Below are 102,716 nucleotides of genomic sequence, written 5' to 3'. Positions count from 1 at the left end.
CATTCTTCACCCCATTCTTTAAAAACTGTAACACCATCAGATACTCAAATGACAAACTTTTCCTTTAAAAATATATTTTGAATTATACATTTTTTCTAGATCTAAAAATATATTTTGCATTTCAGAATGTATTAATACATTTTTTATTACACATTTAAAATGTATTTTCAGATATAAAAATACAGTCTAAAATACATAATGAAGAGTAAAATTGAAAATTAAATTTTTGTAGGTGTGCAACATGTTGGAGAATGCAATGGTCCTCCGTTAAACATGACAGTGGGCCGGGTCCTCACGAGGCGTGCAGAATTACATTGACTCTTTTTTTTTCCTGTACCTTCATATGTTCTTCTTTCCGCTTTCATAAATTTTGGTATTTTAAAAAATGTTTCATAAATTTTGGTATTTTAAAAAATGTTCCTTTGTAGTTAGTATTTTCAATTATATAATTCATAATTTTTTTAAATAAATTTATAATTAACTTTCAAATTACATAATATAAAAGTATTTTTTTAAATGCATATCCAAATTACATAAATCGGGAGCTACTTCCAAATCCAGACTTTCAAATTATATAATCTAAAATATTTTTTTAAAAATATATTATGAATTATAAAAAATAATAATCTGAAATATATGAATAATACAAAAATGATAAAAAAAATATTTTCATAGATTCACAGAAGAACATATGACATATGGAAGTGCAAGAAACAGTCAATTACATGTCTGCTGAAACAGTCGCAAAACGAAATAAAAAAATAGCAGTTTAAAATTCAGGTATTCGGTATTTATTATAATTATTGTACAAGGCAAACGGCACACAAAACAAACCAGAAAGAATCAATCCATCTAGCTTACAACACAAAATTCAGTACATCCTGCTAAATGCAAAGAAACGACCCTAGTTTTCCGAGTTTCCATGGAGACCCTAGAAATTTCAAGCCACTGCAAACTTGGGTTTAAACCTGGTGGTAAACTGTCAGGTCTTCACAACTTGCAGGCAAGAATGTAGAGTGAAAAAACATCACAAGTAAAACAGATGCAAGAGTTGTTGCAGGGTGGTATTTCTGTACAAGCAGATGTTGCTGTACTACTGTTTTATAAAGGCACATTAGGAGCTTTAAGGTAAGGCTGCACCAAATAATTTAATCCAAATTTCATATTTACTCAACTCGTGCTATAAAACTTCAATATGATAGCAATTCCGAACACCAGAAAGTAGTATTCGATGCTCGAACCACAAAAGTTATGGTTCAAGATCACAACAGAGGCGAGATAGCTCGTAATTCATATTCTATGGGTCATCCAACTCAACAAGTTGTGCCCGTTTCTCAGCGGCCCTCTTCCGAATAAAAATGCCCCATCTCAAAGCTGCCTTAAGCTTAAGCCAGCCCACAACAGCCTTTCCCGAGGAACGGTTTCGTTCATCATCTAAGTGGTAGCCCATGGAGGTCGCAGGCATGTAAGTAGATGAATAAGGGTATGCATCTTCTGGGGTATTGAAGGAAGCGTGAGATTGCCCTCCTCCCATATTAAATATACGAAGCAAATTCTGCATATCTTCATTTTCTAGCATCTCATGACTTCTAGTTCGAATCTCCTCCTCTGGAAAGTAGTCCTCCAGTCCTCTATAACAAGGATTTGAATTGCTGACATTCTGAAAGCCATGAGTAGCTGGTTGTTGTCGTGAACCAAGAGTCAGCTCATTTTCATTTATAGGAAGTTGAGACTGGTGTGAAGCATTGAGTAACTGGTTTTGCAGTGGGAATGCAGTGTTATCAAACTGAATAGAAGAATGAAGATCATCATTCTGTGGTTGCATTGAGGACCTGATAGTTGTGGCATTATGATAACCTGCACACATTATTGACAAGCATCGATGCTGAGAAAAACATTCTGCATATTGATGTATGCTAAAAATCAAATCACTAAATTTATCACGTAATGCTTTTCTGCTCTTTTGCTAATATTAATCCCAAGGGGTAACGGTTTCACAATATGACACATACCAAATCTTTTACATTGATATCTTAGCATGAACTCTAAAATCTAAATACTAGTTTATACAACAAATGTGTTAGATTAATATCTTAGCATGCACTCCAAAATCTAAATACTAGTTTTCTAACTAAATATTTACAAAAAAGGATTTTCTGCCCGGTATGTGAGAAGAATCTGTCCACTTTGATCATTTTCAGAAGAGAAACACTGAGAGTGGTAGGTGTTGGAGTGAGGGCCCGTATATTTTTGAGTCGAGTTGAATCGCAGAATGTGATTGAGATGTGTGCCAACATCTCAACTACAGATTTTACGCTAGAATTTGTGTCAAATTGGGAAGTATTGACTATTGTAATTAGCTAAATGAACAGGTAAAAGAAGGAAAAGGACCAAAAGAGAAAAAACAACAACTGGAAAAGCATAAGAGGAAACTTCAAATGAAATTAGGCAAAAGAAAACTTCAAAGGCCATTTTGTTATTGCTGATAATGTTACAATCTTATAGTTGGAACAATATACCTCCGACTGTTATGGCTGGATCCATTGAAGGCTGCCCAGTTGTTACAGGATCCGGTAGATTTGGCATGGAGGTCTGCTGATCAAGTGAGTTTGAAATTGAATAATCATGGGAACCCACTGGAGCCAGAAGAGGTTGGGAGGCGCCCAAAGTCTTGTTCTGATTGGCATTTAGCAGAGACTTGCCATCATATTCAATAACATGCATCCAATTCTCATATGCCTTCTTCACCAGTGTGTCCACATAAACCTACAAGAATGTGAGACTCGCATTTTTCAGAAATTTCACCTTTTTTCTTCAAAAAACTTTGGTAAACTTTTTTAACTTTTCCCTTTCCTAGAAAAGAAGAATTTCCCACTTTAATGACACCTAGAACAATAAGGGGTATATTTATACTAAGCCAACTGCCTATCTGATTTGTTCACTCTAGTCAGAAAAAAATACGCAGATATCCTATGCCTGAGCACCATTTCAAACTAGCAATATGTTTCATGTTGTACTGCAAGAACTGATGAATAAAAGCAGAATGACTTGCAGTCAAGCATCAGATCCAATCAAGTTTTATATTTTTCCTTAGAATCGGACTCCTTCAAGATAAAAATAATTGGTTGTAGAAACAACAAAGCAAGAATGAACCACATTTTAACAAGTGACATAATAAATCAGATTAAGCATACACTGGAAGAAATCCAACAGCTTAGTCCAAATTCAAAGGATAAATGCAAAATGTAGAGCTCATGTTCGCTTACCTTTTGACTATCGGAGAGAGAATCAGCAGAGTAATATTGGTCACTGGTAATTAGACCACTCAACTCATAGATGTTATTGAAAACAACACCAACATTCCTTGCCCCATCGGGATAATATACATAGAGTTTTCCACTGAGAACACAAGTCTTTGCATGCTCAACAAGAACATCCCACATTTTATTTGACATACCACTCCCGAGAATCTACATAAGATAGTTAATATGTGAAAATTTTGAATGGATAAAATTTTAAATTGTCTTATATGGTGTCAAAGTATAATTTTTCAACTTAATTCTTACATTCCGCAATCTCTGTGGATCTCTGACCACAAGTCGTACGACATCTTCAACTGTATATATTCCTGCTTTATTTAGCCTTTTGTGAAATGAACCATCCTTTCCAATCTTCTCCAGTCTCCAGACCTCATCATTCAAGGCAGGTGGGTAATGCTTCTTGTATACTGCAATCCAGAATCAGGTTCATCACAGCAGAAGGGTACAACAAAAATAGTGAAGTTATGTACTTACATTCTCCACGATGATCCTTAACAGTGAAAGCCTCTGTTTTGGCTTCACGAATACGCATTCCCTCGTAACAATCTGAGGAAACTTTGAGCCCCAGCCTAAACTTCCTACTCCTTATCCAACTAGAGTTGTCTGTAAATGTAAGCTCACCCAGTGTTCCTACACCCTCCTTCAGTGTCACTTGCAGATCACCAGCTAGAAGAGGTCTTTTTCCTTCTCGTTCTTTAACTACGTGACTATCAAAATCTTCTTCACTCCAATTTTCATCATCCTCGTTATTGAAATCTCCTTCAAGTACAATAACATCTAGTTTGACACACGAAGCTGGGCCAGATGTGACAACATGGCCTGTTATTGTATCAATCAAAACAATGTGTATGGCGTTGCCCTGCTCTCCGTCCACTTTCCCTCCAGTAAAGAGGGGAAGGGATAACCTGTTCCTGAATTGTAACTGTAGAGTACTGTCATCAGGGCCTTCTATGCTCTTGGGAGAAGACCTGTATTTTAGTTGGATTATTAGAAAAATGAAATATAGATACAAATACACTAGGATAAGATAAAATTTATCAAACAAATATGGGTCATGAAATTGACTTTGAAGTGACAAAGTAATACCTTCCACTATTCTTGGCAGTGACTAATTTTGCTAAAGCACACTCTACTTCTTCGCTGACCTGTTGAGCAGGAAGCAAGACTAAGATATGAGATATATCCATGATCAAACATCATTCATGCAAAGTGGCATACATACAATTAGATTCACCTAACCTACGGAGTTGTTCCATTGAATTCTATTTGACATCACAAGGCATACAAATAGACCACGGGTCACAATGATGGACTTTATCACAATTTTACAAAATAGCGCCAGAGTGAGGTAAATAAATGTTATTTCAGGAAGCCTTTATCTCAACACAAGGACTTTTTATTTTATAAAAAAAAAATTGACCTTTTTCGTCTTGTTAAGGTTTTGAATTTCTGATCTCAAGTCCTCTACCCAATTTATCTCAAGCCTCACAATAGTGACATGACTGACATCTAGATTCTAGACAAACCTACCATCCTCAAGGACAGAAGGTTTTTTCCAAATGGGCCAGTAAACCAGAGTTTTTGTTTCAAGGGATGATTAATCCGTACAAGTGATAACTTCAAATAATATAAGTCCACCCAGCAGCAAATCAATACTACAATTAACTTCATTTTCTTACAACTCTACGAAGAATAGGCTCCAGTGATGAACAAAGTTTCTGCAGACTATCCACCTTGAGGGCTTCAACAATTACGCTGCAAATTGATGTGAATAAATAAAATAAAAAACATTAAATTCATTCATCAGAAAAATTAAAAATAAATTAAGCTTTAGCAATATGAACATGTAAGTGCTAATACAGTGATAACAAGGCAAGCAATTTCATAATATTGCTGGTATCGTTTCTAATCAAATTATAGTTTTTCCTTTGTAATTTCCCTAATAAAGGTGTACATTAGAGGTGAATATGTATTACTAAAATAAAATTTTGATTTTTTTACTGAAAAACAATATAAAAAACATTTTCTATCTAAGTTTTCTCCTCAAAGCCACTTATACACTTGCAAGAAAGTAAATCACAATTGTGGTTCTCTTTACCACATTCAACTTCTTTTTGTTGGTCATATATCTCTAATTTCCTCTCATCTCATCTAAGCCTGCCTTTTACTAAACCAAAGATCTAATTCACCCATTCTTATTGTTTAGATTTAAAATATCAATCACAACAACTTCACATTTAGTTCCATTCAGTTAATCTGGCAAGAGTTCCCCCGCTCCCAAGCAGTTACGGTTGTAAACATCCATTCCGGATATTGCATAACAGTGCCTATATATTTTTGGGTTATCATGCATGTCATTGGTGAGAAATCCACCACTGAGTTTTCTGGACAAAAGCAAATTTTAAAACTAAATCATCTTCATAAAACCGGTTTATAAATGGAAAACTTAACAAAATTTGAAATAGAAAACATACTTCAAAATTAAAAGCAAGTTAGTTCTAATTGAACTAAATACACATTGGTCAACAGTGACCATTAATAATGCGTAACTACAGATGATGGAGCAAATAATCATTACAGTGAGTACACTATAGCTGATAAGAAAATAAAGAGCAAGAAATGGTTCACCTAGCGAGAGCAGGTCGCTTTTTTTCAGGTTGTTCTTCTTCGGTGGAAGCTGAATCTAAACCGCGCTTCCCCCTCGCCGCCGTGGTGGTCGATCTCTCCATGTACCTCGTCTGCATTATTCTGAGCGGTGCCGGATTTCGTCGTCTCTCGTGAAATCCTTTTAAAAAAGAGAGACAAAGGCTAACGAAGTGTAACTGTCACGGATTCGATGGATAGAAAAGCAGAAAGTTGAAAATCCTTAGCAAAAGAAGAAAGTGCAGAATCTGAGAAATTTCGCGGAATTTTCTCTGCGGTTCGAGGCCTACGTTAACGAACCCGAGGCAGCTTTTCTGAGATTTGTTTCCACTAACGGTGTGAGTAATGGGTGTAATCTAACGGTTTGCGAATCTGGAAGTGGTTGTTGGGCCTGGGAGGTGGGGTTTCGATCTTGCGGCCGCAGGAGATGGAGGGATTTGGGTCGTCAGATTGAGAATCTTTGTCAGTATTTTATTGGGGCTTGCCACGTGGGTGATTCAGCTGTCACTGTCACTCTCCAACATGACCATTATGGTATCATAAATAGTGTGATGTTGAGATTGTTATTCTTCCCACTTCGAAATAATATTTAACTTCCTTACGTAACATGCAGACCCAAAACACTCGTCATACACCAAAGTTGCAACACAGGAAAACCCACGTTTAATTTATTTTTTACTTTCCCCTTTTACGATATCTCTAGTTTTATTTATGTTGTTGACTTTGTGGGTTTTGGGTTTTTCACTTGAACAAGATGTCTTTTTTAATATGATCTTAGAAATAATTAATTATTTCTTTTGGATTTTTTGAATTTTTATTGTTGTCTTAAATTTTATTTTGATATTTTGGGTTTGGATTGGTTTTTGGTTTACTGGCTATTACTCAGCTCTTTGGTCAAGTTTTACTATCGACTTTTAATTTCAAGGTTGCTCTCTAGTGAGTATGTATATATGCAAGAAACTTCGGTGATAAAGTCAAAATTAGTTTGTCACTTTATTTACCTATTGAGCAAATCACCTATTTATAGTGTTATTTATTAAACTTCGACTTTATTGAACTTTTACTTTACACACCTTACAATTATTAAATACATTTTAAGTGTTTTGGACCTCTTTATTAAAACTTTTGTTCTTATAACAAGGACCAAGAACACTAGAATCAGGTTGACAAGATTAACTTTTATACAAATCTTTCGAACTTTGGGTTGGACTCTCTCGGTCTCTTCTTGGGCTGGATACTCTGGGCTTCTCCTCACATTGGGTGCTCTAGGCTTCTCCTCAAGGTAGATGCTCTCGGCTTCTCTTTCGGCTAAGTGCTCTCGGCTTCTCCTTCAGCTAGGTGTTCTCGGCTTCTCCTTCAGCTAGGTGCTCTCGGGTTCTTCTCCTCACAGGTGGGTGTGTGTACCTGCAAGGCACTCCGATGCCAAAGTCAGATATAGTTTTATGTTCATTAGATAAATTGAATCCCCTTACCTCTTGAGTTGAACCTCTATTTATAAGGCTCTCTTATTGGGCTTAAGAGTTACTTTGATCTTTTCTTTTTGCACCTAACATTTTGAAAACACACACCTGTATATTTGGGTCCATCTCATGGGCTTTGCTATAATCACTAATTTAATTTTACTTATTTATTTTTTATATTTAACCTTTCGGTCAAGACTTTCGGTCGAGACTTTTCGGCCTAGACAGTACAACTTTGATACAGTGATTTCGTATACTATTATTTATTTATATTATTTTAACTCTTAACATGACGACCTTTTTATCTTTCAACTTATACATTATTTTTGGGAAAATACTTTTTTATAACATTAAGGAAAATATAATCCATTCAAGTTTTAAAATAGCTTAAAGTAAGTATATTAAGAATCTCAAAAAGTGTTGCAGAAATGATTTTTGAGGAGTTTCTTTTTGAAGCTTTTACGGTTATGAAAATGTTAGTGTATATGGAAAGAAAAGCGAAAAGGGATAAGGTGACATAATGAAGGTGTTGCAAAAGTGTGATAAGTACCACGTTACCTCCAACGATAAGAACAAAAAATCTTTCCCAATCCTCTCTTTATTTAATAAGGGTCAGCAAAACTTTGTCGCATGATCCAAACCTAAATAAACTAAACAAAATAAAACACTGTAGTGGAGTTTGGAAAAGGTAATAATGAATTCAGCAATTTTTTATTTAAAAAAAAATAAGTTTCATCAATCAAAATCAATTTTAAAATTTTAATATAATTAATAATCAAACTTCACCTATATATATCACATACATTTGTATAAATACTACGAAGATATGTATAATCTCTAAAATGTTTAATACCGAGACACAGATTTATATATCATATAATTATGAATTATATAAATTGACAATAAAGATGTATGTCCACAAGTATGTTTAAGTTTTTTTTAAACAAAATATTTTTCATTATTGGTTCAAAAGGTTTTGTTCTTTATTTTTATAATCATAATAAAAAATTATATAATAAATTTGAGTTTTTAGAAAATAAATTAAGATTGTGTTAGAATTGTTAAAAATTTAATAAACATTTTTTGAATTTGACATTTCACCGATACCTATAGTTCGATACTAACAGACCATTTAAAAGACGTGTCTGAATCTCTAGTACTGATAGTATTTTAAAAAAATTGAAACAATTAGAAGAAGTTATGGAAAGAAGGGAGTAATTCACTAATAGCATGTATGTGTACAGAAATGGAAAATAGTAGTTTAGATGAATAAGTGGAGAAGAAAAAAGAGGAAATGGGACAGAAGCTGAATTTTCTTCACAAAAGTTAAATAAATGCCTACAAATGACTAGTTATGGCAACATAATGAATTATGTTGGTTAAATGAGAGACAAATAAGTACTTTTTTTAGAACAAAATATATTATGACACAATCATGATTGTAATTTTTAGTTTTTTTATTATATTTGCCATGTTTTTTTAAACTGGAAAGCTTCTTATCATTATCAAAATATCACATAAATAATTTTTCTCACTAACTTATAATTTTTAAGACATTATCTTAAATATTTTTTAATTCAGTAATTTTTTTTTTATATTCATTCATTCGTTCTTATCCGTATAATAATTATTACATTAACGTTTAAATAAGATAAACTTAATTATTATTTAAGAGACGTAAATAACTTAATTAAACTTTGAATATTACTTAACTATTTTATATTTATTTTGAATGACTTAAAATTAATTTAATATATTATATAAGATTAGTAATTAATAATATAACATAAAATAAATAACATCATTAAAAGTAATTGATTTGGCATACATAATTTAGAAAAATCAAAATTAAAAAAAAAAGTTATAAATTCAAAAGATAGTTTGTCTTAGCTTTCAACTACTGAAAGCTAGTTTTTTTAAATTTTGCTGTTATTTTTCTAATTGATTTTGCTAATAATAACCTACAATAATTAAAAATTTAGTGAAAAACTAAAAACAAATAATAGTAAACTATTAAACTAATTTAAATATATTTTCAAATTTCCCAATATACTTACGTCTCGAATAATATCTAGGATTTTTTTTAAAATTTAATATTTCATGAATTAAAAACATTAAATTAAACCCCTAATCAAATTGTTTATATTTATTTTATTTTAATTTAAGTCTCTAATTTTATTTGATCTTTCAATATTGTTTATAATCGATATATTCTCATTATACATACTATTAGAGACTTTTGATGTATTTTTTAATCAGATAATTTTAGTTGTAATAAAATAAATTTATTTATTTATTTAATAAAAATACGTAATGGAATATTTAATATTTATTTATTTAGAGGGAAAAAGGAATTATGATGTGTTGTGTAGTGTGGTCTGAGAGAGTGGTTGGGTCAAAGAAGGGTTGCATTGTAAGATTTGTAATACTTTGCTTAAAGCGCATATCTCTCTCCACTCAAACGCCCAAACCCGGTTTTTGGGTTTAATTATCATTATCGAACCGGGCGACAGGGTGGGCCAACCCAGACTTAAACCGGCTATGGATCCCCAGCAGCGTCCCTTAATGTCCGACCGTGTCACCGTCAACGGCACCGTAACGCCGCTTGCCCTGCTCGCCGACGGCCGTCTGTGGTGGTCGGAGGGAGTTCACCGCTGTTTGTCTGTTGAAAAGGACTTCCTCAGTTTCGTCACCAGTGGGCCCTACATCAAGATCAAGAGCCTCGTCGAGACCAGAGATGGATGCTGCAGCACCGGCGCCTCGACAAGACTCGCTCGGAACGACGTCGTCTTCATGCCCTCCTCTGAGGAATCGCACAGGCTCTGGTGCCAAAAGCTTTGTGAATTCGTTGATTCTCTCGGTAAATTAAATTTCACCTTTCTGATGTTGTTACTGTGTTGCATGTGTTTTGAAGTCTGAAAGTATATCGATAAAAGTTTAAAAAGTACTTTTCTAAATTTCAATGTTCAATCGGGAATTTTTAGTGTCAAAATGGGAAAAGAAATTTGTTGTTGTGAAGTAGGACTACTTTTGTTTTGAGTTCTCCACTTCTCCAAACTGAAATTCAAACGTGTACTGAATTTTGCCATAATGTAGGTCGCCCTAAGAGGTTGTTTGTTTTTGTTAATCCATTTGGTGGGAAGAAATCCGCTGCAAAGATTTTCGATGAACAAGTGAAACCTCTTCTTGAAGATGCTCAAATCGAAATTACTGTCCAAGGTGCTCTAATTCTTCGACCATGTTTCGTTGTCGTTGCTATTGTCCTTTCAAATGTATTTGTATTTGTATACTTATATGATATGATTTTCCTCAGAAACCAAGCATCAGCTCCATGCAAAGGAAGTTACTCAATCGCTAGATATTACCAAATACGATGGGATTGTTTGTGTTAGTGGAGATGGAATTTTGGTAGAGGTTAGTTTCATTGCTATTATCCTTGTTGCAGTGTGCTATTATCATTCATCATCGTCATCATGTCCACGATTATTAAGCAAAATTTTGATCATAATAGTATTCAGATCACATTTTTCTTTACCCTTCATGAGAGATATGCTCTTAATGTATGAATTAAACAATATATGTATATGCTGCTTGTAAACCATTTTGAGTTATCCTTTCAAGATATGCTAATGATGTACTGGTTTATTGGCTCATGCTCATGGACTAATTGAAAAACATATAGTCAATACCTTGATCTGTTCTTTCCTGAGAAACTTAATGGTCTTTGGGGATTTGATTATGGTATTCCAATGAAGCTCAGAAGATTGGAATGCAAGTTATGACACATGTGGGAATTTAAATAGCAACGTGGTTCACTTCTAAGTTTTATCATGTAACCTGAACATTCTAGAATACTTTTGCAGTGGTTCACTTTTGATGTCTTTGTTTTTAATTGTTTTTCTTAATCTAACAATCATGCACATTTTAGTAGGTTGTAAATGGACTTCTTCAAAGAGAGGATTGGAATACGGCAATAAAGATACCCCTTGGGGTAGTTCCTGCAGGTTTATCATTCTCATTGCTTTGTTGAATAGGATTTATCTAATTAGACTTTATCGCCTAAAAGTGAGAGGTGCGGTTATTAACTGGGTTTATCTTTTGTTATCTGTACACAATAAGTTTATGGGTAACTGCGCAGTTTTGTTTTACCCAGCTAATAAGTTCTTCCATGCGTTGAAGGTACGGGAAATGGCATGGCAAAATCACTTCTTGATTCAGTTGGTGATCCTTGTGAAATAGCTAATGCCGTCCATGCCATTATACGAGGTTTTGATCCATCCCGTACAAACTTGTCATGTCCATTTTTTCTGTGCTATTATAGGTCTAAACTGTTTATTAAATACTGACAGGCAATAAACGACCACTTGATGTGGCTACCATCATACAAGGAGAAATCCGATTTTTCAGTATATTGATGCTTGCATGGGGTAATTACTCTCTGTGTAATGGATTATTCAGTGAAGTGGTTGAAGATGTGCTAAAACATCTAGGCCAACTTTTTTGTAATTTTTTCTTTCTTTTCTTGATTTGTCCCCTCCCAACTTGGGTCTGCATATGATTCCAACCATGCAATTCAGTTCACATATTATAACAATGGAGATATTATTCTATTTCAGGTCTGGTGGCAGACGTTGACATAGAGTCTGAAAAGTTTAGGTGGATGGGAAGCGCTCGTCTAGATTTCTATGTCAGTAATCCATTTTATAATTTCCACATGTTTATTTATGATGTTTTTATTTCACTTATATGTGTCTCTCTTATATGGATTATCATTGCAATTATCTTCTACTTGGTTTGATTGAAGGACCACGAATAAAAGAAAAATAAGCATTAAATTGCAGGCCATCTGCTTTAGTTTCTTGTATTTTACAATCTGAAGATATTTACGTTATGTAGAATGTCTTCTAATACTTAGTTAAGAAAATACAGTATTGATTTTTAGCACTAGAATAGAATATAGGCAAGTTTTTTTACAGATTAGAGAAAGGTGATTAGTAAAACAATCGGGTGATTATTTTTTAGAGATTAAAAAAAATAGCATAAGCTATTTTCAATTTGTTTACAATCATAAAAGTAATTTTTTTAAAGAAGTGGCTAATTTTATGAGATGCTAGAAGCTATTTTGAATAGTTTTTTTTTATTTTAATTAGATTTTTCATTTTTTATGTTTCAGATTATTTTGAAAGGATGAGACAAAAAAACATATGATGAACTAAAAAAGTATTTTTAAAGGAAGAGATTCTTTTACAAAAAATCTGTATACACACTTGACAAAAGTGTCAATCTAGTCCAATATATACTGTATACCTCTCTAATTTTGGTGCTGTTTATTTTCAGTTTTTCAGCACTTTCGTTTTACTTGGTATTTCATAGGGTAGTTTTACATGTCTCTTGAGAAATTGATCCAAATTATAAAGGAAAAGGGAAATGCATAATTGCTTTGTGGTAAGGACTAAGGGCAATTGGTTTTGTTCTTAGCGGATGATTTCTTACTTTCCCTCATTTTTTTTCATTTCTGTTTTGAAGGGTGATTATAACCTCTTTGTTTTTGTAATAATCCTTTAGTGAGGAAGTATAGGATGTAACATAACTATGCTTGTAATGCAACTTTGATTTTCATTGGAAAACTTGCACTGCGATTCTTTTGACAGATAAGTGATTGAATTTGTTCATTATAGTTTTCTTTACTCGCTGCTTTCCTGCTTTAGGGTCTCTGTCGACTCTTGAATTTGAGGCAATACATTGGATGTGTTTCTTTTGTGCCTGCACCTGGGTATGAAGCTTTTGGGGAGCCAACAAGTTACCCTGGAAAATCTACTACTAGCAAAGGAAGCAACAGTGGTCCAAATGAAGCAGAACATGCTAATAAAGAAAGGCTTTGTTATCTAGGACCTGAAATAAACGTGGAAAATTTGAATTGGAGAGTTATAAATGGACCCTTTATTTCTGTCTGGCTTCACAATGTACCTTGGGGTGCGGAAGACACACTGGCAGCACCTGATGCAAAGGTCAGTTTTGAGTGGGAAATGTTTCCAATTGTGTATGACAGTGATGACACCATTACTAGGACCAGTTATGTATCAATTTGATAGCATATCCACCCTATATATAGTAGCTTTTTACAATAAGAAGTTATTATTTACATCTTAATTTGCTCGATTTTAATGATTCACTAACAACAATGTATGGAAATTGAAGATTAAAATTAGCACAGTAGAGTATAAATATCTGAACTCTTGAATTTTATTTTTTTAATAAAAATATTCACATGTTAGACACCACTATACTATGAACCATCTGAACTCTTTAATTACTTCATGAATTTTTCACATATAAGAAAATCCATCTGAATATTGTTAATGGTGTAAAATTTCACTCTCAAAAGGTTCTGCCAACTGGGGACATTGTGTTATACACAGGCTCACATGCACATGCATATGTATGATAAGCATTATTACTTACGGATTTGAGCCTTTGTTACTGTAATCTTGTAAATGCAGTTCTCTGATGGTTATTTGGACTTGATCATTACCAAGAATTGCCCAACGCTACCATTACTATCAATGATGTCAGACTTGAGTACAGGAGAACATGTAAAATCTCCGTACGTCACGTACCTAAAGGTGTGATCATGAATATGTTTAAACGCAATGCTTTTTAGCAGTTACTTCGAGCTTTTGAAATGCCCATGCTTTGGTTTATTTGCGTTACGAAACTTTTTTGTATCTTCACAACAATATACAGGTGAAAGCTTTCAGCTTGCAACCTGGTCCACGCACCAAAGACAAAGAGAAAGAAGGGATCATAGATGCGGATGGTGAGGTTCTGGCAAGAGGCAAAGGAACTTACAAGTGTGAGGAGAAGACTTTGATGGCCTATGACAAATTGCAGATAGCAGTGGATCAAGGTTTAGCAACACTTTTTACTCCTATATAATACTCTCTCTTTTTCTTTGTCTTGTCATGGATTTTTTCAAACTTACTAGACCAATTACCAATGGTAGTATTGAGATGAGTTTTCACACACAAACTTTGGTTTAATTATTTTGCTTAGTCAATTCCCTTTGGTGAATTTTGTTTACAGTCGTTACACACATATGTACAGACAGAAACTTCCATGGCTTGTTTATCTTGTACAGCACCACATAAATTAGAGTATAAATGATAAAAGTGAGACCATGGCCCACTTTCTACATTTAAAATCCAATCTTCATTGCTTGATTAAATTTGATAAGGGTCTAAATAACGTTTTACACTGTAATTTGATGTGTTAGATCATATTGCAAAAACTTTCATTTCTTGTATACTATTTTATACCAATAACCATTGGTTAAAATAAAGAAATTAGGAAACTGGGGTTTTATAAAATGCAAACACGTCAATGCATGTGAATCTATTTCTGCCTCCAATTTTTTTCTTAATTCTGTTAATCTTAAATTTTGTTTAATAAAAAAAAGGAGCTTATTCTCTCAACCAAATTTTAAAAAGAAAAAAAACATGACCACCTTTACCAAGTTTAATTGATTTTTTTTTTATTAACAATCACTATATTCACTAGTTGTCCCTAGCAATGAGGACATAAGGTTATTGTTTATTGTGTACCACAAGTTTTTTTAACTAAAAATTCCTTTAAACATTTTAATTACAATCTTCTTTTGTTTGATGGAAAAACTTGAAAAAAAATCTTCAATCTCTGTAAATTTTCTGCGAGTGAGATATGAATACAAATTTCATAAATTGGACTGTGGTGGAGAACATAACATTTGTTCTGAGTATCTACGAATCCCCACCAAGTATTTGATTCATTTAATATATGAAGACTCTTTTACTTAAAAGGTGTAAAAAAAGTATTCTATTTATTTTAAAATGAATCTTGTTAATGAATAAAATTACAATGATAAAATTTTAAAAAATAATCATTCATGCAAAAATAATGATTATTATGAGGATTGATTGTTACAAATTTTATAATTCAACTTCATATCTTTTCGAGAATTTTAATTTTGCAAAAGGTAGATTATTAAATAAAATTGATATATTATTTCTAATCTTTGTTTCCCCATAGAATTATAGCGTGTTTTAACCATGATAATTTATGGTTGTCGTCTTGCTCTTGAAGGAATATAGAAAGTTGAAGTTATTTGTCATTATTGAAAAGGAATTGTGGAATGAACCCAAGCTTTAACCATCTTGAAAAAACCGCCATTGCTTTAGAAGTGTCAAACTTTAACATCGAAAGATGAATCCAAGTAACTATTAAATAATAATCTGCAGGACAAAACAATATTTTTAAATTTTAATTGTTTATTACACCAATCAACAAACTTGTCTAACGTTTATTGGTGGAATAGTTTATTCCAGTTTTCTCATATGTCCAAAAGGCATGTATCTTTATTGCTTAAAGTGACACATAATTTATATATATATATATATATATATATATATATATATATTTCTTTTCTTAACTCATCATGACATATTTTGAGTAAATTCTGAGATCATGACATATTTTAAGTAAAGGTATTTTCAACACAGTGTGATTTAATTTTGATCTATGTGTAATGTAATTTTTTTTTAAATTTGATTTATTGTGTTTCAATTTTTTTATTCAATTTTAAATTGGGTTGGTTTAGTTTTAAACACCCTTAATTTTAAATTTTTAAAGGCAAAATCACGATAAAAATATTTGATTTTAAAGGTAACAATGCATCTGAAGCCTAATAATATTAAGACATGTGATTTCTCTGAGTTTAACCATATGTTAAGCCTTAAGCTTTTAAAGTTTTAAATTATATTTTATCATAATATTTTTTGAAGCTTATTGAAACTCTTTCATCCCTATAAAAGTAAACAAAAATGAGGGTTTGAACTAAAAATATATATTCAGGTACTTATACTAAGATCTTTAGTTTAGAGTTTTTATACTATTTCATGTGAGATAATATAAAGTTACTTATAAATTAGTTTTATCAACACATAACCATATAAGAGATAAAGTTGAAGAAATTTACTATTTTATGTTATATCTTAAACATAGTATCAAACATAATTAATTCAAAAAGGATAACTATTTTATCTTTATATTCATTATCTAGTCCTAAATGCAAGGATTTTAGAACCTATATATAACAATACTTCAACTACAAGAAAATCTCACTCTAACTCATAATTATTCTTATAATTTTTACATTTTTTTATTTTATTTGTATGTACTCTTAATAGTTTAAACATCAAAACATTATTTGTAAGCATGCATTTGTTATGTTTTTACTTACACCTCATACCTCATATGCATGTAATTTTGATTTGTAAACATACATTTGTTATGTTTCTTCTATACCTCATAAGCATAGAACTATTTTTTTTTTAATTATTATTATACTTCACAATTCAACTTAAGACAATTATTCGATGAACCACTTACTATAAGTTTTTAACTGTTTTTATTATAATTTTATGTTAGTTTGGGAGACTAGAGAAATTGATTCATATTATTTAGGTATGTATAAGGGTTGAACCACCCTTGGTTTCTGTTATTCAATCTTTATTGTTGATAAAAAAAAATTATAATTTTTTATGCTTCCAAATATGACTTTCCTAACACTTGCATTTTTTTATCATTATTTTATAAGTTAAGTTTTAAAAGGCGTGGATGTTATTTTCAATTTTTATTGTATTATTATCTTAACACTTGTTTTTGTTTTTGCTAAGAGATATTTGAAGAACATAGTGTTAAAAAAAATGAATACATCTTTAATATTCTCAATTACTTTAAAATTCAAATTTATTTTTTTATAACCAATTCCATTATTTTCTTATCCAATACCTTAAAAACACTCATTGACACCTTTCAAAAGCTATAACATTACTAGGTTGGACCTATGTCACATGCCTTAATCATGGGTTATTGAGTATTCATATGTAAAAATTTAACCTAAAGTTTTTGTCCCATTTGATGTTACTAGTTGAGAGTATCATTGCAAATAAGATAATACTAATATAAAATCTATGACATCAAACATGCCATGATAAAGGTTCTTATAAAAGTCAAACAGTATCCATATATAACTTCAGTGAAAAAAAAAAAAATAGACCAAATAAAATTATCACTATACAAGAGATAAACCAAAATAAGAGTTTACTGCTTACATTTTTTTGTTTTCTTATTTTGTCTTTAGTCACCTAACAGGTAATGACATACTTATGAAAAAATATACTTTAGAACTCTTATGAAAAAAAAAACCTACTTAACTACTTTATTTACTAATATAATAACATATAAATATATGTTTAGAATGTTAATATAGTTATTTATCAAGTAGTTTTTTTTTTACGAATGGTTGTCAAGATATCAAAGTTCATCTATAACATACAAAATTAATAAAAAAAAGAAGATTCAATGAAAATAATTATGTTGATGAAAAAGTTATCGATAAAAAAAACATGGTATCACTGGTAATTTAGTTAAGATTTTAAAGATTCTTATTCAAAATCTTCGTCGTTAATAAAGTATTTGATAAAATAAGAAGAATAAGATATTTTTAAACGGATGTTAAAATCTATAAATCACAATAGTTGAGTTTGTAAACCCTTGAAAACAAAGGGCAACAACCGTTCCCCTTGTTTCTATCTCTTTCATTTTCTTTCTAACTTTTCTTTTTCCAAACTATCTATTCAAAAATTAGATAATACTCAATTTATTTCAATTATATTTTTAAATCTAATAATAAGTTTTTATTTATTATAAAGATATCTTATTATCCATTCACTATATTTTTTACATCAGTTTTGGTAAAGACAATTAAAAAAATATCATCTCTCAACATATATTATGTCTGGATAACGTACTCTAGGTTCATAGATTTTAAAGTAACCCTTTATTTGGTTTTGAAAATCTCTTTGAAAATAAACAATTAAGATAAGAAAAAATACTTATATGTTGTTTGAATTGGTCTTTAACACAACTTCAAAAATATATTTAAGTTGTTAGAAATGTTAAATTTCTAGTACAAGTTAGTATTTAGTATGCAGAATCTGTTAAATTTGCTTAGCTAAAACTTAAATGGATTGAAGTACATATTTTGGATATTCTCTACTCCATATTTGCTCCGCACCCGAGCTTTAAACTTGAGCGAATGCCTAATCCGTTCAATGCATCTAAAATTGGTTTAGCATATCCTCTTTGTTGTGTTATGAACTACATTGATTATATTATGTACACGAACAAATAATGATGTAGGTGTAAGAGCGTTTGAGAAGTTTTAAAAATTTTATTTGAGTTTTGGAATATAGTTATTCATATTTATATATTTTTAGTTAGATATTTAAAATATAATTTCCTTGCATATGTTCTTGTGTAGTTTACTTTATGATGTTTTTGTTACTTAGTTTTTGTCCATAAATCCCATATGGTACTATATATTGTATAGTCAGAATGTGATTTTGATTTGAGATGATAGATTTTGTTCCTTGGTGTGAATAAAATGGAAGTTGGTTCTTGGCAAATGTGATGGGGCTGCAAGACAGAGACAAACCTCTGAGGCTCTGTTTTGGTGATAGGTTAACTTTAACTTTTGTTAGTAATTTGCAGCACTTCAAATCATGTGTTAATAAAAGTGGTGAATTCAAGTAATGATTGATTAGTAGAATAAAAAACCTAAACGAAATTGAAAGCAAAATCAAAAGGAGATATGTAATTACAACTTTCATCTCTTTATATTACATGTAACATTTATTTAAACTAACTGATTTAAAGAGTATCATTAATTAAATTAAAAAATTTATTTACTTTCACATAGCATGATGTGATTAATTATTCGTTATTTCAATTTTTTATTTTTAATTTTATTTAAGTTGAACTATATAAAAAAAACATTTAATAAATACTAAAATCAGAAAAATAATTAAAATAAGTATTCAATATATTTTTCAATTACTGTTCTGTATTAACTCAAACTATTAAAGAAAGTAAATGGTAAAAACAATAAAAGAATAAAAATATAATAAAAATTTAAATAAGTTAAAAGTATAACTTATAGTTTACAAATTAAAATCTTGTACAATAATTTGTTTTTATATATTTTACCAAACCAGTAAAGTTACTTATAAAATAGATAAATAAGATAACATTTATTTTTTTTATCAAAAATATTTATAACCGTGTATCTGTTGAGTATTTTTGTTTTCTTTTTATTTATTAGGATTTTAATGAATTATTTTAAATTGACATTACTATTTTTGTGAAAAATGTTTTATTTCACTAGAATCACAGATTTAATATTTTTTTCTTAAACTAGTTCAAGCTTTGAAAAATATAGTTTATAAAAAAAAAGGTAATTTCGACCACACTAGAATTAACTTATGCTCAATTTATAGGGTGACAACCCTCACCAGTAGATAAAATACACGCTCTTAATTATTCCCCCTCAAAATTATATCCAATTAAAGCATTAACATATTTAAAAATACTTTGTAACATAGTGTAAATTAATTTTTCATTTAAGAACACACTAATAAAACATTATATTATAAGCGTAATAATATATGATATTATAAACCGATCGTATTAATATATTAAAGACATTTAATAAATGATAATTATGAAAAGTTCTTATGAATCATGATTATGTTTCATTAAATCTGGGTGACACCCTAAATATATCAATATATCTCCCTATAAATCATAGATCATGCTAAAAATCGTTTTACACTAATATTTGATAGATTCGGTCCATCACAATAAAGACTCATGACTAAATATTATAAATATATCCTGTAGTAAAATGTAAGGTACGCTTTAATCAGCTTTTACTATACACTTTTAACACACAATATTTACTTGATCGTCATAATACTTTTTTCAGATCAATTCCAATCGAATTCCAACAATTAAAAGATGAGACTTGAAGTGAGAAACGAGAAAACAACCGGCACATTAACAATTGTACAATATATACCATTTATACCCACTTTATCCATAAAGATACATGGACAATACAATTAATTTGAACACAATATATTTGATACGACAAGTTAAGGGTTGATAAAGTAATTTTTTTTTATATTTGATAGTGAATCTCCATAGAAGAAGTTTTGGATGGTGTGGCAGTCTTGTTTTCATCAACAAGCTTTGGTTAAAAAAAGGTTTGATTTATGAAGGCGGTGATTAGTTATGGTCGGAAGAAACTTGAATAAACCTTGAATTAATCTATGGATTCTACGGTTGCAATTATAAGAAGGGAGCACTATGCAAACGTGTTGGTTTTTGGGAGGAAACAAGAAACGAGGAGAACAACGTTGTGGTCGAGATTGGTTATGTGGAAGGTGTGTTGGTGTCTAACACTATAGTGTTTATCATATCATAAGACCAAAAATCAAAGTGGTTTCTTGTCTTTCTTCATCTCCACCGATAATTAAGGATGACTACACTTTCAAATTGGTTGTTGGGTTTGTCATTTTCAAGTTGAATGCATGCATTTGGTTGGAACATCCATTGCTCCCAAACTACCTCCTCTACCATGGAACACGCCTTGTCTTCATCTTCACATGCACAATTTTTAAATACCCCAAAATTTATGCATTCTATATTTTGATAAATATTAAGAGATCTGAAGAGTTTGCACGGTTGGGATATTGGTTGCATGCATCAATTCTTCAATCATAAATATCTATATACAATCATACATAATTCATCTTTCAATTTGGCTCATTTTTAATTTTAAATAATTGTAGCTTACTAACTCCTTCCATCATCTGAGGTTTAGGGTTTAAGGTTTAGGATTTATGGTTAATTTAAATATTAAAAAATTATTAGTATTTAAAATGATTTTTATTATTAATAAAAATTTATAAAATAATTTTTAAATTAATATTTATATTAATTAATAAATTTTAGTTACTAATATTTTAAATTCTAAATTAGTTAATAAATAACTAAAACCTTAAAAAGATAATTGTTAAATACCAATTTAAAATTTATTTTATAAATTTTAATTAATAATAAAAATAACTTTAAATATCAATAACTTTTTTAATTTATAAAACGGTCTTTAATTTAATTAAATAATAACTAATTATTTTAGTTCTTAAAATTAGTTTTTATTTAATTATTTTTAATGAATATTAACATTAATATTATCTAATTTTAAGTAGGATTTATTTTATCTTAATTTATATTATTTTAACTTTTTTTTAAGGAAGATACTAAACATGATTATGTATGTCCTTTGAGATAGTTATCAAAATAGAATATTATTCATATCCTCAATGTTACTCCCATTCTAAAATTATATGTATAGTTGGAGTTGCTTTATTTTGAATTATTGGTCTTCATATATTTAAGTCTTATTGTTTTTTCAAGTGATTACAAATTTCCTAATGGAGATACATTTATCACTCCCAAAATGATTAATAATGATTATATCCTATTGAGAAAGAGACTCCTTTTTAGTATAACTAATTTTAATAAATTAAATTTAAATCACTCAACCTAATTAAAGGGTGATATTTTGTGAGAATAATTCCTATTATAAATATTTTTTGTGCGTCTAACTTCAGGTTTTGTAGAAACATAGTATTTCTAAGTGTTTGTTTTTATTTTATGAATTATTTTCTAAATATATTAATATACAATAAAATTATCCTATCATATTAATCAAACTTAACACAAAAAATTTCTTCATTTTTTAATTCAAATAACTTTATTTTCTATTTTTCTTGGATATCCTTGTATAAATAAAACTTCTCCAAACATGACGTTACACTAAACACATTAAAAAAGGACAATTTTCTGAAGGCGCAGAACAAAGTTCTTAGAAACATAACGTGAAGAGTCAAAAACGAAAAAGCGCGTGCTCTGAACAAGAGAGAAGTGGAAATAGGCGTTGGAAGTTGCGAATTACGTGATTGCGTAGCGTGAGCTCGCGGGCCATGCAAGATAATTGGATATTCCAACTTAAAAACCCCCACTCGCAGCGCGTGAGAGCTTGACTCCACTCGCCCCTTCCATTCCTTTCACGTGCTCGCATTATCCTCATTCCTTAACTTCGATTCCAACGCGTCCGGCACCAGTCAAACCCCCTCCAATTACCGATCTGCCCTTGTCGTGTTTTTCCCGTCTATTTTTTCACTCTTTTTCTTTTTTCAATTTTATTTAAATATAAATAATAAATACTATAACATAAAACTATATCTAGTACATTATTATTATTAGGTAACATTTAATTAACTCTAAGTTTTATTATTATTTTATTAAATGAGAGCCTCATGTGTTGTTTTCCTCTTTAATGTGAAAACGGACAAGGGACAAACACGTCAAGAAGAGGCTGGTGGCAAAGTAGTGTGTTTTAAAAGTCTCACGGTTTGTTTTTTTATGGAAGGAAATAATATCATAACTGTAATAAGAAGAAACAAAAACATTAATAACCACTTTTTAAAATATTAAAATTAAAAAAAAAGTGAATATTAATTGATATATTGAAAATACTTTTTTTTTTCATGCATGAATCATTATTGTAATATTAATTGATGCTTGAAATTTTGTACATGATCCAATTAGGTTTGAAATTAAAAACATATATATAGTTAGAAGAGAGAGAACAAAAATTTCCCATTTTGTCCGTGGAGAGTGAGAGAGAGAGAGAGAGAGGGAGAGAGAAACGACGACGCCGAATGAACAGTGGTGGTACAACAACTACTACTTTTTAAAAAACCCCGTTTTTACACTTTCTCTCACTTAAAAAACACTCACTACTACTCACGCCTTCTCCTCCACTTTCTCTCTCTAAAACCCTCTTCCTTTTCTCTCTCCTTCCTTTCATCTCTCTGATTGCAGATCAGGCCGCACAAACCGTTGCGGTTGTGGATTTGTTGGGGTTCAGAGCCGCCATGGCTTCGGCTTCTTCTTCTTCGTCCAAGCTGTGCTTTAATTCTGACTGCAAGGAATTGAGGCCCGAAAGACCTAAGAAAGGTTGGAGGCTCCGTAGCGGAGAGCTAGCCGAGCTCTGTGATCGATGCGGGTTAGTAATTTTACCGCTTCACTGTTTTGTTGACTCACACAGTGTTCTGTTTGAATTTTTTTACGAAACCAAAATTCCTATTTGTTTCTTCTTTTATTTTTAAAAAATTATTATTTTTTATTTCTGTGTTTCTGTTTATTTTTTGAATTTGGATTTTGGAGCAAGTTACACGTGGCAGTAGTTAAAGAGATTGGGATTATTATCAGTTAGCTGAGGTTTCTAGGTTTGGGCATTCCTCCTGCAAATTTGGATAAAGTTTACTGCTTTATTATGTTGTTTAAAAAAAAGGAAATTTTTTTTTGGAGGGTATTGAGTAATTAGGCTTGTGATGTGAATTCGTTTTTTTTTTTTATAAACTTACGACGATTTTGAAGTAAATGGCAGTCTCTCTCTTTTTCTTTGGGGATTCGGTGGTATGGGTTCAACGCACCTCTTTGATTTCACTACTTCATACAGTTATTGCTGTCGGAGATGTAATTAGTGCTTTTCTAATTCTGTTGTGTTTTAAATTTGGAACTAAGTTAGGCATAGCGACGGGTTTGGTGCTTTCATGTTATGTAGTTATGATTATGGATTCGTTGCTGTTTCTTGTCGATGTTTCATCTAGAACAGAAATTTTGTATGAGCTCCTCTGCTTAGTGTATTTGTTTAAGTGTGGGCATTGTTGACATAATTATTAATACTGAGATATGGCACATGCAACTGGTCTTCGTGCTAGCCTATAAGTGTACTACTGTACTGTGAAAAGTTTCTTAGTTCTGGTGTTTTTTCTTTCTATGTTGACCATATGTACTTATTGAGGAGATTATAGTGGAAACTTTGCACTGTGATTTTGTCTATTGATAAGGAGATCACTAGAGTCTCCGACGAGAGAGTGGATCAAATGAGAGGTGGTCCTATTAAAAGGGGTGGTGGAGGACCTAAGAAATCTTGAGAATAGAAACTTTTTAAAAGTGCATTGCTTTAAATTGTTTTACTGAAGTTTGGTTTTCGGTAGAGCTCGAAAGTGATGATTGCTCCATGTGACCAATTGTACCTATCAGGAAAATGGTGGGTTGTTGTAGTCAATGAAGGTCTATGCCAAGACGTTGAACTCCTTTAAAGTTGATTTTTTTTTTCGATGAATAGTAATGATATTATTTAAAATGTTTAATATTAGGTTTTATGGTTTGTCATTTAGAATTTGATTATTTCTGGAGTTTGTACTAGTAAATTTTTCATTGAGAGTTTAGTTTTAAGTATACATTAGCAGTTTATTTACTCATTATTGTCATTTTGAATTATATTTAATATGCCAAAAGTATTTAAATTAGTGTTGTATTTTTCAAAGTACTCACGATGTGCTATTTGCTGTAACTCAAGTGCTATTACTTAATATCTACATTTTAGCATGGAGAAATTGTCTCTTCTAAGAGAGGGAGGGAAGTTAAAGAAACTATTACCTAATTGTGTTTTTGGGCAACATTTATTTAGAAAAAAATTGTTCTCGCCTTAGGAATCGGGAATTACTTTGAGTGAGATATTAGGATTGGCCGCATTGAACTAAAGTTTAATATTAGATGGACAATTCCTTTTTTCTTCTATAGTTGTAGATCTCCTTCCTTACTAATGAATCATGACTGTGTTTTTTTGTTGCTTCAGTAGATGTTCTGTGATCGAGGTTATTCTTTGTTTTTTTTCTAGTTATGGTTTTTGAAGTCATTATTGTTTACATGAATATTTCTCTTTTCAATTTGTGTCTACTTTTCAAATGCGTAGTTTGAGTTTAACATTTTCTTCTCTTGTTAGGGTGGCTCTGATATATTGTTTTCTATATTCATCTGAAAGCAGTTGTGTATCTGTAGTTAATGTGATTAACTTATTCTGTCTGAATGCTTATCTTCAATCAGATTCTGCCCTGTTCATCCCACATTCTTTAGTTAATGTGATTCTCTAAATTATTTGTATTTTTATACCTGTGGTTGGTTTGTGTACTAACTGCATGGATGATTTACATTCTATGTGTTATCTGGTCAAAAGACTTTTGTTATTTCTGCCATAAGAGGTTTTAATAGGTTCAATATCGGAGGTTGACCTTTCTGATTGCATAAACATTTGTTTTCACTCTTTCTTTATTGTAGAAAGAGCACATATATAACATCATTTTGTCTTTTGTACTTGATAAGAAACGTGTTGTTCAAGAATTTAGTTGGCTATATGTAAATAATCGTGCTTGTTGCTTATCCTGTGTTTTGATATTCTTCTCTTGCATGATGCATATGTGCTATTCTTTTAGTAAAATTTGGTTGTTCTGTGATACTTAGCTCTGCTTTTGAAGACGGGAAGTTCTGTGAAATTTTTCACTCAAATGCTTCTGGTTGGAGGAGTTGTGAGACTTGTAGAAAGGTGAGTCAAATCTTTTTTATGGTTCTTTGAAATGCTTTATTATTGTTACTGTTACTATAGTCAATGCAAAGGATGTTACATAGGTTTCCAAAGCTGAGTTTGAATTATGTAGTCGTAATTGCTGGTTAATGTTACTTGAATGCTTTATAGTATTCCTCTTACTGTGTTTGATGCAAAGGGTTTTACTTTGATTCCCGAAACTGAGTTAGAATTACGTAGTTTTAACTGATGATTAATCATTCTTTTCAGAGAATTCATTGTGGATGTATTGTTTCAAGTCATTCCTTCATGTTGTTGGATCCTGGAGGAATTGAATGTTATACATGTGCCCGCAAAAATATTATTATGGTAAGTTTCTCTACTGATTGGACATTATTCCTTCCCCTCCCCTGTTTGGGATTGACTTATGTGGTTTGTATTGCATGCATGAGTATCCTATGGGTTTTATTGATGCCGTCTTTGTTTTTTCTCTATTTCTGGTGAAATGAACTATTGAAGTTGTCATTTCATTGTCAATGGACAAATAAGGTAAAGATTTTTGGTTGAAATAATACATTTTCTTTCAAAGTAAATCTGGAAAAGACCAGTTCATCAAGAAGTGTGACGAAATTGAAAAATGTTGAAGCTGGAATTCTTATTTCATTTTGGCATTTATAGTCACACAAAAAATTCGATAGAATCAATTATAAGGAATGTCACATCTTATACTGTTTTAGATAATTACTTCAATTTTCCTTTGCTGCTCTTCCTAGTAAATTATGGCCAGACAAACCTGCTATATATCGTTGAGACATTTTTTTGACACTGCTCTTGTATTAAATTGTCCGCTCTCTTTCTTTCCACATCGTTTTTGGTTACCTCTCTTGGTTTTGTTTCTTTTGGGATGTCTAACTTTATGAATATCAAACTAGTCAGGGTTTGCCTTTGTTTTTCTACCCAGGGTTTACACATGTCCTCTCTTAGTTGATAATGCTCTTTTGTTACTACTGGCTTATTCCTTTAAATCTTAAAGTCCGAGGCGAGCAATCAAGCTGAATTCATTGCTGAAAGATGATGCTTAGACAATATCTTATTTTTATGTCCTGTTTGGATCATTGAATGAAACAGTTTTGGCATAGTAATTCTATTCTGTTATCTGTTTCTCAGCCTTCTAACCTGCCATGGCCACAATCTTTTTCCCTTCAAAATCGTTTATCGGATAGACTTAGAGATCTATCTGCTAAAGGTTGGAATCAGTTGGCTGGATCAGGTCCTGTACCCTGGAAGCAAGCGCCCAGTCTGTTCAATTCTGCTTCTTCATCCGACCTGATCTCAGATGTTCCTTCTTTAGCTGAATTATCCAGTAGCTTTGACAAAATGTATTGCAATGAAAGGTTACCTGCCTCAGCTTTGGAAAAGAAAAGTGAGGATTTTCCTGGATTACCAGTTCATTGGAATGTCACCATTTGCCCACGAGAGATGAAGCATATGAATGGTAATGCAAGCTTTGACATTTCTGAACTTTCTAGATTTTCTGTTATTTGGTTTAGAAGGTGGAATGATCTCTTAATGACTTGAAGTTGAATGTATAACTTGATTCTTCATTATATTGCAGGAATGAGGAATGAGGACAAAGCAAGTTCATGTTTAAATATGTGTCAGCAGCCTTCTTCTATGAAGGAAGAGTCATCTCCTCAACCATTTGGTTTGCCTGTACCTAATTCATGCCAAAACGAAAGAAATGGTCAACTTGGGGTAACTGGAAGTCACCCTCAACAGACTCCACCACCTCCAGGAAAGCAATTTAATGGCACTATGCATTTAGCACCTGACTCATCAGGTGAGGCTCAGGTTCGCAATGGGCGGCCTCGAGCAGATGCCCGAGGAAGAAACCAGTTACTGCCACGGTACTGGCCCAGGTGTACTGATCTAGAACTACAACAAATATCCATAGAGTATCCTTCAAATCACATAATTGTGGTGTTGGTTTAGATAATTACTATTTTAATGCACTTTGATTTCCAATTATGTCTATTGCCATACTGGAAGCTACAGTATCTTAACTCTATCACAGTTCAAATTCTGTAATTACTCCCTTGTTTCAAAAAACCTTGAGTGCAAGTGATGCTGGACGAATTGGACGTTTAGTCCTACCCAAAAAGTGTGCTGAGGTTGGTCTTGAGATTCTTCAAGCTTCTCATGGGATAGTATTTTTGGTTTGAATATACGTTCCGTAGATGCTTTATGTTCACAGTAAACTGAATTTATAATTTAGCAGTTATAATAATTAACAATTGACTGTCTGTCTTGTGAAATGCTTGCATACCATAATTTATTGTTTTGTTTTGACCATTAATTGTAATTTGTAATATTATTAACCTCCTTCATATTTCTCTGGAATGCATATAGTAAACTAGAAGGGTGAGCTGAATACTTGTGATCAGGATCAGTGACTTTTCAGAACCAAGAGTAGGAACCAAGAAAATATCAATGTGGGAAAACATGTCCATGCCTTAGAAACTGACTAAAGAATGGGACGATGCCCCTAAATTGCTTGCTTAAATGAAATTTTGGTGTTTAGGAAGATTATTTGAGGGCCTATCATGGTTCATCACACGTTTTATAACCAGTTGATTGGAGGGAAGATTTTAGTGTTGACTATGTTGACAATTAAAAATTATTGATATATTAGACTAGTTCACGTTAGTTATGATTGGTGAATGCAATACTGAAAAAGGGATTTATTGGTGATATAAGACTTAAATAGGCTAACAAAATGTGTAGGCCAATTTTAGGTTCTTCCATGAAGTAGATAGTAGAAAGTATGAAGAGTTTGATTTAGTAGATGGAGCTGAAGAAAGAAAGGTCACTGATAGGCATTTTGAGTACTGTGAAAAGGATTTTGTAGTCCTCACTCAAAATGCCAGGCTGGGAGAATTGCCTGACAACTTGAGGAGAACTCTAGAAAGGTATGATGAAAAGGCTTTAGGTTTACCTGGTTTTTTCTTAGTTTCCAAGCCGCCCTTGTAAATTTTATGAATATCAAGACTAGGCTTTTAATAAACATGTTAATTCAACTGTCCCCTGATAAATAATATAATGGAATGCAATCTTTATGTACTTGATGTTGGTCAAGTTTAGTTTCAATTAACTGGAGATTAGAGTTAGTCATCTGTATTATTTTGGATTGCTGTGAAGGTGTGAAATTGGTTTTAGGTATTTGCAGTAATAATTTGTTTCTTATTGGCGTGGTCATCTATTTTTTTTTCATGAATATTCTATCAAGGGTTATATAACATTATATTCTGTTCCATGAGACAGACCTACTTCCCACCAATTTCTCAGCCTGAAGGATTGCCGCTTAAAATCCTTGATGCAAAAGGAAAGGAGTGGATATTTCAATTTCGCTTCTGGCCAAACAATAACAGCAGAATGTATGTTTTAGAGGGTGTCACTCCATGCATACAGTCCATGCAGTTACAGGCTGGTGACACTGGTAAGACATTGTCACGAAGGTGATTTGTGTATTGGAAAATATAGAATTTTCTTCTTGTTCATTTCTTTTTAAACGAAACTTTAGCCTCATGAGTTATATTTGCACGCACCTCTCTGTGCCCATTGTTAGGAATTATGGGTTAAGTGTTTAGAAAGAAAAAGAAGAGTGACAAAGATGACAAATAACTGTATGGAATACATTGAAATGTAATTTGCTAAATACCTAAAGCTAGTCGTACTAATAATTAGGTCAAGTACTACTACTGTTTGTACAAGTCCAAACCCTCTGATAGCAAAACAAATGTGTCCCTGCGGATAAAATCCATCACAAATAAGAAACAGATATTTAAATGGGTATCTGCAGGCAATTTAAATTAGTTTTTTGTCTACCCTGCTTGGAAACGGGAAGGAGATGGATAACTTACTACCGATCCCTGTAGATATCCTACAGCCACCAACTTGGATTTATTTATATGTGCTATTATTGATATCTTTGGCTTATTGAGAACTTATGCCTTGGTGTGCCGTTGTCTTATTTGAATTTATATTTAGAAAGATAATTTTTTAAATAATTTGAATTATTTTATTCTGTTTAAAAGTATGACAAACCTTATGTATTTATATTATGGGAGAAAAAGAATGTAAATTTGCGTACCTTTAAACTGTATTTTAGGAGAATTGACCGAATAATTAAACTAAATTTTAGACATTTTACAACTCTTTAAAGTTATAAATTCATAGGGATATGTGTCACGATTGGGAGTCTAAATTTTACAGAAGAATTGTTAATTGATTTTTATTTTGTATTTTCTCTAAGTTTTTGAAAATATTAATGGATATCTGCGAATATAAAAACCTGTTGGTAAGTTTTAACAGGTACCTCTTTGCTCATTCTGACCCACTCTCGTCCCTGTGGCTAACTACCTAATCAGGAGTTTACTTTATTTAAGCTAGAAAAGATAGTGATTTTATATTATGACATTTATAGAGCTATTTTTCACAAGCAGAAATTTGAAATTTGATAAAAGTAGTAGAACAGTTACGCTTGCATTCAGGACTTCTATATTATTATGCTTCAAGATCTTGCCTTGTATAATCCGTTTTGGATCTATCTGCCTCATGTGATTGTCTTTTTTTCCTTTCTTTTCTGAGTGTGCTGTACCACCATCTAGTTGAGTTCTAGTTTTATGGCTGACCTGAGTTGTTTTCCTCAGTAACATTTAGCCGGTTGGAGCCAGAGGGAAGGTTGGTTATGGGATTTAGAAAGGCTTCAAGTGCTGCGCCATCTGACCAGGTAATTGTTTTAACAGCCACAATGTATAATTTTCTGAGGTGTAGTTATGTTTTTTAGTATAAGACATACAATTGATTGAAGCTTTGTCTACTACTAAGTCTGTTATTAGCTGAATGCTTGTATGGATAACTATATATGCTACATTAGTCAGGAGACATATGTACAAACACTGCACTTTCCTTAATTAAGATATTTTGGATACAGTCTGAAGGTTCTATCATGCTCTACTCTATAATTGGACTTCAATTTTTTATATTGTCCGGGCCTGGAGTCAGCATAGGTTACTATGGCTTACCTTATAGTCGTGGATATTTTCTTATTAAGGACAATTTATGAATTGAATTAATAGTGCAATTTTTTGTTTGCATATTTTGCATTTTTATCAAATCCTCTATATATTTTTACCTAGTTTGATGAAATTTTGAACTTGTATACTTACAAATTACATCTGTCGTGCGCATATATTTCTTTTTGCAGGACAATGAAACCAATAAGTCTGGAAATGGATTTTCTGCACATGGTGAAGTTAGTATCAAACAACCAACTGCATTGTATAACGTTTGGTATTTACATTATTCTCATGGTTGCATTTTTCACCTATCTTTTAGGTTGAATTGGCTGATCCTAATTCATGGTCTAAAGTTGATAAGTCAGGATACATAGCAAAAGAAGCACTGGGGAGTAAATCATTAATATCTAGGAAAAGAAAGAGCGGCTTATTGGGCTCAAAGAGTAAACGACTAAGAATTGAAAATGAGGATTTAATAGAGCTGAAGATTACATGGCAAGAAGCTCAAGGTCTTCTCCGCCCTCCTCCTAGCCACATTCCGAGCATTGTTGTGATTGAAGGTTTTGAATTTGAGGAATACGAGGTACCTTTATTCTTGCTTCATAAAGGATTATGGATTGCTGATGTTTTTATTCTTTGTGATGCAATGACCTATATCCTCTCATTCAATGTTTTAATACTCCAATTAAAAATGATATTAAATTTTTCATTTCAAAATAGCCACATAAACTAACCAAATGATAGTTCTGACGTGTCCATCTGCTGGCAAAATAGTTAATCCATTATGTAATCTTATTTGAAATATAGTCAATGTATTGTAAGATTTGTGAGTAGAAAATACTGAAGTTTAATAGTCATTGGCTGTGTATAAAGGGAAAGGAGGACTAATGATTCTCAACTGGTCTTAGTTGGGGATGTTGTATGCTAAATCTTCAAATTCTCACATCTATCTTCTTCCTCATCATCCACCCCTTGAACTAAACACATCTCAGGCTTAAAAGCTGAAGTCAGAGTCTCTAGAGTTGTGCATCCAATGTTGGATTGCAATTTTATTGTCTACCTAATGGTCATCTTTCTTGGTGCTTTATCTCATTGAAGGAGTTCTGGAAATTATCATGTATTGTGGAAACCTTTATGCTGAAAATAATTTTACAGGAAGCTCCAGTGCTTGGGAAGCCAACAATTTTTACCAGTGATAATGTGGGGTAAATTACTTATCCTTAATAATATTTGATCACCTTCTTTATGTCTTGGATTTTCATTTAAATTTTTACGTAGCAGTTGATATATCCTTTATATATAGAGAGGGAGAGAGAGGATGGATCAAGTGACTCCAGGAGTACTCCTCATCCTCACCTTTCATTTTCTCTTGATCTGATGCTCAAATATTTTTTTTTTTTGGGGGGGGGGGGATGTTTTGTATAAATTTTATTGTTGTGCATGTCTTGACATTAAGTTCCCAAGAAACACACTTTAATTTCCCATTTTGACTAGGTAATATTTTTACTTTGTTTAACCACATAATAAATTGCCAGCAATGGTCTATATTTGTCCCAGTGAAAAGATCCAGTGGGCTCAATGCGAAGATTGTCTCAAGTGGCGCAAATTACCAGCTAGTGCGCTTCTTCCATCAAAATGGACGTGTTCTGATAATTCATGGGATCCAGAAAGGTACCAAGAGTGATCTATTGTCTTAATTCTCATTGGCGTTTTTGGTCTACCACGTTATCATTTGCATTTTTTTCTGACCTGTAAATACACTTGAAATTTACAAGCGTTCCCGATTGAATAAGAATGTATTTCATATGTTAGCTGAAAGTGATCCGTGATGTTTAAGAGGGTGTCTTTCTGAACCTTAGAGACATCTAGCTAACATGTATATCCCTTTCATAATATTTATTTTGAATTCAAGTGAAAAGGCTATGACATGCATCGTTCACGTGGGTTACACCTCACTTTCTTTCTCTTTTCATCTTTGCACCCTGACTTTCTGAGATGCAAATGAAGGCTAAATAACGGTGGAAAAGAGTGGAAAGTTGGCAAATCAGGGAAAAGTTAGAATTTTTTCATACAAATGTGAAATGAAATGAGATGGAAGTTGAAATAACATAATCAATCATGTTGTATTTTTTTTATCATATGTCACGTTAAAATCCCCTATAATCGATTATGGGGGTGGCATAGATAATTATGTGGTTAGTTTTTTATTTTCAATTTTTAAATATAATAAGTGAATAGAGTAATAATAATAATATAAAATCATATAAAATAATACTATAATAAAATACTTCCTTCTCATTTCTCTTTGTTTATTCTAAATGTGGACCACTTTCATTTCCACTCATTTCTTACCTCTTTTTTCTTTCTTTCCTTCTTCATTCTCTCCCTTTCCATCATATCAAATTAGGTAAGAAGGTTTGTTATTTAAGATGTATTTATCTGTTTTAATTTATTATACAACACTTAGCATCCTTTCCCATGGGACATAGTTGACTGGAGATAGAAAATATAAGTGAGAGAAGAGGGGTTGAAAAATTGACACCACCATACCATGCATCATGCCAAGATACAACGTTTATTTTCACCCTCTTCCCTCAATTTAGTTCGTGTTCGTTCACACAAGTGTGTGATTAATTTATCAATCTAACAAGGCTGTCCTGCTGAATCATTGCCCAAACTTTATAACCTATTATTATATATCCAATATGTAAGAGCATTATCTTTATTTATTAAATTCTCTATGCTGCTAGATCTTCTTGTTCAGCTGCACAAGAGCTGACAGCAGAACAACTTGAGAATTTGCTACCTCCGTGTAATTCAGGTTTGAGTAGTTTCATTGCTTCACTCAGAGCAAATTTTTCAGATCCCTTGTCACGTATGATGTAATCTTTTGTAGAACGAATTGTAAATATAGAGCATGGAAACTATGGTGTTAAATGCATTTGTTTGGCAGCTGTTCCCAAGAGAATGAAGGCCACCAAACAGGATCCTGATAATGCTGAAGCTTTGGAGGGACTTGACACCCTCGCAAATTTAGCTATCCTGGGAGAGGGTGAGGCACTCCCAGCGTCAGCCCAGGCCACAACTAAGCACCCACGCCATAGACCTGGCTGTTCTTGCATTGTTTGCATTCAACCTCCCAGTGGAAAGGGCCCCAAGCATAAACAGACATGCACATGTAATGTATGCTTAACAGTGAAGCGACGTTTCCATACCCTTATGTTACGGCGTGAGAAGAAGCAATCCGAAAAGGAAGCAGAGACAACTCGCAAAAAACAACAGCAACAACATCCTCAACCTCTACCTTCGTCTGAAATTTTGCTTGACGAAGATTCATTACCCTGTAGTAACACAGGTGATAGCAGCCCAAACCAGAACAGAGAGGGTAATGATGGTTCTGATGATGATCCTAATAGAATAAAATCATCTGCTTCACCATTCAAAGGCCAAATTGACCTCAATATCCAGCCAGAGCGAGAAGAAGAATTGTCACCTGGTTCAGATTCTGGTGGCATGATGAAGTTGCTCCATGATGCTGCCACTGAGAGATATCTGAAGCAGCAGACTGTGAACTCCGGTACTGGAGATTCTGCAGGAAGTCAGTCACAGCTGGTAGGAGATGCAATGAGGGAAGATAAACTTAGCAATGGTGTTACCCATGGCAGTAGTAGTCATAGTACTGATAGGAACATGGCCAATCTTTGTCCATGAATGTGTGAAAATCATATTGGCTCTGGCCATATTGATAAGTTCTTGCAAAGCTATATTGAAGTGGGGAAAGATTTTGCTGTACATTTTATCCGCTTCGGCTTCTTGCTTTTTCATGTTTGTACATAAAGAGAGGTAGGAAAAAATGGTGAGAAACCAATATATTCTGGTAATATAAGTGGGCATCTTAGTGGTTTGTGTAGGAAATGGAAAACTATGAAATGCAGCTGAATTGGGGTAGTAGGTTGAAGCTGTTTAGTTTCTTTTGAGAGCTCACCGTGCCACCTGATTTCAACAACGTTGGAAATGTAACTATGCCTAATTTGTTCTCCCAATTTATTCTCCCAATTTATTCTTAGTCTGTAATATGTTTATACTTTCTAGTATCCGTGCGTTGTTCCTCTTGATTCGAATTTGGGAGCACAATATTTACAAGTTTTCAGCAAGCAACTTCGTTGCTGTGTATACAACTAATGATAGCACCCATCCCTCGTCTTATTTTAATATTTAATACCCTCATGTTCAAATTGTAGTTGTTGTTTCAGTTTTTTCATCATTTTTTTCTCAATCTAGTAGTTTGCTTTAGATTTCATATTTTAATTAACAATTCAAACGTGATAACAGTTTAGGCTGTAGTTTGAAACTATAAAGTTAACAGAGTTTTCAAAACTAGTTAAAATCTACAAAGTCAATCTAACTTTGAACAGATTTAATCCAATCACCCTTTTCCAACTTTCCATGCACCTGTTTTACTTATATAAATGTAACATTATAGTGAGCAAAGAAACTACTACGATTAATAAAAGAATTTAACATGATAAAATAAATAAAAAGGTTTATCGCATCAAGACTTAAATGTTAATTTACATTAAAGTATTGATAAATGTTTGTTACAAAAGAAAAAAAATAATTAAAAATGCATGTTTATAATTTTACTTTACATTATTAAGTTTAACACTAGATACATTACTTTAGGTCTAAAAAATAATAACAAAATGACTTGACTATTCAAGTTCCCTGTATATTGTAATATTGTATGTTGCTTACTATATTTTTTGTGTAAGAACATCATATATTCGAGTTTTGAGGAAATTTAAAAATTTCAACTAAAGAATACCCTTACAAAACAAAATACTAAAATGGGTGAGTTGAAAAACCAAAAGAAAATATTATCAGAAAAAACCGCATTGCCATTTGTTAATCTTCAAGTAATTAACCTTTGGTATATTCAACTTGTAAACATCTTTTCTATGATTAGCATCAAGTTAATTTGGTTGGTCCTCATTTCACATTAATTATGCACCTCTAACACCTTCATCCCAAGTAAAAGAAAAAGGATTTTCGTCTCAAACACTTATGTTGGTGACAATCGGTTCCTTGTGCCCTTTGTCACCTTCAATCTTCTCCCTGTTCGAAAACGATCATAATTCACAGGGGGATATTGAAAGGGACACAACCAATTCAGAAGTGAACAAACACATATCATTGTGTTAGATCAAACCATTTATGTTCTTTTGATCTTTTTGTTACTTGGTTTATCAACAACACAATAAATCAATTAACACAAGAAAAGGAAAAGAAATAGAAAGAAGATTTGGTAGTCATTTTCTTCAAAAATGAATGATCTGTTCTCAAGCTCCTTTAGAAAATTTAGTGACCTGAATGAACAACCTCAGATGAATGATGTGGAAGCTGGGAAGGAAAATGTGAACCTGGATAAGTTCTTCGATGAGGTGGAAAATGTGAAGGAAGACATGAGATTAGTTGAGAAGTTGTACAGAAAATTGCAAGAGTCCAATGAAGAGAGCAAGATTGTTCACAATGCTAAAACCATGAAAGATCTTCGAGCCAAAATGGACCAAGATGTTCAACAGGTCCTCAAACGGGTTAAGATCATAAAGGGCAAGCTTGAATCTTTAGAACGTTCCAATGCAGCCAACAGAAACCTTCCAGGGTGTGGTCCAGGTTCCTCAACAGATCGAACTAGAACCTCTGTGGTTGGTGGCTTAGGGAAGAAATTGAAGGATATGATGGATGATTTTCAAGGGTTGAGAGCCAGAATGCAGAATGAGTACAAGGAAACTGTGGAACGCAGATACTTCACCATAACAGGAGAGAAAGCTGATGAAGATACCATAGAGAACTTGATATCAAGTGGAGAAAGTGAGAGTTTTCTTCAAAGGGCGATTCAAGAACAAGGGAGGGGTCAGATAATGGACACCATATCAGAGATTCAAGAGAGACATGATTCTGTTAAGGAGATAGAGAAGAACTTGATTGAGTTGCATCAGGTGTTTTTGGACATGGCAGCTCTTGTAGAGTCTCAGGGTCAACAACTAAATACCATTGAGAGTCATGTGGCTCGTGCAAGTTCTTTTGTGAGAAAAGGCACAGAGCAACTTCAGGAAGCCAGAGAGCACCAAAAAAGCTCAAGAAAGTGGACTTGTTATGCCATTCTTCTTGGGATTATACTTATCATTGTGCTTTTGTTTCCTCTTTTGACATCACTTTTACCTCACTTGTTATATTGAAGAACATTATCAGAGTCTTACAAACCAGACATTGGATTTTGCATTCTAGAATGTCCAAAAGCTACCATGTGGGAACACTCCTGAAAATTTTCATGCATGGTGATCCTTTGAAGCCAAGAAAACCACACAACTGAGTTATTCTGACTATTTTAGATTCCCATAGAGTTGCAATAGCAGGATTATAACAACAATGTAATAGCAAATTCACTCATTTTTGAAGAAAAGACTTCAAATTTTGTCTTGGAAAATGTTAAATGGAACTCATTCTTCCTTAAACCCTTGCAATACCCCTCTGATCTTCCTAACACCTTTGCCACAATAAATAATAATGATAATAATAATAATAATATCAAAATATGAAAAGATTTCTTTGACACAACACACTAAAAACATACCCTTAACACCACATTATAATAATTATAATATTTAAAATTAAAAAATAAATTAAATATAATTAAAATATTATTTTATTGGTTTATAAATGGTATGTTTTTTATTGTTTGTGGTGTTAACATATCACCACTCATATCAATAATAATATTTGCTCTCGATTTCAGAATATTTTTGGTGGCACCAAAAGTAAAAATGCAAAAAGGACATAATAAGATTTCAAATAAAAAAAATAGAGAAAAAAGACAAAATTATAAAAACATTTTTTAACAGGATAGAAAAAAAACAAAATTAGAAAAATAAAATTGATATAGAAAAAGAAAACATAAATAAAGAAAGACAAAGACATTTTACCACACCTTGGAGGATCATCTTTGTGCCACAAAAAGTAAAAATGTCAAAAGAATAGGATTTCAAATAAAAAAATAGAAAAAAAAAACAAAATTATAAAGACGATTTTTGAATACGATAGAAAAAAAAAACAAAAGAAAAATAAAATTGATATAGAAAAAAAAGCAAGCAAACATAAATAAGGAAAGATAAAGACATTTTACCACACTTGGAGGAGAAGGAAAAAAGGAAAAAGAAAGAAGAATTTAACTTCAAAAAAATTAACCAAATCAACCTTCATCGATCTATAAACCTAACATTATATTGATAAAGAAAACTACAATTATTAACAAATTTGTAGCATTACAATTTATAAAAATAAATAAATAAATAAACCAATATCTAAATTCTTAATTTTCCTCTACACTTTAAAATGCAGTACTAGTTTCGTTACTTTGATGTTAAAAATAAATATGAATAGAATGAGTCAACAATGCAAGTTTCCTATAGGCTATATTCAGCCTAATAAATTTTTTATGAGAATATTATCCAGATTTTAAGAAAAAAAAATCAATTGAAGAATACTTCTACAAAACAAAATACCAAAATGAATAAATTGAGGAAAAAAAACATTAGAAAAAAAATCATATTGTCACTTGTTAATATATGAGTAATTAATAACCTTTGGTATATCTAATTTTCGAACATTTATGATTAACACCAAGTTAATTTGGTTGGTTCCTATCTCACACCAATCATGCACTTCTTATACCTCCATTCCATGTAAGGAAAAAAGAAGACATTTTTTTTTCATTTGACCATAAAGGATATTTTAGTCATTTAGTATCAATAGTGAGGTGAAGTTCTAAATTGTTGGATTCAGAAAGCAATTTATTTGGGTCTTTTATGTGTTGGGCGGCCCAAAGATAATAACCGGCAAAAATTGACACAGGTTCGAACCGGAGAATCATTTTGAAGACAGAGATCCGAAACCTGCAGCATCTGCGAAGCTTGCTCAAATTTCATTCAAGTCAAAATAGAGCGTAGTTTGGATTTCCACTCTCACTAACACTCACAGCGTTAGTTGGTTGGTTAGTTAGGGTTTTACAGAGAGAGAGAGAAAAAGTGTAAATGGCCATTGCGCAAGATTTGTATCCCTCAGAAGACGACCTTTTGTACGAAGAGGAGTTGCTTCGAAACCCTTTCAGCCTTAAGCTATGGTGGCGTTACCTAATTGCGCGTTCGGAAGCTCCGTTCAAGAAGCGCTTCGTCATTTACGAGAGGGCACTGAAAGCGCTTCCCGGAAGCTACAAGCTGTGGCACGCCTACCTTCGGGAGCGCCTCGACCTCGTTCGCAACCTCCCCGTTACTCACTCTCAATACGACACGCTCAATAACACCTTCGAGCGTGCCTTAGTCACCATGCACAAGATGCCGCGAATTTGGATTATGTATCTGCAAACCCTAACCAATCAGAAATTGGTAACTCGGACTCGCAGGACCTTCGACAGGGCTCTCTGCGCCCTCCCAGTCACCCAGCACGATCGTATCTGGGAACCTTATCTTGTGTTCGTGAGCCAGAAGGGTATTCCCATTGAGACTTCTCTTCGGGTTTATCGCAGGTATTTGAAGTATGATCCCTCTCACATTGAGGATTTTATTGAGTTTTTGCTTAATTCGAATCTCTGGCAAGAGGCTTCTGATAGGCTGGCTTCGGTGCTCAATGACGACCAGTTTTACTCCATTAAGGGTAAGACCAAGCACCGGCTTTGGTTGGAGTTGTGTGATTTGCTCACACGCCATGCCAATGAGGTTTCTGGGTTGAATGTGGATGCTATCATTAGGGGTGGGATTAGGAAGTTCACTGATGAGGTGGGTAGGCTTTGGACTTCGCTTGCTGAGTACTACATTAGGAGGGGTTTGCATGAGAAGGCTAGGGATGTGTTTGAGGAGGGTATGTCTACTGTTATCACGGTCAGGGATTTTAGTGTTATATTTGATTCTTACTCGCAGTTTGAAGAGAGCATGCTTGCTTACAAGATGGAGGAGATGGGGTTGAGTGACGAAGAAGATGAGGGTGAAGAAAATGGCTTTGAGGATGTAAAAGAAGAGGATATTCGTTTCAGAGGAAGATTGGCGGAGGAGGATTTTGAGAGGAAGATTTTACATGGGTTTTGGTTGAATGACAAGAATGACATAGACTTGAGGTTGGCTCGGTTTGATTACCTTATGGAGAGGAGGCCAGAGTTGGCTAACAGTGTGCTTTTGCGTCAAAATCCTCATAATGTAGAACAGTGGCACAGGAGGGTGAAACTCTTTGAAGGGAATCCTACCAAGCAGATACTGACTTACACTGAAGCGGTGAGGACGATTGATCCCATGAAGGCAGTGGGAAAGCCTCATACTTTGTGGGTTGCGTTTGCGAAACTGTATGAGCAGCACAAAGATCTTGCCAATGCCCGTGTCATATTTGACAAGGCAGTGCAGGTGAACTACAAAACTGTGGATAATCTGGCTAGTGTCTGGTGTGAGTGGGCTGAAATGGAGTTAAAGCATAAAAATTTCAAAGGAGCACTTGAGCTGATGAGGCGGGCTACAGCTGAGCCATCAGTTGAGGTGAAGCGTAAAGGTAGTCCCAATTCATCATTTCACATTATCTTCTTCTTAGGTTTCGGTAAAAATCGACCCAAACTTTTAAGTTTAGTTTGGCCATTCCTGACCATTTTAAATCAACTTTAGCGGATTAGTTTTTGTGTTCAATTGAAATATATATGGTTTGTAAATGCTGTGTCTGTTTCTAGTCATTCAATCATTCTTTATTTCCAATTTAATGATCTACTTGATGAAAATTATACTACGAAAGTATTCATCAAAAAACAAGATTTACATGAAAATATACACAGCCAAAGCCACCAAAAACCCTAGTAAAGCACAAGCTATGACTTCAATTTCACTAAGATTTCTTCAGCTAACTTTGAGATTTCTTCTGCTTCTGTTTGCCTATTCTGCTTCGTGGTTTAACCAATAGACCTGCATTTGCTTGTTGTGGTTCCTCAGAAATGATTTCTTGGGAGAAAAGGGATTTTTGAATACTTACTTATAGTGACTTTTGTAATTCTGGTTGAGAGTGGATATCTCTGGCACATAAAGAGTTGGCTTACATCTGGATCAGTAGTTTTTCTGTGTCCTAGTCCTACTTGGAATCCTACATTTCGATGATGTAATAAGAATATAAGATAATTATGTTTGCATTTTATGCTGTTTTCCTTTATTCAACGACAATGTTCAAAAGATAAATATGTTGTGGTTAATAAAGTGTGTTTTATGAATGGTTGTTATGTGCTATATGCAAGGCTTTGAAGGGCTTGTTGTTGTTGTGATCCGGTTGGCATGTTGTTATTGTCAATGAGCTTGTTTGGTGTATGCAGGATTCAATTGCTTTGCTTATTTGGATTCTGATAAGTAAAGGTAGCAAAGCTACTTAGTGGGCTGCAATTTTTTTAGACCTTTGGTGCTTTTTAGTCCTGTTATTGTGTGTTCAAATGCGACCTTTATGACTTTTTATTAGTTTCTGTTATAGAATAATGAGGGTTACTATTTGCGTATGAGCACTACTTGTTTCTCTAGCTAACTGACAAGTGTAGGATTAGGAATTTAGTAAGAGGGTAGGATTTATATTCTCTTGCATGATATGTATGAAACTACCTTTGGTCTTTCTTCTTCTAATGAAATTTTTAGTTATCCCCTATTCTAATAAGGGGAAAAGCTACTCACCGGGTCTCTATTCTTTTACATCTTAATTATTGTTATTCCTGTTATTATGTATTTGTGTATGCCTGGCCTTTTCCACTGACATGGTATCTCACGTTTTAATGAGGGTCATTATTTGCTTATCCGCACAGCATGTTGCTCTAGCTAGGTTAGAAATGTGCTGGATAGGTTTTGCGTAGGATTATTGATTTGTAGTGTGAAACTTGTTTATAACAGGGTTATGGTTTAAGATAGCATGGAAAAGTGGTTTATAAAAAATTTCTAACTGGTTTATAAGAAAATGGATTGGTTTTAAATTCAAACCACTTTAAGTAGTTTTGTTTGTATGCTAATCAAATTTATTAAAATCCAAATCATCCCCACCCTAGAGTTGTTGTTACGGAGGCGGAGGTGGACTAACTTTTAAATTGTCTTATGCTTTATTTTAGTGGCTGCGGATGGAAATGAACCAGTCCAGATGAAGCTACATAAATCCTTGAGATTGTGGACATTTTATGTGGATTTGGAGGAAAGCCTAGGTTCTTTGGAATCTACACGTGCTGTTTATGAGCGAATTTTGGATTTACGAATAGCCACACCACAAATAATAATCAATTATGCATACTTTATGGAGGTAGGTTGTACTGTTTTTGTACTGAAATCTTTTGGATTTTACTGACATGATTTTGGCTTATGGACAATTTCTTTCATTGATTTATGCAGGAACATAAGTACTTTGAAGATGCTTTTAAAGTTTATGAAAGAGGAGTAAAGATATTTAAGTACCCTCATGTTAAAGACATATGGGTTACATATCTCTCTAAATTTGTGAAGAGATATGGAAAGAATAAATTGGAGCGAGCAAGAGAATTATTTGAAAATGCAGTTGAATCGGTATGCACAATTTATTTATTGATAGATTTCCAAAATCTAAGTTTTCCAATTTCATCACAAGTTTTACATGATGTATTCTCATTCTTAGTCTGATTAATGGATTAGATAAAATAATTCATTTGATCAATTAAAACTCCATTTAGAAAATCCAATCCATCCTTGATCCATTTAAATTTAATAAAATCCATTCCATCCATGAAGTGTGTTTGTGACAACTGCAAAAATTGGATTATTTCGATAATTGATTATTAAAATAGTCAACTATAATCAGAAATAGTTTTTGTTTGGGTGACTCTTCTGAAAAGTGATTATAAGATAATTGTTTGTTTGGGTACAAAAAAAATCATATACATAAAACTAAAAATGGTTTGTACTTGTTTATCATAGTTAATATTTTATTCAAATGCACGGGTTATCTGGGAATTATACTTTTAAAAGTGAAATAAGGTTTCCCAATTTAAGCGAACAGTTGGACTCTAGAGATGCAACAAATAGATTATATTTGAGGGAAAACAAAGCTATTTTGGAATTTAAGCTGATTAAACCAAAAAAGATTATTCTTTTAATAAACAATTGAAATATCCAGAAAACAGCTGAAAAGGGGAAATTCAATCTCTCCCAAACACTCTAACCATATTCAATGGATGTATATCGATCCATTCAAAAAAAAATATTTTAAGAATTAAATAGTTTTTATTTGTAAAATACTCTCTCTACTCTATTCTCTCTTTCAAAAACAATTTAGTATAAAACTTTATCTCTATGTTTTTAAGTTAACTGTCTAGTTTTTATTTTGTATTTGTTAGTTAAATGGTGTGCTTTTTATGCAATAAGGATTCCAATCACAGGTTCTGTTATGTATGTAGCATGATTGAGAAAAACAAAGTTTTTTAGTTAACTGTCTAGTTTTTATTTTGTATGTTAGTTAAATGGTGTGCTTTTTATGCAATAAGGATTCCAATGACAGGTTCTGTTATGTATGTAGCATGATTGAGAAAAACAAAGTTTTTTTATTTTAACTGTCTAGTTTTTATTTTGTATTTTTTAGTTATGGTGTGCTTTTTATGCAATAAGGATTCCAATCACAGGTTCTGTTGTGTATGTAGCATGATTAAGAAAAACAATTTGTTGTGTCATTTTGGAATCGAATCTTGATTGCAAAAAGGGCCTGGCCAGAAAGGGAAATGATGCTACTAACATTCTCTGGAGGGGAGAGATGGAGGAGAGAGGGTAGAGATAGCAGTAGAGGAGATAGTATTAAAAAATTAAATTTGATAAAGTTATTTTGGATTAATTTTGATCTATTATCTATTAATTAGATGATCCATTGAATTTGAAAATAAAAGCAGATGGATCCGTTTAATTTTACAATCCTTTCAATCGGATCCAAGACTTTTTATTTTAACAACGATGAATTGGATTGGATTTTCAATGGATGTAGACAGATCATATATTTGATATGTTTGTCACATTAACAAGATTGTTATGCATCATCCTAATCCTTCTTTTGGATCATGTTTGTCAAACAGGCCCCAGCTGATCAAGTAAAGCCGCTTTACCTGCAATATGCCAAACTGGAGGAGGACTATGGCCTAGCAAAGCGAGCTATGAAGGTTTATGATCGAGCAACAAAAGCTGTTCCTAACAATGAGAAGTTAAGCATGTATGAAATATATATTTCTCGTGCGGCTGAGATATTTGGTGTGCCCAAAACAAGGGAGATCTATGAGCAGGCAATTGAATCTGGTCTTCCGGATAAGGATGTCAAAACCATGTGTTTGAAGTATGCTGAGCTGGAAAAAAGCTTGGGAGAAATTGACCGGGCCCGTGGAATATATGGATTTGCATCTCAATATGCAGATCCACGATCTGATCCTGAGTTTTGGAATAAGTGGCAAGAGTTTGAGATTCAACACGGGAATGAAGATACTTTCAGAGAAATGCTTCGTATTAGTCGAAGTATATCTGCAAGCTACAGCCAGGTTACTTTGACTTTTCATATTTACTTTTCTATGAACCTGTAGCCTTGATATTGGCATATATTCTAATTTTCTATTGTTTTTCCAGACACATTTTATACTGCCCGAGTATCTAATGCATAAGGATCAAGCTGTGATTCTTGATGAAGCCAAGGACAAGTTGAAAAAGGCTGGGATCCCTGAGGACGAAATGGCTGCTTTAGAAAGGCAATTAGCACCAGAATCTGACAATACAGTGACAAAAGATAGAAAAGTTGGGTTTGTGAGTGCTGGAGTGGAATCTCAGTCTGATGGAGGGATAAAAACTAGTGCAAATAACGAGGATATCGAGTTACCAGAAGACAGTGATTCTGATGACGGTGATGATAAGATTGAAATTGCACAAAAAGATGTTCCTTCTGCTGTGTTTGGTGGTTTGATTAGAAAGAGAGACGAGGATGAAAAGAATGGAGAGATAGATGCTGCAAAAGATAAGGATAATGAGAATCGGCTTGGTGCTCTTGAGAGAATAAAGAGGCTAAAACGAAATTAACTATTCGGTCTTAGGTCTTTGGGATGAAATTTTGATAGCTGTGAAATTAGTTTTGATTTGTATTATTTACTATCAATATATCCAGAGATAATGCTGAAGTACAAAACAAGTACATGGTTGTTGTTGTAGATTTGTCAAAAATAGAAAAAAAAATTGTCACAATTTAATTTTGCAGCCATGATTTGTACCCTTTAACTCAACAGCAGAATTAACCAAGTATGGTGCTGTACATGTCAAATCCATTGCTGATACTGAGTTAATATTGTGTAACTGGGTTCTTACTGCACATGGCAGCATTTAACACCCATGAGTCAAATCTGGAATGAAAAAATTAAGTTTGTCATTGATCAGGTCTGTTGAATCCAGTTGCACAGTACTATTATGTTCTTTAAATTTGGATCCTATCCATATCCCTAAACTTTTTGTTAGACTCTTTTTCCATGATGTATATTGGATTGTTACATGGAGAAAATGATGCCTCGCAATCTTACTCTATTTATTTGGACATGCTTTCTTGTTCTGTAAGTTGACTTTATTGAAATTTGATGCATGCGGCTTCAGGGAGTGATTCACTAAAAGGAGAATTTTACATGATGCCATATTTTTACATAAAAGCTGGGTTATTGGCATAGTTTTCCCCTTTTGGAAATTTCTCACTCATTATTTTATCTATACGGATCCTTGTGATATTTGTTGGCTAGTTATATGTGGCATTCCTGAAATGTTTGGGTTAGTTCTTTTTTTCTACTTCAATGACTTAAACGAGTGGGATCAGATTGAAAAATGAATCCATACACTTTTTAATTTTCTTAATATATCTTTATGTATGGTCATGAGGTGTATCTTTGTAGCCGGACTTAACAAGCTTCTCCTTTAGTGGTCTACTTAGCTTCTGCCATGGTATGTTTTACGTATTTATACCAATAGTATGATTTCACCTATAATTTAAGTTATACATCAGAGGAACCTCAACCCAGTATATCTCATTATAATAGAGAGCTAATCTTGCTAAATAGAGAGTGAATAAATGTTTAACATTCTAAGTTTCGAGAACAAAAAGTGAAAAGTTGGAGGGCACAGACTTTGGTCAATATGTCAGTAAGTTGAACACTGGAAGGACTAAGGAGGAGTTCTCTGAACATTGGTAAACAGGATACAATTTTTCATAACTATGACTTAATAAAACTTAACTTGTGGTTTAGTTAATAAGGCTTGATTAATGAAGTGTGTGCTATTTTCATGTTTCCTTTACTAACTGATAGTATTAAATTATTAGTGTACTTGAATAAGGATTCGTCTGATTTTTACTTCAGGAATTAACATAAAAAGAATTACACAAATGAGTAACATAATTTGTAAAGATGAAAATCATTCAACTTTTAAATAACTATGAAGTTCAAATATATAAGTTTCTATAATTAGTAAAATAACATTTATGATAAAAAAATAGATTTTTAAATCTAAAAATTAAAAACAAGTGTTAAAATGTCATTATTTATTAAAAATTCATAAATTTAAATATACGATAAAATGAACTTTGTTGGTTAATAATGAGATAAAATTAAAGAGAAAATATCATTTTTAAAAGTCCCAAGCAAAAACTATTCCACTATTCAATAGTCAAATGATATTTGAGAACATATCCACTAAAATTATAACAAGAAAATTGACAGTTATAGTGTGAATCGATAAAGAAAAAAAAAATTGTATAGAACCCAGTTTTATGATACTTTATAATAACATATAACTGACTATAAATGATATGCCATGGTTACAAAAACATAAATCTTCTTACATCCTATGTGTCCCGAACTAATAAAATAACAAAATAACTCAGGTAATTTGTTATGCCATTTTCTTAACTACTCTATTAATTATTCTTTATAATTATTTTATTTAAATCTAAAAAACATGATAATTACTCTATTAATTACAAAATGACAGAATAATAAAAATGAAATAATAAAATGAAATATTGATGTAAGAGTAAAATAGAAAAAAAAATTGTATATACTTAAAAATAAGAAGAAAAAAAACAGTTAGAGGAGAATATTTTACATATACTAACTAGCGGGAACACATGCGACTTTGCTTCTGTATCTGCATTTATATTTATATATATATATATATATATATATATTTTATATTAAAATTTAAACAATGTTATTATTTACACATTTATATTAACAATATAAATTTATAGTATATTATAAATAAATAAAATGTCATTATCATCATCATTACGTAAAATCATTATACTGAATTGCTTTAACCAATGCAATTGATTGATTCATCATCATTACGTAAAATCATTTTATTTTTTACAATAAATAATATATAATCATGAAAAGTGTAACAAATATAAACTTGATAAAATGAAGAAGAGAATGTGCATACCTAAGAAGAATGAAAAAGTTCTTTTTGTTGTAAGCATTAAACTTTCTTCTGCATCATCATAGAGAGTTATACTTTTGGAAAAAAGATTCATTTCTTAGATTCAATGTGAATTGAGAAAGTTACATGTTTAATGATGTTGCGGAATGAGGTTTTTGGATTACATAAGTGGTTTTTGTGAACCATTGAAGAAGGAAAAAGAGAAAAATGGAGTTTGAAAGAAAATATTTAGTTGAATAACTTAAAAAAAAAATCACTCGCTTAATTCTTGAAGTTGAAAAAAATGAATATTTCAAAACTACTCGGTAAATCCATTTGATTTAATAATCAAATTAAAGACAACTCCGATTTTGAATTATATTTATAATTTTAAAAATTTAAAATTCAAAATGTAAAATTCAAAAATTTAGTTTTTAAAAATAAAAAAAGTCACAAAATAATAAATATCTACTCTGATGTATTTTTAAAATAATAAAATAAAACATAAGTATAAAAATAAAATAAAATAGTAATTAAAAGGTGAATTCCTTTATATATATATATGTATATATATAAGTAATTTATGTGAAATAGATAATTTTACAATAATCTTAAGTGAAACTGTGCATAAACGGAATTCGTCTCTCTCGTTTCACACATTTCTTTCAAAAATCTAAACCTTAGACACTCTGGGAAGAATCCATCCGAGTTCTTTCATGCAACTTTTTGGTTTTGCGTCCAAAGGTACGAAAATCTTTTGGTTTATTCAATTCCTGTTTTCTTTTTGTTTTCCCATTCACACTTATTTTATATTATTCTTTTTATAACTATTTTATTTAAATTTAAAAATTAATAACTACTCTATTAATTACAAAATAACCAACATAAAATAATAAAATAAAATATATTCATATAAAAATAAAATAGAAAAAAGTTTGTATTTACTTAAAAATAAAAAGAGAAATAGTTAAAATAAAAATAAATTAAGAAAAAATTTGTATTTACTTAAAAATCTATTTGAATCAAATTAAAAATTGTTGAGTAGATCAAATAACAAATTGTTCTGTATCAAATCCAGAACTGTTCTCACTTATTCAAATTGTTTCCTATAAAAAAAAAACAGATAGAAAATTAAATTCAAAACTGTCTATAAAATAACTAAAAATATTCTGATAATTATTTTAATATAAAAAAATAAAATTATATATATAGAAGAATTCTCTTTGTATTTAAATATTTTAAAAAAAAATTATATATAAAAAAACAGTTACAAAATAATAAAGATAAGAATAAAATATTAATATATAAAAATAAAATAAGGAAAAATGTATATATATATAAGAAGCTAGGAATCCCCTAGTATAAATATAGATATAGATAATATAGATAATTATTTTAATATAAAAAAATAAAATTATATATATATATATATATATATCATTTACACAAGGAGGAATCCTCTTTATAAGTATATAATAGATATAGATAATTATTTTAATATAAAAAAAGTTATTTAGGAGAATTCTCTTCATATTTAACTATTTTTTTAAAAATATTATATATAAAAAAACACAAAATGGTTCTTTTAAAAAAATTATATATAAAAAAAAAACACAAAATAGTAAAGATAAAGATAAAATATTAACATATAAAAATAAAATAAGGAATAAAATATATATATATATATATATATATATATATATATATCAGAAACATTTTAAAAAGGAGAAATTTCTTTATATTTATAGATATAATATAGATATAGATAGATATAGATATAAATTATGGATTAATTCATATAAAATCAATAATTTTATAATCATCTCATGCGGAATGCTCCATAAACAGAACCTCTGCTCAATCACCTTCATCTTTCTCGTTTCACACATTTTTTTTTTTCAAAAGCTAAACTTACACACTCTCCCAATAATACTTCGAGTTCTTTAACGTAACTATTTTGTTCTCCGTCTCGTTTCACACATTTTTTTTAAAACCTAAACCTTAGAAATTCTACGAAGAATCCATCAAAATCCATGGAGTTCTTTCATGCAACTTTTTGGTTCTCCGTCCAAAGGTACTCATTTTCGTCTTTTTGGTTGATTCAATCATTGTCACTGTATTATGTACTGTTTTCTTTTCGTTTTCCCATTCGCACTTCATTTTTACAATATAAACAAAGTTCAGCAGTGAAATTTCCGCAATTTTGTGTAGTCTCTGTTCTTTGATTTTGTATTTAACTTTTGTTGGACTGAATTAGGATTTGACATGGCGAGAAGACGCAGCAGCAGCAACGAGTTGAGTGAGGATGATGCAAGGAGACGCAGTGGTAGCGAATTTGAGGATGATGAGAGGAATAGGTATCGGCGTGGTGGTAGGAGTGATTCAGAAGACATAAATAGCATTATGGATCGCCGTGGGAGGCATGCTTCAGAAGAAGATAACAGTGCCCTGACCATGAAATCAGATAGGTACAGTGATAGGGATAGAAGGCGAAAAGTGGAAAAGGGTGGTAACAATGAGAGGGAACGACGTACACGTTATGATTCGGAGGAAGATGATAGGGAGTTGGCAATGAAATCAGAGAGGGATATGGATTGGAGACAAAGAGTTGAAAGGAATAATGACAATGAGAGCAACCACAGGGATAGGGGTGCGAGCAAGCAGCAAGAAGTAAGTAGAAAGAAAGAGCATGGAAATGGAAGAACTGTTGTAGATGCAAATCCTCAACGACAGGCAACGATCCCAGGAGTTAACCTGATTGGTGATGCATCTAGTTTGGGCAAGAGTGGAGGTGTTTACATCCCCCCCTTTAAGATGGCGATGATGATGAAAGAAGTTCAGGATAAAAGTAGTGTAAAATATCAAAGGTTAACGTGGGATGCTCTGAGAAAGAGCATAAACGGGTTTGTAAATAAGGTTAATGCTACAAACATAAAAAATATAATTCCTGAATTGTTTTCGGAAAACCTGATCAGGGGAAGGGGACTCTTTTGTCGGTCATGTATGAAGTCACAGATGGCTTCTCCAGGATTTACAGATGTTTTTGCTGCCTTGGTTGCTGTTGTTAATACAAAGTTCCCTGAGGTGGGGGATCTTTTGCTAAGAAGGATTGTTTTGCAGCTCAAGAGGGCTTATAAGCGGAATGACAAGGTATGTGATTATTCTTCTTATTCTTAGATCAAGTTTTGCTTCTAATTTACTTTTATTTGCCTTTTGTTTTGCTACTGATTTGTTTTTTGTTTGTCTTTCATCATTTATAGACTCAATTACTAGCAGCTGTTAAATTTATAGGGCATCTGGTGAATCAGCAAGTATCTCATGAGATTATTGCTCTTGAGCTACTCACAGTTTTACTCGAGAAACCTTCTGATGATAGTGTTGAAGTAGCTGTTGGTTTTGTGACAGAATGTGGTTCAATACTGCAGGATCTCTCACCTAAGGGCCTTCATGGTGAGTATTCCCTCACACTATATTTCTTTCTGATTGCAGAAATATGCTAATGCAAGACACTTGTGTATATGTGCAAATGATGCTTGAGATAACTTTCTGTCATTAAATTATCTGGCAAATAAGATTTTATAATTTGCAGGTATCTTTGAGCGTTTTCGTGGAATTCTTCATGAAGGAGAAATTGACAAACGTGTTCAGTTTCTCATTGAAGGCTTATTTGCAATAAGAAAAGCCAAGTTTCAGGTACTTCCTTTTTTTTTGGGATAGGAATAGCACATTAACATAATAACACAGAATTCAACTCTTTTAAAATCACTTTAAAGGAATAGTTTAAAATTGAAATGTGTTACTTTCATTGCATTAACAGGGCTATCCAGCTGTTCGTCCTGAACTAGATCTTGTGGAGCAGGAAGATCAGTTAACTCATGAAGTCTCCTTGGACGAGGAGATAGATCTTGAGATTTCCATTGGTATATTTTGTTTTGAGAAGTTTGTATATGTTTCTTATCTGTTTGATTGTTGTCATTGGTCATTTTGATTTCTTTATTTTCTATTTTGTTTTTTTCTCAGATATATTCAAGCCAGACCCCAATTTCCTGGAAAATGAGAAGCGTTATGAAGAGTTGAAGAAATCAATGCTGGGTGAGGACTACGATGATGAAGAGGAAGGCATGGATGCTGAGTCAGATGAGTCCGATGAAGAGTCCGATGAAGAGGATGAAGAACAAATGCAAATAAAAGATGAAACAGAGGCAAATCTTGTCAATCTTCGAAGGACCATCTATTTAACAATTATGTCTAGTGCTAATTTTGAGGAAGCTGGTCATAAGCTTCTGAAAATTAAGCTAGAGCCAGGTCAAGAGGTGAGCTTGGAATCTCTGCTATAACTTATTTTCTTTTGCTAAATTATCTACATGCTTCCTTTTTCTTATTGTAAATTTTTTAGTATGTTAAATTTATATTTTAAGAACATGGTTGAACTTCAGAAAATTGAATGCTCTCTTTCTTTACGTCTGCCTTGTATAAACTCACTAATTTGCCAATTTGTATTTTGGCACTTGTTGATCTTTTAGATTTGAATTTAACTGAGTACCGCATCGGTTCAAGGTTATTTTGTTCTTTAGTTTTTATTATCTGATTTGATGCTCTTTATATGACCAGTACATCAATGCCTAGCTGTTGTAAGCTATAACTATCATTAAGCATAGACTGCATCTATAAGTAGTTATTCAGATTGAACATTTTCAAGCTACAATGTATCATTCTTCATTGTTTACGTTATGCCTTCTCTGCTTATTTTTTTAACTAACTATAATTTGGTATTTTTATAATTGGTGGTAGATGGAGTTGTGCATTATGCTTTTGGAATGTTGCAGCCAAGAGAGAACCTATCTCCAATATTATGGTCTTCTGGGACAGCGTTTCTGCATGATCAACAAAGTACACCAAGAAAATTTTGAAAAGTGCTTTGTGCAGCAGTACTCCATGATTCACCGACTTGAAACAAATAAACTGCGTAATGTGGCGAAATTTTTTGCTCATTTACTTGGCACATATGCTCTACCTTGGCATGTTTTTTCATATATACGGCTGACTGAAGAGGACACAACTTCTTCTTCACGTATATTTATTAAGATTCTCTTCCAGGTATTGAGAATCAAAATCAAGTATTTCTCTTGTTTCTTTATGCACCTGCATACTATTTCTCCAAGTTTGATCTGTGTGCTTTAGAAATATGCATATAATGAGACCTGGAAAATATTTTCGGTTTCTTGTCTTCTAGATTGTGTAAATTATGCACGCATCTGTGTGTGGAAGATGTTGATTACTGTTTATATAATGTTGCAGGAGTTAGCAGAGCACCTTGAAATCCGGCTGCTAAAGGAGCGGTTAAATGATCCAACTATGCAAGAATCTTTTGAATCCATATTTCCAAAAGATAATCCAAAAAACACACGGTTCTGCATTAATTTCTTTACATCCATTGGTCTTGGTGGTCTTACCGAGAACCTACGTGAGTATTTGAAGAATATGCCACGTCTTATCATGCAACAACAAAAACAGGTTTCAGAATCTGAATCAGATGATGGGTCAGGGAGTTCTGATTCATCGGATTCTGGAACAACTAGTTCAGACTCAGATTCCACTAGTTCTGATGAGAATGACAGTGACAGAAGACAGAGAAAGCGGAGGAGAATGTGAAGGAATTATTCAGATCATATCTTCGTACAGAAATTATTTAGGCATCACTTCTCTCAAAGGGTCATTAACTTTTAAAATTGATGGCCAATTTGCGAAGACAATACTTATGTAGATGGAGAAAAGTGTATGAGAAGTAAATACATTCCCTAGTACAATACCTTAGACATACCCGTGACTTACTTCGTGGTTTGTAATTTTTTGGAGGTTTTAAAGGCAAAAAAGTATGTTCCATGATCTTATTCTCATCTCTTAAAAGGCAAAAAGTAACTAAAAGACACTAAAACTCATAAATTTAGAAAGAAAATTAAGTTGGGTGCAATTACTTCCTGCACCAGATTACTGCACCAATTTCATTATGAAAAGACTAATTTTAAAATAGATTATGATCTCCTTTTTTAAAATATGTTTCTGATTTTTTTAAAATGAAAATTTTTGTATTGTGGATTTCGATTTTTGTTTTTAAGTTTTTATTTTTGAAACATAATAATTTTTTCTGAAATGTATTATTTTTAATTTTGGATTTTTATTTCTGGAATGAAAGATATTTTTGAAAATTTAAAACTATATAGGATATATAGGATGCAGGTTAAAAAAGATTGGGTTTGGGTGTAGAAGAATTTGCCTTAAGTTGATTGTTAGAAAGTGAAAAAAAATTGATCATGAAACTTAAATATTTCGAGGCTATTTCTTCTTTCATCCCATCATATTTCTCTCTCTCCATCTCATCAAATAAATAAAATTTATTTAATGATCAAAATATCTCATTTAATTCGCTTTTATTCCAGAAAGTTCTTTAAAACATACTCTAGAAAATTAATCTTAAAAACATATTTTGAGACTTATATAATACATTTTAGAAATTCTATTCTGAAAAACGTTTTTTTTTAAATATATTTTATAAATTTCAGAAAATATGTTATGAAAATATTTTGAAAAAAGTGATTCAAAAGTATTTTTAAAGGGGTAGAGCACTTTTTTTCCCAAAATTGATAGGATATGAAACACTCATATTTCGATTTTTTCCAGCCCAATCCTTTTGATATCATTGATTCTGACACTAGTAGAATTCCATAGTTGCAGTATAAAAAACAAATTAAACTTAATTTCTAAATAATTAAAATCCTAAAAATTTAACTATCACATGTGCATTTTTTTAAGTTTCATGAATTAAAAATGATTATAGTTAAATAAGATAATTAGGAAAATATGAAGTAATATGTTTTGAAAAAATTAACATATCACTGTCATACGCATCAATATTTAATAAAAATAATAATTATGAAATAAAAACTTTATCTCCTTAATCATTACTCATTTGTTTCCTCACCCGCTTAACAAATTATAAGGATCATTCCACTCAAATTAGTGAGTTAGTTTATTTTGATTAAATATTTTTTTTTCAATAAATTTTTCTTACACAAATTTTAAGAAAGATATATTTCTAAAAAATAGCTATTAGCCCATCTCTAAGTACTTATATTTTTTTTTCTTACTAAGAACCTATGCATGTTAAGATGGAAACAATTTTAATTAGACCACTTTTTTTACACACAAAATGTACTTTTATATTTATTATTAATTAGCCTTATAATTAAAACATTAAGGATGTAAAAAAGTAAGTTGCCAAGTTGGAAAGGATATATGTTTTTTTTAGGCATGGTATATATTAATAATGTCTAATTTAAAGAATAAAAATCAGTGATGTATAAATTATACCAAATTGAAAATGTTTGAAAGCAAAAGAAAGAAAGAAAAAGTCAAATTTACATCATTTCATTTTTGTTTTGGTGTGGGATTTTGTAACATTACAATTTATAAAAGAAAATAAATAAATAAACCAATATCTAAATTCATATAAAAATAAATATGAATAGAATGACTCCACAAGTTTCCTATAGGCTATATCCATCCTAATATTTTTTTTATGAGAATATTATCCAGATTTTGAGAAAAATAGATTTCAATTGAAGAATACTTCTACAAAACAAAATACCAAAATGAATAAATTGAGGAAACAAAAAATGCATTATCAGAAAAAATCATATTGTCACTTGTTAATATATGAGTAATTAACCTTTGATATATCTAACTTTCAAACACTTGTAATAACCAATCCAAATGAAACAAACACAAACCATTGAATAACCAATAACATTTTGATCTTTCTATAATGGTGTTACCCATAACACGAGAAATTAATTAATAAGAAAAAAATAATTATAATATGCATTAAAATGATTAAGTGAGTAGACAAAATAAACCATAATATTTATTACATTTTATTTTTTTCAATTTTACTATTTTTTCCAGTAGAAATCAATTATATCCTATGTAGCACATACACTGACATGAACACTGATGCGACACGGATACGGACATGAAGATACGTAAAATCTTTAAAATGTAGGACATGAATCTATATATTATATAATTATAAATTATATATTTATGTGCACAAGTATGTTCCAGATTATTTTTTATAACATAAATATGTTTTTCATGACTAATTCACAAATATTTGTTTCTTATTTTTATAATCATAATAACACTTTATACAATAAAGTTTGAATTTTTAGAACACCAATACAAGTCATCGATACAATTCATAATATCGTACTTAGCATTTGAATGATGCTATATAGTAGGTTTGCATTATTGAAATACGAGTTTGATGTGTAATAAGTTAATGAAACTTTGGGTGAAAAAAAAATACTGAATTTTCTTAAGAATTAAATTCAATTAATGACAAACTTTAATTACTAGTTTCATTTTACACATTGTTTATATACTAAATAAATTCAAATTAATAAAAAAATCCAATTGATGTTTAGGGGGTTGATTCCTATAACATATAACTATTAAACATGAAAAACTTCAAAATATTATCAACTATACTCACTTGCATCATTTGAACAAATTTCATTTTTGAATGAGTTTTTTTTGAAGTAATAGAACAGGTAATAAGACATATTTTTTTTAAACACTGCCCATACACATACCAATCACAATTTTTTTTTTAAAAAGTAAATCAGAAAGTTGTGAATCTCTAGTTATGCTTGCTTAACTCAAATTTCTTTAATTTTTTTGAATCTTTTGATAAAATAATATGTATTTTTTAATATTTTCTCTTGTTTTTTATTCTAATTATTTGTTTTCCATTTATCAAACTAATCATAAGATGAAAAAGATAATAAAATGTTAACCATAGCAAAGAAGAAAATGCATGAAAAAATTTGTAAAACTTTAAAAAAATATTTAGCTTGTATTGAAATTTTTTGATTGCAAGCTTAGGAGAGCAAAAGCTGATATCTGAATGTAATTTGAAAAAATCACGGGGAAAACTCATACTGTGTCTATGACAAATTATACCTAATTTTATTAAGCTGTATAGGTGTTAGTTCAACCAAATATTTATTGAAATAGATAATACACCATTTTTTTAAAATTAATTACTATATGTATTATAGAAACTCAAATAAAAATTATTTCAGAATATAAAATTCAGAATACATTTAAATTACGTAATATGAGATATGAAATAAATATAAATATGAAAATATGTATAATCTATATATGGATATAAATTTATATAATATATAATTACAAATTATATAAATTAATATAAATTAGGTAATATGACAGAAACTGATAAAAATATAAATACAAAAATATATATAATCTTTAAATATATATAATTTTTAAAATTTAAGATATAAAAGATATTGTAAAATATGAGATATAAATATGTAAGATATATAAGATATTGTAAGATATGAGATATAAATTTATATAATATATAATTATAAATTTATATATAATATATAATTACAAATTATATAAACTGATAAAGATTTGTTTTGAAATCAGTTTTTTAGTTTGATTGATTAGTGTAAATGGCAATTGTTGAAGATTTGTATCCCTCGGAAAACGACCTTTTGTACGAAGAGGAGTTGCTTCGAAACCCTTTCAGCCTTAAGCTATGGTGGCGATACCTAATTGCGCGTTTGGAAGCTCCGTTCAAGAAGCGCTTCGTCATTTACGAGAGGGCACTGAAAGCGCTTTCCGGAAGCTACAAGCTGTGGCACGCGTACCTCCGGGAGCGCCTCGACCTCGTTCGCAACCTCCCCGTTACTCACTCTCAATACGACACGCTCAATAACACCTTCGAGCGTGCCTTAGTCACCATGCACAAGATGCCGCGAATTTGGATTATGTATCTGCAAACCCTAACCAATCAGAAATTGGTAACTCGGACTCGCAGGACCTTCGATAGGGCTCTCTGCGCCCTCCCAGTCACCCAGCACGACCGTATCTGGGAACCTTATCTTGTGTTCGTGAGCCAGAAGGGTATTCCCATTGAGACTTCTCTTCGGGTTTATCGCAGGTATTTGAAGTATGATCCCTCTCACATTGAGGATTTTATTGAGTTTTTGCTTAATTCGAGTCTCTGGCAAGAGGCTTCTGATAGGCTGGCTTCGGTGCTCAATGACGACCAGTTTTACTCCATTAAGGGTAAGACCAAGCACCGGCTTTGGTTGGAGTTGTGTGATTTGCTCACACGCCATGCCAATGAGGTTTCTGGGTTGAATGTGGATGCTATCATTAGGGGTGGGATTAGGAAGTTCACTGATGAGGTGGGTAGGCTTTGGACTTCGCTTGCCAAGTATTACATTAGGAGGGGTTTGCCCGAGAAGGCTAGGGATGTGTTTGAGGAGGGTATGTCTACTGTTATCACGGTCAGGGATTTTAGTGTTATATTTGATTCTTACTCGCAGTTTGAAGAGATCATGCTTGAAGAGAGCATGCTTGCTTACAAGATGGATGATGAGGGTGAAGAAAATGGCTTTGAGGAAGTAGAAGAAGAGGATATTCGTTTCAGAGGAAGATTGGCGGAGGAGGATTTTGAGAGGAAGATTTTACATGGGTTTTGGTTGAATGACAAGAATGACATAGACTTGAGGTTGGCTCGGTTTGATTACCTTATGGAGAGGAGGCCGGAGTTGGCTAACAGTGTGCTTTTGCGTCAAAATCCTCATAATGTAGAACAGTGGCACAGGAGGGTGAAGCTCTTTGAAGGGAATCCTACCAAGCAGATACTGACTTACACTGAAGCGGTGAGGACGATTGATCCCATGAAGGCAGTGGGAAAGCCTCATACTTTGTGGGTTGCGTTTGCTAAACTGTATGAGCAGCACAAAGATCTTGCCAATGCCCGTGTCATATTTGATAAGGCAGTGCAGGTGAACTACAAAACCGTGGATAATCTGGCTAGTGTCTGGTGTGAGTGGGCTGAAATGGAGTTAAAGCATAAAAATTTCAAAGGAGCACTTGAGCTGATGAGGCGGGCTACAGCTGAGCCATCAGTTGAGGTGAAGCGAAAAGGTACTCCCAATTCATCATTTCACATTATCTTCTTCTTAGGTTTCGGTAAAAATCGACCCAAACTTTTAAGTTTAGTTTGGCCATTCCTGACCATTTTAAATCAACTTTAGCGGATTAGTTTTTGTGTTCAATTGAAATATATATGGTTTGTAAATGCTGTGTCTGTTTCTAGTCATTCAATCATTATTGATTTCCAATTTAATGATCTACTTGATGAAAATTATACTACGAAAGTATTCATCCAAGAACAAGATTTACATGAAAATATACACAGCCAAAGCCACCAAAAACCCTAGTAAAGTATAAGCTATGACTTCAATTTCACTAAGATTTCTTCAGCTAACTTTGAGATTTCTTCTGCTTCTGTTTGTCTATTCTGCTTCGTGGTTTAACCAATAGACCTGCGTTTGATTGTTGTGGTTCCTAAGAAATGATTTCTTGGGAGAAAAGGGATTTTTGAATATTTCTGGTGCATAAAGAGTTGGCTTACATCTGGATCAGTAGTTTTTCTGTGTCCTAGTCCTACTAGGAATTCTACATTTAGATGATGTAGTAAGAATATAAGATAATTATGTTTGCATTTGATGCTGTGTTCCTTTATTCAACGACAATGTTCAAAAGATAAATATGTTGTGGTTAATAGAGTGTGTTTTATGACCAGTTGCTATGTACTATATGCAAGGCTTTGAAGGGCTTGTTGTTGTGATCCTGTTGGCATGTTGTTAGTGTCAATAAGTTTGTTTGGTGTATGCAGAATTTAATTGCTTTGCTTATTTGGATTCTTATAAGTGAAGGGGTTAAAGCTACTTAGTGGGCTGCAATTTTTTAGACCTTTGGTGCTTTTTAGTCCTGTTATTGTGTGTTCAAATGCGACCTTTAACATATCGTGCTAAATGACTTTTTATTAGTTTCTATTATAGAGTAATAAGGGTTACTATTTGCTTATGAGCACTACTTGTTTCTCTAGCTAGCTTTGACAAGTGTAGGATTGTGAATTTAGTAAAAGGGTAGGATTTAATGATGGTAGTTTGGCCATACATTTTGTAGTGTTTACTATTATGGTCTCATTCTAAATGGCCATGTATTCTTGTTAAATTCTTGGTTGAGTTTTATAAAGTTAAGGATACCAGAGTCCAGAGCTTTATATTTTGGATGAGCTGCTTGATTGATATGTAGTAGTGCAGTTCTATTCTCTTGCATGGTAAAAAATATATGTATGAAACTACCTTTGATTTCTTCTACTGACATGGTATCTAACGTTTTAATGAGAGTCATTATTTGCTTATCGGCACAGCATGTTGCTCTATCTAGCTTAGAAAAGTGCTGGATAGGTTTTGGGTAGGATTATTGATTTGTAGTGTGATGACCATGTAGTTTCATTATATATGGTTCTGTTTTGCTTTTGAAATTCTGAGTTACCACATCCTGTGAGTTAGAATGCCGATGGTCTAGTTGTGCTGTTACATTCCCTTATTACATGATAAAAAATAAATGTATGAAATTATTTTTGGTATTCAGCCGTTGCTATTGATATGTAATTGCTTTAAGAATATTCTACATGAGCATGTTCATCTTAAAACTTGTTTATAACTGGGTTATGGTTTAAAATAGCATGGAAAAGTGGTTTATAAAAAAATTATAACTGGTTTATAAGAAAATGGATTGGATTTTAAATTCAAACCTATTTAAGTAGTTTTGTTTGTATGCTGATCAAATTTATTAAAATCCAAATCATCCCGACCCTAGAGATGTTGTTATAGAGGGTGGACTAACTTTTAAATTGCCTTATGCTTTATTTTAGTGGCTGCGGATGGAAATGAACCAGCCCAGATGAAGCTACATAAGTCCTTGAGATTGTGGACATTTTATGTGGATTTGGAGGAAAGCCTAGGTTCTTTGGACTCTACACGTGCTGTTTATGAGCGAATTTTGGATTTACGAATAGCCACACCACAAATAATCATCAATTATGCATACTTTATATGGGTAGGTTGTACTGTTTTTGTACTGAAATCTTTTGGATTTTACTGACCTGATTTTGGCTTATGGACAATTTCTTTCATTGATTTATGCAGGAAAATAAGTACTTTGAAGATGCTTTTAAAGTTTATGAAAGAGGAGTAAAGATATTTAAGTACCCTCATGTTAAAGACATATGGGTTACATATCTCTCTAAATTTGTGAAGAGATATGGAAAGAATAAATTGGAGCGAGCAAGAGAATTATTTAAAAGTGCAGTTGAATCGGTATGCACAATTTATTTATTTATTGATAGATTTCCAAAATCTAAGTTTTCTTTAAGTGCAATTTCATCACAAGTTTTATATGATGATCCTTTTGCAAGATATAAGAGTGTCAAAGAGATGGATTGGATAAATTCTTAGTCTGATTAATGGATTAGATAAAATAATTCATTTTAAGATTATTTTTTTAATAAACAATTGAAATATCCAGAAAACAGCTGAAAAGGGGAAATTCAATCTCTCCCAAACACTCTATCCATATTCAATGGATGTATATCGATCCATTAAAAAAAATATATTTTAAGAATTAAATAGTTTTTATTTGTAAAATACTCTTTCTATTCTATACTCTCTTTCAAAAACAATTTAGTATACAACTTTATCTCTATGTTTTTAAGTTAACTGTCTAGTTTTTATTTTGTATTTGTTAGTTAAATGGTGTGCTTTTTATGCAATAAGGATTCCAATCACAGGTTCTGTTATGTATGTAGCATGATTGAGAAAAACAAAGTTTTTTAGTTAACTGTCTAGTTTTTATTTTGTATTTTTTAGTTTTGGTGTGCTCCTTATGCAATTAGGATTGCAATCACAGGTTCTGTTGTGTATGTAGCATGATTAAAGAAAAACAATTTGTTGTGTCATTTTGGAACCGAATATTGATTGCAAGAGGGTAGAGATAGCAGTAGACGAGAGAGTATTAAAAAATTAAATATGATAAAGTTATTTTGGATTAATTTTGATCCATCATGTATTAATTGGATGATCCATTGAATTTGAAAATAAAAAGCAGTGGATCCATTTAATTCTACAATCCATTCAATCTGATTCAAGACTTTTTATTTTAACAACGATGAATTTGATTAGATTTTCAATGGATGTAGACGGATCATGTGTTTGGATATGTTTGTTACCTTAACCAGATTGTTATGCATCATCCTAATCCTTCTTTTGGATCATGCTTGCCAAACAGGCCCCAGCTGATCAAGTAAAGCCGCTTTACCTGCAATATGCCAAACTGGAGGAGGACTATGGTCTAGCAGGGGAAGCTATGAAGGTTTATGATCAAGCAACAGAAGCTGTTCCTGACAATGAGAAATTAAGCATGTATGAAATATATATTTCTCGTGCAGCTGAGATATTTGGTGTGCCCGAAACAAGGAGGATCTATGAGAAGGCAATTAATATCTATGAGAATGCAATTAAATCTGATATTTCGAATAAGGATCTTTTGAATAAGGACATCAAAACCTTGAGTTTGAAGTATGCTGAGCTGGAAAAAAGTTTGGGAGAAATTTACCGGGCCCGTGAATTATATGGATTTGCATCTAAATATGCAGATCCACGGTCTGATCCCGAGTTTTGGAATAAGTGGCACGAGTTTGAGGTTCAACACGGGAATGAAGATACTTTCAGAGAAATGCTTCGTATTAAGCGAAGTGTGTCTGCAAGCAACAGACAGGTTACTTTGACTTTTCATATTCACTTTTATATGAGCCTGTAGCCTTGATATTTGCATATATTCTAATTTTCTATTGTTTTTCCAGACACATTTTCTAATGCAGAAGGATCAAACTGTGAATCTTGATGAAGCCAAAGACAAGTTGAATCAGGCTGGGATCCCTGAGGACGAAATGGCTGCTTTAGAAATGCAATTACCACCAGCAGCTGACAATACAGTGACAAAAGATAGAAAAGTTGGGTTTGTGAGTGCTGGAGTTGAATCTCAGTCTGATGGAGGGATAAAAACTAGTGCAAATAACGAGGATATCGAGTTACCAGAAGACAGTGATTCTGATGACGGTGATGATAAGATTGAAATTGCACAAAAAGATGTTCCTTCTGCTGTGTTTGGTGGTTTGATTAGAAAGAGAGATGAGGATGACAAGAATGGAGAGATAGATGCTGCAAAAGATAAAGATAACGAGAATCGGCTTGGTGCTCTTGAGAGAATAAAGAGGCTAAAACGAAATTAACTATTCGGTTGAAGTACAAAACAAGTACATGGTTGCTGATGTAGATTTGTCAAAAATAGAAAAAAAATTGTCACAATTTAATTTTGCAGCCATGATTTGTACCTTTAAGTCAAATGCATGGCTGATACTGGGTTAATACTGTGTAACTGGGTTCTTACTGCACATGGCAGCATTTAACATCCATGAGTCAAATCTGGAATGAAAAAATTAAGTTTGTCATTGATCAGGTCTGTTGAATCCAGTTGCACAGTACTATTATGTTCTTTAAATTTGGATCCTATCCATATCCCTAAACTTTTTGTTAAACTCTTTTTCCATGATGTATATTGGATTGTTACTTGGAAAAAATGATGCCTTGCAATCTTATTCTGTTAATAATTTATTTGGACATGCTTAAATGAGGAAATTCTGGCATGATAGGATGTTGATCGATGACCAGTTTTATGTAGAAAATATGATGACTTCATGGAAACATTAAACATCTTATCAGGAAGTAGAACAGGAGTATGTCAACATCAGAGGAACCTCAACCCAGTTAAAAATGTGATAAATTTAAATATTCGTTAAAATGAACTTTGTTGGTTAATAATTAAAGGGAGAAAAAATCATCTTTAAAGTCACATGCAAAAACTATTCCACTATTCAATAATCAAATGATATTTGAGAACATATCCACTAAAATTATAACAAGAAAATTGACAGTTATAGTGTGAATCGATAAAGGAAAAATAAAAAATTGTACAGAACCCAGTTATATGATACATATAATAACATATAACTGACTGTAAATGATATACCACGGTTACAAAAACATAAATCTTACTACATCCTATGTGTCCTAAACTAAAATAACAAAATATCTCAGGTAATTTATTATGCCATTTTGTTAAAAATGTCTTACATTACTAATCTATTTTACAACTATAAAAAAAAGTACTAAAAATTAAAAGATTAAAATTCATAAAAAATTTAATATGATGAAATAAATTTTTGTATCAACATATAAAACAAAACGATATACGAAATATGATAAAATTTATTGACTTAGAAAATTAACAAAATAGTATAAATTGTAAATTTTATAATTAATTGTTACAATATATGGACACACTCAAAAAACAAGCACATACAGTAGGAAATTTCACATGTGCATTTTTTTGAGTTTCATGCATTAAGAATAATTATAGTTAAATAATATAATTAGGAAAATATGAAGTAATATGTTTTTGAAAAAAGAAATTAAGATTTCACTGTCACACGCATCAATATTTAATAAAAATAATAATTATGAAAATAAAAACTTTAAAATTCTTTTCAATTTTAATTAGACCACTTTTTCTAGACACAAAATGTACTTTTATTTTTATTATTAATTAATCTTTATAATTAAAACATTAAGGATATAAAAAAGTAAGTTGCCAAGTTGGAAAGGATATATGTTTTTTTGTAAGCATGGTATATATTAATAATGTCTAATTTAAAGAATAAAAACGAGTAATGTATAAATTAGGCCAAATTCAAAATGTTTAAAAGGAAAAGAAAGAAAGAGAAAAAAAGTCAAATTTACATCATTTTCATTTTTGTTTTGGTTCTGGGATTTTGTTGGATCAGAGGGTTTCATTCTTAACTGTTTCAGTAACGTGGCTCATTGTTTCTCCATTAATCACATAATGTTTGGTTTGTACTCTTTTTTTTTTTTCCTTTTTTTTAATTTGTTCCGTTTGTGGGTTGACTTTTGTCCGTTTAAACTGTGTGGACGTTCCCAAGACCAAAGTCGGTGGGCTAATATTCAAAGTTTCAAACTTAGTTTCTTCTTTTCACATTCTTTTTTTATATTTTTGCAAATAATTATTTTGTGTTCTTTCACATATTTATCTTTTAGTTGGAATGGTTAGTTTAACGAGGAGCCACGTGTTACTTTTTTTATGGATGAGAAAGATTTATCAAAAGTATTTTATATCCTTTTAATTTTGTTTCTGGTGGACTGTAAATTAGAAAGAAAAAAAGAAAAAAGAATGTATAATTTGTATCTCTTGTAGCAAAAAGAAAAAAAAAATTGATCAATTTTTAAAATTACATTTGTTAAATCACATTTGTAAATTAATGTCTTTTAAATATACAGTTGCAAAATAATAATTTTCAAATTTAAAATGTGTAAAACTTCCACACACACCCAAAAAGCACAATTCATGCCACTTGATCATTTCAAGTTAATACATGTAATGCAAAACCTTAAGCTTTGTTCCGAAAATCAATCAATAGTTTGAATTTGCACATAATAAATTTATGCAGATTGATCCCAAACACGTGTTTGATAAAGTTTTAATTGATTTAATAATTGTTTTTATGGTTAGTACTGGTACTAGGGGGGAAAGAAATAGAGGAGTAAAAGGATATAAGTAAAAGAAACAATAGAAGAGAAATTAAGTGAAAAGAAAAATAGATATTTATATAAAGTATTGTATAAGTTTTATTAAAAAAAGTTAAAAAGAAAGCTAAAAATAGTTTACTAAAATATAAACTAATTTTAAGGATATGAAAGAGAGTTTTAATTATGATTTTTTTATATATAAAAAGTACCTCTTCTTTTAATATTTCTCATTTCAGTATTCCCTACTACTTAATCTCTTGTGCAACACATTTCTTTATTATATGTATAACCATTTTTCTTTCTCTTCATGTACAACAACATATCTTTCATGCCAAATTCTACCAAGAGTTTAATTATTTTGTATACACATGTGTTTATTAATTATATATAATCTTTTCTCAAGGATACATAACGTAGTAATTCTTTTGTACTGTTCACTGAAGAAACAAGAAGATTTAGGTGGCAAGCGTACCTAAGTGGAAAAAATGAGAAACACAAAAAGAGTAACTAAGAGGAAAGGCCCAAAAAAAAAGGCTTTTATGCATGTATGTATAAAAGAGACTTTAACACCAATATTAATCCAAAATTTTAAAATATTAAATTTGTGGGTCTTTTCTTTTCTTTTATATATTGTTTACTTCACTCATCTTCACTTAATTACTGAAACTCCAGATTTAATGTTTAAATTACTCACAAATTTATAATAATTTATATATATATATATATTTAAATTCTTATTTTTAACTTGTGAATTAAGGTGATTGATTAAAAGTGGTTGTGGATAAAGATTGTATGAATAGACACTTGTTTATCATAAAGAACTAAGCAAGTATCCAATAGAAATGTGAAACCTAATATTACATAAGAGAAAAAGGTTTAAAAAGTATTGACCCCCAAAAAATTACAAAGAGGAAGATATCTAAACCTAATTAAGTTCCCCATCTGTTTTTCCTGTTTTATATCCTATCTGGTTCATCTTTAACATGAACCACATATTTGGGATATGGATCAAGCACCTACATATGCCAAAAAACAAACAAAAAATAACAATCATCATCATCACCCTAACCCAACCATAAACTCCTACTGCAAAAGTATCACTGTCTGTCTCCTCCTATTCAAATATTTACACTGTTTCTTCCTTTTTCTGTAAAATGTAACTAATAACATGTTAATTCATTCAGATTAAGCGGCACCGCGGTTAATCATCTGCATGTACTGTTCTAAGGATTGTTGCCTCTGCAACCTCATCTCGTCGTTGAACTTCCGTATGAACGCTTCCACGCGCCGATTCAAATCCTCTTGACTCAGCGACGGCTCTTTCCGCAGCCTCCCGGCGGCGGAAACGTCGAAGAAGGTCTCGTCGGACTGGTTTTCCTGCGATTGGGCGAAGTTGCCGCGGCTCTGCCACGTGTCACACTTCTTCATGTGTCTGCTCAACGGCATGGATCGACCCTCCGTTATGGTCTTCCACGTGGTCTCCAACGTTTCGTGCCGTTTCGCCTTGGCCACCACTCTCAACGCTCTCCCACCTGCACATTCATTGGTCCAATCAACAGCCGCTACATGCAACAACTTGCTAAACGACAATCGCTTCCGCGTTTTCAAAATTAACTGCTAGACACGTTTTTAACGTATGGAAACAGTAATTACAGAATAAATGATCATAGAATATACATAAATCATCATTTATTTATTTATCTTTTAGTCATTATTAAACTGAATAATAATTAGTAGGTTAAAATATATACCTTCAGAAGTGGATTTAGTGAATTTCCGGTGAATGAACCTAGCGGACACGAGAGGCTTCTCCGACGGCGATGGAATCTCCGTTGAGTCTGTTCTCTTGACTTCGATTCCTTGGTGGATTACTTTCTTTTCCGCTTCTTGTTCTTGGAGAACGGGTGAAGGAGGAGGAGGATTTGAATTTGGTTGAGGATTGGAGGAGTGGAATTTGGAGGATGCGACGATGGAGATGATGATGGTGTTGAGAAGGAGGAAGAGGTAAGGAGGCTTGAAGCAGAGGAGGAAGAAGGTCCAGAGGAGAGGGAGGTGTGTGGCTGCGATCGGAAGAGACACTTTCACTCCCAAGGCCGCGAACATGAAGGCGAACCAGAGCAGCAGAACTTTCAGAGAACGCATATTTGGAAGGTTTTGAATGAAAGAGATGAGAGTGAGGTATGTCGGAATGGGAATCAATTTATAGACATGGGGAGGACTGTGGGCCCACACTCATCATTCAATCTCAGCCCTTCAATTCATTATGCCTCTATTCCTTCTTCTACCATTTTTTAATTTCCATTTATTTATTTATGGTTTATAATGGTAAAAATGGTAACTCAAACATATTTCATCTCTTTTCTTTTAATGGTAACCCACCCCTCCATTTTCTTATTGGATTTTGATAGATATTATTTTTTCTTAAATTTTATCAATATTTTTTTAACTAATGATCTCTAGTAAACATCAATAAAAAATAGTTATCTGAAATATAATACTACTAAAAATAAACACGGATAATTTTAGTCTTAAAGAAAATATTTGCAAAAAAGATAAAATAGAAAATACAACACACAAACCTCTGTTAAATCAAAAACTGAATTAAAGAAAAAAAAAGTATAATTTTTTTAAACTATTACTTTTTAGGTAGAATTTTAAATAATCTAATTATATATAATTATTTATAAAATTAGAAATTCATTATCCAAATAACATATTTTAATAATAAAGTATTTTAAATTCTTTATAAAAATAAATGATCTCTTTAAAAAAATTATCCTATCACATAATTAAATTTTGTATACCTTGATGATACTATGATAATTACAAATGAAAATTGCTTAATAAACCTGCTATAAAGATAATTGTAAGATGATTAATTAAGAGTTTTGAAATATATGATGAGCTGAGGTAGATTAGTGTATGAGAAAATATATAATAGATATGAAGTAAATGATGAGAGTGGTGGAGCCATTTCTTAATTATGGTTTGCCAAACTAATTGATGTCCAAAAACTTGAATGGTAAAGGTCAGTTCTTTATATTCTATTCTCACCCTTTTCTTTATAAATCAATCTATCTTCAACTAATAACAAACACTATCAAATCAATATTTTGGTCCCTTTTTGGAATTTTTTTAATTATTCAACAACAATTATCTTAAAAAAGGTTTCTAATTTTTATTACGATTTTTCAGAATAATTAAAAGTACAATTTTTTTTTAATTTAATTACAATTTCCAATAGTTTATTTAATTACTTCCCCTCGTCCTTAATATAAAACACTTTATTCTTAATATAAAACACTTTATTCTTAATATAAAACACTTTTAACAAAAAATTCATATATTAATTAAAATAATTTTTTTTTTGAATTTTTAAGACAATGCTATCAAATCTATCAATGTTATTAATATTTTTTTTAAAATTTATTTATTAATAAAAAAAAGACATGTATGTATAATATTTAATATCAGTAAACAAACGAATTTTTTTATTTATGAAAACTATAAAATGTTTTTTAAAGCTACAAATTTATTTTATCAAAAAAAAAAATTCTGTTTGAGATTTTTTTAGAACAAATAATTTACATTTTTTAAAAGCAAATAATAACATATTTTTTACAGCTTGGTATATTTCACATGAATTAACGAGTCTGGATATTTTCCTCCAACTTATATGAGGTATATATAATAATAAAATAATATATATATATATATATATATATATATATATATATATATATATATATATATATGCAGATAATTTGTGTGTGGTTCAAGGACTTCCCTTGCATGTGGTCCGACTAATTTTAAAATTAGTATACTTTATTATTAACTATTTTATACAAATATAAATAATGATACAAATGTAACATATATAACTTTCTATTTTAATAAAATTAATTTATTAAATAGTTTTGAAAATATAACTTATAGAATGTCGTATATATGATTTAATTTAGATGTTACCGTATTTATTTTATTTTTTATAGTTAAGATATTATTTACTAACCATCATAAAACCATATTTTATATTTCAGAAACCTATATCATAGCATTGTTTTATGACAATTATTTATTTATTTTTAGTAATGTATCTCTTTAATAATTTAAAAAAAGTTATCGAAAAGAGAAAATCTCAACTTAACGAAAAAACTAATGAATATTATATGTTTTAGAAACTAAATGTTTTTATATTATTAAAATAAATATATAATTGTAATGTTCTTCCCACTGTTTTAAAATTAATATATAGTTGCAAGCGAAACATGTGCATGGTCAACAGAAACCGCGTCAACACAGACGTTGCCATAATAGCCAATATTAATAATACTCGTTTTATAACTGACTAATTATCTTTTTAAGAAGATTAATTTGTTTTATAATGTAAAAGTATATGATTACATCGATTTGAAAATTATAAGCACTAATGATATTTTTAAAATTTTGAACTAAAATCTTAAGGATATATACTAAGTATAATTTGTTTAAGAAAATTGTCGTAGGTGACTGTGATTATAGTTTTCATGCAAATGAAATGTGGCTGGGTAGAAAAAAAGTGCATTTCTTACTTCTTAATAGGTACATCTTAAAAATAAAGCAGAAAATGAGGAAGAGAAAGAAAGGTGTAGTGAGGCTATAAATTCCCAACAAAGAGGATTAAAAAATGATGTTGCTTTTAAGGTTAGTTAACTATAATATCTGGGAGAAAAAGACAATTTAACCGATTGATAACGACAATGAAAGTTGTTGTTTATTTGGACATTTAAAACCATAATTTTAGGAGTTTCTGGATTGGGATCCTCATCCTGTTGTTTTGGCAGAGTCACGCGAATTAACCACTTTATCTCTCCAACAGATAAAATGGTCGGTTCAATAAAATTACCACATCCAATATCAACTCACACAACTTTTCTTTAATTCATCCATAAAATTGACTTCTCCTCTTGTTGGTTTCAAGAACGAAACATCCTTGCAATTCCGTCAAAGTCCAGACAAAAACTTATGTGTGATGCTCAGAAGCTAGGTTAAAGGAAGTTTTCAGAAAGATATCCAAAATATAAAAAAAAAGTTATTATATTTTCATGGTTGATGTGATAATATACTACTATTTAATATTGAAATTGTGATATTTTTTCTTCATATTTTGGTTTCATAAGAACTAAACACACAGAGAGCTGATATTGACTACACAAAATGGAAGATCCCAACGTAATAATCATTCTTTTTTGGGTAATATTTAATAAGAGCAGAGCAGGTTTAGTTTAGGTCTTCTTTAGATTATATACGCAAACCATGAGGTTTTCATATAAGAATATGAAAAGCATTAGAAATATTTGAGAAGGTACGTGTCATGATTTGGCAAAGCAGAAGTTATTTGGTGTGAAATTGGTGAAGTTTATGAATATATTATGTGTCGGCAAACAACCTGGGATTTTCATCAGTTTGTGTAGCAAATGGTGGATAATTTCTGAGTGAACAACATAGACCAGACCAAATGGATAAAGATAAAGAAAAGAGAGAAGAAAGTGCAGTTTTGAAATTGAGATTAGTCAATAAGGAAACGTATCATGATTTTGGATAATGTGTAGGGCCCTTATCATTATTTAACTCTCTTAGATTAATGGCAGTTGATAACGTTACAAATTACATCACAGCCTCATTCAGAAAGTGTGAAGTCTAACACGAAGATCATTAAATAAAGAGTGTTTGGTTGAAAGAGAAAGATTAATTATGGTGATGAGAAGCATGTGTTGGTGAAGAACAAGTTAAGGAATGATGAGAGTAACTGAGGGAGTTAGCTTAAACCTTTTGAAGTCAAGAGCGTAGAAAATGGTTACGCTTTTTTTGTAGTATTATTATGCTTCTGCACCGTCCATTTCTCAGCAATGCCCCAAATGTTTGGCTTAGAATGCCACAGCTCAGGTTTAATTAAATTCTACGTTTTTTTTCTTAACAAAAAATCCATTTCTCAATTAATTATAAAACTGAATATGCCATTCCTACTATTTTATTCTTTTCATACACAGTTAAATAGTATTTCGATATAAATTTTATTGTTTTTAGATAAATTAAAAGAAAAATGATAGTTTAATAATTCTTAAAGTTATATATGAGTTTATAAATAAATAAATAAATATATATATATATATATATATATATTAAAGAGTAAATTTAAAATTAAATGATATAAAAAATATTAAAATAATAATATTAAGAGTTGTAATGTAATTATATAAAAATTATAGATTATCAATTTATCATTATTCAAATTAAAATCATAATATCAAAGATATCAAAGACTATACGCGCATTATTAATGAGAGACAATAATAATTTCGAAAAACTTTTAGATAGAATGTAAACGTAGAATCAGTTTATCTTTTTCAAGATATGGGTTCTGATTGAGCATGACCGTATTGTGAGACAGTTGCATCACTCACCTTCACCAAAAATTGCATCTTTTCAAATAGTGGGAGAACTTTGATTGTAAAATGGCTGCTTCTTCCTGCACCTCCGTACCTTCTTCTCTCACCTCCATAAGTTTCCAAAAATACCCTTTTATAATATTTAGGATTATGTAATCTGGAAGTCATTTTTCAAATTTGTAATTAGCTATCGGATTACATAATCCGGAATTTGAATGATTACTTTTCGGATTACATAATCCAGAAATCTTTTTTAACTTCCGGATTATGTAATCCGGAATTCTTTTTTCAAATGCGTTTTCGGATTACATAATCCGGAAGTGACACAAGAAGGATAAAAATGTATTTTCATTTTGTGTATGGAGGTGCCAGAAGAAGACATGGAGGTGCAGGAAGATACAGTCTTGTAAAATTAAATGAGATAAAAGAAGACAGCTTCATTTTAAGCCCAGACAGGCATTTTTACTTCCCTTTATACTGTAGGGTAGGGAGCTTTCATTAAAGTAGCCAAACAGAAAGTAACCAAGTTTCACTAATAGCATCCCATCCGAATGATCAAAATGAAAATTATCATTTTAAAGAACTCCAGATGCTGTTGCACCATCAGGGTATCTCATTTTCATTATAGGTGCAAAGTATGCCACTATTGGTGTAACTTCTTACTGATGTGCTTAAGAGAGGACAGTAGCTATAACAGAGCGTGTCAAAAAAAATTTAGAGAACAGGAATTTAAAATGGGTGGGTCCTCCACACATATGAGATCAGTGTCTGCATCAATAAATGCTGAATTTCGGGTTAGTGGGATGCGTATCCAAAAGGTCATTAACTATTTAATTTGTTTCCAGATTGATATCTAAGTGGGACATTATGGAAACTGGAACTTGTGCTATTGAGGACTATTGCTAAAAGCAAAACTTAGCATGAAACACCGAGGAATCCAAATCAATGTAGCTAGGCAAAAGAATTCAAGTTTCAATTAATGTATTGATAAGCTATTCCCTGTATCCAAACCATGAAAGTATCTCTGACTGTAACACAGTAATCAGAAACAAACATCATCCCGAGCAAATGGCCATCATGGTAGATAGCAAATTAATAAAAACTAATATCTTTTGGTATGGTTGGGAAATTACAACTAAAAAGAAAACAATACACAGCTAGTGGATGGGCAGCCTTGTACAGTAAAATAACCTTAAAAAAAGAGCAAATACACTTGGCATCAATGTTTTCATGTTTCAAGCGCCACAATAGAGAACTCTTAAATACATATCTGTAGCCTGATGTTTTTAGCTATCATAGTTAGTCATTTTTCTTGTTTTGTCTAAGCATTTTCTCAACTTCTCCACTATATGGTGCAGGATGATAAGCATACTGTTGAAGAACAGAAAAGATAACCATCTCTACACATACCAAAATATTCTGCATTGCTTCCTCAATGTGTTCCACATCTAACCGCAAATGACGAGATTGAATGACGCCAAATTTTGCTAAAACCTCCAGCAACATTCCCTGCACGTGGCAAAGAGAGTTCGTTATTATCAAATAAACAGCCCTAGATGATGATGCAATTATATATGAAGGATAATACAAAAATATACGGCTAGGAAAAGAATGAAGTTAAATGTAAGAGACAAATGGATGGATCAAGTAAATTGAAGAACAAAAAGTTGTAAATGGAATGGAATGGCCCATCAGTTGGGGAATTCTTCTTGATGGAACTGCTAGGATACTGAGGAATGAACAACAAAATCCAAACTAATTCATCATTCAAAATTTGGGACAAAAGTTAAGGGAAATTAATTTCTAACGAAGTTTCAATTTTTAAATAATTCAGAAAGATGTTAGTCTTTAGTTTAGATTTGACATGAGTAGCAAAGAATCTCAATATCAAATTGTCTGATTCATTTCTGATTTGTATTCTTTCCCAATAAATAGACACAGTACAGGGAAGAATATGGGATGATTTTCCCATTTATAACAAAAAATCAATGTTGATTTTCTCTAATTCCTAATTTGCACATTTTAGACTGGATACAATTCTTAGTTTAACACACAACTGTACTTGAACAAGGACGATTCCTGGGCTAATACTCGGAAGGTCTTGAAGATTTATTAAAGATATTTAGTAATTAGATCATGACCATGCAAATTGACTCTATCAGTGAATGATTTAGCTACTTCACCGGCAAAGTATTTACATAAACACTCCCCAAACTACAATACAATAGGAACTTAAGCTGTCCAAAAAATAAAATCCAACCTGATCAAGTGTTTTATAGTAACAACAATAAAACTGACAAGCACTCAGTGAGATCAGTTGCATGGATCAAAACCCACCATATCGTTCTGTTGTAAATCACGCCTATAGTTTTCCTTAGCCTTCTTCTAGTGACTGGGTTACTTTTCCATTTGGTCTACTCTCCTTACTTGGGCTTCTATAAGTTTTCTCATGCCTGAACTACCAAAGGTTGTACCATCTTTTCTACAATAGGTGCTACCTCCATATTTTCCATGTATCCCTAAACCTGTTTTGCCTAGTGTGTTCAGTCATCAAACACAAGACACTCATTTGTGCTACATTGAGTTTTTCTCTTGATGGCTACACCAAAATAAGTAAATAATAAGTAAAATCATAATATAGCCTAATTATTTGTATCGATTCTATAAGTAAAGACATATTTTTTTTTCTGTATGTAAAGAAAAGACCATACCAACAAGCATTATTATAAGTTCAGCATGTTTTGTGGTTCAAAAATTGCAGTTTCTATATTCCTCTAACAGGGAGGGGTCTGCGGCTCTCTGCTGCCATTAACTCAGATTATCTGATGACTATATAAAGGATATGGAGTTTACCTGCCAAAAGCAGAAGAAAACAATCCCTTTGATACACAAGAATTTCGCTAGAGGTGTGTGTGGTGCCAGTTCTTTAGCAAACACATGGTAAAAGACCACCAGAGAATACAAGGCTAACGACACAGATATGTTGAGGATGATGGTGAATGTCCAGCTCAACCAAGTTGGATACAGCCCAAGTAACTGTAATGAAATCATCAGAATGGAACATACTGGACGGATAACAACAAATTGCCATGTCCAATATTTTAGAAGCTTCAAATTGCGGTAGTTCAGGTGAACAGTATGAGGCTGCAAAAGTTCAATTTACACAATTATGAATACAATGACATCATTAACGACATATACAATAAGTAAATTTCTTGTGAGAAGAACAAATCCATTCTCCTCAAAAGTTTAGCACAGTTCTAAGTAGTCACACCTGAAAAAGTGTCATGGGAAAAGAGTGATGAATTTCCCTGCCTTTAATTTCATCGGGCACAACGTTTCCACTGATTGATATGTTCAAGTAACTATACATCAAAGCCAGAAACTTGGCAATGACCAAAGCTTCATAACATTCTTTAACTGACTCCAAAAAGGTGAAAAACTCCTTGCTTCCTCTAATATCCAAGAGACCCACAAAGGAGACAGTTGCATAAAGGGGAGCCATAAGAATGATGATGAGTATAGCCTTTTGCTCTTTTGGATTCTTCCAATAGAAGAGATGCTGAGACAATAACTGCGATGTGAAATGCATGGAAAGCATAACACAAAACGCAGATCCCATCACAGTAATCTGTGCGGGATTGAGTGTGCTTAGATCTATCATTTCTCACAACACTCTGTCTGAGATGAAAGCCTAACAGAAGATTTCAGAACCTGCAAAATAAATTTAAAAAAGGTCAACAAAAGGAAATTAGAGCATCAAAGAATACCCTCAAAGAGAAAACTAAAATTAAGTCCAATACATAATAATAAAAAGCAATATAATTCGCAGCAAGACCAAAACAAGTTTGCTTCATAAGATAACAACCTAGTTCCTCTCGAAATTCAAATAAACAAGGACCACTTCACTTTGGAAAAGACGAGTTTCGGATTCAGCTAACAACTAAAAAGCAAACTTGATTTATGAACAAATCCAATGGGAATAATAGAAAGATGTTGAAAAGAGAAAGCACGAAACACACCTAAATCGACGCGATTCAACAAATGTGGCAGCTGAAGCTATGAAAGGAAGGGTTTAAGATAGTATAAATTAATAATTCAGACACGTGGCACCAATTATTATACGTCACTCTGTGTCAACCATGGTGTGCGCTTATTAGTTCTTAGGGTGATTCGTCAATGGAGACGATGGAACCAGAAATTCAATTTGTAGACTACACTGAAAATTTTATCAATAAAATGAGAAATATTATATTTATAAAATATTATTAATATATTAATAAATAATTAAATAATTGTAATTTATCTAGGTATATATTTTAATTTTTTTTTCAATAAAGATGCATAGAGATGTCTTATATAAATAATTTTATACAACCTTAAATTGAAATATTTTAATAATAAATTTTACAATATATATTTTCACCTAATACAATCAACTCATACAATTTGTAAGTAAAGAAATTTATATAATATATCAAATCACAAAAAAAAATAAACATACATTAAAAAATAGAAATATAATAGTTATTAATATTAATAATGTTTGAACAACATATATGGTTGTCCATATTAAGTTCAACCTGTATAGTTAGCATATACATTTCTTATGAAGGAAGAAGGAATACGTTTTTCTAAATTTTGGGAAATGATAGTGATAGTAAATAAATTGTTATTTTCCATTATGAATGAGAAGTACAAAAAAACCATAGAAAGAAGATTGGGTAAACAATGAATTTAAAATGTAAAAAAAACTTCAAAAATTAGGTATACGTTGAATTAAGAAACTTTTATGAGGCAACACATCAATCCAATCCAGCGGAGCAGAGTGGATGCCAAAAAAATGCACCCTCTTGAATAAATAAGCATTTTTGTGGTTAAATTTCCCTTCACACATATCCCTATCTAAAAAAATTAACAGAATTCCAAATAAAGAGGGTGCATATTTGAATGCACATCATAAATTTATTTTAATATATCATATTTTAAATTCTAAATTAGCAAAAATTACATTTTATAATTAAAATTTTAATTTAATTTATTTTTAATTAGTTAGCGTATACATTTAGTATGAAGTGGGAATACATTTGTCTTAATTTTTGAAAATGACAATGATACTAAATAAATTGATATTCTGCATTATGAATGAAAAGTACAGAAAATCATAAAAATAATATTGATGCATATTTAAACATATGTGTGCACATTATAAATTCATTTTAATATATGATATTTTTAATTCTAAATTAACAAAAATTATATTTTATAATTAAAATTTTAATTTAATTTAATTTTAATTAATTAGCATATACATTTAGTATGAAGTAGGAATACGTTTTTCTAAATTTTGGGAAATGACAGTTATAGTAAATAAATTGCTATTTTCCATTATGAATAAGAAGTACAGAAAACCATAAAAGAATATTTGTGCATATTTGAACATACATGTGCACATTATAAATTCATTTTAATATATCATTTTTTTAATTCCAATTTAACAAAAAATACATTTTATAATTACAATTTTAATTTAATTAATTTTTAATTTAATTACATTTTATATTCTCCTGAATGCTTTGATTTATCATACCAGAGAACAACTCCACAATGAACACATTGACCAACATAGAAAAAATCTGAAAATTTAAAAAAGAATCATAAAATTATCTTTCTATAATACACATGCTAAAACGTTATACTGAATCATTAGTTATATTAAGATGTACTTTGACCAAGTAATAATAATGTTCTAACCTTGCAATTCAGATTTTAAATATAGTTCGCTTCTAAAATTGTTGTGTATATCATGAGATAAATAAGAAGAATCATATTTATACATATGAAAAGCTTTAAGACTTACCTGTATTTAAAGGACATGAGGGTTGCTTATTCTCTAAGTTTGATATTGCATTATGTGAAAAATTACACTCTTCTCCATGGTTTGTATATGTTAAGTTTTTCTTTTGGGTTGTATATTGTGGGGTAACAACCATGACAGTTTTCTCAATTGCATTCTCAAATGAACTTTTGTACTCTTTATGTCAGAAACCGCATCATGTGTGTAGTTTAATCCATATGAAAATGTTGTTAACTTATTCCTTTGGCTTGTGGATTCTTGGTTGAAAATCATCTTCAATTTCTTTTGGATTGGGGCCTGATTTGTCACGAACATCTGCAATGTAGTTTTGATTTTAATACATTATTAACAGTAAATAATAACCAACAATGAGAACCTCATTTACCTGTTGTTAAAAAAGAATTTGTTTCTCCATAAGAAATTGTGGTTGTCTAAGGACTTTTTTTTGCTGCAATTTTTATCTGGAGTACCTTAAGAATAAAGTCATCAATAACAAACTTCAATTCTATATTTAAAAAAAAAATGGCATATAAGTTTGGTAACTTATATATGGTATATTTCAATAAAGTTTAGCAATAGCTGGACAGACTATTCATTATAATGTCACCAAAGAAAGAATGTTTGAGCTTAAATCCAATACTACACTTGAAATTTCATTTATTACAACCTATTAATAAATCCATTACATGGGTTAAAGTCATGCACTACATAACACACTTGAAAGATACAAACAACATATTTGATTATTCACATTAATAATCAAATCTCAAATGATTTATAGATATTTGAAATATTGTATGAACAATCTTCAATCTTATAACAATGTCGTGGAACATTTTGGTTCTCCTCTGCAACTTTGTTATCACAGAACTTTCAGCATACTCTAACAATCTTCATCCAATGAGGATCAAAACATACAAACCTACAAAATAGCAATACACAACTATACAATGAAATACATAACATGTCATATATAATAGTAATCATAATATCCTCAAAACATAAAATAGTTATGACATTGTTTTGCATAATATATCGAATCCACTACAATATTACATAAGTAAGCAAATTACTCTCATATACTCAAAAGATCAAATGTCACACATAAATTTTAAATAACATTTCACTTCTCAATTTTAACAGTTCTTTTGAATGTCTTGAGTGGCAGATTGTCCTTTCCAACTTGCAACAATGGTGGAGATTGTCTCTTGAGTGGAGTCACTATAACATTTTCATTGCTCAAATCCACAGTTTGAGATTGCGACTCATTGCATTCACTCCCAAACTTTGTCAACAAATCATGTTTCAATACACACACTTTCAGAACAAATGTTTTCAAGTAATGTTATTTTCTATTAGAATTTATTTATACCTCTGTGATGTTCTCACAGGAAGCATTAGTTAATGGTAGCTTTCCTTTTCCTTTTTTTCCATTTTGATCATATATCTCCTTATCAAACAAATGAGGATTTAAACAAATCAGTACTTAATAGACATTTTATATTACAGACATTGTACAGTAAAACATAACTTACCAATGAACTATTATTGTCACTGATGAAACATTGAATGATGTCTTCATCCACACAAATTTTTTTAACTCTAGTTTGCTCAAACCTGAAGCCTTTATCCATTTTTGAATCAACCTTAAACAAAATATTTTTCTCCAATATTTGTGCAAATTCATTTGGAAGATTTCCGTTCTAAAATAAAAATGAAATTCAAATTAATCAATGCACGGATTATATATATATATATATATAATTAACATTTAAAGGTGTGCAACAATAACCTTATCATGGCTTTCAAACATTTCAGTACATGATTTACTCAGCAGTGAACTTGCTTCTCTGTCAAAAAGCATGAAGGTTGTAAAATCAGTGTCATCTATCACACGAAGTTGCACTTTATACCTGCCATACAAATACAATATGCTCAACACAACACATTAGTATTGTACTATAATCAATATTCTAGTAGATATCAATAACACATACTTCAAAACGTGTACCTAAGGGTGACCTTCATTACGTGTTTATTGCATTTTTCACAAAAAAACATTTTGGAGTCGGGGTAAACTGCCTTGTTACAGATGCATGCAGTATACCACCAATCATTATCATCCACAACATGTTTTATAGTTGCAAGAACTATGAATGGGTTGACCTATTTCAATAAAATGTAAAAATAAGTGAAAACAAAAGACATATAAGAATTTAAAATATATAATGACGTTTAGTTCTCTACAATCCTTCAACCCTGTTATGGTGTTCCTAGTGGTGGTCTGAAGAAACTCATCTTTAGGAGTTTGCTTTGAAGATTCACACAGTTGGCTGAGCCCCTGAGATGGAGACTCCATTGTTTCTAACATCCTTTACCATTAAAAACAAATTATAATACATTAAAAAAAGCTTTTGACCAATATCAAATAATGATATTTCTAAAGTACCTCTTTTTCAACAATAATGCTTCTTCAGTCAGTACATTATATTCCACTCTTGTGCAATCAATACAGTTCTGAACATAGATGTTGTCTATATAATAAAAAATTAACATGTAAGAAAATTAAGATATCAAGACTAATAACAAATAATAGAGATAAGATACTTTGATTAATCCAAAATGATACCTCTGAAGAACTTGACTTTGGCAAATTCTATAAATATGACTGCTTTGTCTACTTCCCCAGTTGACAGAAATGCATTTAACTGATCTACATAAGTCCCAAAAAGGGTGCATTGAATCCTAAAACTACTCTCACAAAACAACTCTGTTACACAATCAGTTTAAAAAAATAGTGGATAGAAGTTAGAAGATTACCCATCACAATCTATGGAGATGACATTCATTTTGGTAAATTTTCCTTCCTTTGTCAACTCCCGCTCTGTGCCAACTCCAGTCAGAACTCCAATTATATCTGCATCAAACACTAAGAAGTTAATAACAGAAAACTTGTATTGAAAAGATACAAAAAACCAGCAGAAAAGTTAATTTAACTAACCCACTAAAAAATCGGTGTCAAAGCCATCGGCAAAAAGCAGTGAAAGAGGGGTGTAATGTGGTTTAGTTTGTGTACCACTTCATTAGCCCTTAAAGATACCTTTGTTCCATATTGGAAGTTAATCTTATAAGCATGTTTAGTTGTTCTGTAAGATCCTAAATTGGATGTCACACTAAACGATTGGATGGAATACACATGACCTTCAGATATCTGACTCTGGAATTTATATATTAGTGTCCTCCTCACAGATGCATGGATTCGTACTCCCTAAAAAAATACATAAGGAAAACATGTTCAAAAGCAACCCGTATAAAATATATGCAAGTCACAACTCTGAGTTTTATGGAAAACTTACTTTTTGATCTTGTAGCACCATCTCTAGTGAAAAAGAAATTTTCTGTTTCGTGAAATCTTGCACACACCATAGCCATAAGACTCTAACAACCACATTCAACTTTCCATGTGTCAACTAAATTTTAACCCAGTTAAGGTAAACCCAAGGCACGACTTTTTTTAGAGCATACATAAACTAATTGTCTTGCAAGAATTCTCCCCTCTAGACAATGAAAGGTACATCATGTTGCCTATATACAAAAGCAATTTTGCACATACTTTTTACAGTTTTAGGATGACTTCTTGTACTTTATACACTATTGAAGAAAAAATTGATCATTGTGCACTGCTCTCATAAACCTCATTCAAACAATGTTATGAATTCACACAAAATTAGTACCGTTTTGTTGATACTTTCCAGAATCCACTTTTTATTTGGCAGCCCAATTTGAACAACGTTTGGAAAGGCTATGGCAGACCTTTTGCTTTACCACCCAGAACTTTATAGGATTGGCAGTTGTGGCAATTGGTTGACTCCATGAAACACACCAGGTTGAATTATACAGATCTGCAAATATTGATGAATGTGCATTGCTCTCATAAACCATAAAAAATGTTAAAAATGCAGCCCATGCAACAAAAAGTACTTTTGCACATACTTTTTTACAGTTTTGGGAAGGCTTATTCAAGTTTATATACACTATTGGAGAAAACATTACTTTATACACTAATGGAGAAAACATTGACAAATGTGTGCCGTAATACAAACAAACTTCATTGAAACATTGTCATAAATTTTCTCAAAATTGGCGCCACATGAATTCCCACAATCCACTTTATATTTTTTTTATTAAATTTTACAAATTACAGTTTTTACAAACTTATTTAAAGATAGAGATGGTGATAGATGATGAAACTTTATTCTTGAAGCAATAATCCGGCGCCAAATCTTGATTTCCAAAAAAAAATTTAGAAAAAACATGAAAGCTTTTGCATTGCATGTCGGAAAGAAACAATAAAATCAACAGATGAACACATTATAAATGAAAATAAATCATAAATTTAAAAAATAGTAATGGTGAAAAAAAGTAAAAAACAGATAACTATAAACAACAAATATGGTGAAAACATATTCACAAACCTGTCAAAGGTTGCAAACTTTAATCAGAATCAGACAACCAAAGATAGAAAAAACATGAAAGCTTTTGCATGTAAAAAAGAAACAATAAAATTAACAGATGAACACATTATAAATGAAAATAAATCACAAATTTAAAAAAATAGTAACGGTGAACAAATTAAAAAACAGAGAAAAAAAATTAAAAAAGCTTTTGCATGTTAGAAAAAAAAGTTTTTTTTATCAGAAAGCATGAGAAAACATATTGACAAACAAAAAATGAAAGGATGACAGAGAAGATCAAAGTTTGCAGTTTTGATAAAAAAAAAATAAAAAAACAAAATAAATTGAAGAAAGCTGGGAGAGATGGAGGAGAGAGGGTAGAGATATCAGTAGAGAGTATTAAAAAATTAAATATTATAAAGTTATTTTGGATTAATTTTGATCCATTATGTATTAATTAGGTTGAATTTGAAAATAAAAGCAGATGGATCCATTTAATTTTACAATCCATTCAATCTGATCCAAGACTTTTTATTTTAACAATGATAAATTGGATTGGATTTTCAATGTATGTATATTTGGCATATATTCTAATTTTCTATTGTTTTTCAGACACATTTTATACTGTCAATATAAAAACGAAATTAACTTCGATCTAGGTCTTTCGGATGAAAAATTAGTTTTGATTTGTATTATTTACTATCAATATATCCAGAAATTAGGCTGAAGTACAAAACAATTCATCCTTGATCCATTTAAATTTAATAAATTCATTCCATCCATGAAATAGGTTTGTGATAAAAAATAAATGTATGAAATTATCTTTGATCTTTTTCATGAAATAGAATGACATTGATTTTCATGAAAATATTATTTAAATCTTTTTAGTAAGATTATATTTAGATGATATAAAAATAAAAATAGAATGACTTTAATTTTTATGAAAATATTATTTAAATCCTTTTAGTAACATTACATTTAGATAATATTTAAAAAAAATATAATGACATTTTCATTCAATATTGAATATAAATTGAATAAATTAGAACGCCTAAGAATTAATTGCAGTTATACCAAATAATAATATGAATAATATTTCTAAGTATTGATTCGGAAATTTAAAAGATTTTTTATTTAATATTTACAATTTTTCTTTCTTTTTTTTATTTGTGTATTCAATTTTATTTAACCATCAGTTCAGTATACTAGATTAACAGTTCAGTATATTATGAAGTGATAAAATAAGGATGTAATATGATATTCCTAAAAAAATATCTAATACAATAGAAATTAGTAATATTTATTTATTTTCTTGATTTAGAGAAAATGAAATAAAACTTCACATGCATATACCATAAATATGTTTTTATGATAATCCAACAATTCAATCCAATCTAGGTTGAATTTTATGAATTAGATTAAATTTAACTCATCAATTTCTTACAAATTGGTAGATTGAATTCAAAAATTCGATCAAAATTATTAAATAATATTAATATTAATATTAATATTTGATTAAATTTATTAGCTAAATATGTATATATAGCCTAATTTTAAAAAAATATTTATAAAAACATATTTTGATATTATAAATTTTACCAAAAAAAGATATTTAGATTTTTAGTCCAGGTTGGATTGAATTTAATTTAATAAAAGAAATGCAAAAAGTTAATCCAAGCTAATCTTCCAAACCCAAGCATGAGTACCTTGGTTATTGAGCAGTTTGACCGCAGTGGAAAACTGGTATGAAATGGATTATTACGAATACTCTGAAATATGTATGAAGCCTTCTTCGAAAACCTCGGATTGTGTTGAAGGTTGAAAAGCTTTCAGATTGTGAAGTAGCATATGTTCTTAAATGGATTATTACGAATACTCTGAAATATGTATGAAGCCTTCCTCGAAAACCTCGGATTGTGTTGAAGGTTGAAAAGCTTTCAGATTGTGAAGTAGCATATGTTCTTACAACAAGGACCAAGAACACTAGAATCAGGTTGACAAGATTAACTCTTATACAAATCTTCCGAACTTTGGGCTGGACTCTCTCGGTCTCTTCTCACATTGGGTGCTCTAGGCTTCTCCTCAAGGTAGATGCTCTCGGCTTCTCTTTCGGCTAAGTGTTCTCGACTTCTCCTTTGGCTAAGTGCTCTCGACTTCTCCTTTGGCTAGGTGCTCTCGGCTTCTCCTTCAGCTAGGTGCTCTCGGCTTCTTCTCGGGTTGGGCTCTCACGGCTTCTACTCAAGTTGGGCTCTCAGCTTCTTCTCCTCACAGGTGGGTGTGTGTACCTGGAAGGCACTCCGATGCCAAAGTTAGATATAGTTTTATGTTCATCAGATAAATTGAATCTCCCTTACCTCTAGAGTTAACCTCTATTTATAAGGCTCTCTTATTGGGCTTAAGAGTTACTTGGGTCTTTTCTTTTTGCACCTAACATTTTGAAAACACACACCTGTATATTTGGGTCCATCTTATAGGCTTTGCATAATCACTAATTTAATTTTACTTATTTACTTTTTATATTTAACCTTTCGGCCGAGACTTTCGGTACAACCTTTCGGTTGACATAGACAGTACAGCATACAATAACTAATCACATTTAATAACATGCAGATTAAAATGCATTTGTAGCGTGAACATGCAGATTAAAATGGGTTTACAGGTAGGATTGTTGAAATGAACACAAATCAATTCGTGCTTATTAGAAAGCAACGAAATCACATTTAATAACTTTAAAGCACAATCTTATTAGAAAGTTGAGATCATCACAACGAAGTCCAAACACAAGATTCAAACACATGAACTTCAGTATGACAATGATCATGGCACAAGCAATATCTTCCCAAAATGCTCGCTGCTTTCCATAAGCTGGTGAGCTTCCGCAGCTTCGGCAAGAGGGAAAGATTTGTAGACCACAGGCTTAACCTTTCCTTCAGCAATGGCAGGCCAAACGTTCTTCTCCACTTCGCTAATAATTAGGGCTTTATTTTCAACACTTCTATTACGCAAGCCAGCCCCTGAACATATGAGATGCACAAAGTTGTAGATCGTATCATACTATATAGAAGAGCTCAAGAGCTCACATAAGTAATGAAAAGTTTGCTGTCCGAGCGTAGGTTTCTGTTAACATTGGAAAAAGGCTACTATAGGTTCATAAAAGTAACAGCCATTGAGTTTATGTATCCTAATGGGTTTTTCAAACAGCTTAATGCTTCCTCATACAAAACTAAGTTTCAATAAGATCAAAAGAAGTAGAAATTCAAAAGGGGTGTGCCTATTCTTGATGCATGTAAGTCTGGAAGGAAAGTAACCACAGTGATAAACAACTCGAAAAAATAAAAACTTGAAGAAGCACCTATACAGAAATGCAGAAAAATATAGCAGTAAGAGTGTGCTAAAAAGCATTTACAATTCCCTCACTGTTTTCCCAACTACCCAAAATTTAGAATTTCATAAATTGCTTTGCATTTTAGTAATTATTCCGAGACTTTTTTCTTTAACTTTTTATTTGTCAACATACAAGATTTAGCACAATGTTTATACTTGCACAGACAAATGTTTACATTAGAAACTGAATTTGAGCAAGAGAATATATTAAAAAAGGGTATATTCCCAAGTTTGCAATACCTTGTACTGTGAGACGCTTAGCGAGTAAAGGGCGGAGATCTATTTGTGTAGTAACCCCACCTTGAAAGCCAATAATAAAAAGCCTTCCATCCAAATTCAAGCTATCGATATTCTTTTGATAGTAGGATGCTCCCACACAATCAAGAATAACATCAACACCTACAACCACAAATCAATTACACTGTTACAACATGCTTCTCTATAGCACAAGTAACAACAAACATTAGAGGTACTACTACATAAATATTAAAGGTCAAGGAATACAGAAAGTCACATCATGCAAGCAAGAGATAATACCTTGTCCACCAGTTTCCTCCTTTACCCTGGCAACAAAGTCTTCTGTTTTGTAATTGATGGCCACATCAGCCCCAATACTCTTGCAAAAACCTAGCTTCTCCTCATTCCCTGTCAAGCAATATCTAGTCTAGAATAAAATTTGGGGAAACATTGCTTGGAATTTCAATAAACCAGATGGGACATTTTCACTAAATAATATATCAGAAAGACATTTTCCATATGTTGAATACATCGGAAAGAGACTATTGTTGAATAAAGGGGTACCGAACCTGCAGTAACAAATACTCTTGCCCCTCGATACTTGGCTATCTGAATTGCAAATGTACCAATTCCACTAGAACCTCCATGAATCTGAGAGAGATATATAATAAATTGAAGTTAACATAACACTAAAAAAGTTAGCAAATTGGGTCATCAGATATCTTTTAGGTAAGATCCAGTGAAAAAGCTCGCGTGGTCAAGCTGATATAATGATAATAATAATAATAATTTAGAATATAGAGTATGATGAAAATACCAACAGGGTTTCCCCTTGAGATAAACGACTCGTCATGAAAACAGTGGACCACACAGTGCATGCGACCTCAGGAAAACTAGCTGCATCAGTGAGTGAAACACCTTGTGGAATCGGAAGCACTTGCCCGGCGGGAACAGCAACTTTCTCGGCATAACCTCCTCCGGCGAGAAGAGCACAGACCTGTGAATTAATAATTTTGAGTGACAGTGAAAGAGTAACAGAAGAAAAGGGAATTAGGTTAGGAGTACCCGGTCGCCGATTTTCCAGTTGGAAACGTTTTTACCGACGGATAGGACAGTTCCGGAACATTCGAGACCCAGGTAAGGACTGGCACCTTTAGGGGGAGGGTGGAAGCCCTTCCTCTGAAGGGCATCGGCTCTATTAAGGGCAGTAGCGTGGACTCCGATGAGAACCTCGTTGTCTTGGAGTTGGGGATCTTCAACTTCTTGAAGCTGCAGCATTTCAGGACCCCCCGGAGTAGTTATCACTACGGCCTTCATCTTCAAGCTTTTTAGACACACCCTCTCTCTCTCTCTCTCTATTCCCCTATACAAGATTTATACAACATCATACATCAAATGTTATATGTCGTACTACCAAAAAATAATCTTCCTATTCAATAACATCTATTAATTGTACCATTATTTTCCCACCAAAAAATTTACTCAAGGATAAATAAATTTTAAATAACTAGACCAAATCTGGATTTTTAAAAATTCAAATCCCTTACCAAAATTAATAATAAAAGTTCAGTATATAGAGATTATAACATGCCTTCATCAAAATAGACTTCAGTATAGATTTAACAGATTCCAGCACACTTCTTAGAGAAAAATTGGGGTGGGAAAGAAGAGTTTAATTCGTTAAATGCAAATGATGATGTTGGAATTTTTTTGTAATAAAGATTAAACTACTTCTTATGCCTCACCATTTCCAGAAAATTATATTCAGTTGACGTAGAATTATAAAATTCACTATACAATTTCAAGTTATAGTAATTATATTACCTTTGGTTTATATTTAATATTTTTTTTTTTATAGTTGCCTATTTATTTAAATAGCCAACAATTGTCATTGTCCCATTTACATGTTTAACTTGTGCTTACATAAGATTTTTTTTATGTTACATAAAGTCCATGGATTATGAGTATAAATTTCTGTAATTAGGTGCATACAAGGATTCTCGGCACCAAACTCCAATTATTACAGTACCAATATAAAAAATGTTGCCTTTGACAGAGGCAAACAAAGAGCCACAACTAGAAGATTAAACGCCTCAACTTGAAATTAGTGCAACATCTCAACAAAATAGATTCTATGTACGAGTAAAATTACAAGAAATACAATCACGAAATAATCCATACACTTTACACAAAAATACTAACATATATTAACTTACATAAAATTATAGAATTTCCTATTTATTATTAAATACGATGGTATAATAATTATACAAACTACATTTTTAAAAAATGCGTCAACTAATTAACAATATTACTTTTTTAAACTACATCAATCATCCTACAAGAAAAAGGAAAAAAAATCTACTAAATTGGTCGAATATTAATTATACCAATACTCGAACAGATACCCTGGTTTACAAAAACAAAGAGATAGAAACTTAGGATGTTGTAAGAAACATTTGATTGAAATTAAATGGTTTAGAGTGCATAAGATTATTAATGAACTAAAATAATTCAAAAAATACAAAATAGTTTAGAAAATGAAATTTGTTTATTAAATTATTTAAAAAAACATCTAATTTCCAAAATAAGCAAATTTAAAATAATATCGACTCATTTTTTTATCAAAAAAGCTTATTTTAGAGAATTAAAACAAGACAGTTACCAATTATTTTGGTAATTTAAAAATTGAATTAAGAAAGCAGTGCACCACTTTGAATAATATAACAATATAATTCGAAACAAAACAAATACCACTACACGTCACTGCTCAGAATAGATTTACGTCTTATGAAAAACAGAGATTCTCAATTGAAATAATTTGAATGGTAAAAGACATGATGGAGTGTTTTTGCCAGGAGTTTCAACACCACAAAGAAAATATTACTTCACTGGAGAATAGGGAGAAAATTAAACAATATACACAAAGGATCACTTCAATTTCTTCATAAAACCAAATCAAGTAAACAGCCCTAGAGACAAGAACCTCATTCGCGTCAAAAAAGAAGTGAAAGGATTTTCTAAAAGACTTTCAAATACTTGGGAAACTAAATATTGGGTGACAAGTGAAAGGATTTTCTAACAGATTCGACAATATTCTTTAAAATATATTAGACTTTAAATACAAAAACTATGCGAGAAATTCATGTAGGTATAGATAGAATTTTCATATTTTAACCAGATTAATAGAACAATGAATACCCAAAAAAAAATCAGTATAACAGTTATATTACGCATTCATGAGCATTGGTAAGGATGCTTAGCAACAACTGTTGTCAACATTACGGTGCATCAAATCAGTCAAACAACTTCAAACTAAGTAACCCATCACACAAAATTCAAAAAAGAAAGAGACATGACAGCATATCAATACCAAAGATTAAAACCTAAGTCGTGATGATACGACTTCACAATATCCAGCTTAATAAAAACAACGTTGAATTTCATAAATAATAGACAACTTTGAAATAAACTTGAAAACATAATCACCAACCGTCTTTCATACACAAAGCGCACAAATTAGATCAAACAATATATTAATCAAAACAACTACTCAAATTGCAATAGCTTAACATTAACCATAACAGTGCGGGTCAGATTACAAGTTTTCAGCACCTGCTACATCAGACAGGGATAACTGTAAATTATTGATCTCATCATCCACAGCACTGTATGAAAAGTCCAATAAAACAAATAAAAATAACAACAATTTGAAACAAAAGATATCCAACATTGCCAGATGTTATTCCAGAGCTAAATTTCGAAAGATATTAACCCTTGCATATTCTAACTACAAAAAAACACAATTGCGCAATAGATATTCTCGTGCTAAAACTAGGTCCAACTATTCCACAGTCATTGAAGTTCAAAATTGAAACAAACGGAAATGCAAGCAAAATCATTGACGGATAGAAATGGGGCGGGAAATATTAAGCACGTAGAAAATGACAGGGTAAAATATGGTTTGATTAACATAAGAAAACAAAAACTTTCAAAAAGGATAATGAATATTTGAGATAGGGAAACACTACAAAACCCTGGTTAATATGATAAAGAGACTAATCAACGGTTTGCATGATGTCTTCGGGAGCGAACTTGGTGCCCTTCTCCTTATCGGCAGCGGCGCGACCCTTCGCCTTGCGATCAAGAATGGCCTTGCGATCTTTGTCCAGTTTCAGCTTCGTCACCACGACCTTGGAAGGGTGGATTCCTACGTTGACGGTGGAACCGTTAACCTTCTCGCGAGTGATGCGCTCTATGTGGATGACCCACTTGCGACGGTACACTTGCGTCACCTTCCCCTCGCGTCCCTTGTACGTTCCACGCACCACCTGCACCTCGTCCTCTTTCCTCACTGGAATCGAGCGCACGTTGTACTTGGACCGGAGCTCCGCTGAGAGAGGAGCGCTCATCAGCACCCGCCGCACGCTTGACGGCGCAGTGAAGTGAGCCTTCCGGCTCTTACGGCGGCTGCTCGACACTCTTGGGTTGAACTTCATCGTCTCTCGCTCTCTCTCACTCTCTCTCACACAACCTCTTGCCGCGGCTTCCTAGGGTTTCTCTATCTTCTTCCTATTTATTGAATGTTCATATGGCTTGGTCTAGGGTTTTAATTCTTTCAATTGGGCTTCTGGGCCTTTCTGTTTTACCATGGATCCTGGGCTTGTTAAGTTCCGAGGTTGTTACATTGCAATATTGGGCTGAAACCATTTAATTTTAGTTCTTAATTTTATTGAATAATCGTGTAATTTAATAATTAAAATAGAAGAAAAAAAATGGCCGAATCATACCTTCTACTTACACAACATTAATGTGGTGAACTTTGTAATAAACATGGTATCTACTACAAACTTTTCTCTTTTCTTGACGTACACGAGAAGGTTGCGGCTACTACTCAATACCATTTTTTGCTCACAACTGCTTAACGTTAAAGAAAATATCGTGTTAACACATCACATAAAACATGGGAATAAAAAAAATACAAATATAATAAATTAGATGACCTGAGACACTTCTCTTAAATATCGGATACACGAATCGGACACCAACACTCTATAACACTCGTAGAACACGTATCGGTGAAATTTACGATTCAAAAATTATTTGTTGAATTTCTGAGAATTCTAACACGAATTTAACATAATTTAAAAAAAAATAAATACATTAAATTTTCTAAAAACTGCAAATTTTTATTATGATTATAAAAATATTTTTTTCTTAAAAAAAACTGAAATATACTTGTGCACATAAATCTTTCTTTATTGTCAATTTATATAATTTATAATTATATAATATATAAATTTTTGTTTGTGTTCTATGTTAGAGATTATCGGTTTCTATGTAGTATAAATGTCTGTATCACTGTTTGTGATACATAGGATGACATGCAAAATAGTAATAGAGTAATGTTTGATTAAAAAGAGAAAAGGAATGATATTGAAAAAACATCTTTGTATACTCTATATAAAAATTTACATATGTATCTTTCAAAAATGCAAATTAACAATAAAAACGCATGTGATAGATCGTGGAGTGAAAAGTATTAACGTATTGCTTGGTTGTGGGTAGCAGTGTGCTACAAGCAAAAAACTGAAAACTCTTTGCATATAACGCCCCACCTTGCTTGTACTTCAACTAAACTTGGACATACTTTTAAAATAGATAGTGAAATCTTGCACTCAATCAAAACCATGTTACGTGTGTCTTTCAAGATTCAATCCATAGAGATATATAGATGTAATGTTCCATGATGAAGAAAGCAAAGCATGTAAAGTTAGTGGAAAAGGGAATCTAGTGAAGAGATGGGTAGACTTAGAGGTTTGTGGGTGTCTCTTGTTCCATTTGGATTTCTCTTGTTCTTTAGTTCACCTTTCATCCGAGTCCCTACTGCCCTTGCCTGGAGCAAAGAGGGTCATGTCATCACATGCCAAATTGCACAGGTAAAACTCATTTTCAATTCCCACCACTTCGCCACCAACACAACATAGTACATATCTTGGAGATATTAACGTTTGGTGTTTGATAAGTAGGCACTTTTAGAGCCTGAGGCTTCAGAAGCAGTGTCTCGTTTGTTACCTGAGTATGTTAAAGGTAACTTATCAGCCCTCTGCGTGTGGCCTGACCAAATTAGAAACTGGTACAAATATAGGTGGACAAGTCCTCTTCATTTCATTGACACACCGGATAATGCTTGTTCTTTTCAGTATTCAAGTAAGCACTGCTTATATATATATGCTAATTCTCCTTGTCACTTTCAATATCATGCTATAATTTGATTTTGTTTCTTACCATAGGGGACTGCCATGATTCCCATGGCGTGGAGGATATGTGTGTTGCTGGTGCTGTCAAAAATTTCACTTCTCAACTCATGCATTACAGAGAGGGGACATCTGATGGGAGATGTAAGTACTAAAATTTCTTAACTCTTTTTAACCTCGACAATTTAAATTTTGTTGGAGATCACAATTAAAGATCAGAGTCATATTTCGAGATTATCTTAACGAATGTTTGGTGGTTATCCTCATTATCAAACTGTTATGGACAACCCATAAATATATTGTTTTACAAAACTATCCTAGCAAGTGTTTAGTAAACTTATCAGACCACTCGATTCGTTAAGTGGTTATCAGACCACTCGATTCGTTAAGTGGTTATCAGACCACTCGTTATCGAATCATTGTCCACCTAATAAGAGTTCTTTTTCTCCTCACTATCCGGATTTTTAAACAGAACAACCAAATTTATTAATTCAATGCCTTATCTTACAGATAATATGACTGAGGCGTTGCTGTTCTTGTCACACTTCATGGGAGATATTCATCAGGTATGTGAAAAGCTTTTCAAAGTCTTGTCGAGTTTCTTACATACCATTTCACCATTTCCTTCAACAAAACCTTTGGGGACATTTCTTTTAAGCCAATGCATGTTGGATTCACCACTGACGAAGGAGGAAACACGATAGAACTACGCTGGTTTAGGCACAAATCTAATCTGCACCATGTATGCTCCAACTTCAACTTCATCTCCATTTAGTATTCACAAATTACTTGCATGCGTTAAACTATTAATTTGGTTGTCTATCATTAGGTGTGGGACAGAGAAATTATTCTCACTGCACTAGCAGACTATTATGAAAAGGATGCGAGCCTCCTTCTCCAAGACATTGAGAGGAACTACACTGATGTAAGGCTAAATTTGTCAGACATCTTTCCTAGTATTTATCAAACACATGAATTCTTTGATTGACTTTAAATGAAATCAACAAAATAATTTGTCTTGTTGAATACAGGGAATCTGGGCTGATGATATTTCATCTTGGAAAAATTGTAATGATATCTCTGAGTGTGTAAATAAGTGAGTTCTTCTCCCTTTCTATTATCTTCAGCTCCCATTTTATCTTCTCCTGTGGCTGTTAATGCTGACGTTCCTCATGGTTTTGGAATCATATAGTTGGGCCAAAGAGAGCATAGAAATTGCTTGCAAATGGGGTTATGAAGGTGTTAAACCTGGAACAACTCTGGCAGGTAACCCATTTCACCAACCATGAATTCAACCAGTTAATAAAGGAAATAGTTAGATTAGATCCTAAATAGCTCATTAGAAAGTTGAAGGATTTTGTGTGCATGTGATGCTTTTGTAGATGATTACTTTGACTCAAGGATGCCATTTGTGATGAAACGAATTGCTCAAGGTGGAATTCGATTGGCCATGATTCTAAACAAGGTGTTTGCTGACTCTGAAGAAGGATTTGAAACAGCAACGTAGGAAGATAGACACATCCACACAAAGTTGTTCAAAATTTGTTAATTAGAACATCATCAATTACTTTGTTTATTCTCAATTGTTACTCATTAGCCCATTGCATTTCTGACTATGACCTCCCTCTGTTGTAAATAATTTAACAATGTACCAAATTAAAGGTTGTCATGATGACCAAAGTAGTTATTTTTTTATTTCGACATTGTCATCAAAAGATTTTTTTTTTCATAAAAATGTATTATTTTAAAATATTATATTATTTATTTACTTATTTTTAAATAATATAAACCATGTTTAAAAGAGACCATTTTCTATTTTTTGAAATAATGTTATATTTTAAAACATGACTAGAAAAGTCAATTTTTGTTTAAATCATGCTTTACCGCACAATAAAAATAAAGAAAAAATAATGTTCTAAAATAATTGACTTAGTAATGGGATACTTTATGACATCACTAAGAACCCGAAACTTGGCAAAACGTGGTAAAAAATTATTAAACTCACATTTTTTCTATATTAGTATTTTTTAAAATTAAACTCAAATGGTTAAAAAAAGTTCCTAGTTAATCTGAATCCAAAATTGTGCTACATTTTGGACCGTAACCTACGGGGCTGAGAGTGGCTTTGGGCTTAGCTTTTAACTTTGAAATGAAAACATTTTTGTACGCAAACCCTTGCCTTATCAAGTTTATCTAACGTCCCACACTTCCTAAAAACGATCCTACGTATTTAACACTTTTTTTTCCTATTGATGTCATAATTGATTTTATACTTCATATAATTCATTCCAAACAAATTAATCTATATTCAAAAGCATACTAAAAAGTATAAAACTATATAAATTAATAAATCACAAATAAATTATGTATTTTTATAAATACATCTTTCCAATCTACTATAAATTTACCGATATTACTTTTACATTCTAGTAATTATTTGAATAAATATCAACATTCATATCTAATACTGTTTTAAAAGTTGTATACATGTATATACCGATAATAAAATAGAGTGAGAGAGAGATGAAGATAAAAACAAAAAGGAGTGTGAAAGGATAGAATGAATCGTAGAAAATAGTATCATATAGTCTCTTAGCAAACACAAATTAAGAGGGGTGGGGTTACTTCAGTTAAAAGAAACCTAGTTTAAATAATTGATCACATTTAATATTTTTAAGATATTAAATAATTGAATATATATTTGTATCGGTCCTGGAAGATAAATGTCATGCTAACAGTTCCCTAATTAAATTTTCTGTGAAAAATAATCTTTAAAAATAATTGGGTGCTTGCATATATAAATATATGATATTTGATAAATATATACCGAATTTTCTTTATAATTGGTATGAAATAAGTTGTACGTAAAGTAAATGAACTTTTGATTGAGCAATTAACATAAAAAAACATTTATGAAAAATAAACATAGAACAGCATGATGGTATTAGTTTCATGCTTAATGTGTTGGTGGTACCAAATGATAGCAAAAAAATGATGTTGAGTCACACGCCAAGCCCAACATAGGTGACACGTGGAAGATGGGTGTTGGTTAATTTGTGACAAATATTCTCTATCCTCCCATGCTCTTTTACCGTCTTACTTTCACTATTCCAAGGTTTTCTCTGTCTGTCACTGCACTCTTTTTAATCTTATTTTACTTTTTATGCTTTCTTTCACACCATTTTTTATAAATATATAAATAAGTAAACAGTCTTGTAAATTCTGTAATAATTATTGTATTCATAATATTAATTTTATCTCATATTTATAACTATAACATAAATTTATTATTTGATTTTTATTAAGTAGAAGTATGTTGTAAATATAAATAAATGATTTAGTTTGTTACTAGTTTAGTTTTGAACATAAGAATAAGAAGATTGATTGATTAAGGTTTTGAATTAAAGACATGAAGTAACATGAATGATTGAGTCCCATTCCGTATAATGTAGCACTGTTAGCTACCTAGCTAGCATTCCTGCATTCACTTCACTTCACTTTGACATTGATTCAGTGGGCCCAGAAACCAACTCAGGGCCTGGACCCAATCGGAGCCGTCAATATGTCCACGTGGCCCACCATGTGAGTGATCGGCGGCCACGCTGGCTCCTCATGCATTGCATTCTCTTCCTTTCGGCTACTCTGTGTCCCCACCAACACAACACCCACTGTGGCTGTCTCTGCAACGCTCTCAAAGGCAACGCAATCAAAGTGAGAGTGAGAGACATGAACCAAGGACCATTCTCTTTTTTTCTTCTTTTTCCTCAAACAAAGTAAAGAAAGTCATGAACCATTATGGTTTCTCGTACCAACGTCATTTTTTCTCTCTCTCTTTTTTAAATAGCCGCACTTCGAGACAGACAATGGGATACACCATCGATCACTACTCCCAAAGTAAGTTTTTTAAAGGTGTTTGCAGAAGATTATTTGAGGGAAGGAAGAGGAACTCAATCACTGAGTTCTTCATCAAGAACACCCTGTTCCTCATATTTTCTCCTACCATCTCCTGCTTTCTTTCGAGTTAGGACTCTCAGTCGTAGCTTCTTCTTCTTGTCATCCAAGTTCCTTCGCTTTCGTTACCACCTTATTGCTTTGGTGGGTGTATATCAAGGTATTAAATTTATTTACTTTCGCGGTGCTGCATGTTTCATTTGTTCTTGGTTCAGGCATCCTCAAAAAAACTGCTTGCTTCCTGGCTAGTCTTTTTGTGTCGTCTTGCATTCATTTCTCATTACATTAGTGTCTGGTTCTCTTCTTCATGGTCACTATGTTTCTTTCTGGTTTTGGAGTCATATCTTTGACATACCCTGTTTGGCCTTGTGAGTTCACAATCACATCGTGTGTGTTGGTTGTTGGTAAATCGACAGAAAAACGAAAACCCAAGTGAAACAAGATCTGGAAGACTGTTAGATTGACAAAACTCGTCTTTATTACAACCATTTGGTGGAATGTTATTCCTATTGAAGTTTTGTTGATGATTAATCTCCATCGAAAAATCGAACTAACTGTAATGGGATGTTCTGTGTTTTTTCTGTTGTAAGGCTCAAACCGAGACCTTGAAAAACATTTAGTTTTTAGCTATTGTCTTATGGGATTTGCAAAATCCCCATGTGAGCTTTCTGCACTGGCTCTCGTGTATCTCACTTCCTTTCACACCAAAGTTTGTTTTAGATTTAAGAACCTGACAGTAAAAACATGTTTCCTCTTAGCTCTGCCTCTTAATTGCACAAATCCAAAGTGAGTTCAGATTCTTTCACAAGTGTGTAGTTTTTGTTAACCCAGTTAAAGGAGTGTGCCTGGATATGACTTTTTACACAAAACTACGAACATGGATAACTTCATAAGCTTAGCTCCATTGTCTTGTGATTAACCGAGGAGCCCCGTGAGCAGATTTGGTTTCAATATGTTGTTCTGTTTCATGACAAATTGAGGTCCTCCTTTAATTAATGTCGGGAAGCTACTGTTAGCAATTGTGAAAGCTCTTGGTTATTACGGATTAACCTTGTAACCATGATTAATTAATTTGTTTTCTATAACATTTTGGTCAATAAAGTATACTACTTTGGTGAGTTTTGTCCAACAAGATTTTATAGAACTTTTGACAACTAAGAAAGAAAGAGCGTGCGCATTATTTTCATGATATCATAACAATGTCCCCATTACCATCAAGAGGTTTTCTTTCCCTTTATTCCAATACAAGGCAAAGTATGTTATATGCATAAAGTATAAACCAAAGCAAACACACTTCCACCTTATATACATGTGTGTGTGTCTTAGAATTTTTAATTTTTTTGTTAAGGAGGTGGAGTGATATATAAAATGGAGGAGAGACCAGAAACAGAACTGATATCTATACCAGCGACACCGAGGGTGTCAACGCCGGAGATACTGACACCGTCGGGGCAGAGGTCACCAAGAGCAGCATCAAAGGAAGGAAAATCATGGACCCCAACCTCTTTCATATCACCAAGGTTTCTGAGTCCAATAGGTACACCAATGAAGAGAGTGCTGGTAAACATGAAGGGTTATTTGGAGGAGATGGGACACCTTACCAAGCTCAACCCTCAAGATGCTTGGCTTCCAATCACTGAGTCTCGCAATGGAAATGCTCACTATGCAGCATTCCACAACCTCAATGCTGGTGTTGGCTTCCAGGCCCTCGTTTTGCCCGTTGCTTTTGCTTATCTTGGCTGGTATCTATCTATCTATCTTTCCTAGCTATTCACCACGTTGAATTACATTCTTCATTTGTTCAACTGCAGTGAGATATCAACATTTCTGTTGTGAAACAGCATGCATTTCAGTCTACTTAGTTTGATGCTGTTTTGTAAGATAACAGCACGCATTTGTGACTAAAGTTTATGTTTATTTATTTCCAATATGAAGGAATATCCCATGCTTTAATTTGTAATGTGCATGCGAATTCTGTTTGTTTTCTTTCCCTTTTATTTCTAGGCAGAATGGTTACTTTCATTTTCTAAAAAAAAGAAAAATTTGTCTCTTGTCATGGCCCTAGCTAGGCATGAAAATAAGGTCATTTTGAATTGCTGTGGGGCATGATGCCTTTTACAAATATCAAAGTTCATCTGAGATTTGATTGGTTGAATGGAAAGAATTTCAAAGAGGAATCATGATGCTTGCCAATTTGGCCCTTTATTTTTGCTTTTCCCAAAGTTCAATTAAAAAATTACCCTTGTATAGGGAACAGTTATAATTTTGTCCATATTATCTATTTTTGGTGATAGAGGGGGCCCTGATGTTGGTCATTCAATTGATTCGTGAATGTATCTTTTTATCATAATTTCCATTTACTATTACTGTTCTGGAACCACTTTTCCTGTCCTTTGACCATGTTTCCAATTTCTAGACATCTAATATTAAAAGTATATGATACGGATTTTGTCCAATTGAGTTTATTAGAATGTTTGCACGAAATAATAGTGTATAGAAAATATTTCAGCCTTCTTGATATTTTGCAGGAGTTGGGGAATTCTCTCCTTAACCATAGCATATTGTTGGCAACTTTACACGTTATGGATTTTGGTTCAGCTTCACGAAGCAGTTCCAGGTAAAAGATACAACAGATATGTGGAGCTAGCACAAGCAGCATTTGGTAAGTTTGCTTTGCCTTTGAGTACTTTTTCTAGCTAGCTGATGTAACACAGTTAAAAGAAGCTACCTAATTAACAATGTAGAACTGCTTTGTAACATGGTTGGTTCATATATGTCCTTAAAACCTGCGTTTTTTACCTCGTTGAACTTGTTGCTACTTCAACTAGAATCAAACTTTAGTTTAGACGCATTTAACTGTCCTAGAGCTTGAATTGCGTAATTTGAAAAGGATACAAGATTCTATTTTTGTGTATATTCCTTATTTTGCAGGGGAAAGACTAGGAGTGTGGCTTGCTCTCTTCCCAACTGTTTATTTGTCAGCAGGAACTGCAACAGCTTTGATTCTTATTGGAGGCGAGACCATGAAACTGTTCTTCCAAATAGTTTGCGGACCCACTTGTACTTCAAATCCTTTAACCACAGTGGAGTGGTACTTGGTTTTCACTTCTCTATCCATTGTCCTGTCCCAGCTTCCAAACCTCAATTCAATTGCAGGACTTTCACTCATAGGGGCTGTGACAGCCATAACATACTCCACCATGGTCTGGATCCTCTCTGTAAGCCAACAAAGACCCCCTTCCATCTCCTATGAACCCCTATCATTGTCACAACCTTCTGCTTCTGTGTTTCTTGCCATGAATGCACTTGGAATTATAGCCTTTTCTTTCAGAGGCCACAATTTGGCACTAGAAATTCAGGTACTTGTGACTTGGCTATAAAAAAAATTCTCCCTTTGTTTTTTATAGTTTCTGCATAGTTAGTGAAGATGTGTTCTCTGTTTCCTTCAGTCCACAATGCCTTCAACTTTTAAGCACCCGGCTCGTGTGCCAATGTGGAAAGGTGCCAAGGTTGCTTATTTCTTCATCGCAATGTGCCTCTTCCCAATTGCTATTGGTGGGTTTTGGGCCTATGGAAACCAAGTAAGTTAACTGAATACTAGAATCATAATGATGAAGAACACGAGTGATTTTGATATGCAATAGGATTTGATGATGATGTTGATTAATACATTGTGACCATGTTGGATTATTTTGTTACAGATGCCTCCGGGAGGGATTCTGACTGCATTGTATGCATTTCACAGTCATGACATCTCAAGAGGAATCCTTGCCTTGGCCTTCCTTCTTGTGGTGTTTAACTGCTTGAGCAGTTTCCAGATATACTCAATGCCTGCTTTTGACAGTTTTGAAGCTGGTTACACGAGTAGGACAAACCGTCCATGTTCCATTTGGGTGAGATCAGGTTTTAGAGTGTTCTTTGGATTTGTGTCCTTCTTCATCGGAGTGGCGCTTCCCTTCCTCTCAAGTCTTGCTGGTCTGTTAGGAGGACTCACTCTTCCAGTGACTTTTGCATATCCTTGCTTCATGTGGGTGCTCATAAAACAGCCACCAAAATATAGCTTCAGTTGGTACTTCAACTGGATTCTGGGGTGGCTGGGGGTTGGTTTTAGCTTGGCATTTTCCATTGGAGGCATTTGGAGCATTGTGAATGATGGGCTCAAACTAAAATTCTTTAAACCCAGTTGAATTTTCAGTTATAAGAGTCAAGAAAGTGCACATGATGAACACTACTATATAAATGCTGCTCTTTAGGCGTAGACTTTGGTGTTGTCTTTGTGAAAAATAGTGCTAAGTGGAAAGCCATGAATGAAGAGAATCAACCCTTGCCTTCATCTGCTTCTGTCATTATATTTACAATTTTTGTAGAGACTTCCCCCAACAAGAATCGTCAAGCCTTTCAAGTTCAAAGTTGTAACACCTGCAGTTTCAAAAAAGTTTATTTATAGCTTCTTTCCCATATCTTATTTCTTTTAATCTTTTTACTTTTTACTCTTTACTATTGATTCCCGATTGGTAATGTATATATACCCGTAATTAGGTAGTATATTAATTAAATTCAAAATTATTCTATAAGTTAAAAAAATATTTATATTTAAATAATTTTTATTATTAATAAAAAATTATAAATATTTTAAATTAGTATTTTAGTATTAGGTACTAAATATTTTATATTTTTTTTTATATTCTATGAATTTGTATTTATAAAAAATTATAAATATTTTAAATTATTATTTTATTATTAACTATTAATATTTTAATTATTAACTAATTATCTAATTTAATTTAATTAATATGATGATTAATTATTTTTTTGTCGTGTTTAATAATTTTTTGTATATTCTTTTATATTTATATCTATTTAAGTGATGAAAATTTAATAAAAAATATATTTCTAAAGATCTATTTTTTACTTCAACGTTGATCAAAGTGAGTATAGAATTTAAGAAAGATTAATAAATATTAATGTTGTGGTTGAATTACTCTGAAATTAATTTTGATATATCTTTTAATTAACTAATGGTTGATGGCTTAACAACAAGATTTTATGTTTTATCACTAGAAATCAATTACTTGAATATTTTTTAAATTCTTCTTTTTATTCGGGGAAGTAATTTTTTAGCACTTCGCTCATAGCATTAAATTTGTTAAACGATTTTTCAAATTTTAGGTTAATTTCAACTAATTTCAATATATAAGTGATGCATTTTAGAGTCATGATAATACTGAAAAATAATCGCGTTTGTTAATTGATTTTGCAAAACAAAACTCCTGCAGAAGGAAATGATATGTTCATATTTCAATATGTTGTGTATGTGGAATAAAAGCAAATGGGGAATAGAGAGTAGTGGCTTTTAATCAACCATTTAAGGGAAAGCCAAACAACAAATTGAAACTTAGATTTAATTTGTAAAGAAAATTTAAGTTTGAATCATTATTCAATCTATAGCTTAATTAAAATGTTAAGTTTATATATCACATTAAAGTTCAATGCTCCTTACTTCTTCTATTACACATAGGATGATGCACTTAAAGAAGTAAATCATGAAGAAATATTGAAAATTGTACTTCAAGTTCAAATGTAATTGAGATTTGTTTTAGCCATTAAGTTAATTATGGATCAATTATGTCTTCTTCAATTATGTTTATTATAAGAACTTCAAAAGAAAGTAAAAACAGAATTTTAGTAAAATGAAAGAGTGATTCAAATTGAGGTGAAAGAGATGATTGAATACTGGAGAGAAGAAAAAGAAGAATCAGCCATACTCATTCAGTAGCAAGTAGCACCAAACCAACAAAACGGCACACTCACAAAACAAAAAGAAAAAGAAAAACTGTACAAAGAAAAAAGGTGAGAAATTTGGCAGAGATAGTTCAGTGGGTGAAGTGAGGAGGTGCAACACATGATGCAGTGCGAGAGAAGATAGCAAAAACGGAATTGGCCAAACCCAGAACAATTGCAACCTTCACTTTTCCCCTTTTCGGAATTTGACGCCCGGAGAACCTTCTAGCCTTCATCATGCCACTTGCCATTTCAATCTCTCTCTTCTTCTTCTTCTTCTGTGTTCTGCTTCTGTGTTCTTCTTCTTCTTCTGTGTTCTGCTTCTAGAGCTTCTACCACCTTTGGGTTTTATACGGAGTCCGTGTTACAGAAATGCCCTGCGTTTGGGCTATAATTAAAAGGCATTGCCACTGCCTTTTTTGACTCTTTCTTTCACCATCCAAGACTTTCAATGGTCATCACTGTACTGCCACGCATCACTTCAATTAAATATGTGCGCATGTTCGGATTGGGTTGTTTCATAAGTGTGAACTCCAATTTCAAGAATTTTCTATCTGGAAAAGTAAAACCAAAACATGCCAACTTAACTAATTGGATGTTCTTAGACACATAATCACACTAGCTATACAATTATGACAACATTATTTTAATCAATACATTTTTTTAATCCTAGTTTGGTTGTTTTTTAAAATTTTATTGTCTTCTTCACTTGCTCCACATTCATCGTACCAACTTAATCGCAGAGCATTGTTTAAATTCCCGTTAGGAATTACTGAGTTGAATTACGTTATTTGCTCTAATAATGACTCTGAGTAACCTAGGGTAGAAAAATTCTAATACTTGGTCTTATACTTCTTTAGTATTGATATGTTCAAAATTTGATATCATTACACGATTTCAAATACAGATTTCGAATCCGGATATCCACGTATTAGAAATTAGAGTTTTTCATAATATATAATGAGTATAATATATAAATGGACATAAACCTTATCTAAGATAAGTGAACTATTTTTAAAGTAAATTTTATAATAACAGATAACAGTGAAGAAAAAATGAGATAAATTTTCTCTCTACAACCCATAGTATTTTGTAGTTTGAGGAATGCTACATGGTGGTGTTGATAAGGTGAGAGTGAGAATGGAAAGACAGTGGCTTTAATGATGCCATGTGGGGTTTGCAGTTGTGTTGTGGCACCCAATGCCACCCATATCTCTGATTCTGTTTCAGATTAGTGGGAAAATTTTAGCAAGGACGGTGGCTCTAATAATAATATAACTATGTGAAGAACGTCACTTTCTGTGTCTTTCTTTTCTGTCTCTGCAATTCACTCCTTTCACACAGACCCAGTTTTTCATAACTCTAGTTTTGAAAAGTCT

At 31.9% G+C, this 102,716-nt stretch overlaps 14 protein-coding genes and 1 non-coding gene across 20 annotated transcripts; 8 read left to right on the top strand and 7 right to left on the bottom strand.

Moving 5' to 3' along the window:
* Positions 1–754: 754 nt before the first annotated feature.
* Positions 755–6,475, bottom strand: LOC137832651 (calmodulin-binding protein 60 C). The gene is made up of 8 exons (XM_068640935.2): positions 5,949–6,475; positions 5,000–5,075; positions 4,407–4,465; positions 3,795–4,288; positions 3,567–3,727; positions 3,267–3,470; positions 2,520–2,766; positions 755–1,857 (listed from the first exon to the last, which is right to left on the bottom strand). Exons 1-8 carry the CDS (start codon positions 6,062–6,064, stop codon positions 1,298–1,300), a joined length of 1,917 nt encoding a protein of 638 aa, XP_068497036.1. The 5' UTR covers positions 6,065–6,475; the 3' UTR covers positions 755–1,297.
* A 3,309-nt stretch (positions 6,476–9,784) lies between these two features.
* LOC137832650 (sphingosine kinase 1) lies at positions 9,785–14,624 on the top strand. Of its 4 annotated transcripts, none has more exons than XM_068640932.2 (10): positions 9,785–10,283; positions 10,520–10,642; positions 10,737–10,837; positions 11,355–11,427; positions 11,603–11,689; positions 11,773–11,850; positions 12,040–12,110; positions 13,132–13,431; positions 13,924–14,046; positions 14,168–14,624. In XM_068640932.2, exons 1-10 carry the CDS (start codon positions 9,965–9,967, stop codon positions 14,357–14,359), a joined length of 1,467 nt encoding a protein of 488 aa, XP_068497033.2. In that variant the 5' UTR covers positions 9,785–9,964; the 3' UTR covers positions 14,360–14,624. The 4 variants fall into 4 exon arrangements, with proteins under 4 accessions (XP_068497033.2, XP_090159619.1, XP_090159618.1 ...); XM_090303493.1 differs by having other exon boundaries at positions 11,352–11,495; XM_090303492.1 differs by having other exon boundaries at positions 9,806–10,283; positions 11,352–11,427.
* An 8,401-nt stretch (positions 14,625–23,025) lies between these two features.
* On the top strand, positions 23,026–34,672 carry LOC137832648 (B3 domain-containing protein Os07g0563300). The gene is given in 15 exon segments (XM_068640931.2): positions 23,026–23,438; positions 25,742–25,823; positions 26,073–26,171; positions 26,970–27,297; positions 27,418–27,757; positions 27,877–27,973; positions 29,124–29,298; positions 30,512–30,591; positions 31,069–31,116; positions 31,200–31,463; positions 32,036–32,085; positions 32,438–32,551; positions 33,631–33,701; positions 33,834–34,562; positions 34,565–34,672. Coding segments are annotated over 15 exon segments (2,643 nt in total). The 5' UTR covers positions 23,026–23,307; the 3' UTR covers positions 34,600–34,672.
* A 1,119-nt stretch (positions 34,673–35,791) lies between these two features.
* LOC137833184 (syntaxin-125) lies at positions 35,792–37,386 on the top strand. Its single transcript, XM_068641544.2, has one exon. The coding sequence runs from the start codon at positions 36,205–36,207 to the stop codon at positions 37,117–37,119; it is 915 nt and encodes a 304-aa protein (XP_068497645.1). The 5' UTR covers positions 35,792–36,204; the 3' UTR covers positions 37,120–37,386.
* Positions 37,387–38,770: 1,384 nt separating this feature from the next.
* On the top strand, positions 38,771–45,339 carry LOC137832641 (uncharacterized). The gene is made up of 5 exons (XM_068640921.2): positions 38,771–40,468; positions 42,039–42,223; positions 42,313–42,483; positions 44,013–44,465; positions 44,551–45,339. Exons 1-5 carry the CDS (start codon positions 38,971–38,973, stop codon positions 44,992–44,994), a joined length of 2,751 nt encoding a protein of 916 aa, XP_068497022.1. The 5' UTR covers positions 38,771–38,970; the 3' UTR covers positions 44,995–45,339.
* A 3,812-nt stretch (positions 45,340–49,151) lies between these two features.
* On the top strand, positions 49,152–53,258 carry LOC137833580 (uncharacterized). The gene is made up of 8 exons (XM_090304079.1): positions 49,152–49,441; positions 49,625–50,517; positions 50,628–50,817; positions 50,957–51,060; positions 51,185–51,287; positions 51,388–51,680; positions 52,159–52,464; positions 52,666–53,258. Exons 1-8 carry the CDS (start codon positions 49,414–49,416, stop codon positions 53,017–53,019), a joined length of 2,271 nt encoding a protein of 756 aa, XP_090160205.1. The 5' UTR covers positions 49,152–49,413; the 3' UTR covers positions 53,020–53,258.
* A 3,615-nt stretch (positions 53,259–56,873) lies between these two features.
* LOC137832646 (uncharacterized) lies at positions 56,874–62,978 on the top strand. Its single transcript, XM_068640928.2, has 5 exons — positions 56,874–58,401; positions 60,203–60,387; positions 60,477–60,647; positions 61,615–62,103; positions 62,189–62,978. Exons 1-5 carry the CDS (start codon positions 56,913–56,915, stop codon positions 62,615–62,617), a joined length of 2,763 nt encoding a protein of 920 aa, XP_068497029.2. The 5' UTR covers positions 56,874–56,912; the 3' UTR covers positions 62,618–62,978.
* Positions 62,979–65,795: 2,817 nt separating this feature from the next.
* On the bottom strand, positions 65,796–67,157 carry LOC137832647 (uncharacterized). Its single transcript, XM_068640929.2, has 2 exons — positions 66,740–67,157; positions 65,796–66,520 (listed from the first exon to the last, which is right to left on the bottom strand). The coding sequence occupies exons 1-2, from the start codon at positions 67,128–67,130 to the stop codon at positions 66,174–66,176; spliced, it is 738 nt and encodes a 245-aa protein (XP_068497030.1). The 5' UTR covers positions 67,131–67,157; the 3' UTR covers positions 65,796–66,173.
* Positions 67,158–72,474: 5,317 nt separating this feature from the next.
* LOC137832640 (uncharacterized) lies at positions 72,475–75,646 on the bottom strand. 2 transcript variants are annotated; one of them, XM_068640919.2, is made up of 4 exons: positions 75,439–75,646; positions 74,691–75,130; positions 74,270–74,560; positions 72,475–72,925 (listed from the first exon to the last, which is right to left on the bottom strand). In XM_068640919.2, the coding sequence occupies exons 2-4, from the start codon at positions 75,078–75,080 to the stop codon at positions 72,716–72,718; spliced, it is 891 nt and encodes a 296-aa protein (XP_068497020.1). In that variant the 5' UTR covers positions 75,081–75,130; positions 75,439–75,646; the 3' UTR covers positions 72,475–72,715. The 2 variants fall into 2 exon arrangements, with proteins under 2 accessions (XP_068497020.1, XP_068497021.1); XM_068640920.2 differs by having other exon boundaries at positions 75,285–75,464.
* A 2,750-nt stretch (positions 75,647–78,396) lies between these two features.
* LOC137833581 (uncharacterized) lies at positions 78,397–80,650 on the bottom strand. Its single transcript, XM_090303961.1, has 11 exons — positions 80,630–80,650; positions 80,350–80,541; positions 80,094–80,224; positions 79,903–80,024; positions 79,723–79,807; positions 79,507–79,645; positions 79,381–79,439; positions 79,066–79,186; positions 78,809–78,976; positions 78,646–78,723; positions 78,397–78,558 (listed from the first exon to the last, which is right to left on the bottom strand). Exons 1-11 carry the CDS (start codon positions 80,648–80,650, stop codon positions 78,397–78,399), a joined length of 1,278 nt encoding a protein of 425 aa, XP_090160087.1.
* A 3,651-nt stretch (positions 80,651–84,301) lies between these two features.
* LOC137832644 (oxidoreductase, zinc-binding dehydrogenase family protein) lies at positions 84,302–86,983 on the bottom strand. Its single transcript, XM_068640926.2, has 6 exons — positions 86,414–86,983; positions 86,166–86,345; positions 85,918–85,999; positions 85,649–85,756; positions 85,352–85,510; positions 84,302–84,741 (listed from the first exon to the last, which is right to left on the bottom strand). Exons 1-6 carry the CDS (start codon positions 86,663–86,665, stop codon positions 84,545–84,547), a joined length of 978 nt encoding a protein of 325 aa, XP_068497027.2. The 5' UTR covers positions 86,666–86,983; the 3' UTR covers positions 84,302–84,544.
* Positions 86,984–88,935: 1,952 nt separating this feature from the next.
* On the bottom strand, positions 88,936–89,016 carry LOC137833785 (small nucleolar RNA R38). The gene has a single exon (XR_011084833.1). It is a non-coding gene; the product is annotated as a small nucleolar RNA R38 (small nucleolar RNA).
* Positions 89,017–89,293: 277 nt separating this feature from the next.
* Positions 89,294–89,931, bottom strand: LOC137832645 (large ribosomal subunit protein uL24z). Its single transcript, XM_068640927.2, has one exon. The coding sequence runs from the start codon at positions 89,845–89,847 to the stop codon at positions 89,407–89,409; it is 441 nt and encodes a 146-aa protein (XP_068497028.1). The 5' UTR covers positions 89,848–89,931; the 3' UTR covers positions 89,294–89,406.
* Positions 89,932–91,096: 1,165 nt separating this feature from the next.
* On the top strand, positions 91,097–93,314 carry BFN1 (bifunctional nuclease i). Its single transcript, XM_068640925.2, is given in 10 exon segments — positions 91,097–91,287; positions 91,378–91,558; positions 91,642–91,749; positions 92,116–92,171; positions 92,264–92,347; positions 92,435–92,530; positions 92,637–92,701; positions 92,798–92,871; positions 92,988–93,095; positions 93,098–93,314. Coding segments are annotated over 10 exon segments (933 nt in total). The 5' UTR covers positions 91,097–91,149; the 3' UTR covers positions 93,121–93,314.
* Positions 93,315–95,257: 1,943 nt separating this feature from the next.
* LOC137832642 (Transmembrane amino acid transporter family protein) lies at positions 95,258–100,014 on the top strand. 2 transcript variants are annotated; one of them, XM_068640924.2, is made up of 6 exons: positions 95,258–95,716; positions 96,908–97,298; positions 98,085–98,218; positions 98,488–98,915; positions 99,006–99,137; positions 99,258–100,014. In XM_068640924.2, the coding sequence occupies exons 2-6, from the start codon at positions 96,925–96,927 to the stop codon at positions 99,741–99,743; spliced, it is 1,554 nt and encodes a 517-aa protein (XP_068497025.1). In that variant the 5' UTR covers positions 95,258–95,716; positions 96,908–96,924; the 3' UTR covers positions 99,744–100,014. The 2 variants fall into 2 exon arrangements, with proteins under 2 accessions (XP_068497025.1, XP_068497024.1); XM_068640923.2 differs by having other exon boundaries at positions 95,266–95,716; positions 96,905–97,298.
* Positions 100,015–102,716: the final 2,702 nt, after the last annotated feature.

The sequence above is a fragment of the Phaseolus vulgaris genome, chromosome 6 (assembly GCF_051622355.1).
Source record: "Phaseolus vulgaris cultivar YP4 chromosome 6, ASM5162235v1, whole genome shotgun sequence".
In the NCBI taxonomy this organism is placed as follows: domain Eukaryota; kingdom Viridiplantae; phylum Streptophyta; class Magnoliopsida; order Fabales; family Fabaceae; genus Phaseolus; species Phaseolus vulgaris.
This window is presented reverse-complemented; position numbering and strand designations above follow the sequence as displayed.

Coding starts and splice junctions, on each gene's coding strand:
- LOC137832651 (XM_068640935.2), bottom strand. CDS start 6,064: ATGCAGACGAGGTACATGGAGAGATCGACCACCACGGCGGCGAGGGGG. Junction 4,466..4,999: donor AGCCTATTCTTCGTAGAGTT/GTAAGAAAATGA, acceptor CCTGCTCAACAG/GTCAGCGAAGAAGTAGAGTG. Junction 4,289..4,406: donor ACTGCCAAGAATAGTGGAAG/GTATTACTTTGT, acceptor ACTAAAATACAG/GTCTTCTCCCAAGAGCATAG.
- LOC137832650 (XM_068640932.2), top strand. CDS start 9,965: ATGGATCCCCAGCAGCGTCCCTTAATGTCCGACCGTGTCACCGTCAAC. Junction 11,428..11,602: donor CCTTGGGGTAGTTCCTGCAG/GTTTATCATTCT, acceptor CATGCGTTGAAG/GTACGGGAAATGGCATGGCA. Junction 12,111..13,131: donor GCGCTCGTCTAGATTTCTAT/GTCAGTAATCCA, acceptor TTCCTGCTTTAG/GGTCTCTGTCGACTCTTGAA.
- LOC137833184 (XM_068641544.2), top strand. CDS start 36,205: ATGAATGATCTGTTCTCAAGCTCCTTTAGAAAATTTAGTGACCTGAAT.
- LOC137832641 (XM_068640921.2), top strand. CDS start 38,971: ATGGCCATTGCGCAAGATTTGTATCCCTCAGAAGACGACCTTTTGTAC. Junction 40,469..42,038: donor AGTTGAGGTGAAGCGTAAAG/GTAGTCCCAATT, acceptor GCTTTATTTTAG/TGGCTGCGGATGGAAATGAA. Junction 42,224..42,312: donor ATTATGCATACTTTATGGAG/GTAGGTTGTACT, acceptor TGATTTATGCAG/GAACATAAGTACTTTGAAGA.
- LOC137833580 (XM_090304079.1), top strand. CDS start 49,414: ATGCAACTTTTTGGTTCTCCGTCCAAAG. Junction 49,442..49,624: donor TTTTGGTTCTCCGTCCAAAG/GTACTCATTTTC, acceptor GGACTGAATTAG/GATTTGACATGGCGAGAAGA. Junction 50,518..50,627: donor CTTATAAGCGGAATGACAAG/GTATGTGATTAT, acceptor CATCATTTATAG/ACTCAATTACTAGCAGCTGT.
- LOC137832646 (XM_068640928.2), top strand. CDS start 56,913: ATGGCAATTGTTGAAGATTTGTATCCCTCGGAAAACGACCTTTTGTAC. Junction 60,388..60,476: donor ATTATGCATACTTTATATGG/GTAGGTTGTACT, acceptor TGATTTATGCAG/GAAAATAAGTACTTTGAAGA. Junction 62,104..62,188: donor TGTCTGCAAGCAACAGACAG/GTTACTTTGACT, acceptor TTGTTTTTCCAG/ACACATTTTCTAATGCAGAA.
- LOC137832647 (XM_068640929.2), bottom strand. CDS start 67,130: ATGCGTTCTCTGAAAGTTCTGCTGCTCTGGTTCGCCTTCATGTTCGCG. Junction 66,521..66,739: donor CACTAAATCCACTTCTGAAG/GTATATATTTTA, acceptor ATGAATGTGCAG/GTGGGAGAGCGTTGAGAGTG.
- LOC137832640 (XM_068640919.2), bottom strand. CDS start 75,080: ATGATAGATCTAAGCACACTCAATCCCGCACAGATTACTGTGATGGGA. Junction 74,561..74,690: donor TTCCCATGACACTTTTTCAG/GTGTGACTACTT, acceptor GAACTTTTGCAG/CCTCATACTGTTCACCTGAA. Junction 72,926..74,269: donor TTTTCTTCTGCTTTTGGCAG/GTAAACTCCATA, acceptor TGCCACGTGCAG/GGAATGTTGCTGGAGGTTTT.
- LOC137833581 (XM_090303961.1), bottom strand. CDS start 80,650: ATGGTGCTACAAGATCAAAAA. Junction 80,542..80,629: donor TGGTGCTACAAGATCAAAAA/GTAAGTTTTCCA, acceptor GTATTTTTTTAG/GGAGTACGAATCCATGCATC. Junction 79,187..79,380: donor GTGGATGATAATGATTGGTG/GTATACTGCATG, acceptor TTTGTATGGCAG/GTATAAAGTGCAACTTCGTG.
- LOC137832644 (XM_068640926.2), bottom strand. CDS start 86,665: ATGAAGGCCGTAGTGATAACTACTCCGGGGGGTCCTGAAATGCTGCAG. Junction 86,346..86,413: donor ACTGGAAAATCGGCGACCGG/GTACTCCTAACC, acceptor ATTAATTCACAG/GTCTGTGCTCTTCTCGCCGG. Junction 84,742..85,351: donor TAAGCGTCTCACAGTACAAG/GTATTGCAAACT, acceptor TCATATGTTCAG/GGGCTGGCTTGCGTAATAGA.
- LOC137832645 (XM_068640927.2), bottom strand. CDS start 89,847: ATGAAGTTCAACCCAAGAGTGTCGAGCAGCCGCCGTAAGAGCCGGAAG.
- LOC137832642 (XM_068640924.2), top strand. CDS start 96,925: ATGGAGGAGAGACCAGAAACAGAACTGATATCTATACCAGCGACACCG. Junction 97,299..98,084: donor GCTTTTGCTTATCTTGGCTG/GTATCTATCTAT, acceptor GATATTTTGCAG/GAGTTGGGGAATTCTCTCCT. Junction 99,138..99,257: donor TTTGGGCCTATGGAAACCAA/GTAAGTTAACTG, acceptor ATTTTGTTACAG/ATGCCTCCGGGAGGGATTCT.